We start from the raw sequence: 144,179 nt of genomic DNA, 5'->3' as shown, positions 1-144,179 counted from the left end.
TATCCAGGAAGTCTGAGTATCATAACAGTCCCTTTTCCAGACGAGAGCTGGTTTCAGCATTGTTTGAGTCCCATGATTTTGTGTTGCCATACAGCTGTGTACAATACAGGATGTTGCAACATTTTCCCTTTTTGTGGAGGGAGGCAGTTCTGGGTTTAATCTTCACACTAGAGAAGCTCCTTTTGTACATGTGACCAATGTCACCTTAAAGTGCTGTACAGAAAAGACCTTAGAGTGAACAATCAACAGTTGAAACTTCCTGGCAGATTAAAACTGTGTGACAGACTGGGGCTCAAACACAGGAATGAACAGGACTGTAGCCAACCCCTCTGTTATCCAATCTATATAGTAATGGCACAGAGTCCTAATAAGGGTGCAGTCATTGCTAGTAAACACAGCCACTGACCTGCCTGACACAGCAACCCCAGCAACTGGCCCTGGTTCAAAATGCTACCGTGTGAGACACAAACATGATTTCTTCTGCATGGTTAGTGTCCAACGTGCTGTATTTAATTCACTTGGGCCAGCCAGTCATCACTCCAGTGGCTGGGCAATTTCAGGAGGACCCAGCTGATTAGGTCATCAGCATGGCAGTGCTATGTTGTGTCTTCTGCCAGTGTCGATCATCACTGCAAGATGAACAATGTTATACAGGCAGTCATAACTGGTGCAGCTGGGGCATGTTGTGCTTGAAGATGCTGGACTTACGACGCAACTGCCACCGTCACCACTGAGCCACGAAATGCCCCCACAGTGTTCAGTGCTGTTGGTGTCTGCCAACCACCTGCTGCTGCTCTCTGGCCAGTCGTCTGAATTTGACTGGGGAATCGCTGGTTTCTACAATGAAACTAGAAGACACTGCTAGGTGTCCCTTTCTCTCAGTGGAACCATGTCCAGTACTCTGGCCAGTGCCACTTAGTTTAACATCCACCAAGTCGGCATTCATCGTACAAGCAATCTACCTTCCAATTGTGTGTAAAGACTGCTGGCTGTTTTCTACACATGTCATGCTGAATGAAAACTAAGTGATGCCCTGTATGAGGGAGCACCCAAATAATTGTCCAGATCTGATGGAATAATAAAGAACTGTTATCTTTAAACCGATTGTCTCCCTGCAGCCATTCACAATACCATCCATCCTTCTTTGTCATTATCCAACCTAGGATGCTCCGGTTAGGAGTCTACCACTTCCTGACAAGCAGCAAGATGGTTACTACCACTTAGTAGTAGTCACTGCAGCCCCAATGTGATAGCACGCAGTAAAGGAAAGCAAGGAGAAATGTGGAAAGAGAATTAATGTTCAGGGAGAACAAGTAAAAATATTAAGAAGTGCTGATGACATAGTAATTCTGTATGAGATGGCTAAGGGCTTGGAAGAGCAGTTGAAGGGAGTGGACAGCACCTTGAAAATATCAACATGAGTATAACAAGCATAATAGAACATAGCTGAATCAAATTAGGTGATGCTTAGATTAGATTAGGCAATTCAACATTAAAAGTAGTCAATGAGAGCTGCTATTTGGGCAGCAAAATAACTGACAGTTGGCAAAGTAGATAGTATATAAAATCCATGCTGGCAATAGCAAGAAAAACATATCTGTAAAAGAAAAAATTGTTAACATTGAATATAAATGTAAATGTTAGAACATCTTTTCTCCAGCGTTTGTGCAGAATTGTCACCTTGTATGGAAGAGAAATTTGGACAATAAGCAGTTTGGACAAGAAGAGAATAGAAACTTTTGATGTGCTGCTGCAGTAAGCAGGTTCAAATACAGTATATGTAGGTTGCAGAAGTTACGCAACAGTGAAGCTTGCACAGGATTGTCTAGCGTGCAGAGCTACATCAAACCAATCTTTGCACTGAGACCGCAGCTGCTTGGGAGAAGATAAGATATATTTTGGTAGTGAAAGTTCCCTCCTACTCCAACTCTCCTGAGTGTCTTTCAATCTATACAACACCTGCATCCAGCAGAATGCTCTGACTGTCCTGAAAAAAAAAAAAAAAAAACTGTTGGAGTTGCCCTGAGTGCAAGGCATAGATCTAATAAAGAACATAAATTATAGGTGTGGCGGCCAAGGAAACAAGTACTGAAAATCTTTTGGTTCAGAGTACAATCTCCCTAGAGGCTAATTGTGCAAACACAGAGTCATGCTTCAGGGGAAGAAGACTGGCTGGATGTGACGCTGAATAAACTGCATCATGTAAAGTATATTCAGCCCTGTTGTTCTTTCTTCCTGCCACTTAGACAAGAATATATTCTTTTCATTCCTTTCAGGTAGGACATAGTTTGATATGATGCATGGTTTACTCTTCTAGTGAGAGGAATTTCTCCATTTCCAGTGTGCAGTACTTGTTAAGATTGTGTTCAATGTGCAACTAGTTCTACAGCTTAATTAAATAGAGGTTTTTAATGTGTCGTATGGCGGCAGACTTCTCCAGGGTCAGTTAGGGTGTGTACTTGGATTGTGTAGTTGGTTGTGCACTGCCTATAAAATGCTGTGATTCATGTCTGAATTGTGGTCTGATGCAAGGTTTTAACTTGTCACATAGTCATCATAGCAAATAATTTACTTAGAGTAAAATAATGATATCCCCAGATATTAGTTTTTGTGCATTAATGTGAATGAGAAAAATTTAAATATTACAGTATATAAAAGCCTTGAGAGGCAAAACCATTTGAGCTCTAGGAAAACATATATTGTGTATTACTATATAATAAATTACCATTAACTTTAAACAAACAACAGTGAATTAATATTACAGCACCATTCTCACTGTAGCATCAATGTTTAGCTATGGAGGCATAAGAACAAGGTGGTGCAATGTTAGCACACTGGATTTGCATTTGGGAGGATGATGTTCAAATCCCTATCTGATCATCCAGTTTTAGGTTTCCAAAGGTTTTCCTAAAACTCTAAACGCAGTTGCTGGGATAGTTGCTTTGAAAGGGACCAGCCAATTTCCTTCCTCATCCTTCCCCAAATGTAAGCTTGTGCTCCTACTCTAATGATGTTTTTGTTGATAGGACATTAAACACTAATCTTCCTTTCTTTGAAAGCATAAAAGCTTCTAGGGTTTCTTAAAAAACTGACAACTTCAATCTCAATAGGTAGTTATAAGAGATTTAAAAAAAAAAAAACAATTAAAGGGCAGAGAATTACGTGAAATACAAAAGTCTCTAAATTGTCCATAAAAGAGGGAGACACATGCTATTAATCCATCATTAAGTATGGGAGGGAGGAAGAGAATTTGAGGTGAGATCTAGAACTAGTTTCCAATGATGTTTATTTCAGGACCGCATTTGCATTTGGAAGTTCCTACTACCACAGAGCTGATTCCAATGGTTGTTCACAGATAATGCCACATTTTATCCTCAAATACCAGTTTTGTTGCCATTGCTAGACAGTGATAGAGGGCTTAAATTAATGGCCTTCGGTTCTGCAAAATCCTGTTGTGTTACTGGAGTTCTCATCATTTCATCTAGTACCTGGTTACATGTTAGCTTTGAATTTTTAGTTCTGTTATGGCAGTTTGATTTCTCAGCTTTAATGGCATGTAGCACATACCTGCTTGGTTAATCTTCACACATCCATTACATGTTTATTAAATTTCTTCTTCCAGGCAGCTTCCTGGAACCAAGAGGCTGGAGAATTGTGCATTGCAATCAGTTAGAAGAATAATATCTATATGCATTTAAAAGAGCTCTTCTGCCCAAACACACACCCTGCAAAAATGTAGGTATTATTTTTGGTTATATTAGAGAATATTTACTTATATATGAATGAACAACTCAAGATAGAAAATAAGAGTAGACAGCCACTTTCCTTAATATGTGATTTCCGAAACATGTTATCATGTACCTTTTTGAAAAGTGAATGAAATAAGATAGTATGTTAAATTTGGAATGAAATGTTTTGTTAAAAAACCGCTTTTGTGTTTGTTAAAAGCCACGGCAAATTTTTCTCAGGGTGCTATCGGCAGAAATCTCATACATATTCCAACATGAAGACATCCGTCTTGTGATGGATTAAAAAAAAAAATATCTTTCTTTAACGTTGCGCGATAAGCAAATTAAACACAAAACTCAATTAATTATTTATTTTTCTCTGTGAAGCTTGATGCTCCAGTATAGCCGCCTATGTGCAATGGCAGCGTATACAGTAGAAATAATTGTTTTTAATAAAACTGTACCTCGGGCCTAAAATGAAATGTAAAATATTATAAGATGCTGTTTTCTATTTATTGAGATTAAATCCTTTCAGTACGTTCAGAATAAAATGACTCTTAAGAAAGTTTTTATCATTTTAACACCAATAGCGTTGCTTCAACAATGCACTTACACAAAATGACCAGGGCAACATTTAATTGTTACATAATTAAAAAGGGGCAGGGATGGTACTTTCGTTCTACTAACAAAAATACAAGCTACATTGGATGCTGACATATATATTTAACAAAAATTATAATTACACTACATATAGTTACATTAATTACAGACCGTGATCTATATGCGTCCTTCAGCTAGGACGTCAGAACCAAGATGGCGCTATCAATGCCTGAGCTCAAACTCCCACCATATACCAAGAAGTATTTACCTGTCATGGTTGGGCATGGGGAATCCAGGTAAGGGGACCACCCAGGTTGCTGTTGTTGTGGCTAGATGACACCCATGGGAAGAGCCCGCATTTGGAGTGGGTGGCAGCAATGTGGATGTCTTGCAGATGAAGCAGATCAGAATTTTTCCTGCTGGAAGCTACACAGTCCCCAGCAGTCTCTTCTGAAGTGAAGGACTGCTACAATGCAGAGAGATGTAGTTTCACATTTCCTTTCCTGGCTACACTGTGGGAGGAATATAGGGCTAAGAGACAGGGGGCAAATATTCCTTACAACACTTAGTTTGCTCTAGGACTGATAGAGATTTCTTTTTGACCACAAAACTATTACTTTTTTTTTTAGCAACTTGAGTGTACATCTGAGGAAGCGATTTTGAAATAGAAAAGTGTTTCAGTTCTGATTAAAATGTCATCTGCTTCTCAGTTGCTACTCACCTTTGGCAAGCTGAGTGACATTCCTCCAGCACCCCCCACAACAATCTCATTTTGGTACAATGTATCATCCTCCGCCATAACCTCTTTCTATTGACCAATGACAAGTTACGGACTGACACAATGTGCATTTCGTCCATCATGTCTGTTGGGGGCAAAGGACATTAGCAGTGGTATTGGGGCCTTAATCTTGATCGATCTTAGATGTCTCGTTGCCTGAAAAGGTCAAGGTCATGGCGTGTACATGCAGTGTGAAACTGTATGTTCCTCTTCCAGTGCGGTGTTTCAAATTAATGAGATTTGGGCACATATCTTTGCATTGTAATGCCACTCTCATTTGTGGAAATTGTAGATATCAGTTGCATACAAATGCTCCTTGCACCCCCCTGCTCCCCCCTTTCCCTCCTTGTGTCAACTGTGGGAAGCTGGGAAGCACCATTCCCTCTGTTCACCAGATTGTGCCATCTTCCAAAGAGACAAAGAGAAAAGAAAATTGAAGAATACGGAACTCTTGACCGACTCATATATCAGAAGGCCAAGAAGAAATGTGATCTTTCATCTTGTACATATGACGACGTTTGCTATGGCTACAACAATGTCGTCCCCTCTAGTGATGGTATCCTCACCCTTCGTGCCTTCTATGTCCAGCCCTTGGGTCCACTCAACTCAAAATCAATATTTGTATGTGTCAGTGGACTGCTCAACATTTCTCAGTTTGTAAGTGGTGATATTCCTGTACAGGAGTGTTTAGTTATATAATCATTAGTGGTAGTATAACATAAATATCTAACACGTAATCACAGCCTACATCCAGTGGCATAACAACACCCATGAATGTTCTATGTCTGTTGACCAATTGCTGTCCATGTGTATTTTACATCAGGATTATTCTTTTGATGAATAGAGTTTAGCAGCAACAGTTTTCCCCAATACTCATTGGTACATTCTTGGAATAACAATAAGTGAAAAACCATAAAACAAAACAATGTTGGAGATAGAGTAATCCATTTGTCACATACACACAGTGTGTCCACAATAAAATATAACAACAACTTGCAAGTTGGCCTTCCTTCACTTGATTGTCATATCATCATCCAGTTCACGGCCTTGACAACATCCTCCCAGGGAAGACTCCATGTACCCCCTCTGTCCATACCCAGCATAATCTCAAGGTCAAGAACTGTTGGAAACTGGCTGGCACTTATCTAGGTGTACATGGAAAACAATCTAAAAATCCACATCCAGGCTGGCAGGTACAGCACCCCCTATCAATAATCAAGGGACATATGCCATCTTTTCTACCAAAAATGGGCACTTTTGAGTGCTTGGTTATCTGGACAGTTCTTTTTTTACTGTTTCTGATAAATCAATATCTCATTAATTGTATCTACAAGAATAAGCATGAAACATGCAAAATTTTATTAATAACTTTTTTATTTTCAGGCAATTTGAAAGTGATTTACAGCTACCAGAGAAAGTGCTAAAATACGAAGCATTCATAAATGATGTTCTTAAAGAAGACCTGAAGAAAGTGCATGCACGGCAAGATCATGTTACCACAGAAATAGCTGAATATATTCAGCTTAAGAACACTATTCAAACACTGAAAGAGGCTGACATGGTTAAGGATGGATTTAAGGCGAAAATGAATTTGGGATGCAACTTTTATGTGCAAGCAAATGTATCTGATCCAAAAACTATGTTCATAGATATTGGTTTGGGACATTATTTGGAATTTACACTGGATGAAGCTCAAAAATTTATTGACAGAAGATTGGAATTGCTGTGTCAACAAAGCAACAAACTGAATAAAGATAGTGCTCAAACCAAAGCAATGATTAAAATGGTGCTTGGAGGTCTGCATCAACTCCAGTCAGAGAGTGGAAGTGCAAAGTAATATTGTTACTACATGGCCTGTTACAGATTGACTTTTAACTTATTGTGGTATACTTTTGTACAATTATATTATTTTACTTGATTAATTTTGTGGTTTTATTATAGCTGTAAAGCGAAGTGAAAGTAGTCACATTTGATGCCTTTATGAACTGGCCTTATATGGTAATGTAACCTAAATGCCCCACAAAGACAAGTTGTAATTTTATGATGTTACTAAAAATATCAAAAAGTCATTGATGGACTTACTGCTAGACACATGCCCTAATAAACGTTCAGATATACAAAGAGAAAGATTATTAGCAAAATTCTCCAAAAGTTCTTGACATATTTACTTGAAATTTTTGCATGACGCTCTAATAAACATTCAGATAGATGAGGCTACATAGTTTCAGTGCATATTGTTTGTAGACATATGCTACGTAAAGGGGAAATGAAATTAGCGAAAATTTAAATGTTTCTGACCAGTTTACTTAAAACTTTTACATGATGCTCTAATTAAAGTTTACATAGATGAAGACTACACATTTTTTTAAGTACAGTGAAACCATGCTTTTACACTTTTCAACAGATTTAAAAAAAAATGTGTAAATGTGGGAAATCATTTTTTTTAAGCAGTAAAAGTTACATGCATGATCCCTCCCTTGCATTTTTTTAGTTTATTAATGATTTATGTACATAATAGGTGTGAAAAAACTTGTCAGGGGCTTATTATCCAATAAAGGTTATCAGAATTTTATCTATTTTTACTGACTGATGTAACTGAAACTGGTTAACTGTCAGGAAAGTACAAACATTTGACTTAATTTCATTCATCTTAATAGATGTCTTTGGAAAGCTTGCAACTGTGTCATTCATTATTTAAATAATGAAATATTGCATCAGTTATGTATTCATTCACACTTAAAACGATGCTTTTCATGAAATTATTCCCATATGTAAATATTTTGTGTGATGGTTGCATATGTGCTGATCTACAGCCCTTGCAATCTAGGCATCACTTTCCGGTTTTAAGATACTGTACACTAGTATCAGGCAAACAGTACTGCCATTCAAATGGGCTCAGGATTACCCAATATGCTGTGGCGCTCGATACTGTATCGAGCTTTTCCCAACAATTACGTGACATTTGAGTCGCACAGCGTGAGTGCACATGGCATAGGCAAGAAACTACTACCTAGCCATGACAATAAGCTATGGCTTTGATTAAAATTTGACAATTTCATCATGCACTGGAGGAAATGCCATTAATTCCTACCACAGCACAAGCTGCTATTGGGTTTGAACAAATTGACAATATGAATTATCATACAATGCCGCTATGTATGTATATATAAATATTTATGCTGATTTTTTTTAATAAAGGTAACAGACAAAGACAAAACCGCCTTCCAAAAAATATTACTTGACTGAACCCATTACAATATTCTATTTGCACGAGTGGCGCTAATAATTTATCAAGTAGGTTGAAATAAGCAATTCCATCCCTGTTAGAATAACAGGTCAAAAAGTTATCAGATTCTGATCAGTCGGAAACAAGATGGCAATATTCAGGTGAAACAATCAGAAAATTAATCAAGAATCAAATTAAGAATATCATAATATAGTGGCTAACTTAATTGTGAGAATATGTTACCATACGGTGAAGGACATGTCTTGCAAACAGTACCACTAGACATCACTATGTTGTGGGACAGCCAAAAGTTTGAGAATTGGACAGAATCCTAATTGTAATTTTTATTTCTTTGTGAGTTGCCATTGTTACTCTTAACCTGCAACCTAGATGATGTTTCTATTTGTGTTTGTCATTTTTTTATTTAAATCTATAGTACATTCAAAACGCACAGACAGGACATTCTGATAGTACAACAAAAAAAGAAATAATCGCTAGGGGCCAATCAGGACATTGAACAGAAGCCGAGATTTCCCAAACAGTGATGTAAACTGTTCCAACAGTTGCAGTTTGGTTGACACATGCATACACATGGTTTGTGTGTGAAACATCACAAAAAATACTTAGGTAAATATTTGCACTTGACAATGAGAATAAATTCTCGAAATGCACTTTGCTAAACAAGTAAAAATACTTTACTGGTGCAGTGTTTTGTTATTTAAACCAAAAATATTTTGAGTGCTGCAACTAGCGCTACAAGTGGTCAAACAACGAAACAAATGAAATGCGATTTCGAGAATAACAACGTGTTTGGGGGGGGGGGGGGGGGGCATATTGGTGTCCCACGCAGACTGCTGGTGAAATGGTGTGACGTCACTAGGAATACGGGAAGCTTGAAGGGGAAAGTGAGAACACTACTAGCAAGTTGTTAATATGTTAATGCAACCAAATTTCCAGGTCTCTCTCTCTCTCTCTCTCTCTCTCTCTCTCTCTCTCTCTCTCTCTCTTGAAATAAATAGAATTCAGTCAAGTTTCAGCTGATGTTGTTGCTGCCTGTTTTGTAGTAGTATGAGCAAAGTAGAAATCATTGTCCTCTTGCTGAATGCAAAAATGCTTCACAGAAAACTGCAGACATTGTTTATCATCGATTTCCAAAAGACAGAGAACTACATCACAAATGGGTGTCATGCTCTTAAAGAACTAATAAAAATAATGCAAGGATTTGAGGAAAGTGACAGATTAAAATTTGAAATACAACTTCTGAGGAAGGAAAACCACACTTTCAAAAGAAATAATAAGATTCTGAACCCAAGTGTTCAAAGTGTGTGGCAGAAGTAAATAGATGTGCTGCTTCTCCAATAAAACAACAAATTAGAGATCATGTAAATAGCATTTTGTCTCTGCATTTCACACCAGGTAGGATTTGATCTTGTTAAAAATAAACAGTGAGTTAAGGGGAGCCCGAACAATATCACTAAAGCTCTCATCTTGAGAGCTTTCTTAACTGAAACTTGTACCTACTTGTGGAAAAAGAACTATCCTTTTCCTTGCCGACTAACACGTCAGAAATGGACGAAGCAATTCAAGTGCAGACTTGGAATTCTAAAAACAGTGGTGCCCCTACGAAAGATTAGATACAACACACTAAAACGCTTCCTTGAGATTTGTTCTAACATGCATTGTGAAGAAATAACAATGCCTGCTGCCATTCAGAAGAGTTGAATGATGTTGGTAAAATCTACACTTGGAATATGGGAGCCTTGTAAGTCTTGACATTCAGGCTTAACTAAGATTCTTTGGATTTTTTTTTGTCTGAAATCCATTGCCTGTGTACATTTTACAACAGCCTAACACCTTTCGAAATGAGAAATAGAATGCAGCTTCCAATATTAGCTGTAAATACTGACAACATCCCCTTGCCATTAAATACATCTGTTATAGGTGGTGCCAATGAGGTACTGTCAGATGTTTCTCCAACAGAAGAAGCTGAACAGGGCTTCATAAAGATAATCATACCTTATTGTCTATTAACTTAACTAGAAATATGACAGCTGATATGGATTATACTAATTTCAGGCTACAAGAACTAGATCTGTTGCAGTTTCCTAATGATGAACCACCAATCAATGATGATTGCAAATCCCAAGATGGACTGAAATGTTGTGCAGGTTATGTAGCTTTTAAATGCAAGCACATTGACAGTTCCTTGGGTTCAGCACCAGAAAAACTTCGTCTGGATTCAGATTACATTGTTGCTAATAGCTGGATCCTTGTAACATCTAGAGGTGGGCTCACTTCTCATTCAGCTGACTAGTTCAGTAAAATAAAGGAGTTTGTAGTAATATTTTGCAGCTATCATGGGTGACAAGTTAAGGAATGATACAAAAGCTGATTTCTGCATAACTGCAAAGTTTCCTGAAATGCATCACAAATTGATTTCTCTTTTTGTAAGGACAATGGATCTTTATTAGAATAATGCATCAGAACTCAAAAGCTAAAACAGAAATCATAAAAATAACCTGGCCACAAAGAAAAATATCATCAAAAGTTTGCGTCATCTTCGGCCTGAGCTACAGTGAGTATTTATGGACGCTGTAACATGTTCTATGTTTAATATTAAAGTCCTTGAAGATGGCTATTGTGATAACACACGAGTGTTAATGTTCTATAATTTTAGGTGGAAGCTATGTTTAATAATGTGTGTCAGCACTTAACGACACACAGTTCATGAGGCTGGTGTTATGCTCTCGCAGTAGAAGTATTCCCGGTGATGTCATAAGATTTAGCCAATAGCAGTGTGACCAGTTGGAATGGGCTACCTTGCTTTTAGTAATAATTAAGAAGTTGCACATGTGCATTAGAGACTGAAAACTCTTGTGATCGGCCATTATTCAAATGAACTTAGTTAAGAGTCCACCCAGAATACCATGCCTGATAGATGTGCAGACAGCAGGGCACACATGGGGAGGGCAGTAGTCGTGGAGGCTGCTGGCAGCTGTAGGGGAAATGCCATTCTAAACTGAAGCCTACACTCAAGTTTTTTTGTATATATTAAGCTGGACGCTCCACGTCCACACCTGCTGGATGACTATTTAAAAACATATGTCGTCTCTGCTGTGGTTAGAATCGGAAAAGAATGGCACCGAAGATGTAGCGATTTATTTTGGCATTGCTTGTTAACTATTTTTAACTATCAGAAAAGTGCCACAAGTGGTGAATATTGAGTAAAATCTGTACATTTCTCTTGCTGCCATGTTAAAATTTGCTTGTTATGCCGAAACACAGAAAATTTACACAATCTCACATCGTTAACATGTTGTGCAGGCGCAACTGCCAGACAGTTCGGAAACAGTGGTTTGTTAAGTTTATTAAGTGAGTGGCAGAAATGCGTGCTACACAAGCTCCATCCATGGCAATGTTATTCCACTTTTTTTTTCCTTTGTACCCCCTCATACAATGTAGTAAAAGATAGATTTCTACTTACTACAAAAATAAGACACTAAGTTGCAGACAGGCACAATTAAAAGACACATATATAAACTTTTGGCCACAGCCCTCATCAGTAAAAGAGAAACACACACCATTTATTCACAAGAGCAAGCAACCTCATGCACACATAACTGTGAAATTGTTTCTAGAAAGTGTTAATCATATAAATGAGAGCTGTAACACTACTGCACTGACATCAGAAGAAAAACATGCCAAGAACCATCCATAGCTAAGACAATTGTAGGCCTGCAAAATACTTATGTACCAGATGGTCCAGAAGACATGGAAGCTGTCACTGCATGCCCAGCTGCACCAATAGGAATAACAACAACAACAACAGTAGTAGAAATAGAAACACCAACAGCAGAAGAAGAGGAAGCAACTGCATCCCCACCTGTACTCACAACAGTAGCAGCAGTAGAAGACACAGAGACACCACTAACGGAATAAGAGGAAACAGCTGCTGGTGAAATGTGTTACGTGACAAGCAGGCGAAAAACAGTGCCTCCATCCCACCTGAAAGATTTTTTAATGTCAAGCACAAAGAGGAGGAAACCACCACAATAAGTAGAACCAAATTTTTAACTGTATTTCGCCAAAATATACAGACCATAAAGAATAAAGTTCAACAACTAGAATTAGAATTGCATAAACTAGAGAGTACCATTGTGTATATTACTGAACATTGTAGTAAGGAAAATGAAATTATATACTTTGCATTAACATCTTATAGCCTGGCCCACTCCTATAATAGAATTTCCATGAAAGGTGGAGGTTCATGTATTTATGTGAAAAAAGGCATAACATTTAAAATTAGAAACGATCATGTGAAGACAAACATTTTGAACTATCAGCAGTTGAAATAACAGAAAAAAACTTGTCAAAAAAAATTAATTGTGTTTTGTATATATAGATCCCCCAGTGGTAATATGGACATTTTTTTCTCAAAATTCAATCAGAGCTTAGAAAAGGTGACTTGTCCAAAAATGAACATTCCCATATGTGGGGATTTAAAAATCAATTTAATGAAATCAGATGATCTTAGTAGTACCTGCGTGAACATTCTCTGAAGCTATGGCATAACATCACTCGTTAACTGTCCAACTAGAGTGACCAAACAATCTTCCTCAATAACAGACCATGTAGCAATAGACATAGAAAGAAAGCACTGTCACTTACTTGTTTAAAATCTAGGCCTATCAGATCATCTCTGTCAGGTATTAAAAGCAAATATTTGTGTAGAAAAGTCTGCTAAATTGAATGCATGCAAGAGGGTCTTCTCAGAATCAAACGTATGTCATTTCTCATCTCAGTTACAATATGGATGGTGGGAGGAAGTGTATGCAGAAACAAATGTAAACAAAATGTTTAATAAGTTCATGACAATATTTAAACTAAAATTTGAGGAAGCATTCAATTGGAGAAACAAACAAACAAAAATAAATGGGTGACCAGAGGTATCAAAAAATCCTCTGAAACCCTAAGGTATCTCACATATGTCAAAAATAGACTGACCCAGCTTGTTTTTAGAGTTCTACAAAAATTACAGGAGAACTTACAGAAAAGTATTGCTAACTGCAAAAAAACTTACAAATGGCAAAACATTACTGAAGGCAGATAACAAAAGTAAAGCAACCTGGAACATAATTAAACAGGAGACAGCAAATTGGGAAACACACATTAAAAGCAAAGATGTTGAAAACAGCACCCAAAGGAACTAGCAAACTTTGTGAATGAATACTTTGGTGGGACTGCTAAGAAATTGCAAGATAAATTTCCAGACCTATTTCTATGCCAACAGGACCAGCCACCACATTCAATGGTGCTCTTTCCAACAGAGCAAGAGGTGGCACATGTGATACACTATATAAAGAATAAAAAATCCACAGTGTTAGATGATATCCTAGTCAGTGTGCTAAAGAAATGTGCACACTACTTAAGAACCCCATTAACAATAATAATTAATGAATCTTTCACATCTAGCTGCTTTCCTGAATACCTGAAACAAGCAAAAGTAATACCAGTATTAAAAAATGGCGATGCAGAAAATGTAGAAAACCACGGACCAATTTCCTTGTTATCTTCTATTTGCAAAATAATAGAAACCATAATGAGAAACAGACTAATGAACTACCTAGAAAAATTTATCCTTCTCTGCAATGAACAATTTGGTTTCAGGCCCACAAAACGCACACTGATGGCTATAGCACAGTTTACAAAAGTCGTACTAGAAGCATTAGACAAGGGTAAGAATGCAACTGGCATTTTGTTGGATTATTCAAAGGCTTTTGATGCGGCTGACCAAAGAATTTTATTACACAAATTAGAACTATTAGGAATAAGGGGTACAGCAAAGCAATGGTTTAAATCACACCTGGAAAACAGGGTGCAAAGAGTTGAAATCTCACATATTTGCGAAAGATTGATAGTAAAACACTTATCCGATCCAATGTATATTAATATAGGAGTCCCCCAGGGAAGTGTACTGAGCCCAATCCTCTTCCTTACACATATAAATGATTTCCCACAGAGTGTCAGGCATGGAGAAAAATACTATTTGCTGATAACAGCTCTGTAGTGATTACAGTCAAAAGTTCAACACTGTTAACAGAAAAATCCACTGAAGCTCTCAGAGACATACACAACTGGTCACTAAAGAATAAAGTAACTGTAAATGTCAAAAAGACAAACAGTATAAACATCCAACTAAATAAAAAACCCATTGACATTACACTAAAGTAAACAATGAGGTACTTGATTGTGTAACAGACAGCAAATTTTTGAGGATAAATGCAGACTGTCAGTTAAAATGGACAGAGCATGTGAGAATTTTAGCAAAGAGGCTACCTTCAGCATGTTACGCCCTGCGAATCCTTGCACCAGTGTGCAATATTTCGTCTCTCAAAGTAGCCTACTTTGGGTATATGCATTCGGTCCCCAGTTATGGGATAATGTTTTGGGAGATAAGTGCTGGAAACATACAAACTACTTTCAAGATACAGAAAAGAGCTGTTTGAATAGTAACAAATAGCAGTTACAGGGCTCACTGTATAGAGTTGTTCAAAAAGTTAGAAATTCTGACAGTTCCGTGTGAATATATTTATCAAAACATAATGTATATAAGGAAAAACATTAATCTGTATACCAAAAACAGCACAATTCACGACCATGGAACCAAATCCAGACACTGTTTACATCTAAACAGAAGAAACAAGTCAAAAACTCAAAATAGTGTATTATATCATGGTATTAAATTGTACAACAGATTACCACTAGAAATAAAAGATGTAAATGATCCCCACACCTTTAGTCAAAGGCTAAAAATATTTACTAGATAATAGCTATTACACTGCAGCTGAATATTTAAAATAACTATAGACTAATGTCCATGAACATTGTACTGCATAACAAATTTAACTTGACGTGATTAGAAAAGTAGAAGTAAGTATAGGAGCTGTATATACTGTAAAGAGACATGTTTATTTTATAAGAAATATTGTACAAACATTTGATGACATCCATGCAATGTATATTGTTCTATGAATGAATAAATAAATCAATCAATCAATCGGTTGGTGATTATGTGTGCTTACTTGTCTGAATGAATGACGTGTGTTTCTCTTGTGCCTGTCTGCAGCTTAGCGTGTTATCTTTATGGTAAGTAGCAATCTATCTTTTCCTTCATTGTTGATATTCCTATGTAGAGTTTCAATTGTTTCTTTGATACCTGTGTTATATATAAATGAATATAATGCATGAAGGGGAAACATTATTGGCAAAAAGTTCTTGACCGATTTACCTAAATTTTTTTCATAATACTCTAATGAACATTTGGACAGACACAGGCAACATACAGGGTGGAAAGTATTTAAACCGACAAACTCTGGGAGGCTGTAGGGGACATAAAAACAAATATTTTTCCCTAATGTCATTTTTTCCTATGAGGTTTATTTAAACCGGTGGTGGCCGTATTACGCTCTTCAGTTGTTAGAGGGTGTATTACGCTCTTCAGTTGTAGGCAATTGCTGTCCACCAGTGTAGTAGTGCATTGTCTCTGTTTACTAATGGAGCGATACACCTGTAGTGAGTACTCTGATATGGTTGGTGCATACTACGTAGCGCACCACAACGGACGAGCTGCACAGCAGGTTGATCAACAACAATATCCTAATCACCGTATCCCACATCATACGACCTTTGCTCCTGTGTACCAATGTCTGTGTGAGACTGGGTCATTTAGCAGATTACCTGGACAGGGACGCCATCTCGCGGTAAGAACACTGCAATTTGAGAAAGCTGTCTTGCAGCATGTGGAGTGGGATCCTTCAACCAGCACTTGTGCAGTTGCATGTAACATGGGTATGACTCAGATGAATGTAAGAACAGTCCTTCGAGAGCAGTTGTTACATCCATTTCACTTACAGCGTGTCAACAACCTGGAACCAGTTGATTATCCACCCAGAGCACAGTTTTCGCAATGGTACCTGGAACAGTGGGAAATGCATCCTACATTTCCATCCTCTGTGTTGTTTACTGATGAAGCAATGTTCGGGCGTGATGGAGTCTTCAACATGCACAATTTGCATGTTTGGAATGAGGGTAACCCATATGCCGCAGTTATTAGCGCTCATCAAGTGCGGTTGGTTCTTCATTACTGTGCGGGTCGGTGTTGTTGGGGACTGTTTAATTGGGCCGTATTTGCTACCTAGGCCATTAAATGGCAGGCACTATTACAATTTTCTCACCAGAGCATTGGCAGAATTGCTAGAAGACGTCTCGCTCCCTACAAGACAACAAATGTGGTTCCAATATGACGGGGCGCCGGCACATTTCAGTCGTTGTGTGTGTCGATTCCTGGACCGACGGTTCCCAGAAATGTGGATTGGCAGAGGTGGTCCTGTACCATGGCGATCGATCCCCAGATATGTCCCCTCTGGACTTTTTTGTGTGGGGAGAGATGCACAACCTTGTTTACGCAAGCCCTGTTGCATCAGAAGAGGATCTGGTTGCCCGGATAGTAGCAGTAGCAGGAACAATTCAGGATATTCCTGGGGTTTTTGCCAGTGTCAGACAGAATATGATCAGATGGTGTTACCTTTGTTTATGTGTCAATGGAGGCATTTTTGAAAATCTACTGTAATTGAAATTGGGTTGTGTTAATGTGTTGTCTCTTGGTCATAAAAAAATGGAAAAGTGTTTGTTGGTTTAATTAATTTGCCACCAGAGAAACCTTTCTCTACCGGTTTAAATACTCCTCATAGGAAAAAATGACATTAGGAAAAAATATTTGTTTTGATGTCCCCTAAAACCTCCCAGAGTTTGTCGGTTTAAAAACTTTTCACACTGTATATTTTAAATGCATATTGTACATAAATATGTATGTAATAAACATGGGCAAAACATTGTTAACAAATATCTTGAAAATTTCTTGACCAATTTATTTCCTGTTTGTACATGATACTCCAATAAAACTTCAGAGCAACATAGCATATATATTTTTAAAAAAATAAAAGTGCTGCACTGTGAATATGTGTGGTTTTGTTTTCTTTCCCACAGTCAGTTTTAACTTAGATACCACACCATTTTAATCGTTAGACAGATTGTTTCTTCCACATATATTCTTTCTCCTTGTATGTCATTTTAAACAAAAATTGTGTACACAACAGTGTATTGTTTTGTTTACTTTGTCACAGTCAGTTTCAAAAGGAATGTGGTATTAATGTCTTACCAACTTTTGATTAGAATGCTGCTATGGAATATGAATCATCCAAAACTTTGTGGTCCTACCCACTCATCGATTAAAACTATGAGAAATACTTTAATTGAAGTTATTATCCTCACAGATCCAGCAGCAGGAGGGATGTCTCATGTACCCCTCGTGTTAATTATCCCTACCATTTTACCCATTCATTTTAAGTGACTTCATTTCCCAGTCAAGATTTTGTTTGCAATAACAATAAACAATGCTCAGGGTCAGGGGGAAAGAGGGAAAGGGGAGATGAACAGAGTATGGCAGGGGTAGAAAATGGCCTGTGAAAAGGGGGAGGGAGGAGGAGTAGGAGATGGCCAAAGAAAGAGGGGGGAGGGGGGAGGAGGTGGCAGACAGAGAGAGAGAAAGAGGGGGGAGAAGATTAGGAAGTATTTACAATCACCGTATGTATCTAGCAATTGCAAAGCTTTGTTGGGTTTGCAAGTTACATATAAATACATGTATTGGATCAGCAATTAACAATTACCACTTATCTTTCTTTTATTTATTTTCTCATCTTTCCTTAAAATAAAGACACCAGCTCATGCAATTCTAAGGTCAGCATTAGCCTTCATAAATCAGAATCAGGATATGATGATTCAGTATTCTGAATGGTAGTTCAGGAAAATTCCGCCCAAAGATTTAAGTAGTTCATGTCACTATAAAACTGGTAGGTTATGAATTCTTTAATTTAACTTAAAAAGAAAGTATTGTAAGCAGTATGCCTTACACTTCAGAAACTATATAAGTTGCCTCTGATTTGGCACTCAGTTCCCCAGTCCTTTGTTGACACAAGTTAAGCCACTCCAGAAAGCAGAGAATGTCTTCTTTGAAATGAGACATTTCTGTGTGATACAATCAGTTTGACAGTACATCAACATTTGACCTGTAATTATGTTGTGCCAACCAGTAACTGTAATTATTTTAATTAAGATGAACAAGCAAACTGGTTAACTTTTGAAAAAGTCTGCTTTACTCAATGTACGAACTTATGTGTGACAAAAATATCCAGGAACTGATAGTGTTGCTGTTTTGTATAACTAACATATTTAGTTGACAATAATAGAAAGACTTCAGTAAGAGTACTAATGGGTAAGCCTGACAGCACGTAGCACATAAAATCAGTATCCAATTTCATTACAGGGGAATTGGTACATTGACTATGGATGTCCCTTACTTTAGAAAAAAATAATTCAAAAATCCTATTGTGTTGTATTGAGAGAATGGATACCAAGCTCCTTGATCAAAACAACTGGCCCATAGTCATGGAAAAGTTTCACTCAGATCGGTGTAAGGTTATACACTCCACCATGAAGATTCGTTATCTTCTTTGAAAATAACCCTTTTACAAAATTCCAAAATATAACACAGAAACGTTAAAAAATGAAGAAATTAAACAACGGTTTCAAAGAGCATTGCACAAAGATAGCGATGGCATATCCACAATAAATAAGGAAGTGGGATGGGAGGAGATCAAAAACGAAATAGTTGAAATAGCAAAAGAAAATTGTCTCGTGAAAAGAGTAAGAAGACATCCATGGTGGGACAATGAATGTGATGAGAACCTGGAGAAGAGACAGAAATTGTGGCAGAAATGGAACTCCACAAAAGATCCTCAAGATCTTGACAATTTTAAAACCCAGAGAAGAGAAACAGCTAAGCTTTTCCGTAATAAAAAAAGAAGACAATTTCAGGATAACCTAGAACAGATTGAGGAAGACTTTAAAAGAAATAATTCTAGAGATTTCTACAAAACTTTTAGAAAACAGCTAACCAAATACCAATCCCCAAATTTATGTTTTAAAGATGAAGAGAACAAGCTAGGTTTGACAAACAAGACTAATTGTGAAATATTAGCAAAATATTTCGAGAATCTACTAAATTGTGAACCACCCAAAGATAAAATGAGTTTTGAAAACCACCGCAATACTAATACCGAGTCAAAACCTCCAGACGCTGAAGAAATAAAACACATAATACACAGTCTAAAAAACAATAAAGCCCCAGGTGAAGACTCCATAGTACCAGAAATCCTAAAAATAATGGATACCAACCTCCCACAAGTTTTGGAACATATGTTTAAGAAGATCTGGGACGAAGAAAGAATTCCTGAAGACTGGCAGTGTGCCCTGATACACCCACTACACAAAAAGGGGGATAAGATGAATGTTAATAATTATAGAGGGATCTCGCTACTACCAGTAGGATACAAAATTTTGTCAAGGAAATTACTTCAAATCGTGGAGCCAGTTCTGGATAAAAGAATAGGTGAATATCAAGCAGGTTTTAGACAAGGTAGATCCTGTGTTGAACAAATATTTAACCTGAAAACACTAATTCGTTACAGAATCTCAAGAGGCCAGAGATTTGCAATAGTATTTGTAGATTTCAAAAAAGCATACGACTCGGTAGATAGAGAAACATTACTGAAAGTATTGGAAGAATTTGGGGTCGATACGAAAACAATTCAAATTATCAAACAGACGCTAACAAACAGTAAGGCCAAAGTTAAATTTATGGGTGAAATTTCAAGGAAGTTCGAAATTAAAACAGGTGTTAGACAAGGTGATGGTTTATCCCCAATCCTCTTCAGCTGCGTACTGGAAAAGATATTGAGAATATGGAAAGAAGAACTCAAAGGCACCAAGAATGACATCAGAATTGGAACAAAAAAAGAAAAAATAGAAGTGGACTGTTTAGCTTTTGCAGACGATCTGGCAATAATTACAGAAAACGAAGAAATAGCTCAGAACTACCTGGAGAAACTACAAGAAGTTTCGGCCAGAGCTGGACTGCAGATTTCATTTGAAAAAACCGTGTATATGTCTAATCATAGAAATAACAAGAAAAATCTTATTACTAAATACGGCAATATTAAGAGAGTAGAAAAATTTAAGTATTTAGGTGAAATAATTCAAGTGAATGGTTTAGACAAGAGTGCAAACCAGGCGAGAGCAAGGAAAATGGAATTTGCTTTTCAAAAAACCAAAGACATATATAACAAAAAAAAACATTTCGATTCAAGCTAAATTAAGACATTATAAAACTGTCATTAGACCAGAATGCCTGTATGCATCGGAGTGCCTAACTCTTAACAAAAAGGGGGAAATAGAAAACATGGAAAAGAAAGAAAGGAAAATTTTGAGAAAAATATTAGGACCGAGAAAGATTGGAGAAGAGTACAAGCTAAAGAGTAATAAGGAAATATACAAAACTATTGAGAAAGTGAGTGAGGCAATGCGTAAACGCAGACTAACGTTTTATGGTCACCTGTCGAGGATGGATGGAAACAGACTAACAAGAAAAGTGTTTGAACATAGTAACAGGAACGAAAAAACCAACAATAAATGGATACAGATGGTGAAAAAGGATTTGGCCTATTTTAATGTCACCCGTGAGTCAATCAGGGACAGGGAAAAGTTTAGACAAATAGTGAACGAAATTAAGTGTTTTCCAGAAGAAACGAAACTAAAGAATAATAACAGGAAATGGTCGGAAGAGCGGAGGAGGAACCACTCGAAAATGATGAGGAAATATTGGGAAGAGAGAAAAAAAGATCAAAAAGCCGGGCAAGTGAATTGTTGAACGTGGTCCAAAGATGGCCGAAATCGAAAGAAGAAGAAGAACAGTTGGGTAGTACTTAAATGACATCAGATATTTGCACTATGTCAAAATACTAGTACATAGGTGGAATATACATTGGCCATCTGACAGCATCCAAAAGACAATAATAGAGACTGACTATATGGCTCAAGCACAACTTACTTTTATACAAAACAAAGCAATCGAATACATTATTGACTGTAAGATTTACAAAATAACAATTGAAAGTCACAAGATGATTTTAGTTAGTTGCAACAAAAAATGTGCTTATATTGCCCTACATGTTCTGATATTCAATTTGGAAATGTTCATGCAATTTCATATAAAATTTCAAAGAATTTCCAGTACAACTATTTGAAGTACATTTTAAGTTAATTGCAAACAAATCACTTTGAATAAAATACCATTAACAGTATTTTGGTTCGCTCTCAAGTAGAACTATCATTTTAAATGATCATAATGAATAAATACTGTAACTTTTCAGAAATAAGGGATAGGTAAATTTTCAAGAATATATTCATATTGTGAAATTTCAAAGACGCATTATTAACAAATGACTTATTCCCCTTAGTTGCTAGTACGAATTGGGGAGTATATTAATGTGAAATTTAATCTGAAGTAGAAAACTCATTTGCAGTAATTTTTAAAGGGCAGTTTACTTATGGAACTGGGTACAGGCATAACAATATAAAATCCAGAAAGTTAAAAATTCAAGCTAAAATGACCTCTTCAGAGGATGATGACATGAGGAAGGATTTTCAGAGAGGGATGGGAATGTAGTCCCGTTTCAGTGTGAAGCCCTATGACTTGATTTTTTGGAATTTAAAACATTGTCCTACTTTTTCCTGCTGAAGTGGTCAACTAGTTGGCAAGGGAGCAACTGATGCTTTATTGTTGAAGTTGCTGTACCAAGCTTTAATACTACTGGAATTGGCCAGTATCTCACCACATAACTGGTAATTTCACCCCACGCAACTGGAAATTTCATATTAACTAATAGTAGAGGATAGGTACCATGCTACCAGAAGACAAACTGCTCCCATTCTTGAATTGTGAACCCTTTTTTGTTTTAAGGATACTGTTGCTTATGCATTCCAGCCACATTACTTAACCCTGCAAAAACTACATCCAACATTCTGGCAACAGTGTTTCTATGTTAAAAGCAGCATAAGTTCTTAATAGAAAAGACTTCTCAGAGCGCATGTGTGCACCATGCTTATATTTATTACTAAACACAACTAACCTGGGGGCTGAGAAGGGGGGGGGGGGGGGTAGACATGGTCACCTTGTTAATCTTTCATATAATTATTGACAGAATTTAAAATGCTATCATAATCTGCTCATTAAGAAATGAGGCAATTATTACAATTAGAAACTGTGTATATCTCTTGATGCAACATAGCTCACAGCATGCAGAAATACACAGGCTATATTCATCCAGTACTTGAGAATGAAAGTACTTAGCAACTTCCAACAAACTAGACACACAATTTCAAACTATATGAAACGTTTTCTCACTGCCAGCCCCTGCAAAATAATGAAAGAACAAACTTTTATCGCTTACTACATCTTTACAATTCATGTAGTAAAACTTCAGCACCAGGCATGATGTTTTAATTTATTGCTTGTTTACTACTAACTCCATTCACAACACATTTTGCGGACAGTACCCAGATGTGCTACTGAATTTACCTTCAAAATCATATCATTGTATGATGCACAGTTCAGGAGAGATGACATAAATATTGAGAAGTGTGAAAACTAGCTTTTGCTTGAAATGGAGTGCAAATTACCCACATTACACTTGTCCAGTATTTAATAAAGAGAGCATTTAATGACTTCCAACAAACCTGAAATATAATTTTGTGTTTACCTTCTTAAGGTCAAGTATTTAAACATTAACAAATTACAAATACTTTAACTTTACATTTACTTTTTCAGTATTTCTCAATTTCTTGGCTAAAGTCTGTGGGCAGCTATTTCAATACTTGTACTGCAATTGAAATTGCTCTTTGTATGGTAATAAAATAAGCTAAGTGATAATGAGAATAATTTTGACGTCTTAGCTAGTAGTCTTTTGTATTGTAAATCATTTGGACAAAATTTCATTTCTTACCACAGATACCATTGAAGTTAACATTCATTTGAATTATAATTGAGTATACATAGAGATTTCAGGTTCCTATAAGATGTTTCATTAAATACATACAGAATATTCTTGTTCCATGCTATAAGAATTAAGAGAGTTGCAAGAGGACATCATCACAGGAGATAAAAAGTAAGAAAGAGAACAGGGGCCAGGTAGAAAGGTAACAACAATAATTTATTTCACACTGAGACCAAAACAAGATACTTGTTGGAAAGCTGTTTGTCAGCTGTGGAGCTCATAAACATTGCTGCTAGAGTGGAGAATATTAACTGTTTGGTGATGCAAAAAAAGTGCTGTCTGTATGGATTTACATGCTGTCCTTTGCTTCATTTTCAGGCATAGTTACCATTGAGGAGAGGTTGTAACCATTCCTGTCATTTAGTGATGATTTTGTTTTTCACTAAGCAATAAAGTTTTGCCATTTTCTATGTTGTCTGCTTTACATTCCACAATTTACTACACCAGTGTTTTAAATGGCATGCTTTATGACTAACTGATTCCGAATTCTGCCATATGTGAAGTTAATGCATTGTAACACTCAAGGAATGGAGTGCTAGCAGAGTATTTCTTGAGAGAGATTGCACGTTCTATGACTCAACATTTGTGGGAATACACAATGATCTGTGGAATTTTGAATAGTGTGGTCAGTTTAATAAAATGAAACCATCTCTTAAGTTCACGATGTTGTAACTGTGAATACTTAATAATATGACAATATTTCTATCCAAATGCTTAGCTATTTACCAGGTTTGTAAGAACAGCATTGTTTTTGTCATGGGAAACATATTTTTGAATAATACATGAATAGATGCATAAGCTTATGGTACAGAATTGTTTAATGAACTGTCAGCTGATGTAAGATTAGAAGTTTTGAACATTTGTACATTGGTGAAGAAGTCAGTAGCTTGCTTTAGTAATGACAGTTTATAAAGTTCGAGTAAATTTCTTGGCTGTGGAACTGAAAATGCTTGTTAGTTTACTGTAGCAGAATTTACAAAGTACCAGTATAACAAATCTCCATCTTTAAAATTTTGTTATTTGTTGTGCGAAGTGTGTGCTTGTGTGTTTTTACAGAAGCCCACTGCAGTGTGTAGACAACAAACAGAAGGCTGTGCCTAGGAAAGCATCAGGTTTTTTGTGGAGTAAAGTGACATAATTTGTTATAGCATTAATAATTGTTTGTATCTGATATTTCAATTAGAAAAACTGCCTAATAAATACTCCATTGCTAACAAATTGGTGCTCATTCTAAATTTCAGAAGGTGCTCTTTCAAACTAGAATTTGCAACACATTGTGGCTGTATATCCCAGTTTTAAATTAAAATAACGAAAATCTAATTTGGTAGGTCAAAGGCGGTGCCTAAATGCAAGATATGTACACATTTTAATTAGTATTAGCAGCCTAAAAAGGGGACACTACAGTTTTTTATATAATTGTAGTGCAGAAAAAAGAACAGTTAGGCATCAATTGTGTGTTGTATATTATTCCTGTATAAGATACAGTTTGCCATTTGGATCCAATAATTTCATTTAAGAATTCTTTATCCATCCCACTAACAGTGATACAAATTGGTGTAAAATTTCACCTTGAATATCTGTGCCAGTACATGTGCAAAATCGTTTTGTATGTTTGTGGAGAAGATACACCTGGTATGTCAACGTGATTATCAGGTAACAGACTGTATTGTATTAACTTATCATTCTGCAGAAACTTCACTGTGCTCCAAAGAAGAAAATAACTATTGCAAGCTTGTCTATGGACAGTGCAACTTTCTTGCTGCCCAGAACATATTTTACAAATGGGGTTAAGGTTAATGAGGATGTGCAACCTAGTTAACTGGGTGGAGTCTTTATTGGCAGTCAGCTTTTATGCCTGACCTGTTGCTAATGAGGAAGCAGCAGACACCAGTGCACAGGGGACTATATAACCATTGTCAGGACATGCAGATCCCTCCAGTCTTTTGCCACTATGTCTGAATGGTTTAGAACACTGCCAGTCGAGAGTATACATGGCCCTTTCTTGCTGCAGTTAGTGGAACATTTACTGAAAGAGGCAGTTTTTGGTGGTACTAGAAGAGAGGAACCAGTTGTGAGGTGGCGAGATCCACAGCGACTTCGTGACATACTTCATCTTACTCCTACAGATAAACCTGCTTCACATGAAGAACTGCTTCAGGATGTGGCTGATATTGTGAGATTCAGCACCAAGACTGGGCACCCGTACTTCATTAATCAACTGTATTCTGGGTCAGTAAATATATCCATTAAATTTCATTTCTTCATTATCATTCAGTAATGATATTTACAAAAAACAACAAGCTTTTGGGAGATACTTGTTCTTCATTGTTATAGTGGTATTCTCACCTTTAGGGAATGATTGAAATATTTCAGACAGATAATATTATATAAGATAGTTTGACAAGAAGAGACTATGAATTGTAGGAGAAAGAATAACTCTGATATCACTCCTAATATAAAATTTTATTTATTTATTCTTTGACTTATTTTCATGATCCAGATGCAGCAAATATAAAATATCAAAATACTGTTCTACATTGTATTTTTACTACCTTTATTGTTAAGTTTGTAATTAAGACATGATTGATGGTAATGATATAATAATTTTTCATAGAAACGTTTTATTTAATTAAGTATTCCAGGTATAAGATTAAAGAAAACCACATGCACAGAAAAATCCAGCCCCGCTGATGATTAGTTTCAGGAGTGACCCAGTCCATTTAAGAGCCATATTTCTCCTACTATATGAAAAACATATCCGCAGCTCATGGTCTCACGGTAGCATTCTCGCTTCCTGAGCACGGGGTTCTGGGTTCAATTCCTGGTGTGGTCAGGGATTTTCACCTGCCTCATGATGACTGGATGTTATTGTGTCGCCTTCATCATTATCATTCATCCCCATTACGGTCAGAGGAAGGCAATTGCAAACCACCTGCCTAGTACGGCGGCACGGGTCTCCCGTGATGTTTCCCTATGTTCTGTCAGGGAGTACGGGAATTCATCATCATAAAAAATATATTGGCTTCTTTCTAAGTTATGTGATTCAGAAAATATTAGTATTAAAATTTTTCTTTCATAATCATTCTAATTCTAGAATGCAAGCATTTCAAAAATCTAATTTTACCAACTTGTAGCACTAATTTTTCTTCATTCAAAAATTTATACTTTTTCTAGAAAATTCTTCGCAGACTTTATGAGAAAACATGGGAGAAATTTCACACCTAAAAGTTCACTCAGAAAATACAAAATTGTGTTAATTCAATTCAATTTATTATCATTCATTTTATCGTATACATGACATAGGAATTGTCATATAGAAAGAAAAAGAGCATGATTTGTATTTTTAACAATTAAGGGAAATAACATTTTGTTAGTTACACTTTACATTTTTTGTCTTCTTTTTACATGAAAGATGAAAAAAAAATTACAAGGTTTATACAAAGAAAAATCCAGTAAGGGGAATAACGTTTTCTTAATTACACTTTAATATTTTTCTTAATTAAAATTCACATATTTTGTCTTCTATTTACATGCAAGTTGGAGAAAAATGGAGGATTATGCAGACAAATCAAAAGATGAGCACTATCCGTTTAGATAGCAAAGAAATTCATCAACGTTATAGAAACTCTGACCTAATAGTAGCCTCTTTAATTCTTTTTTAAATTATGTAAGTTTTGTATGCTTTTTATTTCTTTTGGTAAGGCATTGAACATTATTTTGGGAAGATAAATCACACTATTTTGGTCCAGGTATTTTGAATGTATGTTTCTATGGAAATTGTGCCCGTTTCTGGTCTGATAGTTGTGTACTTTGCTGTTTAGAGAAGAGAATTCTTGATTTGACTTTAGGAAACATACTGATTCATGGATGAATAAACTAGGGAGGACCAAAATTTTAAACTCCTTAAAGAGTCGTCTACATGGATCTCTGTAGGCAACACCCTTCAGAATACAAATAGCTCTCTTTTGGAGCTTAAAACAACTTTTTGCGAAACCTGTATTCCCCCAAAATATAATACCATATCTTAGATTACTATGAATGTAAGAGTAGTAGGCACATAGTACTGTTTCAAAATTGCAATTTTCTTTAAGTTTTCTGAATATATAACAGTGTTTACTAAGTTTTTTATTCAATAGTTCAGCTTTTTTTCCCATCGCAAGTTACTGTCCAGCCATACACCTAAAAATTTTGTAAAAGAAGTTTGTTCTATCAGACATTTCCCAATCCCTACTCTTATGTTATTTTTTACTTTGTTCCTTATGTGCCTAAGTTCAACCAAGTGGTTTTTCTGTCATTTGTAATTAAGTAATTGTCTTTGAACCATTCAGCTGCCTCATTCATTGCTGAAGCTATTTTTTCTTGTAGGTCAGCTTCACTAACTCCCTTAATAAAACAGCTCGTATCATCTGCGAAAAGTACTGACTCTGCTCTCATTAGATGGTTAGGAAAATCATCAATAAAAACTAAGAAGAGCAGAGGGCCTTGAACAGAACCCTGGGGTATGCCACAGTTGACTTTCAGATATGTTGAGTAATATTTTGTGCCATTATGTATTATTTCAACACTTTGATATCTGTTGCACATACACGATTGAAACCAGCTGTATGCTTTTCCATATACTCCATACCAATACAGTTTCTCTAGCAAAATATAATGGCTCATGAGGTCAAATGCCTTGAATAGATCTAAAAATATTCCACAGTTTAAGTACTCATTATCCATTGTAGTTAAAACCTGTTCCAAGAAGTGATATACAGCTATTTCTGTTCAATCATGTTAATGCCATTTACCATTATACAATTTAGAATTACATGAAATAACTTCATTTCCAAAATGTATCACTGTTATCTATCATTCCTGCTTTTGGTGCTGTTATTGAATATGTAATTGGTCTCATTTTAATGTTTTGTAAGAACTGCCCTATACCTATCTTTAAATAGTATCACTGGGCTGTGCAACAGTAATTGGATATATCCATCTCTATAAGTTTTCTTAGTAAAACTTATAGAGTTGGATGTATCCAATTACTGTTCTACATCTATGGAACACAAGGCATGGGGTAAGTATCTCCACAAGGCTAGCAAATTATTCTTCAAAATGGAGATGTTTCTCAGGATATCTTGTCGCACCCATCAGTTACAAAACTGTAAGCATCACAATTGATTCATGGATGATTAAACTTCCCTCCAGTGATGAAAGTCAATTGGGGAACCTATATACTAGTGAACAGAGGCTTTTTGCTAAAGTTTTTGGTTTGCATCTGGAATGTTTATGCTCGTGTGATATTGAGCTGTGCTCAGTCTGACATTCAGCTTCAGTTTATAACATTGTGCATTTGAGTCTTTTATCTGTTGCTACAAACACACAACCTCCATTTCCAATTATCCTATCACACCTAAATTTACACTAAAAACTGACTTTTTACCTGCTAAAATTAGCAACCTAAATTTTTCTCCAGGTGCAGCATAGTGGACTGCTTTTGCCACACCTGACAACTTGTTATCAATATGTCATATCCACCACTACAAAGTCACAATGCAGATATATCAGGCATTCTCCAGGGCTAAGTATTTTGTCCCTTATACCTTTCATTATACATCAGTGATGTGTCATCAGTTTTTTCCTACTGTAAATACCATACGTATTCTGATAACCCCCAGCTGTAACGAACAACAGAATCTTCCCAGGCGTAAATAAACAATCTTGATGAAACATGGTGGATATATAGAGAGTTAAAAATAATACAGTACATTTATTTATTTATTGCCAATTTTACTTTTAAGGAGTAGAATACATGCCCAAAAGGTGGTTTGGCATATTGGGTGTAGAGGAAATATCTTCAAAACCATGATATTAAAAAAAAAAAGGCTCCATATAAAAGTTGAAATCTAATTAACATTCTTGAAAACTGTATGATCGACTTTTGTAACAATCTGGAATTTCACGAAGTACACCACTGCTTCTGATTAGTTTTGAAAAATGAAAACACAAATTAAAGCAACTTCCATGCCATGTCCATCCACATGTTGTAAAACTGGTTTCTGAAATACCATTTTTAGAAATTAAGCTGTACCCAAAGTACTGTCAGGATATTTTCAATATATCTTATTAAAATATTTAAATGTTCATTATTATTATTATTATTATTATTACTTATTTCACTTATTTTGTATATGTTTTAAATTGTTATTTTACTTTTTAATAACAAGTTTTTTAACCATTTCACATAAGTGTACTTTGTTAACTGAAAATAATAAGTAACTCATTATTGTGATACAAAATCATTACAGTAATAACTATTTGTAAAAAAATGACTAAAACATAACATTATTTTACACTGTGCACATAAAATGAATGACATTTCTTCACATAATACACATGATGAACAACACAATATGAAACAAAATTCAGAAGGATTTCAAATTGTGGTGGGTGGTCCTCTAAATATCCTGCTTCATACCAGATATATTTCAGTACATTAGAAAACCTTGGTGAAGAGAATTGATTATGTACTGGTGACAGCAGCTTGATTGTATTGTTTTTCAAGTGGAGGTTGACATGATAATCATTCAACAGAACTAGCTCTGAAAATTTTGTCATAAAGTTCTTCCAACATCGAAAGGCATTATAAGTCCAATGGCTGTGCCTACCCTTTCAAGCCTTTTGGAACAACTTGCTTGTCCTCAGGTATGATGCTCAAAATGTTTCTTTCACATTTCTCATTCCAAGAATCTAACAGTAATACAGATTTTTCTCCCGCACTGGGAAAGAAAACTCCTGTCAGATATCTTTTGATGTGGTCAGAAAGTAATTTACCAGATTTTTATGCTGTCACAAGAACATTTGGGGCTTCAAAAAGAGTTTCTTAAGTTCTTGGTCGAAACTCTCCATTAATTTTTTAAGAAACTTTGAAAATGGGATGGTCAGTGTGGAAAAACTTTTGGAGTGTTGTACATCAGCAAGGAACTTGTTCACCTTGTAATCCCAAAAGGCTCGATGGGACAGGTAGAGCCATTGGACGCACATGCCACTTGATGTTGGAAGAATTTTGTGAGAAGATTTTCAGATCTAATTCTGTTGAATGATATGATGTCAATCTCCACTTGAGAAACAATATAGGGGATTCAAAAAGAAAGTACAATTTCAGTTATTTATTACAGAGAAACTATAAAAGATAGATACATGTTGCTCACGTCACTGGATAGAGAAAGATTCAAAGTTTTGTGTTTGCACAGATGTTATACCAAACACTCAGCATGAGCACTATGCTTTGTTTGAGAAACATCAAAATCATAATCCACTTCATTTACACACAAAGAAACAGGTTCCTGTTTATTGAATCAACAACTTCAACAATTTGATTTCTTAGCTGTTGAAGAGTAGCTACCATAAGTGGGCCAAAGACTCTGCAACCCCAAAGAAAAAAAAAATCATGAGTTTTGATGCCTGGTGAACTGGGAGGCCAAAAACAATGAATGAGATCGTGTTGTCAACTTCTTCCCGTCCAACGCATCTCAGATATATTTGACTTTTCATCAGAAGTGTGTGGCCAACAGAGCTCTTCCATTTGCATGTGCAACCAACTTCCAAGGGTTTTGTATGCCAGTCATAAATCTGCTTGTTCAGCAGCTTTTTGCTGAATCAATGGCAGAATGTACGTTACACTTGAACAGTGAACTGACTTTGTGCAAATTCCAACACACAAAATGATTTCTCTCATGATGCAGACACTATGTTGCTACAAACTAACAACAGGACAGCTGTGTCAAAATTTTGAACCTTCATCTATCCCGTGACATGAGCAACATGTTTCTATCTTCTATAGTTTGTCCATAATAAACAACTGAAATCTGTTATTTCTTCCTGAATTACCCAATATAATCAAGCTGCAGTCACCAGTACATAAACAGTTCTCTTCAACAAGGTTTTCTAATGTACTGAAATATGCCTGATACAAATCAGTGTATTTAGAGGATCACCCATGACAATTTGAAATCCTATTGAATTTGGTTTTATATTGTTTAATTATGTGAGGAAATTCCATTCATTTTATTTTTATAGTCTAAATAAAGTTATGTTTTAAGCACTTCTTTACAGATAATCATTATTTTAATGCTTCTAATCATAATAATGAGTTAATTATTTTTTTCAATTCACAAAATTTGGCTGTGTGAAAGGGTAAACTGAAAAGAACAAAAAAGTAATCTAAAATGTAAAATAATAATTTAAAACACGTAAACAAAAATCAACAAAATAAATTGTTATAACGTCAAATTGAACACATATATTTCAAAAACGACACAACACATATAAGTCACAGAGCAAGTTGACAAAGAAAGACATGTGAACACGGTAACATTCAAATCAGCACTGAGTCCAAGTCTAGCGGCCACTGGCTGGCTGGCTGGCTGGTTAGGTGGTGCAGCTGCTGCACGGCTGGCAGACAGCACCGCATGTATAGGATGTGTGTAACTGTGTGGTGGCACATTGAAAGATCGGCGAGTCACAACGTAAATAAATAGATTAATGTTGAAAATTTAGATATTTTAGTTAGGCATTTTAATTAAAAACAGTCTTGGTGGAAATTTTTCTTTTATTAGCAATGGGCATCTACACATTACCTTAAAGATTTTCTTATACAGCGTTTCACAAATCATAAAGTGGTTCTGTGCCAGACTGAAGCACATGTCAAATCAAATGAACCTACAGAGACCGTAATTAAGAGAGTTCATCTGATTTGACACATGCTTCAATCTAGCACAAACCTGTTTTATGATTTTTTAAAATATTGTAAATGGAAAATCTTAGGATTATCTGAAGAGACCCTTTGAAATTGAAATGTGTTATTAATGAAAGCTTTAATTGCAACCAAGACTGTTTTCAATTCAAATATTCTACACACATCAAAAAAGTTTTGCATCACCCAGGTTCCCAGAACTCCTGAAGATAGACATTGACTGTAGATATGTATCACAAACACAGTTCCTTTGACTGTTCAGAGACGTCACTAAACCTGCAAGATGTAAACAACCATGCATGAGCAGCACTTATTAGATGGAGGTGGTCCGACAGCCGATCATTTCCAGTCATTCCACCATGCCTAGACAGGCAATACCATGGTTCGATCACATCCACATTGTTACTTTGTGCCAGGAAGGGCTCTCAACAAGAGAGGTGTCCTGGCATCTCATGGTGAACCAAAGCGATGTTGTCCAGACATGGAGGAGATACAGAGAGGCAGGGACTGTCAATGACATGCCTTGCTCAGACTGCCCAAGGGCTACTACTGCAGTGGATGACTGCTACCTACAGATGATGTCTCAGAGGAACCCTGAAAGCAATGTCACCATGTTGAATAATGCTTTTTGTGCAGCCACAGGATGTCGTGTTACAGCAAAAACTATACGCAATAGGCTGCATGATGTGCAACTTCACTCCCAACATCCATGACAAAATCCATTTTACAACCATGACACCATGCAGCATGGTAAAGATGGGCCCAACAACATGCTGAATGGACCGCTCAGGATTGGCATCACATTCTCTTCACCGATGAGTGTCACATATGCCTTCAACCAGACAATCGTCGGTGACGTGTTTGGAGGCAACCTGGTCAGGCTGAATGCCTTAGACACACTGTCCAATGAGTGCAGCAAGGTGGAGGCGCTTTGTTGTTGAGTGGAATTATGTGGGGCTGACGTACGCCACTGGTGGTCATGGAAGGCACCGTAATGGCTATACGATATGTGAATGCTATCCTCCGACCAATAGTGCAACTGTATTGGCAGCATATTGGCGAGGCTTTCATCTTCATGGATGACAATTCATGCCCCAGTAGTGCACATCTTGTGAATGACTTCCTTCAGGGTAATGACATTGCTCGACTAGAATGTGCCGGCAGGTTTTCCAGACGTGAACCCTATTGAACAGGCCTGAGATAGATTGAAAAGAGCTGTTTATGGATGACGTGACCCACCAACCACTCTGAGAGATCTATGCTGAATCGCTGGTGAGGAGTGAGATAATCTGGATCAACAGTGCCTTGATGAACTTGTGGATAGTATGCCAGGATGTATACAGACATGCATAAATGTGAGAGGACGTGATACTGGGTATTAGAGGTACTGATATGTACAGCAATCTGGACAACCACCTTTGAAGGTCTCACTGTATGGTGGTACAGCATGCAATGTGTGGTTTTTGTGAGCTATAAAAAGGGCAGAAATGATGTTCATGTTCATCTCTATTCCAGTTTTCTGTACAGAATCCGGAACTCTTGGAACTGAGGTGATGCAAAACTATTTATGATTTGTGTATATATGGTTGCTGTACCAGACAGCCTAATGAACTGGAAAATATTTTAACTAGGCATGTTGAAAATAGTTTGACTGTACATTGTGTACAAGTTATTCTCCAAAAATGATATTTCAGAAACCAGATTTATTATACATGAATGGATATAACATGAAAGCTTCTTTAATTTATGGTATTATGAAAGTTTTAATTTTTTGAAATTAATTAGTGGTGGCATGGTATTTTGCAAAATTTCAAATTGTTTCAAAAATTGATTACACAGTTTTCAAGAAAATTAATTGCATTTGAACTTCCTTGTGAAACACTTTTAACATCATGGTTGTGAAAATATTCCCTCCAAACCCAATGTGCCAAATTACCTTTAGCATTGGTTTTTCCCCTTAAAAGTGAAATTGGCAAACATGAAAAAATACTTATTGCTTTATTTTGACTACTCTACATACCTGACAAGTTTCATTAAGATCATTTAATTGCAACTGGAAATGTACCCTTGTAAGTGCAAAATTGATAAACTTGGAGACAGCAATCAAGAATGTCAATGCTGACCTGAGTGCACTATCAAAACTGGCACATAATAAAGGGTTAAAGCTCAGTCCACCTGAAACCTAATCTGTTCTGGTAGGTCATACTGAGCTTATTAGCTCAAAATATCATGAAACTCTATCATCTTTAATCTTAAATGGCACAGTTATCAACTTTTCTCCCTCATCAAAAAGTCCAGGATTAATAATAGATGTGAGGCTAAATTTTGTTGTGCACACAGCTGCAATATGCAGGAAGGCATCTGCAATTTTACGTACCCTACAAAAATATAAAAAGCTGAAAGAGAGCCTTGTACAAATGCTTACATTTCCAGTTGATGATTACAGTGATATTATCCTCGAAGGTCTTTCTCAGGAAAGTTCATGACTCCTAGAACTAGTGATGAACACCTGTGTTTAATGTATCAGTGATTTCAACTTTTTGATCATCTTTCATCATCTTATGCACAGCTATTGTGACTATGAACAGACAAGAGCACCTCTACCATCTTTTAAATGTACACTGTCTTTCATACCTCTCCTTGACCATAATGCTTGTGTCAGAACAACCTAGCAGAAACACTCATTCCCATTAGAGTAAAATCCTTTCTGCCCCACACAGCCACTTTCTCAGAGTCTTTTTCAGCATCAGGAATTAGACTCCAGAATGACTACCCATATTATATCAGAGAACTGAATATCCTCTCCGGCTCCAAAAGACATTTAATGGCATATCTACTGCAACAATAATGTCTATCTTTGTCCCTATATGCACTTATCACACCACCTTTCTTTCTGACCAGGTCTGGCTAATTTCTCAGAGCTTTTAGCTGGTGCAGTCTACCTAAATTTCCCTCCCTTAGAACAACACTGTGTCAGAAAATACCACTTTTGTACACCTATAAATACATTTTGTATTTGCCACTATCACTATTGCTATTATTATTGTCATTATTATTGATGGCAGCAACAGCAGGAGTAGTAGTGTTGCTTTTATTACTTTATTAGTTCTTAGTCAGTATGATTTATTCACAACATCTCCACACATATTCAAATCATGTTTAATTCTATTAATACTATTTTATTACTATTTGTCATATTAATTTCTTAGGTAACTATGATGTAAAAATTAAGTATTTTACATGTAAAATCCTTGTCCAATGCAAGAAAGATCCTGAAGGTCCTAATCTGATAGCATCAAATAAATAAATAAATAAGTCTTCCTGCCATCAATTGTGGGTTTTAGCTAGCTTCCTGAACCTAGAATTTTGTGAGTTCCATTACTGTTTAGGACTTCTTTAAACTCTGGAACATTGTTTTGAATGTTTTGGCAGTTGGTCAAGAGGATTTTAATAATTTCATTTGTGGGAGCCATTTCCTTGAGTTCTATAGTAATACTTTGGGGCCCCATACAGCTGTCATTATTTGGATTAGATGGAGAGTTCCATAAGCTAAAAATATCTTATGACTGTACCACAAACACCCAGTCATGTGGGTAGCAGCAGATTCTGATGTCTAGTACACCCCCATTCAAGGAGCCCTACAGCTTTCAGACCTATGGCATAAGTCATGAATTTACAGCCTACCCTGTGCCGGAAGTATATTGTTCAAACTTTCTACTCCACCCATAATCAGAGGGTCTTGATCAGTTCTGGGGACAATGCTGCAGATTGTGAGCTTTGTTGAAAGTTTGTAAGGTTGGTCTTCTCAGCTCTTTCTGCCAGTCATCAGAATGATTCAAGTATGACCTTAGACCACAGATGACAGGCATAATTCATTCTAACATGCACCAAAATTGACATTTTTGCCTCTTTGGATGGGTGCTGGTACAGTCTCTTCAACATGTTGATTGATGCCTCCAAGCTTTCACACTGAGAGGGCAAAGTGATCCTTCCCACCGCTTGCTGCCATTTCTCTAAGGGGTACCACTGTTTCTCCATGTATTTTAACTGTTTTTGCACGTAATTCCCCCTGCCATAGTATGCAGCAGGCTTCCCAAGAGATGAAGTGTTTTTCAAAGGCTCACTTTCAATTTCAGTGAACGATCTCAAACTTCTGGGTTGGGGGGACAGATGTAATGTTCCTGTCTCTCCCATACAGTGTCTCTTCACCTGCTACTGACATGCGGCCCACAGCCAACAAGTAGATGAGTGATGATGGATCGTGTACTTCCTGCAGTGGAGATACTATCCACTGGAGAGGATAGCATTTCTGATACCTTTGGTATCTCTTGTACATGACATCTGACACTTCATCCAGCACACTGATCTGAAGCAGCTTTCAATTGCTTGAATGCAGTCAGAGTGATTTCCAGGTGCTCATGAATAGCAGTGAACTAATCTAATATACAAGAACAGTGTTCATAGTCCTCATCACATTTACACATAGGTCAGGCAGACCTGCACTTAGGACACTGAGAGGAAAAGGGATGCTGAGAAAACTCAGTCAGCATATTTGTATTCTTGGCTCACTAAAACACACACACACACACACACACACACACACACACACACACACACACACAAGTGTGTGTAATCTAGTTACTTGTGTTACCAATCAGTTTTTTCTTTTTTTAATAGTGTTTCCAACACAATGAGCTACACCTGGAAGCTTAGTGGCCCACAAAATGGGAAATGAGCATTTGAATAAAAAGATAAGGATTCCATTCAGCCTAAAACATTTGGTAAAAAATTTTCTAAACATGTAAATGCAAAGTTGTACCATCTGGTCTGTACTAGCAACATTAACAGTCAAGGTGAAAAAATTAACACTTTAATTTCCATGTGACCACTGGCAACTGGCAGCCACAGCAGAGCCTTATGCCTGATGGCAAGTGGCCAGTGGTGGCCAATAGCTCCACTCTGTTTAGCATGGTATAATATCAGGTGGAGTGTCTCCAATACAGGTACAATCACAAGCAGTTTTTTGATAAAACATATATTGTGGATTAACGTGGCCTGTAAAGACAATCATGGGGTGACAAGTTTCTATCAGTTTAGCCCTGACTTCCTATGGTTGTACTTCATGCAGAACTGTGCATTACTTTGTGTTTCCTGGATGAATTGATGCCTGTGTTCAGGAGACTGGGTATAATATCTTGTTCAGTTTCTAATTGTTTATTGCAACCTTACCTTCAACAGAACTTCTATTATTAATTATTATGAAACTTCACTGTCACTCTATATCCATTGCAATGTTGACTGCTAATTTATATTTTTTATGAATGGTAAAATTTGCTTTATCAAGCGAGAAGGGCATAAATGGCATTATCCCGAATGGATCCCATTCTGTCAACCAGTAGTGGGATATCACATAATAGTAAACATTGGAAAAGATTGGTTTTACCTCTGAAGAAGCACAGAGGATGCTGGAAGAATTGGATTTTTGTGTTGATGATTCCGTGTCTTTGGAGTATTGTGGCAATGAAGATGTGTGTGGGGACACAACCGATAGTGGCAACAGTGATGACAACAGTGACTGTGTTGGTACTGGTGATGGCAAAGTGATTGTGTTGGTACTGGTGATGGCAAGTTCAGTGGTCCTGTTGCAGATGTCTGAAGCCACCATGGAATAGTATGATGTCAGTGTACTCATTTGAAAAGGGTTTTACGAGTATTTAAAGGCCACAAAAAATACATGTATAGTTCCTCGTGGCCTATGGATAGGAATGCTTTGATGCCACACCACTTTTTCATGTATTTTTTGATGAAGTTGAATTTGATTGTAACTGAGACCAATTAATACCTTGTGCAGACTGTAGACAGCAACAGTGTGAATAACAGTGCATGGCTGAATTCTTGGAAGGATACAAAGCAGGACAAAATCTGTAATGTATCCAACAATAGGCGATTATTGGAGCAAACATCCCCTGTTCAAAAATAACATTTTGTCTCAAAATAATGAGCAGAAATCATTCTCAGTCACTTCTCTGTTGCATCCATTTTGCAGAGAATACATCAGAAAAAAGGGTTATAAAACCCTTCAGTTCAGGGAAACGTCTGATAATTTGCAAAAAATAAATAAATAAATTAATTAATTAATTAATTAAAATAAAATAAAATAAAATAAAAAATAAAAAGTTTGTGTCGAGAGTATATACCAGATTAAACTGTTGCAACAAATGAAACCAAAGTGCCATTTCGAGGACAACTTTCATTTTTACATTATGTGCCAGGTAAAAGCCACAAATATAGGGTTAAGGTTTACAAATTATGCAGTAATATTGCTTGTCTTCTACACATGGTCACCTATAAGGGATACACAGACATTCCCTCTAACAACTTGACAGAATGTATTGTGATGGAAGCTTATGCATAATTATTTTGGAGAGAGCCAAATAGTTTTTACAGGTAACTATTGTTCCTGTCATAAAACAACGTCTTGAAAAGAAGACAAATTTGGTTGGAACACTAGGAAAGAACAGAAGACATCTTCCAGCAATTGTAAACAAAATCATAAAGAAGAGTGAAGTGGCAGGCAAAGAATCATCCAGTGGCATTGTGCTTGGAAAATAGGATTACGGAAGGGACATGTTTCTTTTAACAAAGCCTGTGTTGAATATGGTTCCATCAGCAAAGAACGATCTAGAGATGAAAAACTAAAACCAGTTATCATTGTTGAATATAACAAAGGAAAGCAAGGACTAATATAACAACGAAAATAATCAGTTATTGGCAATATAATATAAAGAGATGGATAAAAAATCTGTTCACCAAGCAGTGGCAAGGGAATACACATACAAAAGGATTTAACTTTGACAAGCCTTCAGAGCCACTGGCTCCTTCTTCTGGCAGAAAATCTGAAGGGAAAGAAAGAGAGGTGAAGGAAAAGGACTGGAGACCTTTAGGGAAAGGGGTACAGTTCAGAAAAGTCACCCAAACCTTGGGTCAGGGGACGCTTAATGGATGGATAAGCAGCTGCCAGCAGAAAGTCGTATACTCCTAGCTCACTCATTTGTTACATAGTTTAATTCTTAATTTCTTTGCGTGTTTTTGGTACTTGCATTGTTAATTCATAAATTTTGGGTGTATTATAGTATTTGAGAGTTGTAGCATCGTGTTTTAGTACCTGAATACTGTAAAATCACGTAGTCTCCTTCCACCGCCAAGCAGTGTGTCAGCAGTGCGCAAGTAGCAGCATTACTGCATTTACTAGGCAATCTTATATTTTAATAACTGTTTAAATTTTGTGTCAATTTGTTTCTGCTCTCTGTAGATTAATTCAGACGTTCTTTGCACAACAGTTTTTAGCATGGATAGGGACTGCAACTGCTGTGTTCGGATGCAGGCTGAGCTGGCATCCCTTCGCTCCCAGCTTCAGGCAGTGTTGGCTTCGGTCACACAGCTTGAGGCTGTTGCCAATGGGCATCACTGTGGGGGTCCGGATGGGGGTTTGTCGGGGATGGCCAGATCGTCCCACGCATCCCCCGATCGGACTACGACTGTGACTGCCCGGGATACTGCCCACATTGAGGCTGATCCCTCACCTGTGGTAGAGTGGGAGGTCGTCTCAAGGTGTGGCAGGGGGCGAAAGACATTCCAGAGGGCTGAACGGAAGGCCTCTCCAGTTTGTCTGATGAACTGGTTTCAGGCTCTGTCTCCGGCTGATACTGATGTTCGGCCAGAGATGGCTGCTTGTCCTGTTCCAGAGGTTGCCCCTCAGTCTGCAAGAGCCGGGCAGTTGCAGAGGGTGGGCTTACTGGTAGTTGGGAGCTCCAATGTCAGGCACATAATGGGGCCCCTTAGGGATATGGCAGCAAGAGAGGGGAAGAAAACCAATGTGCACTCCGTGTGCATACTGGGGGGAGTCATTCCAGATGTGGAAAGGGTCCTTCCGGATGCCATGAAGGGTACAGGGTGCACCCATCTGCAGATGGTCGCTCATGTCGGCACCACTGATGTGTGTCACTATGGATCGGAGGAAATCCTCTGTGGCTTCTGGTGGCTATCTGACTTGGTGACGACTGCCAGTCTCACTAGCAGGATGATAGCAGAGCTCACCATCTGCAGCATTGTCAACAGGACTGACTGCGGACCTTTGGTACAGATCCGAGTGGAGGGTCTGAATCAGAGGCTGAGACGGTTCTGCGAACGTGTGGGCTGCAGATTCCTCGACTTGCGCCATAGGGTGGTGGGGTTTCGTGTTCTGCTGGATAGGTCAGGAGTCCACTACACGCAGCAAGTGGCTACGCTGGTACCAGGGGTTGTGTGGCGTGGACTGGGCGGTTTTTTAGGTTAGATGGCCTCGGGCAACTACAGAAAGGGCAACAGCCTCAAAGGGTATGGGGCAATGTCAGGACATGCGGGGACCAAGCAGCAATCGATATTGTAATTGTAAACTGTCGAAGCTGCATTGGTAAAGTACCGGAACTTCAAGCGCTGATAGAAAGCACCGAAGCTGAAATCGTTATAGGTACAGAAAGCTGGCTGAAGCCAGAGATAAATTCAGCTGAAATTTTTACAAAGGCACAGACGGTGTTTAGAAAGGATAGATTGCATGCAACCGGTGGTGGCGTGTTTGTCGCTGTTAGTAGTAGTTTATCCTGTAGTGAAGTAGAAGTGCATAGTTCCTGTGAAATATTATGTGTGGAGGTTACACTCAACAACTGAGCTAGGTTAATAATTGGCTCCTTTTACCGACCTCCTGACTCAGCAGCATTAGTGGCAGAACAACTGAGAGAAAATTTGGAGTACATTGCCCATAAATTTTCTCAGCGCATTATAGTCTTAGGTGGAGATTTCAATTTACCAGATGTAGACTGGGACACTCAGATGTTTAGGACGGGTGGTAGAGACAGAGCACCGAGTGACATTATACTGAGTGCACTATCCAAAAATTACCTCGAGCAATTAAACAGAGAACCGACTCATGGAGATAACATCTTGGACCTACTGATAACAAACAGACCTGAACTTTTCGACTCTGTAAGTGCAGAACAAGGAATCAGTGATCATAAGGCTGTTGCAGCATCCCTGAATATGGAAGTTAATAGGAATATAAAAAAAGGGAGGAAGGTTTCTCTGTTTAGCAAGAGTAATAGAAAGCAGATTTCAGACTACCTAACAGATCAAAACGACAATGTTGAGTGTTTATGGAAAAAGTTTAAGGCAATTGTAAAATGCGTTTTAGACAGGTACATGCCGAGTAAAACTGTGAGGGACGGGAAAAACCCACCGTGGTTCAACAACAAAGTTAGGAAACTACTGCGAAAGCAAAGAGAGCTTCACTCCAAGTTTAAACACAGCCAAAACCTCTCAGACAAACAGAACCTGAACAATGTCAAAGTTAGCGTAAGGAGGGCTATGCGTGAAGCGTTCAGTGAATTCGAAAGTAAAATTCTATGTACCGACTTGACAGAAAATCCTAGGAAGTTCTGGTCTTACGTTAAATCAGTAAGTGGCTTGAAACAGCACATCCAGACACTCCGGGATGATGATGGCATTGAAACAGAGGATGACACACATAAAGCTGAAATACTAAACACCTTTTTCCAAAGCAGTTTCATGGAGGAAGACCGCACTGCGGTTCCTTCTCTAAATCCTCGCACAAACGAAAAAATGGGTGACATCGAAATAAGTGTCCAAGGAATAGAAAAGCAACTGGAATCACTCAACAGAGGAAAGTCCACTGGACCTGACAGGATACCAATTCGTTTCTACACAGAGTACGCGAAAGAACTTGCCCCCCTTCTAACAGCCGTGTACCGCAAGTCTCTAGAGGAACAGAAGGTTCCAAATGATGGGAAAAGAGCACAGGTAGTCCCAGTCTTCAAGAAGGGTTGTCGAGCAGATGCACAAAACTATAGACCTATATCTCTGACATCGATCTGTTGTAGAATTTTAGAACATGTTTTTTGCTCGAGTATCATGTCATTTTTGGAAACCCAGAATCTACTCTGTAGGAATCAACATGGATTCCGGAAACAGCGATCGTGTGGGACCCAACTCGCTTTATTTGTTCATGAGACCCAGAAAATATTAGATACAGGCTCCCAGGTAGATGCTATTTTCCTTGGCTTCCGGAAGGCATTCGATACAGTTCCGCACTGTTGCCTGATAAACAAAGTAAGAGCCTACGGAATATCAGACCAGCTGGATTGAAGAGTTTTTAGAAAACAGAACACAGCATGTTGTTATCAATGGAGAGGCATCTACAGACGTTAAAGTAACCTCTGGCGTGCCACAGTGGAGTGTTATGGGACCATTGCTTTTCACAATATATATAAATGACCTAGTAGATAGTGTCGGAAGCTCCATGCGGCTTTTCACAGATGATGCTGTAGTATACAGAGAAGTTGCAGCATCAGAAAATTATAGCAAAATGCAGGAAGATCTGCAGCGGATAGGCACTTGGTGCAGGGAGTGGCAACTGACCCTTAACATAGACAAATGTAATGTATTGCGAATACATAGAAAGAAGGATCCTTAATTGTATGATTATATGATAGCAGAACAAACACTGGTAGCAGTTACTTCTGTAAAATGTCTGGAAGTATGCGTGCGGAACGATTTGATGTGGAATGATCATATAAAATTAATTGTTGGTAAGGCAAGTACCAGGTTGAGATTCATTGGGAGAGTCCTTAGAAAATGTAGTCCATTAACAAAGGAGGTGGCTTGCAAAACACTCGTTCGACCTATACTTGAGTATTGCTCATCAGTGTGGGATCCGTACCAGATCGGGTTGACGGAGGAGATAGAGAAGATCCAAAGAAGAGCGGCACGTTTTGTCACAGAGTTATTTGGTAACCGTGATAGTGTTATGGAGATGTTTAGCAAACTCAAGTGGCAGACTCTGCAAGAGAGGTGCTTTGCATCACGGTGTAGCTTGTTCGCCAGGTTTCGAGAGGGTGCGTTTCTGGATGAGGTATCGAATATATTGCTTCCCCCTACTTATACCTCCCGAGGAGATCACGAATGTAAAATTAGAGAGATGCGAGTGTGCACGGTGGCTTTCAGACAGTCGTTCTTCCCGCGAACCATACGCGACTGGAACAGAAAAGGGAGGTAATGACAGTGGTACGTAAAGTGCCCTCTGCCACACACCACACACCATTGGGTGGCTTGTGGAGTATAAATGTAGATGTAGATTGTTGTGGGCTGCACCAGATGAGATTTGAAAACCTGAGAACTTAATGGTGGAAGACAGGGTGATATGCAAGACAGAGATTACTACTAAAACACAATGCACAAGTTAATAAGAGTGAAAATCTAAGTGCATTGTATGTAATAGAGGTGGGAGGGGGACACCGGAAAATGGACAAGTCAGAAATTGAAGGGTGTAGCAAATTAAAATGGTATGAAGAAGGCAAGAATCAAGGACATGTAGTGCTAGTTCCTACCTGCAGAGTTCTGAGAAACTGATGTCTGGGGGAAGAATACAGATGGCACGTGTGGTGAAACAGGCACTAGGGTTTTGACTGTCATGTTGTGCAGCATGCTCTGCAACAGGATATTGTGTCTTGGCTGTATACACTCTCTGCCTATGTCCATTCATCATTAACTGATAAACGAGTGGTAGTCATGCTGATGTAAAAGGCCGAACAGTGTTAACAGCTGGTATATGACTTGTCGTTTCACAGGTGGCTGTCCGTTTGATAGTATGTGTTTTGCCACTTACGATACTGGAATAGGTGGTGGTAGGAGGGTGCATAAGGCAAGTTGTGCAGAGGGAACAGTCACAGGGGTAGGAGCCATAGGGTAGGGAGAAGGGTGCAGAAGGAGCATAGCATTTGACAAGGATGTTGCAGTGATTGGGAGGGTGACAAAAAGCTGTTATAGGTGTGGTGGGCAAAATCTCAGACAGAATGGGTATCATTTCAGGGCATGATTTCAGGAAGTCATGGCCACGTCAAAGTAGCTGATTGATACATTCAAGACTAAGATAATACTGGGTGACAAATGGTGTGCTCTGGAGTTGTTTTTTGGAGGGATCAGCAGTACCAAAATTGGATGTGATGGCCTAGGAAATCTGCTTTTGAGCCAGGCTGTAGGGATAATTACACCCAGTGTAGGCTGAAGTGAGAGTGGTGGTGTATTGCTGTAAAGGGTCTGCATTTGAACAAATACTTTTGCCTGCAGTGCAAAGGCTGTATTAGAGGGAATGTTTGACATGGAAAGGATGGTAACTGTCAAAATGTAAGTACTGTTGTTTGTTAGTAGGTTTGATGTGGACAGAGGTGTGTAGCTGCCCTTCGGTGAGGATGAGATCAATATCAAGGAAAGTGGCATGGGATTCAGAACAGGACCATGTGAAATTTGATTTGGAGAAGGTCAGCCTCACTATGAGTCCATACAGCAAAAATGTCATCAATGTATCTAAACCAAACCAGGGCTTGAAGGCTTATGAATCCTAGGAAAGCCCCCTCCAAGTGATCCATGAAAATGTTGGCACAGGAAGAAACCATCCTGGTTCCCATGGGCATACACCTGATCTGTTTGCCCCTCAGAGGTGAAGTAATGTTGGTAAATATAAAGTTGGTTAAGGTGAGCTAGAAGGATGTCATTGGCTTGTAATCAGATGAACATTGACTGAGGAAATGTTCAGCGCCAGACAGACCATGTACGTGGGGATTGTTGGTATAGAGGGAGATGGCATCAGTGGTGACAAGCAAGTTGTGTGGTGGGAGTGGACATGCATGGATTTCAGTCAATCTAGGAAATGGTTGATATCTTTAATGTAGGAGGGAAGTCTTTGTACTATGGGTTGCAGGTATTGATCAACTAAGGCAGATGTAAGATCAGTGGGTGCTTTGAAGCCAGCAACTATAGGACAGCCAGAATGATTGGGTTTGTTGATCTTAGGAAGAAGGTAAAAGGTGGGGGTGCTTAGTTAGGATGGGGTAAGAAGTTCTATGGATTGAGGTGTAAGTCCTTGTGAGGGGTCTGAGGTTTTTAGGATGGACTGCAGGTCAGTTTGAATCACAGGGATGGGATCTTGAGCGCAGATGCTGTAAATAGAGGTGTCAGACAGCTGGCATAGACCTACACTAACATATTCATGTCAGTCAAGTACCACAGCAGTAAATCCTTTGTCTGCTGGGAGGATAATGATGGAGTCATCAGCTTTTAGGGCATTTAGCGCCTGGAATTCTGCAGAGGACAGGTTAGGGTCATGTTGTAGGGACCTGAGGAAAGGCTGTGAAGCAATGCTGGATGTGAGGAATTATTGGAAGGCTTTTAAGGGATGTGGTCAGAACTGTTCAAGGCAAGGTTCAATGTCAAGTTTGCTGTTGTAAAGGTTTTGGGATTAGGTTGCAAAGTGATTTTTCCAGTTGACATTACCTGTAAAGGAAAGTAGGTTCTTCACCAAAGCAGCATCGTTAAATGCAGGTTTAGGGCTGGAAGTGAGACCCTTGGATAATGGACAATACAGATAATTCAGAGGGGGGGAGGGGGAGAGAGAGTGCCTAGGACGAGAGGTTGAGAACACTGTAGTGTTGTGACTTATTCTTGTAATTATAGTTATGAGTTATTACAGGTCAGGGAGGCAGTAGTGAAGGCTGTGGGATGTTAAGGATGTTGGTCAAGCTTGCTCTGCAGGAGAGGAGTGGTGGTTGATGGTATGGCTATTTGGGAGGCTGCAAAGGGGCAGGAAGGAAAACACCACTGTTGAGGTAGTTTAGGAGAAGGTGGGATAGCTTTTTGAGAAGAAGTCTGGCATGTTGTTGCAGTCTGAAATTGGCTTGGTGGATGATACCATCCAAGAAAACGTGAGGGGCAGATAATTGCAGGATTTTGTAGAAAGAGAGAGGTCTGGTGGAGTGGAAACTTGCAGATGAGGCATTTAGGGCACAGATTAGTCAGCCAAGTGCAAGAGATGGCCATACTTGAAACTATAAAAGAGGATGGTGTAGAGTAGGATTGCATCCAGAAACAGGAATTTTCAATATTAGGGCTTTGGGAGTAACTCCAAGGGACAAGCAGATTTCAAGAAACAGAATGAGGGACCTAAATTTTGATAGTGCAAAAGCATGTTTTCGAAAAGAACTGATGTAATATGTGGTGGAATTCATCAATGTGAGAGAGGACAGTTTGGGGTGTTAGAAATCGTGGGAGTTGCAGAAGCGAAAGGCAGAGTGTGGAAAAAGATAGAAAACTGGAAGAAAAGCAGGGAGAAAAATTCGGAAAAATCATAAAACTTCGCATGAAAATCTGAGAATAGACAATGGTCAACAAGAAGCAATGAGTGTGCAAGAACTTCTCAGCAGAAGAGTGGTCTGTATGATCTGAAAAAATGACTGGAAAAAAAAACTGATAGGCAAAGTCATGAAGGGTGACAAATTTTAAAAACTGGCCAAATGAAAAGAGAAAGTCACAAGTGATAATGTAAACCACTTTGCTTGGTAAATAAAGTAATGTAAAAGATGGCAGTAAAAGTTGATCAGAGAGGTTTGGTGGAAAACAAACACTCAAAAATGTGAAAGAATTGTGGGTAAACAGGTTAAGTGGAGGGTAGGAAATAAAACAGCTGTCAAATTTGAAAATAAACCAGCGAGAGATGATCGGGAGAATGCCCTGCAGTGTAGTGAACTGTAAGCAAATTCATAAATAATGGTGGAATTTCTTGTATGTAAATTCGCAGATAAAAATGGGCCAGTCTACACGCACAAAAACTGGCCCTAGAAAAGATGTAAGAGCAAAGTGTTGATTAATCTGGATGGTACAGAAAAATAAACGTTCAGAATACCAGCACAAAAGGTAGAAAACAGTCGATAGTTTCAACAAGACAGACAACACCAAAGGCTGGCAAGAGGGTTACATAACAAGGAAGAATGACCTCATGGGCTAATATAACAAAGAATGTAATCAGATATTGATAATATAATATAAATGGATCAATAAAAAATCTACATATCAGGCAGCAGCAGGGGAGCACACACACACAAAAAGATTTAACTATTACAAGCTTTTGGAGCCAGTGGCTCCTGCTTCTTGCAGAAGAGTTGAAGGGGAAGGAAGAGTGGTAAAGGAAACGGACTGGAGAGGCTTAGGGAAATAGGTACAGTCCAAAAAAGTCACCCAGAACCCCGGATCAGAGGAGACTTACCAGACAGGATGAGAAGGGAAGACTGATAGTGGAGCGTGTATACAGGCAACACGCAATGTCCTGTTGCAGAGCATGCTGCACAACAAGGCAGTCATGACCTCAGTACCTGTTTCACCACACACACCATCTGAATTCTTCCCCCAGACACCAGTTTCTTGGAACTCCACAGGTGGAAGCTAGCACTACATGTCCTTGGTTCTCGACATCCACCTGGCCATAATTTATGTTAACTTCTTCCATTTTAGCATTTATTCACTGTAACTACTCCTTTCTTCACTCCAGTTTAGTTTCCTACATCTTTCATTTTCTGACTTACCTATTTTTTGCCATCACCCCTCCCCCTTCTGTTACACACCAAATGCAGTTAGTTTTTCACTCTTATTAACTGGTGCACAATGTTTTAGTAGTAATCTCTGTCTTGCATATCATTCTGTCTTCCACCTTTAAGCTCTCAGGTTTTCAAATATTGTCTGGTGCAGTCCTCAACAATCAGTCTTTCCTTCTCTACCCGTGTGGTAAGCCTCCCCTGATCCGGATTTCCTTAAACCTCTCCAATTCTTTTGCTTCACCCTTCTTCCTTCCCCTTCAACTCTTCTGCCAGATGATGGAGCCACTGGCTCCAAAAGCTTGTAATAGATAAATCCTTTTGTGTATGTGTTCCCTTGCTGCTGCTTAGTGAGTAGAGTTTTGTATCTAAAGGAAAGCAAGAGTTAGATGTTTCAATATCAAATGGCTAGTTACTTCTCATCATTACATCTTTGAACACCTCAGTGATAAAGGCATTGATAATGTATATGAAACTAACTGGGACCCAGTGCAAATATGGCACTTCAGAATGGATATTATGCAACATTTACTTGGACTGTGTACTGATCATGAACTGTTGGATGTCTCCAACAACCAATAAAGATTACCACAATTTCTTGTTCCAAGACTGGGTAATACAAGAGGCCTGACAGTAACACAGAAAAAAGGTAAATGATTCAGCAAAGCAAAGTGCAAAAGAGATTTCTGGAGTATTATGTGAAGAGTGATAAAACACATGGATGGCCTGAAGCTATAGTACGAGTGAAGAGGTTAGTTGCATTCTGTGGAAAGTGGACAGATGGCTCTGAATTCTCATGCCCACTCGGCTACTCAACACATCAGAAATTGTAAATGTGATTATTTGCTTTCCTTTCATTTATAGTTTAGATAATGTTTACAATTAGTTTCTGTTTCTAGTTATAATTGTGTAATGACTAAACTGTAACAGTAGGCATTGACACACCACACTAAGACACCACATTTCTGTTGCCATCCTCGATTTTCTATCTGTCCTATAAGGGTCCACTTTTAAGTAAATAGGGAGTTAAATAACTTTCTTTGACAAGATTCCCAAATTATTTTGTTAATGTGAACTGGCTAGGCCTCACCTCACACCTGTTCTGTAGGTTAAATATTCACTGCTAAGTGTGTAGCAGCCAATGTGTTAAAGATGGAGGCTTGAGGTGGTAGCATGAAGCTTCCACTATTATACCTAACCTTTATGGCTGCATTCAGAATGCACCTATCAACAGTGATATGTAATTGTTCAGCTGAAAGTTGTTTTATGTTTTAAAAATAATTAAAACATTATCTTAGGACAGAGCAGCCCGTGGCTTGTGGCACTGCTGTCTGCAAATTCAGCCTTTTTCACAGTGGGGCTGCATTTTTTTGATTGTTGCAATGTTTAACTGACTATTAAACAAATAACTTTATCTTTTATGCTACAAGTACTGCAAGTTCCTTTAAGATCTAAGCTACAGTGCCCAAGAAAGTCATTTATATCAGTAATAAGAGGAACAATCTGAGGTGAAATTTATTGATTCCTTAAAGGTAACTTCGTCTCTCACTAACAGACTTGTGTGTTTCAAAAACAGAGCTAAATTACAACAAATTTTGACAATGTACACTATGGTTGAAGATGGAAACAGCATGCTGAGATGCCAGAAAAGTTCATAACGGGAGGAAACCTCCATAGCATACAGTCGGTCTAAAGGGACTTCTAACAAAAAGGAAATTGCTGCATAACACATGTAAAACAAAGTGTGGGGCTATAGGTAGAAAGAAGCTGAATGAAACACATTTGGTTGTCAAGTGAGCAATGGATGAAGCCTTCAATGAGTACTGTAGCAGAATATTGTCAAATGCTCTTTCACAAAACCCAAAGAAATTCTGGTCGTATGTAAAGGGCATTAGTGTCACCAAAGTTAGTGACCAGTCTACATCTAAATTGACATCTACATCTATAATCTGCAAACCACCATGAGGTGCATGGCAGAGGGTATGCCTCATTGTCAGTTATTGCTCCATTCACATATTGAGTGTGTGAAGAATGATTGTTCAAATGCCTCTGCACATGCAGTAATTATTCTAATCTTATCCTCATCTATGTCTACATTTATATGATTACTCTGCTATTCACAATTAAGTGCCTGGCAGAGGGTTCAATGAACCACCTTCAAGCTGTCTCTCTACCGTTCCGCTTTCGAATGGCGCGTGGGAAAAACAAGCAATTAATTTTTTCTGTGTGAGCTCTGATTTCTCTTATTTTATCATGATGATCATTTCTCCCTATGTGGGTGGGTGCCAACAGAATGTTTTTGCAATCAGAGAAGAAAACTGGTGATTGCAATTTCATGAGAAGATCCTGCCACAATGAAAAATGCCTTTGTTTTGATGATTGCCACACCAATTCACATGTCATGTCTGTGGCACTATCTCCTCTATTTCACAATAATACAAAATGAGCTGCCCATCTTTGTACTTTTTTGTTGTTTCTGTCAGTCCACCTGATGCGGATCCCACTCTGCACAGCAGTACTCCAGAATAGGGTGGACAAGTGTGACGTAAGCATTCTCTTTAGTAGAGCTATTGCACATTCTAAGTGTTCTGCCAATGAATCACAGTCTCTGGTTTGCTCTATCCACAATATTATCTACGTGATCATTCCAATTTAGGGTATTTGTAATTGTAATCCCTAAGTATTTAGTTGTATTTACAGCCTTCAGATATGTGTGACATATCGCGTAATCAAAATTTAGCAGATTTATTTTAGTACTCATGTGAATAACTTCTCACTTTTCTTTATTCAGGGTCAATTGATAATTTTTGCATCATACAGATATCTTATCTGAATCATTTTACAATTCATTTTGGTCATCTGATGACTTTACAAGATGGTAAATGACAGCATAATGTGCAAACAATCTAAGATGGCTTCTAAGATTTTCTCCTATATCGTTAATATAGATCAGGAACAATAGAGGGCCCATAACACTTCCTCGGGGAATGCTGGATATTACTTCTGTTTTACTCAATGACTTTCCATCTGTTACTATGAACTGTGACTTTTCTGATAGGAAATCATGAATCCAGTTGCACAACTGAGGCAATATTCCATAGGCATTCAGTTTGGTTAGAAGACACTTGTGAGGAGCTGTGTCGGCAGCCTTCTGGAAATCTAAAAATATGGAATCAATTTGACAGTGCCTGTCAATAGCACTCATTACTTCATGAGTATAAAGAGCTACTTGTGTTTTGCAAGAATTATATTTTCTGAATCCGGGCTGACTATGTGTCAATAAATCATTTTCTTCGAGGTACTTCATAATTATATGGATATGATGTCTGTTCTTTCATACATGTCCAAAAGAACAGACACCATTGATGACCTGCAGCCATCTACTACAAAATTATAATTATATATTAATACCTTCAGCTGCTGACAGGCGTTCATATATATCAACGGAGACAGGTGAAAATGTATGCCCCAACTGGGACTCGAACCTGGGATCTCCTGCTTACATGGCAGATGCTCTATTCATCTGAGCCACCGAGGGCACAGAGGATAGTGCGACTGCAGGGACTATCTCGTGCATGCCTCCCGCGAGACCCGCATTCTCACCTTATCTGTCCACACACTATATTCATAGTGTCCTTACCCAACACACTCATTACACATGGAAGACATTCTTACCAAGTCTTGTAAGAGTTCAGGTAATATGTGTGCATCTGCACAGAAGAGGAAGGTCATGGCTGGTATTGTCAGAACATATAGGACACTACAAATGTAGTGTGTGGACATATAAGGTGATAATGTAGGTCTTGCGGGAGGCATGCACAAGATAGTCCCTGCAGTCGCACTATCCTCTGTGCCCTTGGTGGCTCAGATGGATAGAGTTTCTGCCATGTAAGCAGGAGATTCAGGGTCTGAGTCCCAGTCAAGGCACACATTTTCACCTGTCACCGTTGATATATATCAACGTCCATCAGCAGCTGAAGGTATTAATATATAATTCTAATTTCATTCTATACAGCTACAGGTCATCAATATATAAGTATATAGTTCTGGCAATACCAGCCATGACCTTCCTCTTCTGTGCATGTCTGAAAGAACGGACACCATATCCATATAACTATATAGTTCGGGCAATACTGGCCGTGACCTTCCTCTTCTGTGCAGATGCACACATATTACCTGAACTCTTACAGGACTTGGTAAGAATGTCTTCTACGAGTAATGAGTGTGTTGGGTTGGGACACTATGAATGTTGTGTGTGGACATATAAGGTGAGAATGCGGGTCTCGCGGGAGGTGTGTGTGAGATAGTACCTGCAGTTACACTATCCTCTGTGCCCTTGGTGGCTCAGATGGATAGAGTGTCTGCCATGTACGCAGGAGATCCTGGGTTTGGGTCTCAGTCAGGCCACACATTTTCACCTGTCCCCGTTGCTATATATCAATGCCCGTCAGCAGCTGAAGGTATTAATTTATAATTGTAATTTCGTTCGAGACAGCTGCATGTCATCAATGGTGTCTGTTCTTTCTGTCCATATAAGTGTATAGTTCTGGCAATACCAGCCATGACCTTCCTCTTCTGTGCATGTCCAAAAGAACGGACACCATTTCCATATAACTATATAGTTTGGGCAATACTGGCCATGACCCTCCTCTTCTGTGCAGATGCACACATATTACCCGATCTCTTACGGGACTTGGTAAGAATGTCTTCCACGAGTAATGAGTGTGTTGGGTAGGGATGCTACAAATGTAGTGTGTGGACATATAAGGTTAGAATGTGGTTCTCACACAAGGTGTGCACAAGATAGTCCCTGCAGTCACACTATCCTCTGTGCCCTCAGTGGCTCAGATGGATAGAGTGTCTGCCATGTATGCAGGAGATCCTGGGTTCGAGTCCTGGTCAGGGCATACATTTTCACCTCTCCCTGTTAATATATATCAATGCCTATCAGCAGCTGAAGGTATTAATGTATAATTCTAATTTTGTACTTCATAATGTTTGAATACATTAAGTATTCCAAAACCCTACTGCAAACTGACATTAGTAATATGGGCCTGTAATTCAATGGATTATTCCTACTTCCTTTTTTGATATTGGTGTGACTTGAGCCCTGTGTGAGTGATATGTAGGGGTTTGTAGTCGATTCCTAGAGTAATCATTTAATGGCAGTTATTGACACTTTGTCAATAGACTTTCTCAGGATAATTTACATCTGTCTTCAACAGTCTTCCAGTTCAGTTCCTTCAGTATCTCTGTGACACCCTCCCACAGATTGAACAAACTTGTGGCCATTCATGCTGCCTTTCTCTATATACGTTCAGTATCCCCTGTTATTCCTATCTGTTACAGGTCCCCTTCACTTCAGCAATATTTTAGGATGGGTTACACTAGTGGTTTGTAAGCAATCTCTTTTGTGGACTGATTGCACTTCCCAGTATTCTACCAATAAACTGATATCTACCACCTACTTTACTCACAATTGAACCTATATGATCATTCCAGTTCATATCCCTACAAAGTCTTACACCCAAGTATTTGGATCAGTTGACCAATTCCAGCAGTGACTAACTGATATTATAGTCATAGGATACTATGTTTTTTGTTTAGTGCAGTGCACAATTATACATTTCTGAACACTTGGAACAAGTTGCCAATGGCTGCTTTATGTTCAAATCTTCAAATCTTATTAAGATCTGAGTGAATATTTATGCACCTTCTCTCAGATAATACTTCATTGTAGATAACTGCATCATCTGCAAGAAGCCTGATTTTACTATTAGTATTGTCTTCAAGGTCATTAATATACAACATTAAGAGCAAGGTTGGTTGGTTTGGGGAAGGAGACCAGACAGCGAGGTCATCGGTCTCATCGGATGAGGGAAGGACAGGGCAGGAAGTCGGCCGTGCCCTTTGAAAGGAACCATCCCGGCATTTGCCTGGAGCGATTTAGGGAAATCACAGAAAACCTAAATCAGGATGGCCGGACGCGGGATTGAACCGTCGTCCTCCCGAATGCGAGTCCAGTGTCTAACCACTGCGCCACCTCGCTCGGTGAAGAGCAAGGGTCCCAGCACAATTCCCTGGGTCACACCCAAAGCTACTTCTACATTTAATAATGACTCTCCATCCAAGATAACATGCTGTGTCCTGCCTACCAAAAAGTCCTCGGTCCTGTCACAAATTTCATTTGATACCCCATATGATCGTACTTTTGATAATAAGCATAGGTGCAGTATTGAGTCAAATATTTTTCGAAAATAAAAGATACCGCATCTACCTGGTTGACATGATCTAAAGCTTTCAATATGTCATGTGAGAAAAGTGCAAGTTGGATTTCACATGATTGATGTGTTCGAAATCCAGTCCCTAGTGAATGAAACAGGAACTGAAAATGAGGTAGCAAAGCAAAAGCTGAAATGCTTAACGCCAGTTTCAAATGTTCCTTTACAAACAAAAATCCATGAGAATTGCCCCAATTCAATCCTTGCACCACTGAAAAGGTGAATGTAATAAGTATTAGTGTCAGTGGTTGTTGAGAAACAGCTGAAATTATAAAAATTGAACAAAGCTCCAAGACTTGATGGAATCCCTGTCAGATTTTATACTGAATCTGCAGCTGAGTTAGGCCCTCTTCCAACTATAATCTATCATAGATCCCTCAAATAATAAACCATGACCTGCTCTTGGAAAAAAGCACAGGTCACACACATACAAGAAGGGGAGTAGAAGTGATCCACAAAACTAGGAGGGTTGTACCAAAAGTAAGGTTCCCATATTTTTTACAAATAGAAAACATTGTTTATTGTTATTAATTTATATATTGTTGAAAAGCTTACACTTTTGTCTATTTTTCATCATAGTCTCCATTTTTCTTGACAAACTTTTGAAGAAGCTGCTCCAGCTTTTGTATTCCTAAGTCAAAGAAGTCTACTACCAACCTGTTGAGAAAGCGTGTGACCGCTGCTCAGACTTCATAGTCGCTCTTGAAGCATTTGCCATCTGAGTGTTCCTTTAGCTTGGGGAAGAGGTGATAATCACTGGGGGCTAAGTCCAGGCTGTACAGGGGATGGGGCTTAACAGTCCATCCAAATTTCTTCAAAAGCTCCTGTGTTTGACAAGCGACATGGGGTCAGGCGTTGTTGTGAAGACGTACTACTCCCTCCATCAGTCATCCCCTCTGGCGATTCTGGATTGCTTGCCGCAGTTTGGTCAATGTTTCACAATGTCTGTCTGAGTTTATTGTCATCCCAGTTGCATGAAATGGATGACGAGTACCCCCTTCCACTTCCAAAACAGTCACCATAACCTTTTCTGCTGACTGCGTTTGTTTGAATTTCTTTGCTGGCTGTGAACCGGAGTGATGCCACCGACAGGATTGTTGTTTTGTTTTGGGGGTGTATGAAACACCCATGTTTCATCTCCCATGATGATAGAGTCCAACAACTTCTCCTTGCTGCCTCCCCCCTCACACTGTTGAAAAAACTTGCGAGCACAGTCAAGGCATTGCTCGTTGCTCCTTGTGTCCATCAGTCAGCAGCCGGGGGACCCAGTGAGCACACAACTTGCAATAACCCAACGTTTCTGTTAAAGTTCTTTCAGTTGTTCCGTGGGAAGCTTCAGGAATGCATTCAACAAGTTCATGGAAAGTGACCCTCCGATCTTTGAGCAGCTCACTGTTGATCTTCTGGACAATCACATCCAAAACCAGTGGTCTTCCACTTTGTTCTTCATCATGAAATTCTGTGCAACCCTCAGCGAAAGCCCTGCACCATTTTGCAGACATGCTGAATGGACATGCACTCTTCACCATGAACCTCAGTCAGTTGCTGATGAATCTCCACGGGCAGTAACTTCTTTGTATGGAGAAACCAGACTACAGCCCGAACCACACACTTGGCGGGAGCGGTGATCAACACTTCCATCTCTGACAGCTGCCAAGCTAACTGAACAACATAGGAAATTGTGGACAGCTGGGCTTGAGAGTGGAGGAGCCACTGTGCATGGCACTGTTGTTGGATTTAGCCTAGCACCTTCCCTTGAGGCTGTAGTTCATTGGGAACCTTACTCTTGGTACAACTCTCATACAGTCCAATTCCTTGACATTGGTTTGTTTTAGAATCTTAGAATGTATTCTAAGCTCAAACATTATGAGGTATCTTGAACAGCATGACCTCCGCAATGGCAACCAGCATTGATTCCAAAAACATCAATCATGTGAAACCCAACTTACACTTTTCTCACATGACACTAAAAGCTTTGGATCAAGGCAGTGAGGGGGATGCCGTACCTAATTTCTGAAAAGCATTTCACTCAGTACCACACCTATGCTTATTGTCAAAAGTACAATCATATGGGGTATCAAGTGAAATATGTGATTGGATTGAGGACTTTTTGGCAGGGAGGACACAGCATTTTATCTTGGATGGAGAGTCATCATCAGATGCAGAAGTAATTTCAAGTGTGTAGAAGATGCAGTTATCTATAATGAAGTACTGTCTGAAAGAAGCTGCATAAGTATTCAGCCATATCTTGACAATGAAAAAAAGGTAAAATGTAGTGTCCTATGACTATCATATCAATGAGTCACTATTTGAATCAGCCAACTTATACAATTACCTGGGTGTAACACCTCATAGGGATATGGAGTGGAATGTTCACATAGGCTCAGTTGCAGATGGAGCAGGTGGTAGATGTCAATTTATTGGCAGATTACTGGGGATGTGCAATCAGTCTACAAAGAGGTTGCTTAAAAATCACTATTGCAACCAGTTCTACAATATTGCTCAACTGTGTGGGACCCATACCAAATACGACTAACAGCAGGTATTGAACATATAAAGAGAACCACAGCACAGATAGCCGTCACAGATTTGTGTGACCGGTGGGGGAATGTCGCTGATATATTGAAGGAACTGAACTGGAAGACTCTTGAAGACAGATGTAAACTATCTTGAGAAAGTCTGTTAACAACATTTCAAGAGCTGGCTTTAAATGATGACTCCAGGAATATACTACAATCCCACACATATTATTCACATAGGGTTCATGAGGATCAAATTAGATTAATTACTGTATGCACAAGGCATTCAAACATCTTTCTTCCTGCACTCCATACGTGAATGGTACAGGAAGAAATCCATAGCTGGTATAATGTGTGTACCCTGTGCCATTCACCTCACAGTCATGTACAGATTATTGATGTAGATGTACATGCATATGTAGATGTAAATAGAACACAATATGACAATTATAATATGTGCAAAACAAAATCTTACACTGCACCAGTTGAATCTGCAAGAACTAAGTTGATATCATGAATCTAAAATTTCTGTTACTGACATAGAAAAAAAGGTCAATGAGTGGAAAAATGGAGAAGAACTGCAGATAAATACTTGCGATGCAATACGGGGAGAAATATTATGAAAAGATGAATGTGTGTGAAATCCTATGGGACCCAACTGCTAATGTCATCAGTCCCTAAGCTTACACACTACTTAACCTAAATTATCCTAAGGACAAATACACACACCCATGCCTGAGGGAGGACTTGAACCCCCACCGGGATCAGTCGTACAGTCCATGACTGTAGCGCCTTAGACCACTCGGCTAATCCCGCGCAGCATGAAAAGATGTTGCTGCCAAAGTTTATAGAATACACAACTGTAGCTCACAGTTTACTATGGAATATGTTATGTGCAACACTTGTAAGAATCAAAAAGTTCTCAGAAATGTACCTTTTATCACATAAATATACACTGAAACCATGGGAGAAAGATTGCTTTTGAATGTTGATGCTGTTGCCAAAAATTTCTAAGAATTACAAATGTGCAAGGGTTGCCTGAAAATTTCTGTACCTGAGAGTGAAAGTGAGAATTTATGATTTCAAAGAAGTTTTACCTTTAAACATAATCTCACCTAATATTGATACATTTCATGCAGCAGTGTTCCAATGTCATTATCCTCTTTGTAGTGTTTCTCCAGAAATGCTGCAAAGTACCTATCTATAGCTGCAATGGCTTCTTGTTTGGATGAAAAGGGCTGACTGGTGTGGAATTTCTTCTGTTATGAGAATAGATGGAGGTCTGAGGGAGCCAAATCTGGTGAACAGAGTGGATGTTCCATCACCGGACAGTGCAAATCCCTCAATTTCTCCATTGCCAAGACATTTTTGTGGGCAGGTGCATTGTCCTGATGGAATATTATTTTTTATTTCTTTAAGGTGGGTCTCTTTTCTTGAATGATTGTATCTAGTTTCATTAGAATTTGAGAGGAGTATTTTTCAGTTATGGTTTTACCTTCTTCAAGATAATCAGTCAACAAAATTTCTTTTGCATCTTAAAACATCAACTTCATGATCTTTCTCACTGATAGCACTATCCTTACTTCTTGGCAGTTGAAGAACTGGCTTCTATCCTCTGCATAGACTCCTGTTTGGATTCAGGTGTGTAGTGGTGCATCCTTGTTCCATCCACTGACAAATATTTATGCAAAAAGTCACTTCTGTTTTTCTCAAAAGACATCAAGCAATTTTCAGAAAGTGTTGTGTGAAACATTTGTGATCCACACTGAGCACAAGTGACACCCATATTGTGCAAAGCTTTCTTGTGTTCAATTCCTGCTGCAAGATGTGACCAACATCGTCCTTTGATATCCCTAGAGCATTAGCATCTTTATAAGCAGTACTTCCAGAATCATATCATCATATCATGCACTGTATCAATGATTTCCAGGATGCTTGCACTTTTTGAACATCCTTTGGATCATCATGGGCTCTTTCACAGCCATGTTTAAACTTGACCACCAATTTCTTCATGGTAGAAACTGAAGATGAAGAGCTGCCATACACATTTACAAGCCACAAATGAAATTCAATCAGTATTATAACTTCTTTTTCAAAGCATTTAATCACTGAACGATACTTGATTTTTTTTCATCTTCAACACCATGCTCACCACAACTGCTTTGAATGAATGCTGCCTAGAATGACTTTCAATTTTATGTGGAAACTACTAACATGTGTAGCAACATAAGGGGGAAAAGTCATGTAAAAAGTGCTGCAGCCTCTGGGCAAAGTTGAGAACTTTCCAGACAGCCCTCATGGTTTATAACCTGCAGAATAGTACAAATTTGGTGTACCACTTGTAAATGTTAGAAAATTCACATTGTGTGATACACAAAAGCCCTGATACAAACAGTGAAGGATTCAGATAATATGGCTTGAAAAGTAAAATATTAAAGTCTAAAATTTCAAATCTATGACAATATTATGAAAATAGGATAGATTGCTACTCACCACACAAGAGGGGAAGTTGAGTCACAAAGAGGCACAGCAAAAAGACTGCAATGCGTGTGAGCCTTCTTCTAAAGTAGAAAACACACACACATTCACACAAGCACAACTCACAAACACTTGACCAGTGTCTCTGGCAACTGAGGGCGGACTGCAAGCAACTGCTTCTGACAGGGGAAGAAATCTGGATGGTGGGGATAAGGAGGCTGAGATGGGGAGTGGGAGGGGATAGTGCTGCTTGTGGGAGCATGTAGGGATGTGGTGGGAACAGGGTAGGAACATTAGGTGCATTTGAGAAGTTTGAGGGAGTTGGAGAAAGGGAAGTGGGAAAGAAGAGAATTAGAGCAGGTGGGAACAAAAGAAACAGACTAGTGGATGCATTGGTGGAATAGAAGGCTGTTCAGTGCTGGAGTGGGAGCAGGGAGGTGGATAGGTGGGTGAAGGACAGGGACTAGTAAGGTTGAGGCCAGGGTGTTGGGGGAATGTAGGATATATTGCACATGTCAGAAAAGTTGGTGTTGGTAGGAAAGATACAGATGACACAGGCAACTGGGTGGTCCATCTGTCTTGGCCACAGTGTGTAGGTGGCCATTCATGCAGATAGACAGCTTGATGGTTGTCATGCCCTTGTAGGATGCAGCACAGTGGTTGCAGCTTCATGTGTAAATCACATGACTGCTTTCACATGTAGCCCTGCCTTAGGTAGGACAGATGATCCATGTGACTGGATCAGAGTACGTGATTGTAGGAAAATGTAAGGCTCACTTTTTGTATTAGGTCTCTTACACAGGTATAAGCCATGAGGCAAGGGTTGGGAGCAACAATTGAGTAAGGATGGAAAAAGATATTGCATTGGTTCAGTGGGAGGTGGAACACCACTGTCGGAAGGTTGGCAAGGTTGGTGGGTATAGATATTCCTCATTTTAGCGGATGACAAGAGCTAGTCAAAACTCCGGCAGAGAATGTGGTTTAGTTTCTCCAGCCCAGGGTGATACTGAGACATGAGAAGAGTGATCCTTTGTGGGTGCATGGTAGGAATATAGGAGGGTTGGATGCCTGGAGGGACAAGGCACAGGAGATCTGTTTCTCTGCAAAGTGGGAGGGTAATTTTGATCTCTGGAGACCTTGGTTAAACTCTCAGTATATTTGGAGAGGGACTGCTTGTCACTACAGACACAACAGCCATGAGTAGCTGGACTGTATGGAAGGGACTTCTTGTAAGGAATGGTTGACAGGTGTCAAAGGGAGTGATTGCTGGTGCTTGGTAGGTTTGATATAGATGGAGGTACCAATGTAGCCATCATTGAGGTGGTCAATATTGAGGAAAGGAGGCTTGTTGGGTTGAGGAGGACCAGGTGAAGTGAATGGGGGAGAAATTGTTGAGTTTCTGAGTGAATTTGGATAGGGTGAACTGACCCTCAGTCCAAATCATGAAGATATCATCAATGAATCTGAACGTGGTGAGGGGTTAGGATTCTAGGTGGTTAGGTAGGATCCCTCTAGATGGCTGGTGATAGGATGGCATAGGATGGTGGCATTCAGGTGCCATTGTTGTACCACAAATGTGTTTGTGGGTAACACCTTCAAAAATGAAGGAATCGTTGATGACGATATAGATGGTTAAGCTGACAAGGAAAGAGTCTGTAGGTTTGGAATCAGTCAGCATTGGGAAAAGTGGTGTGCAATACCAGCAAGGCCATGGGAATGAGGGATATTGGTGTAGAAGGAGGTGGCATCAACAGTGATGAGCAGGGTGTTGTATGGTAAAGGAACAGGGATCGTGGAGAGTCACTGAAGGAAATTGTTGGTGTCTTTGATGAGCTAAGATTTGCTTGTTGGGGATGGGTGCGGGTGGGGGGGATTGGAGGGGCAAAAAGTAACTGTTCACAAAGGGATGTCCAGGAAAGTTGGGTTTATGGACTTCAGGAAGCATGTAAAAAGTAGGAGTGCAGGGAGTGGCAGAGGCGAGTGAAGAGAGAGGGCAGAATTTCTGCTTGGGGCTAAGGATTTGAGGAGAAAGTAGAGATCCTGTTGTATTTGTTAGCAAGAAGGATTAAAAGGTCAGGATCAGTTTTTAGGTGGTGGGTTGTGGCTCCTTCTGCAGATGTAGGGTAGGTGTCCATGTTGTTGGATATGGGGGAGTGAGTGAGGAAAGTTTTAGGTTAAGAAAGTCTAGAATGTTAACAGGGTTTGGTTTGGAGGGAGTGGTGGTGGATCATGGTTAGATGGAGGAGTAAACAGAAGAAGGCAAGGTTGAACATTGGCTTTAGTTTGAGTTTGATTGGTGAGTTGGTAACAAAAAAGTGTTTTCATTGTAGGGACCAGAGAAGGAGAGGGTTTTAACAAGTCCACCATGATTGAATTTGGGAGTGAGGTAAAAGGTAATACTTCTGTGGACTAAGGCTTTTGGAGAAAAAGTTCAAGACTGTGTTGCACATTTGTTTAGGTTCTGGATTCTGTGTGGTGGTGGGATGGTGGGAAAGAGTTTCTGAAGGTGTGCTAAATATAGTTGGTTTGCAAAGAAGGGTTTGTCAGCTATGAAGGAATGTAGAAGAGGTTTGCAGGCTGTTGTAGATGTGGTAGATAATGGTAGTCCAAGACAGGAGTAGGAGGTGAACAGGCTGGATAGATAGCTTGTTGGTTATCGTACCCATGTAGAATAAAGCACAGTAGTTGCAGCTTAGTTTGTGATCACATTACTGGTTTCACAGGTAGCCCTGCCTTTAATGGGATTGGTGATGCTTGTGACTGGATTGGAGTAGGTGGTGGTGGGAGGATGTATGTGCCAGGTCTTGCATCTAGGTCTATTACACAGATGGGAGCCATGAGGAAGGGGTTGAGAGCAGCAGTGGAGTAAGGATGGAGAAGGATATTGCTCCTTTCATCTGTGCCAATACAGAAAAGTATCCTTATACCTAGCCAGAACCCAGTCTCTCATATTTCTCCAGCATTGCTGCCTGATTTGCGGAATCCCCCCACATAGCCTTACCATAAAATTTCTGAACTCCAGCTGCAACTCCCCCTTCCATAATAATCTACATATGTTCAAATTCTGCCAGTCTGCACCCATTACCAATCTAATCCTGCAAAACCATGTAAATCAGGCCCAGTCCTGTTTGCAGTACCTCCTCTCCATGTGTAAAATTCCTCCACCTCATCTCCAGGAACTAGAGCAGCACTTACAACTACACCTCAAAAAACTCTCCAATCTGTTCTCCTGCAATGGGCACCTAAATGCCAACCTATTCATAGGCCATCTAGAGGAATCCTTCCTAACCACCCGGAATTCGAAACCTCTCTCCTTGTTCAGATTCACTGATGATATCTTTGTGATTTTGACTGAGGGTAAGGACATCCTATCCAAATTCTTCTGAATCGAAACGCCTTCTCCCTCATTCTCTTCACTTGGTCCTCCTCAACCAAACAAGCTGCTTTCCTTGAAGTTAACCTCCAGCTCAAAGTTGGCTACATCATTACCTCTGTCCATATAAAATCTACCAACCACTAGTAGTATATCTACTTCAGCATCTGCCACCTATTCCATATGAAGAAGTCCTTTCAATACAACCAAACAATTCTTGGATGCCACACCTATGGTGATGAGCATTTTTGCTCTGAATATATCAAGTATCTCAGCCATTCTTGGATGTCACACCTATGGTGATGAGCATTTTTGCTCTGAATATATCAAGTATCTCACTGAGACCTTCACAGACGAAAATTGCCCTTCAAACCTTGTATAAAAACAGATCTCCCATATCTTGTGTCTCCAGTCATCTACCACCACCCACATTCCCACTTTCCAGCCACAAAGGAGCAGTCCTCTTGTGACGGAGTACCAACCCAGGCTGGAGCAACTGAATCACAGCCTCTGACAGCCTCTCGTTGTCCCCTGAAATGAGGAACATCCTATCCATCCTTCCCACCTCTTCCATAGTGGTATTCTGCTGCCCACCAAACCTACACCCCATCCTTGTCAGTCCCTTCTCCACCCCTGCTTCCAACCTTTTGCCTCATGACCTATTCCATATATCCTCCCATCAGCACCACCTATTCGTGTCTGATTCACAAGCATCACCTATCCCATCAAAGGTATGTTTTCCTGTGAAAATAGTCATGTGATCTGTAAACTAAGCTGTAACTATTGTGCTATGTTCTACTTTGGCATGACAACCAACATGCTGTCTGTTCACATGAATGGCCACTGACAAACTGTGGCCAAGACATGGCTGGACTACACAGTTGATGAATATGCTGCCCAACACAATGTATTTCAGTTCAATAACTGCTTCACAACCTGTACCATCTGGATCCTTCCTACCAACACCAGCTTTTCTGAATTGTGCAGGTGAGAACTCTCCCTGCAATATATCCTCCTGCCTCACCCTTCACTAATCCCCGGCATTCACCCACCAGTCCCCTTCCCTGCTCCTAATCCAGCCCTACACAGCCTTCTATTTCACCAGTTCCCCCACTAGTCTTTCCCTCTCTCTCTCTTTTTTCCCCTCCTCTATTTCTCTTATTTTCCACTCCCCTTTCCCCTCCTCTGACTCCCTCCTAACCTCCTGATTGCACCTAGAAGCCCTCCCCTGACGCCACCAGATCCTAGTATGTTCCCACAAGCAGCTCTAAACACTTCCCCTCCCCACCACAGTCTCCTCCTTACAACAACCACTAAGATTGCTTCCCCCATCAGACACAGTTGCTCACTGTCCAATCCCAGTGCCCAGAGACAGTGGTTGTGTGTGAGAGTTGTTGTTGCATGAATGTGTGTGTGTTTCCTACTTTAGAAGGAATCCTTTTGGCCAAAATCTCACATGTATAGCAGCAGTCTTTTTATTGTTCCTGTCTGTGACTCAACATCTCCTGTGTATGGTGAGCAGCAGTATATCCTTTTCATAATACTGTAATTATTCTGCCCTGAATTTCCTGTTATTAGTCTTTCAAATCTGGCATGTGCGGTTTCAGACAAAGGAAAAACTTGAAGTTGCCTTATATATGGAAATCATTGCACGAATTTGTTACCTACACTAGCATGACAAAGATGATCACTGTAGTGTCAGTTTATCATACTCAAAACAGCAAAAACTGTGAAATAACAACAAATCATGTCTTCCAGTAGGGATGTTTAATGATCTTGAGAAATCCTGTTCATTAAATGTGGAAAGCATTTATTCTAGGAAGACTGTAAGTCAATTCTGACCCAATCAGGGTACATATCCCGCATGGTCACGAGAATAAGGTAATAGAGATTAGGGTGTTTATAGAGGCATATTGGTAGTCACTTTTCTCTTTCTCAATTCATGAATGGAACAGGACATAAAATCAATAATATAGGTACAAAATACCCCCTGCAATAAACTGTGCATTGGCTTTTAGCATATTTATGTATATGTAATAAAATGCTACTGACATCTGTGAATGACACTGTCTTTAGTGCTGACAAGTGGTATTACAAAACAGGTAGAAATCTAGATTAATAGTGGATCTAACACAAAGACTTGAGAAACATAATAACTAACTTCCTGTATCTTGAAAGGTGGTTTTTATTTTAAATAAAAATTTCTATCCTCTATTGCCCCTAGAAAAATGCAATTTAAGCCAGTTATAAACAACACCACAAATATCATAACTGTATAATTTCCTAAGAAGCAGATTGTGACTGATCAGTTCAAAGGGTTTAGCTAGGTCTATAAACAGCCAACAGTCTAAGTCACCTTGATGTAAAGCATTCAGGGCTTCATTCAAGAAGTCACTACGTATGTTTTCCTGAAACTATTTTGATCATTGACTTATACTTTATTTTTATTTTAATGTTAGATGACATATCATGAATTACTTTTTCAGTCATTTTAAAAAAAATAGGTAGTAGTGAAATTGACCTATAATTTTGTTTCAGGTTTGTTGGGGATATTCCTATACTAAATGGGACTAATTTATCAATTAAATGAGAGCTTTTTTGCTTTGACTTTGGGTAATAGTGTTATTTGAGATACTTTCAAGAGCACAGGATGGTTTTATTTTTTAGTTTATTGATTTTGTTCATTACTTCTTTAATAGTTCCCTGTGCAGCTGCCTTTAGCTTCTCTCATATACTGATAGTTTCAAAGGTGCATTTTGTTTTGTTGATGCCTAAGACTTTCTATGAATTTCTGACAATTTCATGATGCATTGGGTTATCCATGTACTTGACTTTATTTTAACTTTTATTTTATTTCTGAGAATGCAACAGCAACACATTATTTATTGTTGCAACAAATTAATGAATCAAATATGTGACTGACATCATCTTGGGACACCTCTCAATTTCCTTTTTGTAGCATGCAGTCGAAAAAATTAATGTTGTTTTTATTAATCATTCTTCTTGTGATACAGTTATATTTATTTTGCAGTTATTATTAATCATTTTAAGGGCAAATTTAATTGCCTTTTGATCAGGAAAACCAGTGTTAGCAGTAAACTTTGTCATTCAGTAAATGCAAGACTAAAAGTATAAAGCTTTGGGGTTTGGATCCCTGTTAAATCTTATGATTATGTTTCTCACATTTAATGTGACTGTCATCTGTATGATATTTAAGATATTTTCATGCATGAAAAGCATTTGTTATATTCCTCATTGTAACTGGCATGATAAACTGATTCTTCAAGTTGAAGAAAGGCAAATGACTACCATCACTATATTGTTTAAACTAAATTTAATGCTATTACTGCTTTGAATTTTTTTGCCAGGCAATGGATTGGGTCAAATTGATTAAAGGCCAAATTTGTATAGGCCAAATGTCTGCTTGTGTCTGTGTATGTGCGGATGGATATGTGTGTGTGTGTGTGTGTGTGTGTGTGTGTGTGTGTGTGTGTGTGTGTGCGAGTGTATACCCGTCCTTTTTTCCCCCTAAGGTAAGTCTTTCCACCCCCGGGATTGGAATGACTCCTTACTCTCTCCCTTAAAACCCACATCCTTTCGTCTTTCCCTCTCCTTCCCTCTTTCCTGATGAAGCAACTGTTGGTTGCGAAAGCTAGAATTTGGTGTGTATGTTTGTGTTTGTTTGTGTGTCTATCGACCTGCCAGTGCTTTTGTTTGGTGAGTTTATATTAAAACGCATTGATCTCTGTACACAACATATAACGCAATGAAGACTGAGATTTTAACTGATGATGAATTTTGATAACAATAAATTTAAAAGCTATCCTTTCTTTCAGGTGTAGAAGTTCTAATATAAAAAATATTATTTCCTCCTCACAGACTTGATCCATATGGACTGGCAGGACAGTGGGTTGCTGCCTCTCTTAATGCAAGTGCATATACATATGAAGTGGCTCCTGTATTTACCCTTATGGAAATGACAGTTCTTGAGAAAATGAACCAATTAGTTGGATTTCCTGATGGTGAAGGAGTTTTTTGTCCTGGAGGATCTTTAGCAAATGGATATGCTATAAATCTTGCACGGTACAGATTTTCTGCTGACATAAAGGTACAATATTCTTAGAGAGAACTCATTTCATGTTGTTATGATAGACATGATTATGACTAGAAGTGAGGTTTGTATCAGACTTTTAGTGCTGTGTACATGACATAGATGAGTCTCCTTTATTCTGTTTACAGGTAACTACTGCTTCTTACGTACAGAATTTCTGCCGTGCTTTATAAAAAACATTTAAAAACTTATTTTCTGAGATTTCCCCCTTCATTATTATTGGAAGATATACTTTCAGACAATTCCAATTTTATGCATAGGTAATGATTTTCTTCTGTCGGTCTTTGACATGCTCTGTACATTGCGCTATTACTTCCTCTCCTTTGCCAGACTTCTCATTTTAGAGCAGCATTTACTCTCAATGATGTCAATTATTTGTTGCATGTATTACAATATGTGTTTTTTCCCTATGTCTTTTTTTTCAGTCTGCAGCTACCTGTGGTACCATGGCACGTATTCCCTGATGTCTTAACACATTCTGCCCCTTATCTTAGTCAGTGTTTCCCAAACTTTATTTTCCTCACTGATTCTGCAGAGAGCAACCCAGCCTCTTATGTTATATTGTAAGTAATAAGATAAGATTTGGTGTTGACAAGTGATCAAATAGCATTTACATGGTAGTGAAAATGATGATCATAGATTTGACCACAGCACCAAATGAAGACAGGTTTCCTGTCAAAATGTTATTCACAAAAATCGAATCATCAACCTTCCTCAACTCCTTATCCAAGTGCAGGTATATTTCTTTTCTTCAATTGTAATGGTGTATGTAATTTCTCAAAACTTAATGCAGCTGTGTAATTATAACCATTAATCTAACCAAATTTTTCAGAACTCATATTTTATACATAAAGTTTGTGACCATTGCTAGAATTCTCAGCTGAAATTAGTATGTGATATCATGCCTGATGTAAGTTCAGCACTACCAACTCTGATTCTGTTCAAGGAAATGAGCAAGCAAAAAATACTTAACTTTGTTTTCACTTAAAATTTCTGGACCATTGTCTCAATGCATAAATCTTTCCCCTAACATTTCATCTCCAACTAAGGGAGACATCTTCAGAGGTGAAGCACCAAATTGCAACCAGAACTTGAGGGAGCACTGAACATATAGGCAATGTATAGGACACCATAGCTCATCACATTAAATTGGTTATGAGATTATCTCTGGTAATGCCAACATTGTTGATTGAAAGTAATCAATCATTCTTTTGCAACATTGACATCCAAATTTTATCTAATGTAACACCTTCCTCTTTTCTGTAAAAATTATTATGGTGTTTATAAATCTCAATAGCCTTTCTATGCATGTATGCACAGTATGTGATTTTTTTGACATGACACTCATCCCATTGAATTTCCTTTCATGGTCACCCTCTCGGTAAACATGTTCCATGAAGGGCAATTTATCAGTATCTCACAATTGCCAGTTCTTCCTGTGTTCAGATAGAAGGGTATTAACACTACTTTTCATAGTACCAATATAAACCAGTCCACAGACACAAGGAACATAACATACACCCAATGTAGCCAAAGGATGCCATGCATCTTTTGCCATTCTTAAATATTCTTTTATGTTCCTGGTGGGTCTGAAGATAGTTTCCACACCATACTTGCTCAGCACTTTCACAATGTGATCTGTAATCTTAATAATGAACAGGAATTTTGGAACACATATTATGTTCAAGTATAATGACTTTCCTTGAGACTAGAAATCTACTCTGTAGGAATCAGCATGGGTTTCAAAAACGATGATCGTCTGAAAACCAGCTCGTGCTATTTGTCCACAAGACTCAGAGGGCCAGAGACATGGGTTCCCAGGTAGATGCTATGTTTCTTGACTTCTGCAAACTGTTTGATACAGTTCCCCACAGTTGTTTAATGAACAAAGTAAGAGCATATGGACGATCAGACCAATTCTTCTAGGCTTTTGGGTGGCCAACAAAACAGGCTTTGGTGCATCTGCCACCAGCATTACATATAGGCAGCCCTTCACAATCCCATGTACCTCTCTTGAGCTTCAGCCCCCGCCAGGTACCACCTGCAACCCAGCCTTCATACAGCAGCTGCATATCTGCATGATGCAACTGTGCCAGGTGCTTCCACAATCTACATCTACATCTACATCCACATCCATACTCCACAAGCCACCTGACGGTGTGTGGTGGAGTGTACCTTGAGTACCTCTATTGGTTCTCCCTTCTATTCCAGTCTTGTATTGTTCATGGAAAGAAGGATTGTTGGTATGCCTCTGTGTGGGCACTAATCTTTCTGATTTTATCCTCATGGTCTCTTCGCAAGATATACATAGGAGGGAGCAATATACAGCTTGACTCCTTGGTGAAGGTATGTTCTCAAAACTTCAACAAAATCCCGTACCGAGCTACTGAGCGTCTCTCCTGCAGAGTCTTCCACTGGAGTTTATCTATCATCTCCGTAACGCTTTCGTGATTACTAAATGATCCTGCAACGAAACGCGCTGCGCTCTGTTGGATCTTCTCTATCTCTTCTATCAACCCTATCTGGTATGGATCCCACACTGCTGAGTAGTATTCAAGCAGTGGGCGAACAAGTGTACTGTAACCTACTTTGTTTTTGGATTGCATTTCCTTAGGATTCTTCCAATGAATGTCAGTCTGGCATCTGCTTTACCGATGATCACCTTTATATGATCATTCCATTTTCAATCACTGCTAATGCATTCTCCCAGATAATTTGTAGAATTAACTGCTTCCAGTTGCTGGCCTGCTATATTGTAGCTAAATGATAAGGGATCTTTCTTTCTATGTATTCGCAGCACATTACACTTGTCTACATTGAGATTCAATTGCCATTCCCTGCACCATGCATCAGTTCACTGCAGATCCTCCTGCATTTCAGTACAATTTTCCATTGTTACAACCTCTCGATATACCACAGCATCATCCGCAAAAAGCCTCAATGAACTTCCGATGCCATCCACAAAGTCATTTATGTATATTGTGAATAACAACGGTCCTACGACACTCCCCTGTGGCACACCTGAAATCACTCTTAATTCAGAAGACTTCTCTCCATTGAGAATGGCATGCTGTGTTCTGTTATCTAGGAACTCTTCAATCCAATCACACAATTGGTCTGATAGTCCATATGCTCTTACTTCGTTCATTAAACGACTGCGGGGAACTGTATAGAATGCCTTGCAGAAGTCAAGAAACATGGCATCTACCTGGGAACCCGTGTCTATGGCCCTCTGGGTCTCGTGGATGAATAGCGCGAGCTGGGTTTCACACGATCATCTTTTTTGAAACCCATGCTGATTCCTACAGAGTAGATTTCTAGTCTCCAGAAAAGTCATTATACTTGAACATAATATGTGTTCCAAAATTCTACAACTGATAGATGTTAGAGATATAGGTCTAAAGTTCTGCACATATGTTCGACATCCCTTCTTGAAAATGGGGATGACCTGTGCCCTTTTCCAATCCTTTGGAACGCTACACTCTTCTAGAGACCTATGGTACACCGCTGCAAGAAGGGGGGCAAGTTCCTTCGTGTACTCTGTGTAAAATCGAACTGGTATCCCATCAGGTCCAGCAGCCTTTCCTCTTTTGAGTGATTTTAATTGTTTCTCTATCTCTTGGTCATCTATTTCGATATCTACCATTTTGTCATCTGTGTGACAATCTAGAGAAGGAACTACAGTGCAGTCTTCCTCTGTGAAACAGCTTTGGAAAAAGACATTTAGTATTTTGGCCTTTAGTCTCTCATCCTCTGTTTCAGTACCATTTTGGTCACAGAGTGTCTGGACATTTTGTTTTGATCCACCTACCGCTTTGACATAAAACCAAAATTTCTTAGGATTTTCTGCCAAGTCAGTACATAGAACTTTACTTTAGAATTCATTGAATGCCTCTCGCATAGCCCTCCTCTTTGCGTAGTTTTTGTTTAACTGCATAGCTTTGGCTATGTTTATGTTTGCTGTGAAGTTCCCTTTGCTTCCGCAGCAGTTTTCTAACTTGGTTGTTGTACCATGGTGGCTGTTTTCCATCTCTTACAATCTTGCTTGGCACACACTCTTCCAACACATATTGTACGATGGTTTTGAACTTTGTCCACTGATCCTCAACACTGTCTGTACTTGAGACAAAACTTTTGTGTTGAGCCATCAGGTACTCTGAAATCTGCTTTTTGTCACTAAACAGAAAAATCTTCCTACCTTTTTTAATATTTTTATTTGCGGCTGAAATCATCTATGCAGTAACTGCTTTATGATCGCTGATTCCCTGTTCTGCATTAAATGTTTCAAATAGTTCGGGTCTGTTTGTCACCAGAAGGTCTAATATGTCATTGCCACGAGTCGGTTCTCTGTTTACCTGCTCAAGGTGGTTTTCAGATAAAGCACTTAAAAAAATTTCACTGGATTCTTTGTCCCTGCCACCCGTTATGAACGTTTGAATCTCCCAGTCTATATCCAGCAAATTAAAATCTCCACCCAGAACTATAACATGGTGGGGAACTCTACTCAAATTATTTTCCAAAATATCCTTCAGGTGCTCAACCACAACAGCTGCTGAGCCAGGGGGCCTATAGAGACATCCAATTACCATGTCTGAGCCTGCTTTAACCGTGACCTTCACCCAGGTTATTTCATATTTCGGATCTCCGTCAATTTCCTTCGATACTATTGCACTTCTTATCGCTATAAACATGCCTCCCCCTTCACTGTCCAGCCTGTCTCTGCAGTATACATTCCAATCTGAGTCTAGAATTTCATTACTGTTTACATCTGGTTTCAGCCAACTTTCTGTCCCTAGCACTTTGTGGGCATTGTGACCGTTTATTAATGAGAGAAGTTCTGGGAACTTTCTATAGATGCTCCTGCAGTTTACTATTAGCAGATTAATATTGTTATTCCCTGTTGCATTTTGCCTACTCCTACCTTGCCGCATCTCAGGAGGCATCTTGTCGGGCCTAGGGAGGGAATTCTCTAACCTAAAAAACCAACATGTGCACTCCACACGTACTCCGCTACCCTTGTAGCCGCTTCCTGCGTGTAGTGCACGCCTGACCTATTCAGGGGGACCCTACATTTCACATGCCATAGTGACAGCAGATCCTTCCTGAATTGGGACATCAGCAAGTGCATGTATGTCATGGTCCATGTAGATGCCAATCAGCCTGCAGTACTCAAGCACACAGCTTGTGCTGCAGTATAGGGAGAAGATGTTTTCTACAGGTCTCTGTGGCACTGCCACCATATTATCCATCAATCCATTGAAGACAGCATATATGCTCAATCTTTCCAGCCCTTATGTGCCACCAGTTGTTGAAGTTAAGGTGACACCAGGTGATGAAAATACTACCCTGCCAGACGCTGCCAATCTGGCAGACAGTGCCTGGGACCTGAGAGCAGAGTCTCCCCTGCCATTCCCACCACTGCCTGCCTCAGAAGAGGTGCCCACAACACTTGTCACCTTGCCTCCATTGTAAGGCCTGTCCTCTCTCACCCCATCTGAATCATGAGGCACTAACACCACACAATCAATACCAAAGCACCTGTCAACACACCTATGATGTTGGCACATGCCTTCACGCCACTGCTTGACCTGGTCTAGCAGCAGGAGACAGTACTAGCAGGTGCCTATGGTACCAGAACAGGATGGAGCATGTTATGCCACCTGCATGGGGCATACTGTGTGTGACCCAGCATGCACAACCTGCCTAAGCACCAGCATGATACCACACCCTCTGCAAGGCTCTGTTCCAGCACCACAGCATGCCTGACTATGTCTGCCAACCATGGTGCATCACTGTTGCACTGCCTCATCTGGTGGTGTGGCAGGGTGTTACTCCCTCACCTGATGTAATGCCTCAGAGGCTGCTGCATGCCATGCCGCTGCCTCCACTGTTGCTAGTGGCCCCTGCCCCTCTGACACTGCACCGCTGCCCATGGTGGTGCATTGATTGATGCTGGAAGTGGCCACTGCACCCTGTGGCCTGCCCTCTCCTTTTTGATTGGGGGGAGGGGGGGTCTATTATGTGGTGACACTCTACTACACATTCATGAATCCAATCCATCTACTGTAACAGATGATCTCATGCTGTTAGTTGGTTTGTGGGAGTTGAAGGGACCGGACTAAAAAGGCCATCGGTCACTTAATCTCATGCTGTAGCAGATGTTGTGTCACCCAGCAAATAGCTGCATCATGGGTACATCTGAGGACAAGAGTTCTCTTTGCCACAGTGCATTCTACAGGAAGTGTCCCCAGTTCCTGGTTCTTCCCAAGCTGTCCACACATCCGTAACATGACATCAAGCTGTCCACACGATGAGTGGAGCGATTTAATGTTCCTTTGACCTTAAGTTTATCTTCAAGTCATTCCATTATCAGAATTAATGGCTTCCTGCAGTGCTACTAGATGGGTGCACAGCTCATGAAGATGTCAATGCAAGTCAGTTTTGTGTGTCTGTGAACAAACAGCATTGCAGGCTCCCATGATGCCTATGGAGAACAAGTAGACGAGATTGACACCATACTTCAGGGAAGCATTATTCAGCACTCTCCTCATGGTCTCATGTGCTGACCATCAGCTATCTGCTTCATGGAGCTCACTGGATTATAGTGAGTGCAGCAAGATACAACCCTTTTTTGTGAAGAATACACAAACCAATGTGGTGCCATGTATGCACCATTGAAGACTGAAATGCCCAACTGTTTTAGGTTAGCTTTACCCCAAGTTTGTTTATTTTTTCTTGTATTTGCATTAGTTATTGTGTCACATTAGCTTCACATAAGTACCTCAAGTTTGTTTGTTTATACACTGTGTTTTGCTTTGATCACTTTGTTAGATGAGATAAATTTGTGATACCTTGAAGTTAATTTATTTGCATTTGCATATTTTCTTAATCACCTTGTTAGATTAACCCCCTTCATGCACTTCAAGAACATTAACGACGTGTCTCATGTTGTCTTAAAAGAATTTTTGTAAAAAGATTCCCTACACACAGATAGGCACTGCACATGTGTATTCATAATGCCTTCATGAGTGATGGTGATTACTGCACTGACTCAATTGAGAGTTTATGTATTGTGTAATTAATTGTGCCTGTTAATGTTCCAATAAAGGAATGCTTTAATATTTGGATGTATTTTATTATATTGTTCCTATGCTTTTATCATCTGTTTTACTCACTATGGCTAGGAAACCCATCCATTGTGTTCAATGAGGATCACAATTCCCACAATTTTTTCTTATGTTTTCTCATTTTTCCCCTTGTCATTTCATTCCTTGTTGTTCCTCCATTTATTATTCACATACAGTGTACAGAATAAAGAAACCCTGTAACAATGAAAGCGTGAGGATCATCACATTCAGTTGCTTTGTCTTCTTATTGATTCCTCTCAAATTACTTTTGTTTTGGTAATTGATAAGCTGCTTTCTTTCAACTCTCTATAATATTTTCATGTGTTCTGTAGCTTCAATGATTCATGCTATAAATATACTATAATTTTAAGCATATGATTTTTTTTCTTTCTCTCCTAGAACAATGGCATGAGAAATGTACCACAACTGATACTATTTTCGTCTGAAGATGCGCATTATTCAGTTCACAAGATGTCTGCTCTTTTGGGTATTGGTGAACAAAATGTTTGGCTCATCAGTACAGATGCATGTGGAAGAATGAATGTTGAAGAATTGGAAAAGAAAATTGAAGAGAGTATTTCAAATGGTTATGCTCCATTCATGGTTATTGCTACAGCAGGTAAGAAAAAATATTCTTTCAATATTAGTTTTACACTCACTAACAAAATTAAAAACTAATGGCTAGTGTCAGATTCCTCAAAAGCAAGTTCCAGTTAATAATTACATCTTTGACTGTAAAATTTTAGTGGAAAGGTACAATACAAAATAAGGGAGGTGTCCATTTCAGATTCAAAATTTTTTTATGTGTCACAAAATACTCATAAATTTTCAAAAATTATCCATGCTTCGAAAATTTTCATGATACATTTCATAAAACATAATGAAGATATAGAGTATTTTGTTGTTAACAGTAATCTATATTCTTGTTCATCACAACACTCTTCAAATTTGTGCTTTTTACAAAACTTTTCTCTAACTCCTGTTTTCAATAACATTTAATGCTTCTTTCACATCCACTGTGTTCTTCCTTGAATTTAATCATACCTACTGTCATATAAGAGCTTCTTAAAGTTCATATTTACCTGATAATTCTTCAGGTTTTCACAAGTGAAAAATCATTTAGCAAAAAATCATTTCACTGACTCTCATAATGAATATAAATAAACACACCATTTTTAATCAAGTACTGTGTCACATGATAGAAGTAAATCATAATGAAAGTCATGTAATTTCTTTATACTTTAGTTTTCTAAGAGGAGCTTCTTTCAAGAGCTCATTAATGCAAGAGCCAATTCTTTCAAATCTTTTAATTCCTTCCAAACCTGTTGCACAGCTGCAAGCTGCAGATCACATGTCTTAAATCACAGTTCATAGATTTCAAATATAACAATAACAATAACAATATTATGAATAGGATAGTTGCTACTCACCATACAGCAGGAATGCTGAACCATATGGGCACAACAAAAAGACTGTCAGCAATTTATCTTTTGGCCAACAAGGTCTTCGTTCACAACTCACACACACATGAGTACAGTCTCTGGCCATTGGGTCTAGACTGTGAGCAGCAGCCCATTATGGGAGAAGTGACTGGGCAGTGGGGTAAGGTAGAGGGTGGGGTGGGGAGTGGGAGAATAGCAACGTAGGATTGGGGGGGGGGGGGGGGCAGGGTTAGCAGAAAATGAGAGAAGTAAAAAGACTGTGGGTGTATTGGAGGAACAGAGGGTTGTCTAGTGTTAGAATGGGAACAGGGATTGGGATGGGTGGGTAAGGACAATGGCTAACAAAGGTTGAGGCCAGGAGAGTGTGGGAATGTAGGATATATTGCAGGGAGAGTACCCACCTGTACAATTCAGAAAAGCTGGTGTTGGTGGGGAGGACCCAGATGGCACAGGCTGTGAAGCAGTCAGTGAAATGAAGAATGTCATGTTGGATGGCATGCTCTGCAACAAGGTGGTCCAGCTGTTTCTTGTTTACAGTTTATTGGTGGCCATTCATATAGACAGACAGCTTGTTGGTTGTCATGTCCACTATTTGCAGCTTACCTTGTAGATCACATGACTGGTTTCATAGCTAGCCCTGTCTTTGATGTGACAGGTGATGCTTGTGACTGGACTGGAGTAGGTGGTGGTGGGAAGTTATGTGGGACAGGTCTTGCATCTAAGTCTGTTACACGGATATTGAGTCACAAGAGGAATGCTCCTCTGTTGTCAGAAAATGGAACTTTGGGAGGTGGTGGGTGTCTGGAGAGATAAGATATGGGAGATCTGTTTTTGTACAGGGTTGGGAGGGTAATTACAGTCTGTGAAGTCTTCTTTAAGACCTTTGGTATATTTTGAGAGGGATCGCTCTTCACTACAGATGCAATGGACACCGGTGACTAGGCTATGTGAAAATGACTTAATGGTATGAAATGGGTGGCAGCTGTCAAAGTGGAGGTATTGCTGGTGGTTGGTAGGTCTGATATGGATGAAGGTACTAATGTAGCCATCTTTAAGGTGGAGGTCAACATCAAGGAAGGTGGCTTGCTAGGTTGGTTATGGCCAGGTAAAGAAAATGGGGCAGAAGATGTTGAGTTTCTGTAGGAATGTGGATAGTGTGTCCTCATCCTCAATCCAGATCACAAAGATATCATCAATGAATCTGAACCAGGTGGGGGGTTTAGGGTTCTGGGTGTTTAGGAAGCATAATTCTTAATGGCCCATGAATGGGTTGGCATGGGATACCATGGAGGTGTCCATAGCTGTACCCTAGATTTGTTTGTCACTAATGCCTTCAAAGAAGAAGTAATTGTGGGTGAGGATATAATTGGTCATGTTGCCTAGGAATGATGTAGGTTTGGAATATTTTGGGCATTGGGAAAGTTAGTGCTCAATAGCAGTAAGGCCATGGGCATTAGGAATGTTAACGGAGGAAATAGCTGAAGGTGTTGGTCTACAAGAGCAGAGATTCTCTCAGTGGGGGCACAGTAACTGACACAATGTGGTCTCCCAGATGGTTGGGACTATGGACTTCAGGAAGCGTGTAGAAGGTAGGAGTGCAAGGAGTGGTAGGAGTGAGGAGTGAGATGTTCTCTGGGGAGAGGTTCTGGGATGGACTTAAGGATTTGTGGAGGGACTGGAGATAATTCTGGATTTCTGGAAGGGGTTCACTTAGCAGGGTTTGTAGGTGAATGAATGTAACAGCTGAAGGAGAGGTTTGTAGGTTGTTGTAGGGGTCGTGGATAGTCGTAGTCCAAGGTGAGAGTAGGAAGTGTAGAGGATGGAGAGTTTTTGAGGTGGCATTGTGCATGTTGCCCTAGTTCCTGGAGAACAAGAGTTTCAGTGTGTGATATGGGATGCAAGAATTTGGGATTTCATAGCAGGAGAATTTTCTGGATGTAAAGGAGTTATTCCAAGGAGATTTGGGCCTTATTGATAAGGTTCTGAAGGACTATGTTGGTGGGGGGGATTGGCAGAATTTGAACAGATGCAGCTCATTGTGGAAGGAAGGGTGGCAGCCGGAGATGGGTAATTTAATGGCAAGGCCATTGGGGGGATTCTACAAGCCAAGCAACAATGAACGAACAGTATGTGGGACTGGGTTCTGGTTGGGGATAAGGAAACTTTTCTGTATTGACACAGATGGAAGGAGCAAAAACCCATAAAAATACATAAATAATGTAGAAACACATCCGAAAAATTTCGTAAAAATATAGCCAAACAGTGAGAAAAATTATGAAAAGTATGAAATGGATGAAGTAAGAGGAAACAAGATGAAATCTGAAGGAGTAGGCCGACAGTGAAAGGCAAAAACCAACTAAAATTGGCAGAAAAGGAGAGAATTAAAAAGACTTGAGTATGCTGGTGGAAAAGAGGGCTGTGTAGTGCTGGAATGGGAACTGGAAAGGGGCTGGATGGGTAAGGACAATGACTAATGAAGGTTGAGGCCAGGGTGATTAAGGGAAGGTAGGTTATATTGCAAGGAGAGTTCCAGCTTGTGCTATTCAGAAAAACTGGTGTTGGCGTGGAGGATCCAGATGGCACCAGGCTATGAAGTAGTCATTGAAATGAAGAACACCATGTTGGACCATGTGCTCAGCAACAGCATGGCCCAGCTGTTTGTTGGCCACAGTTCATTGTTGGCCATTCATGTGGACAGACAGCATGTTGGTTGTCATGCTCATGTAGAATGCAGCACAGTGGTTGCAGCTAAGCATGTATATCACATGACAGAGAATCTATGTTTTCAGCACCTTCAGCCTATTACACATCACCCAGGCTCCTATATAAAAGATACCAACCATTTCCTTCCCTGACTCTCCACATTTATGTTCCTTTACCACATGATGCCATGAATGTCAGCACTGATGCCACCTTTCTTTACACTAACATCACTAATAGTCATGGCCTTACCGCTAATGCCCACTGCCTTTCCCAACATCTGACATATTCCAAACCTACAATTTCCTTCCTAGCCACCATGACCAACTATATCCTCACCCACAGTTACTTCTCCTTTGAAGGCATTACCGACAAACAAATCTGGGGTACAGCTATGGGCACCTGCATGGCACCTTGCTATGCCAGCCTGTTCATGGACTGTTAAGAGGAATCCTAGCTAAACACTCAAAATCCCAAACCTCCACCTGGTTCAGATTCACTGATGTATCTTCATGATCTGGATGAAGAGCGAGGACACCCTGTTGACATTTGTCCAGAAACTGAACACCTTCTCCCCCATTCACTTCACCTTGTCCTACTCAACATAACCTGTCAACTTGTTGAATGTTGACCTGCACCTCAAAGATGACTACATCAGTACTCCTCTCAATATCAAATCTACCAGCCACCAAGAATACCTCTGCTTCCACAGCAGCCACACATTCTATACAAAGAAATTCCCTCCATACATCCCTCACAATTGTACTGACAAAAAAACCCTTACTAAATATTCCAAGGATAGCTGAGGCCTTCACAGACCAAAATTACCCTCCCTATCTTGTACAGAAACAGATCTATCATGCCTTTCTTTCCAGTCACATACCACCTCCCACATTGCCACTGTCCAGGCCCATAAGGAGCACCCCGCTCATTACTCAGTGACTCCCAGAATTCGAGCAACTGAATCACATTATCTGCCAGGGTTTTGACTATCTCTCACCATGCCCTGAAATGAGGAATATTCCACCCACTATCCTTTTGGCTTCTCTCACAGTGCTATTCTGCTGCCTGCTGAACCTACACAATATCATTATCCATCCTTACTCCACCCCTGATCCCAATCCCTTGACTCATGGCTCATACAAGGTGTGATGGAAAGTTTTAAGAATGGGCATGTAATTGTACAATGGTGGTACCTACATGCTACTGTGATGTGTCTCCTTCAAAATAGTCCCCTTCTGACTGAACACACTGACTTCAATGGTGTTTCCACATTCCTAGAATTTTTTTTTCCTGAAGTGTGTTAAGGACACTCTCCGTATTTGCCTGAGTGTCTTCAATCAAGTCAAATTGCTTCCCTTTCATTGAACATTTCAGTTTAGGAAACAGGTAGAAGTCCACAGGGGCTAAATCAGTGGAATATGGCAGTTGTGGAAGCACAGGAATTTTGAATTTGGTCAAAAATTCAACAATGGAGAAGGCACGATGAGCAGTAGCATTGTCATGGTGTAGCACCCAACTCCTGTCTTTCCACAAACCAAACACTCAAAGACACAGTTGTCTGTCCTCTAGGGGTAAATTCATGATGCACAGTATTGGTACAATCGAAAAAGATCACCAACATTGCCTTCACATTCGACCGTCTTTGCCATACTTTTTTTGGTTGCAATGAACCTGCAGTCTTCCATTGCAAAGACTTCACTTTGGTGTCAGGATCATATCCGTATACCCATAATCCATCACCAGTAATTACCCTATTTAACAAATCTGGGTCATTTTTAGTCTGATTAATCAGTTCTTGGCACACATCAAGTCGATATTATCTATGTTCACTTGACAACACTTTTGGAATGAATTTTGTGGAGATTCAATGCATGTTCAGATCTTCAGAAAATTGAATGAACTGCATAGAAACTTAAATTAAGTTCATCAGCCATCTCCTCAATTGTAGGTCTACAATCAGAGCACACTAAGTTGTGAACTTTCACAACAATTTCATTTGTTTTTGAGGTGGAAGGATGGCCGGACTGTGGTTCATCTTCAGATGATTCATGGCCATTTTTAAATCTGTTGATCCACAGAAAACATTTGACTGGCTCATACAATTATTTCCAAAAGCTGTTTTTAATAGTTCCTAAGTCTCAGAAGCTGATATCCTGGTTTTAAAACAAAATTTTACACAAACTTGTTGCTCCGTTTTTACGTCCATTTTCACACAGACAGAATCCAGCCACAAGCCCTAACAAAACCGCACTCAACCAGCTGCCACAACAAAATGAATAAAGGAAATGCATTTCCCGTCAGAGGGCATTTAAGGACAAGGCAATGACTTACTCCCCACCCTCCGTGTACCTGCTCGCCAAACCAGTAAGCAGTAGCGGATCCATTCTTAAAATTTTCCAATCACATCTCATATCTCTGTAATAGACCTAAACGCAAGACTTATCCCATACATCCTCCCACCACCACCTACTACAGTCTGGTCATAAGTATCACCTATCCCATTAAAAACAGTGCTACCTGCAAAAGCAATCATGTGATCTACAAACTAAGTTGCAACCAATGTGCTGCATTCTACATAAGCATGACAACCAACCTGCTGCCTGACTGTATTAATGGCCACTGACAAACTATGAGCAAGAGACAGCTGGACCACTTTGTTGCTGAACATACTGCCCAGCACAATATGCTTCAGTTCAATGACTGCTTCACAGCATGTGCCATCTGGACCACCCCACCAACACCAGCTTTTCTGGCCTACACAGTTGAGAACTCTCCCTGCAATATATCCTATGTTCCCGTAACTCTCCTAGCCTCAAGCTTCATTAGTCATTGTCCTTACCAGTCCAAAGCCCATTCTCTGTTCCCGTTCCAGCATTACACAGCCCTCTATTCCACCAACACATCCACAATCTTTTTACTTCTCCCTTTTCCAAACCCTTCCTCCCTCCCCCTGACCACCACTCCCCACGCTGACCTATGTCAACCTCCTGACTGCACCTAGCTGTCCTACTCTCTCTCCAATTTGTCTCTGTATGCTTCCACAAGCAGCACTTTACTCCTCCCCCCCTCTCCACCCCTAATCTTCTATCCCTCCCCCTCCCAACTCCAGCCTCCTCCTTACTCCCACAACTCAACTGCTTCTGCCATTGCCCCAACAGTCAGAGACTGTGGTCATTTGTTTGGGTGAATTGCATATGTTGTGTGTGTGTGCGGTTTTTTTTTTTTTTTTTTTTTTTTTTTTTTTTTTTTTTTTTTTTTTTGTCTACTTCTGATGAAGTCAAGTTGGCTGAAAGCTCACTTTCTGACAGGTCTTTTTGTTGTGCCTATCTGTGACTCAGTGTCTCCTCTGTATGGTGAGTAGCAATTATCTTTTTCATAATATTGGTACTTTCCATCCTGTATTTTCCATTATTTAAATATAACAATAAGCCTTGTTACATGCTCCAAGCAGAAGTGCTTTGTTTCTGCTCCGCAATTTTTGCAGTTTTGACCAAGATAAAGTGATGCTGCAATGTTCACCTTTGGGATGCCAGTGCAGAGGTTGTCACAGAATTGGCTAAGTAAAGAATTGGAATAATTCACATTTGCATTTATATATGAAAGCCAACTTCTGAAATCTCCTTTTTGTGAAACACTGTGTGCCATATTCATTTGCAGATTCAAAATGACAGATTATAATATTTTACTGTTGGTTTTGCTATGCATAATATTATCCTGATTGTGTCAGTGTTTGCATGCATTGTGATATAATGTGAAATTTTGAACATTCGTGAATACTGCAATAAACGCAAAGTACTATCGAAAATTGTAAGCCTAAAACTTAAATTTGGATCATTTAGAAAAGTTTTTGACAGCAGCAGGCTCATCCTTGTTAAAAACAATCATTCTCTAACTTCACTACTTCACTGTATAATTATGTGAAAAATAGATTTATTATGAAAGTTTTTGAATACCTACAAAAGCATATTTTTGGAATTTTTTATTAGTTACAATTGTTATGGATAACTTGTTTCATAGAAAATCAGTATTTATCACTTATAGTTACCGTCAAAGAATAGTCCACCCCAAACTTCAGAGCACATCAATGTGCATAAAGTTAAATTTTTGAGAAATTTTGTAAGGTAACAGTTGTTATGTGCATAAGCTACTTCACAGTAAATCGACATTTGTGATTTAGTTATAGTAGCACATATTGTAACTAACTGCTACCACTGAGTGTATTGAGAGAACTCCCATGATAGTCATGTAACAGAGCTACCAAAGGTAGTACAAGTACGATCCTCTCCTGTGAATACCTCCTCTGCAGGGATCTGTCATTACTCATCCACTTGGCTGTGAGTGGCATGTCAATGATATGTGTAGGCATCATGTGTGGGGTAGACAGGCACCAGGGAGGACATAGGTGTTGTCTTTCACTGAAATTGAAGCTGAGCCAGTGGCACTCACTTCACATCAAGAGGAGGCAAACACAACACATGGTGAATAATGCTACCTCTCAGGGAAATGACAGCAAAGGGCAGGCAGGGGCATGAGGTTCACTCATTGTGTACGCATGGGAACCTCATTCAATATGTTGAAGAGACTATCCTGCAGCCACTGTGGAGGGGGTACGGGGGTAGGGGGTAGGGGTTAGAGGGAGGGGGACAGTGCAACTAACTGCAGATTGTTGAAACAAACAATGCCTATTATCTAGGCTCCAAGGTCATTCTTGAATGCTTCCAGCAACTGGCAGAGAAGACTGAGAAGACCAGCCTTCCACATGGAGTTTCAATGAAGCTCACAATTTGCAGCATTGTTCCCAGAACTGATTGTGGCCTCCTGGTTCTGAGCTGAGTGGAAGGATTGAACCACAGGCTTTGAAGGTTCTGCAACAAGCTAGATTGTGACTTCCTGGAGTTGTACCACAGAGCTGAGAACTGTAGGGTCCTCCTAAATGAGTCAGGTGTGCACTACACATTAGGGGCTGCTACCAAAGTAGCTGACTATGTGTAGGGGGCACACCAGGTTTTTTTTCAGATTAGGTGACTCATCATTCAGTCTAGATAACCACAGCTGTAGGAGACCCAAAAGCATTAGTGTGAGATCCAAAGAAATGCCCCTCCACCCCTCCCCCTCAACAGAATAGAGTATTAAAACCCTAGTAGTTAATTATTGAAGCATTCACAACAAAGTGGCAGAATTTAAAACGCTCCTGAAAACCTGTGAAGTTCACATAATACTGTGCACAGAAAGTTGGTTAATGCCTGAAGTCAACAGCAGTGAGATTTTTGGGGAAAAGTTAAGCATGTATTGAAAGGAAGGCTAACAAGAAATGGAGATAGTATATATGTCACATGAGATAAGACACTCAAATCCATAGAGATAGAAACTGAAACTGTATGCAAAATTGTATGGGCAAGAATCAGTATCATGGGGGGCTTAAAATTTTAAATGGATCCTTTTATTGGGCACCAGATTAACTTCTTGGTGTAACTAAAAATTTTAGAGAAAACCTCATTTCACTTGTACATAAGTCCCCTAATCAAACTGTAATCGTCAGTGGACTTTAATCACCCAACAATCAATTGGGAAAATTAAGTTTTGTTAGTGGAGGGCATGACAAGATGTCCTGTGAAAAATTACTAAGTGTCTTCTCTGAAAATTACCTAGAACAGATGGTTTGGAACACCACTTATAATGAAAATATTTTAGACCTGATGACAACCAACAGACTTTATAATTTTGAAAGTGACCACATCCAAGCTGGTATCAATGACTATGACATGGTTGTGACATCAGTGATTACCAAAATACAAAGGCTAAGTAAAACCAGTAGAAAGACATATATGTTCACTAAGCTAGATTAAAAGCAGAAGTGCCTTATCTCAGTGAGGAACTTGAAACTTTTAGCATATGACAGTAGCATTCAGAGGAACTATGTCTCTAGTTTAAAAGAGTAGTTGACCTTGCACTGGACAGATATGTACCAGTACCCAGCTGAAGAATTCATTATGGAAGGGAGCCAGTAGGTGAAAAACAAAACATAGGGCTATAGACAGAGAGATGCCGAATGAAACATGTTTGGCTATCAAGAGAGGAGTGTATGAAGCCTTCAGCGACTACCACAGCAGAATTTTTGTCAAATGATCTTTCACAAAACCCAAAGAAATTCTGATAGTATGTAAAGGCTGTCAGTGGCACCCAAGTTAGTGTCCAGACACTCATGGTTGAAATGGCAACTGAAATTGAGGGTACTAAAGCAATAGCAGTAATGCGGTGTTGGTGATTGAGAAACAGCTAAAATTGTTGAAACTGTATAAAGCTGCAGGGCCCGGTGGAATCCCTATCAGATTCTATACCAAATTTTTAGCTGAGTTAGCCCCTCTTTTCACTATAATCTATCACAGATACCTCCAACAAAAAAACCATGCCCAGTAGTTGGAAGAAAGAACTGATCACATCCATTTACAAGGAGGGCAGTAGAAGTGAGCCACAAGACTACCACCTAATATCCTTGACACTGATTTGTTGCACAAAATTAGAACATATTCTGAGCTAAAACATGATAAGGTACATCAAACAGTATGATGTTCTCCATGAAATCCAGCATGGATTCCGAAAACACTAATCATGTGAAATCCATCTCGAACTTTTCTCACATGGCATACTCAAAGCTTTGGATCACTGCAGTTAGATGATGCAATCTTTTTCTATTTTTAAAAAGCATATGACTCAGTACCACAACTTCACTTATTATTAAATGTATGATAGTATGGTGTATTAAGTGAAATTTGTGACTGGATTGATAATTTCTTGGTATAGATGGTGCAACAAACTGACAAATGTAGAAGTAATTTAGGTGGGCCCTAGGGAAGTGTTTTGAGACCCTTGCTGTTCATGTTTTGTATGAATGGCCTTGCAGATAACATGAATAATAACCTCAGACTTTTTGCAGATGATGTAGTTATCTATACTTAAGTACTGTCTGAAAGAAACTACTTAAATATTCAGTTAGATATCAATAAGACTTCAGAATGTACAAAGATTGGCAACTTGGTTTAAATGTTGTTGTTGTTGTTGTGGTCTTCAGTCCTGAGACTGGTTTGATGCAGCTCTCCATGCTACTCTATCCTGTGCAAACTTCTTCATCTTCCAGTACCTACTGCAGCCTACATCCTTCTGAATCTGCTTAGTGTATTCACCTCTTGGTCTCCCTCTACGATTTTTACCCTCCATGCTGCCCTCCAATACTAAATTGGTGATCCCTTGATGCCTCAGAACATGTCCTACCAACCGATCCCTTCTTCTAGTCAACTTGTGCCACAAACTCCTCTTCTCCCCAATTCTATTCAATACCTCCTCATTAGTTATGTGATCTACCCATCTAATCTTCAGCATTCTTCTGTAGCACCACATTTTGAAAGCTTCTATTCTCTTCTTGCCTAAACTATTTATCGTCCATGTTTCACTTCCATACATGGCTACACTCCATACAAATACTTTCACAAGCGACTTCCTGACACTTAAATCTATACTCGATGTTAACAAATTTCTCTTCTTCAGAAACGCTTTCCTTGCCATTGCCAGTCTACATTTTATATCCTCTCTACTTCGACCATCATCAGTTATTTTGCTCCCCAAATAGCGAAACTCCTTTACTACTTTAAGTGTCTCATTTCCTAATCTAATTCTCTCAGCATCACCTGACTTGACTACATTCCATTATCCTCATTTTGCTTCTTAAGAAATATAAAATTGGGCACTTCACAAAATTAAAAAACATAGGGTCCTATGAAGACTATAATATCAGCGAGTAAGAGTACCCATATCTGAGGGCAAAGATGGCTGTCGTCCCACTCCCCCCCCCCCCCCCCCAGCTCTCAGGGAAATGAAAAAAAAGTAGTGTAATCAACTGTTTCTCTGTTTATAAAATGGATTAAAAGCCAGTATTATGCAGGTTTTAAGAGGATCAGAACTGGATCGTTTTTATGGCTACTTACAAGTCACCATTCATCTTCCAAAATATTGAAAATACTCCATACCCCCAAGTGTAAGTCCTCCCCCCCCCCCCCCCCCCCTACAAACTATTGTATAGGCACCATTGTCAGTGAGTCACAGAAAAATATCTGGGTGTTACACTTTTTCTGGAATGAAATGGAATAGTCACATAGGTACAGTGATGCGTAAAGCAGATGGCAGACTTTGCTTTATTGACAGAATACTGGGTAAATGCAATCAGTCTACAAAGGAGACTGCTTATGAATCACTGGTGCAACACATCCTAGAGTATTGCTAAAGTGTGTCAGACCCATACCAGACAAGAATAACAGGGGGGTATTGAGCAGATACAGAGGATAGTACAAATGGTCACAGGTTTGTTCAATCCATGTACATAGATGCTGAAAAAACTGAATCAGCAGACTCTTGAAGATAGATGTAAACAACCCCAAAAGCCTACTTATAAAGTGTCAAGAACTGGCTTTAAATGAAGGCCCTAGGAAAACAGTACAACCCCCTATGCATCACTCCCATGTATATTGTGAAAAAAAGGTTAAATTAATAATAGCATGCACAGAGAGATTTAAATAATCATTATTCACACATTCAGTATATGAATGGTATATGAAAAACCCTAATAACTGGCAGAGTGGGATGTACCCTTTGCTACGCACTTCACAGTGCTTTGTACAGTACAGATTTAGGTGTAGATGTAGATGTGTTCTCTATCCAGGAACCTCACTAAAATGATCAATACATGATATGGAACTTACTGCCACATTAAAACTATGTACCAGACTGAGACTCGAACTTGGGACCTTTCCCTTTTGTGGGTAAGTGCTCTATAAACTGAGCTATCTGTGGATGACTCACAACTTATTCTCACAGCTTTACTTCTGCCAGTATTTCATCTCCTACTTACCAAACTTCACAGAAGCTCTCCTGTGAAACTTGCAAGACTAACACTTCTGGAAAAAAGGCTGTTGTGGAGATGTGACTTAGCCACAGCCTGAGGGATATTTTCAGAATGAAATTTTCACTCTGCAGTGTAATGTGCACAGATATGAACTTCCTCACAGATTGGAACTGTTTTAATTTGATAGGAAGTTTCACATCAGTGCACACTGTGCTGCAGAATAAAAATCTCATTCTGGATTAAATGTATATCTGTTCTTTCTGTCAAATGTTTCATCTAGTGTAGAATCTACAGGATTATAAATTACTGCTGATTAGATTACCTCCCTCCATTGTCAAGGTCAAAGGTCGCTGATGCTTACTTGCATAGTGGTGCTCAGCTTAGAAATAGCCATTTCAAATCATGATTGTGCGAGAAAATTTAATCACCAGCATTTGGTTGGTAAAGAAGATGAGATGGTGTCATCAAGTTTTCGACCACCAGACTTTGTGCCACTGTTTGGGATTAATTTTCAAATCTTTGAGTAATGTCTCTTGGGAGGGGATTCATCCAGCATATGGGACTGTTTTAAGCTCAGTGGCTTCCTCAGTGCTATTTTGGAGGAGCAGGCTATGTGCTAGCATGAGGCTTCCCCTTCTACCCTCCCTTCATTGATAATAGCACAAACACAAAACAACATTACGCTGTACAAACTCACTATCACACATGACATAGATATGCACTGACTTTTCATAATAGGATGGAGGAAGGGAAAGGAAATCACTTCTACAATAACCTTGATCAGGTGGCAGAATGAGACTCCTGCATCTGCTTCTGACACTCATTTAACTAGTGAATAAGTTTGTTCTCTTTGGTTATCTCTGGTAGTACAATGGGAGGCTACAAGCATATCAGAGACTGACCGAATCAAATGGAATAGCTGCCCATGGGACTTGAGTGCCACTGGCCATTGGATGTGATGTTAGAAACTAGAGTGGTATTGTTGTAAAAGTCTAAGATGAAATTGAGAGGGTGGTCAGTTGAGAAAAAGAGCAATAAGATTTCCATATTGTGAGTTGTGGTATAGTTTGTGTACCATGTTGAACATCATTTTCTTTGAGACTACTATTATGTTTGTAATTATAAAATGTATTATGTTTAGATAAGTGAAAACAGTGAGACTCGATGGCTGAGTGGGTAAGCATCAGACTTTCTGGTTTCGGTCTGCCACAAATTTTAATAGTCTTGATCAGTATACCACAAATTTTAATAGTCTTGATCAATATACATTCCAACATTGTACTTTACAATTAGAGGAGGCCACTCAGCAAGAGTACTGAGTTGTTGATAGATGTGCATGAAAGGAAGAAAACTTGCTAGTCGGCATAAAAGTTTTCTGGGTATGGTACTGCATCATAATGTAAAAAACTACTGCTGCTGGAGAAAAACCAGAAGAAGGCTGCTACAATCGTGGCTGGAGCATTGGTTTTTCTCCAGCAGCAGTAGGTTTTTACATTATCACGTGGTACCATACTCAGAAAATTTTTATGTTGACTGGCTCTGACCGCGGAAGCCTATGCAATTATAAAACTTGCTAGGTTTTGGATTTTACCCTTTTATGAGCTACAGTAAAATAATCTGTAAGCTAGCAAGTTTCCTTCCTTTTTGTGTGCTTATTTACAACTCAGTCCTTCTGCTTTTTGGTGAGTGATCTAATTTAATTCTAAAGTACCATATCTACATTCTACAAGAACTTTCGCACAACTTTTACAGTCCAATACTAATCAGAAAATCAGTTTTGTTTGACTAACAACAATTTTCAGATCTAGGAAACAAACAGAAAATTTGTTTTTCTGTTTGGTAACACTATGCATGAGTCTCCAAAAGACTTTTAAAGTATATAAAATCTAAAGAAATATTAGAACATTAAATACAATGAAACAATTGTTTCGCAGTAACTAGTACATGAGATTTCAAACAGAATTAACAATTGTAAAGTTATTACTATGAATAACTTCTCACACTGTAAAAAAACTGATCAGAGCATCTCTCTTAGCATATATAACCAGAAGGAGGATGCATGTATCTGTTCACCACCACTGTAGTTTTGCAGTTACAATCAACAGTCATCACCCAAAATCACACAGCTACAAATTTAAAAACAAAATGACAAAAAGTATCATTACAAAACTACTTATAAAGCTATGAAGACAATTACAAAATGTACATAGAATTGTTAATGCCAACACAAGTGCAAAATTATAAAACTTATGTTGAGACTATATTGGAAGAGACATAATTACCAGATAGTAATTAAATAAAAATCTATGATAAGGCTAAACAAAATGGTGATAATTCCAAGAAATTTAAAGGCCATATTTTGAATAAATGAATACAAATGAGGACAGTGCTTCACTTTAATGCTGAATTTATTGTTAACTGTCAGTTGTCATCTACTTTAACTGAGTGACACAAAGACAACAGTTCTGTGTTGGCAGTCTACCATGTAGAGCATATTCAAAAGTGGGCTTTTCCCATCTATTAGTGGCATTAAAACACAAAGCTTCCACTATTTAAAGTAAATCATCAAAAATATTAAAGTGAAAGTATGGTATTGCCACTATTATTCTGATATGATTTTGTTATGATTTGCTTACTCATTGAAGTATGATTTATTGCAGTGTCTTCATCAAGTCATAAAAAATAGTTTAAATTTCGTGAACTTGAAGATCCCAGTGGTGCATCAATTAAATGCTGTCTCAACTCACTGTAATGATTTTTGAGATGTTTCCTTTCCTTCATCTGATGCAGATTATTATCCTAATTATAGTTTTTATCTATTTCATTGAGACCACACATGGCTGCACTTTCAAGATATGTGTCACTGAATAACATCACTACTACACTGTTCAATAGTGTTGTTTCTTCTCATTGTACTCATTTTGTGTTTTGCTTTCCTGGATGTTGATAACGAACACAAATGAAACAAATGCAATAGCACAACAAACTACAAAAGCATTGGCCTTCACTGCCTGAAATTTCCTCTGTGCCCAACTTCTATCTCCTTTTTTTTAGACACTGCTCTCATGAAAGATGATGTACAGCATGTTTGATGATATGTTGACAGTGTTTTATATGCCATACAGATATTTTTTTCCATTCAAGATACATGAAAGGGAAAAAAGGTCTGCAAAATTAAAAGAAGATGTAACTATGATTCAGTTATGTAAAAAGCTGATCTTGTGAACAAATTTCTTAACCAGAGACCTAAAACAGTTGATTTAGGACTGACAGTGTGGGCAGGAGGTTGTAATTTGGGCTTAAAAAGGGGAAAAATACAATAAATGCTACCAGGGAATTCACTGTAAAGATAAGCTGTGCTTTAGACAAGGGTAAAAAGGTCACAGGTATTTTTTGTGATTTGGCCAAATCTTTTGACTGGATAAGACATCTTCTCACCAAGTGACAGCACAAGAACACATACATAAAAAGTTGAAATTTGAAAGCTATTGGACCCAGTGGATCCTCCTGGGACAAAGTTTGAAGGGGAGAAAGAGGGGTGAAGGAAAATTACTGGTGCAGTTTAGGAAATGGGGATAATTCAGAAAAGTTACCCAGAACCCCAGGTCAGGATGGACTTACCAGACAGAATGAGAAGGAAAGTCTGAATGTTGCTGACAACACCAAATGAAATTTAAAAACCTGAGAGCTTAAAGGCTAGGAGAGGGTAATATGCAACAGACATCACTTACTAAACATTATGCACAAGTTAATAAGAGCAGCAAGTTAAGTGTGTTGCAAGTGGTAGAGGCACTGGTTGTGGGGGAAAAGACAGGTCATAAAATAGAAGATATAGAAAACTAAAAGGAGGTGAAGAAAGGGATAGTTACTGAGATGAAATGCTGAGACAGAAGAAATTAATGTAAATTAAGGCCAGATGGGGGTTGAGAAATAAGGAGACATTATAATGCCGGTTCCCATCTGCAAAGTTGTGGCAAAGTGGTGTCTCAGGAAAGAATCCCGGCAGCAAATCTGGTGAAACAGGCACTGAGGTCATGACTGTCATATTGTTGACCATGCTGTGCAACAGGATATTGTGTGTTGCTGCCAGTATGCGGCCCCTGTCTATGCCCATTCATCCTGACTGATAACTGGTAGTAGCCATGCCAATGTAAAAGGCTGAATAGTGTTTACATAACAGCGTCCTTTTTTCATTCCAACGAGTGAAATATATAATAAATAGCGTATACCTTCGTTGTTTTAATACAGATCTCAGAACAAACAGTGGAATTTTAAATCAGAAACTTGCTTATATACATTGTGAATAGGCTTAATTCTTGTAACGTCTTTTTTGATTTTCGGTAATTTAATTGATTTATTCTAGCTAAAGTATTATTTTTGCCATGAGTGAGAAGTGCCTGACTGCCGTAGAATTGTTAGTTCCGGGGTTTGGTGTGATGGATGCAGTAGTTTTTTTCACTGGGGGGGACTGCAGTGGCGTGGGTGTTGGGAAGTGGATCAGGCTCATCAGTGGTTATGTAGGATTTGCAGCAGAGATAGGAAGATAGTGGAACAGGAGGGGAAAATTGCTGCCCTTCAGGCTGAGCTAGATCAGGCTAGGGAAGATCTGGACAGGTTAAGGAGGGAGAAGGGCAAAGAGAGGTGGGAAGTGGCAACAGGTAGCAGATGGAACAGGCCTAGAACTAAGTCTGACAGTTTTGTGGTGAATGTCAAAAATATGTTTGACCTGTTGCTTCAGTTAGAAACTGATGAGCCTCAAGCAGAGGTAGGTGTAGACAGGACACAACAAACTTTCAATAGGAAATTGAAAAAGAATGTAGGAAAGTCATCGAAAAGGAAGAAAGTTTTTGTTGTTAGGCAGTTCTCATGCCAGAGGTGTAGGCCAACTTCTGCAGGAGAATTAGGACCAGAATACCAGGTCACAAATTTTTTCAAACCAAGTGCTAGTCTTGGATCAGGTGACAGAGGATTTAGGTTCACTCTGTAAAGGATTTACCAGGAAGACACCGTGGTTATTGTGGGAGGGCCAGGGAACAGCATCGACAGAGATCCTGGGTACAGTATAGAGTGTGGACCTGGTAAAGATTGCGTCGGCATCGAGACACACCAATGTTGAATTTGTATCTGTCCTGAGACGCCATGACCGGCCTCATTTGAACTCTTCTGTTGGGAGAGTTAATTTGGAGTTGGAATGGCTGCTTGGGTCGGTGCGGGGGCTCATATTGGTGTGGTTCCTGTTGATTATCTCAGTAGGTGGGACTATACCAGGCACGCCTACATCTCAACAGGAAAGGGAAGGGGAAACTGGCTGGGGTAATAGCAGGAAATTTAAGGGGGGGAGGCACTGCCATGAATGGTAAAATACCAGTGGTTACAGGTGTTGGAGCAGCACCTTTTTTAGGATAGGTAAGACAGAAAGATGTCAAGTTCTACGAGAGGTCAGGATTGAAACAAATCTTCAGTTTAGGAAAGAAATTAAACAGCACAATTCTAGCACATTGGATCACCAATCACAGCTGTCAATTATAAATTTTCACCAATCACGAGAAATTTTATCTCCACCAAGTTGTATCTCAGTCCTAGATAATTGCATTGATGAATTAAAGTCACCCAACCCAATTGACATAATCTGCCTCTCTGAACACCATGTGACCACTGGTATAGGAACTAGGCCTAAGCACAATGAGAAACTCAGACAGGAGAGTGCTGCAAATGTTAGAATAAGGAAAGGTTCTCATAAAGGAATAATTAAAAATAATGTAAGTATATTTCATCAAAATATTGGGAGTTTAAAGAATAAAGTAGATGAGCTTCTGGTTTGTTTAGAAGATTTAGAAGCTGAGAATGAAATAGATATACTATGCCTGTCTGAGCATCACATTGTTACTGATATGAATAAGGTAAATGTAAGTGGTTATAAGCTCTCTGCACATGTAATGAGAGAAAATATGGAGAAAGGAGGAGTTGCCATATATGTCAAAAGTTATCATTGTGCAAAAAGTATAGAAACAAAAAAGTTTTGTGTAGAGAAACATATAGAAGCATGTGCCTGTGAGCTTAAATTAAATAAAGGCACATTTATAATTGTAACTGTATATAGGTCCCCATCAGGAAATTTTCATCTATTTCTGAAAAATTTGGACTCCTTGTTGTGCTATCTGTCAGACAGAGGGAAGCAAATTATTATTTGTGGGGACTTCAATGTAGATTCTCTGAAAGAGGGTAATAGGAAAAATGACCTTGAAGTATTACTCGGTTCTTTCAATTTGACACCCGTTATTGATTTTCCTACTCGGGTGGTAAAGGATAGCAGCTCACTGATAGATAACTTCTTTATAGACCAAGATAAGTTTAACCAGATAAATGCTCAGCCTGTTGAGAATGGTCTTTCTGATCATGGTGCACAGCTAGTTACAATATATGACATAGCTCCATTCAGCAATACTAAACAGTCCTCCAAAGTAGTACGTTCAGTCAACGATTTAACAATTGCAAATTTCAGGGAAAGCCTACAGCAGTTAGACTGGGATGAGGTGTACCGTGAACCTGATGCCAATTTAAAATATAATTTATTTCATGACATTTTTGTAAATGCATTTGAAAACTGCTTCCCCAAGAAAATAGTTAAATATACTCGTAAGAAACCTTGTAACAAACCATGGCTTACTAAGGGTATAAAAATATCTTGTAACCGGAAAAGGGAAATGTATCTGACAGCAAGAAAGAGTAGTGACCCAGAAACTATCAAAAATTATAAAAACTACTGTGTTATATTAAGAAAAGTTATTAAAAAATCCAGGAGTATGTGTATCATGTCTGAAATCAGAAACTCTGATAATAAAATTAAAACAATTTGGAATATTATTAAAAGAGAAACAGGTCAACCAAGAGCAGAGGAAGACAGTATTACCATCAAATTGAATGAAAACTTTACGAACAAAAAGTCAGAAGTTGAAAATATTTTTAATAATCATTTTCTAAATGTTGTGGATATAGTAGGATCCAGGTGTTCATTAGAAGATGCTAGGCTGTTAATGGAAGAGGCCATACCTATGCAATTTGATACAATTGAAATCTCACCCACTTCTCCCTCTGAAATTAGGAAAATAATAAACTTGCTTAAAAGCAAAAACTCACATGGAATTGATGGCGTTTCCAGCAAAATACTAAAAGCTTGTTCTCAACAGATAAGTAAGATTCTCAGCCACCTGTGTAATAGCTCTCTGGAACAGGGCATTTTCCCTGATAGACTGAAATATGCTATTGTTATACCTTTGCATAAAAAGGGGGATAGATCTGATGTCAACAATTACCGTCCAATCTCCCTTCTAACAGCTTTATCCAAAATTTTTGAGAAAGTAATGTATTCAAGAGTAGCTTCACATATCTGTAAAAATGAAGTACTAACAAAATGTCAGTTTGGTTTCCAGAAAGGTTTTTCAACAGAAAATGCCATATATGCTTTCACCAGTCAAATTTTGAATGATCTGAATAACCGAACACCACCCATTGGGATTTTTTGTGATCTCTCAAAGGCTTTTGATTGTGTAAATCATGAAATTCTGCTAGACAAGCTCAAGTATTGTGGCATGAGTGGGACAGTGCACAAATGGTTTAATTCGTACCTAACTGGAAGAGTGCAGAAAGTTGAAATAAGTAGTTCTCGTAACATGCAAAGATCAGCACATTCCTCAAACTGGGGAACTATCAAGAATGGGGTTCCACAAGGGTCAGTCTTGGGTCCTTTGTTGTTCTTATTATATATTAATGACTTGCCATTCTATATTCATGAAGAGGCAAAGTTAGTTCTCTTCGCTGATGATACAAGTATAGTAATCACACCTGAGAAACAAGAATTAACTGATGAAATTGTCAATACTGTCTTTCAGAAAATTACTAAGTGGTTCCTTGTAAACGGACTCTCACTGAATTTTGATAAGACACAGTACATACAGTTCCGTACAGTGAATGGTATGACGCCATTAATAAATATAGACCTTAATCAGAAGCATATAGCTAAGGTAGGATATTCCAAATTTTTAGGTATGTCCATTGATGAGAGATTAAATTGGAAGAAACACATTGATGATCTGCTGAAACGTTTGAGTTCAGCTACTTATGCAATAAGGGTAATTGCAAATTTTGGTGATAAACATCTTAGTAAATTAGCTTACTATGCCTATTTTCACTCATTGCTTTCATATGGCATCATATTTTGGGGTAATTCATCACTGAGGAATAAAGTATTTATTGCACAAAAGCGTGTAATCAGAATAATAGCTGGAGTCCACCCAAGATCATCCTGCAGACATTTATTTAAGGATCTAGGGATATTCACAGTAGCTTCTCAGTATATATACTCTCTTATGAAATTTGTTATTAACAACCAAACCCAATTCAAAAGTAATAGCAGTGTGCATAACTACAATACTAGGAGAAAGGACGATCTTCACTATTCAAGATTAAATCTAACTTTGGCACAGAAAGGGGTGAATTATACTGGCACTAAAGTCTTTGGTCACTTACCAAATAGTATCAAAAGTCTGACAGATAACCAACAAGTATTTAAGAAGAAATTAAAAGAATTTCTGAATGACAACTCCTTCTACTCCATAGAGGAATTTTTAGATATAAATTAAGAAAAAAAAGAAAAAAAAAACAAAAAAAATAAATAAATAAATAAAGAAAAACAAAAAACACAAAAAAAATTGTTTTATTAACTTAAGTATGTTGTTAAATTAACCTAATTATGTCATGTATTGGAAAATTCGACTCGTTCCACATCATTACGAAATATCGTATTCATGATCCATGGAACTAGTATTAATCTAATCTAATCTAATCTAATCATATCACAGATGGCTCTTTCTTTGATCATGTATGTTTGCCAGTTACAAGGCTGGTATGTGTGGTGGTAGGAGGGTGCATAGGACAAGTCTTACAGTGGGTATGGTCACAGAGGTAGGAGCCACAGAGTAAAGGAAATGAAGATAGCAGGACCACAGGGTCTGACAAGGATATTGTGGAAATTAGGAGAATGACAAAAAGCTATTCTAGGTGTGGTGGGAAAAATGTCAGACATAATGGACTTCATTTCAGGGCATGATTTTAGGAAGTCATAGCCTTGTCAAAGTAGCTGATTAATACATTCAAAACTTGGATAATACTGAATGGCAATAGCTGTACTCCTAAGTCATTCTTTGGAAGGATAAACTGTACCAGGATTGCATTTGATTTGCCAGGAAATCTGCTTTTGAACTAGGCTGGTGAGGTAATTATGTCCAGTGCAGGCTGAGGTGAGAATCATGGTGTATTGCTGTAAAGAGTCTGCATCTGAACGAACTCATTTGCCTCAAATGCCAAGGCTATGTGGGAGGAAACATTTGACATGGAAAGGATGGCAACTGTCACAATGTAAGTACTGTTGTTTGTTAGTAGGTTTAATGTGAACAGAGGTGGGGAGCCGACACTCAGTGAGGATGAGGTCAACATCAAGGATAGTAGTTGTTATAACCTTTAATCACTAATAAAGTGCGTGGAGATACAAAAGTAGAAACACTCGCGGGTTACATGTTACTAACTCCGTATCTGTCACTCGACTGCCGGGCCGTGACATGCGGCCGGCGCCGTTCATAACCAGGTGGCGCTCCCGCGCTCGGCCGAGCTGCGGAGCGCCTTTATCGCCGTGTTCGCGTACTAACGTAGCGGCACTTTTGAATGTCGTGGCACTGTCACAACACTTTTCCCCCCTTGAAAAAAAAACGCTCACTTTCGTGGAGACATGGACAGTGCGGAGACATCCATGGCCTCTTGGGAGGTCCCGAGAAGATCCCGCGGAGAAACACGAGAGTATGGTCGAAAATGTCCAGGACGGAAGCTGGCGCGTGGAGCGTGCCTCCTGGACGAGATGATGGGTGAAAACTCCGGAGCAGCATCCATAGGCGTCGTGGACCTGGGGGTGTGCTCCAGCGAGATGGGTCCCGGAGAAGGCGGCGTCGTGACTGGGGCCGGTTCCGGCGTACTCGGAAGCGGTAGCGACGGCGGCGGCAACAACACGCCCGGAAGATCGGCAGCAGCGACAGGACTGGCTTCTCGGACTGGTGGAGACGAAAGAAGGGGCGGTGGTACCGGCGTGGCCACCACTCGTGGGCGCATCTGGTCGTAATGGCGAACAACCATGCCGCCGTCCGTACGTATTTCACAAAGCCGGCGGCCGCGAAGAGCCTGGACCACCCCTGGAATCCATTTAGGGCGAGATCCATACCCCCGTGCCCACACGTCGGCGCCCACCGGGTATTTTCCCGCACTAGGGGACACAGTACAAGGCCTGACAGGGTGAAGCAGATGCAGTAGGGTGCGCGGTTGGCGGCCATGCAAGAGTTCAGCAGGGCTGCGATCACCCAGAGGCGTGAAGCGATGAGAACTCAGAAATTGCAACAGAGCATCATCTGTGGAAAAATCACTAAGGAATTTTTTCATTTGGCTTTTGAAAGTGCGGACAAGGCGCTCGACCTCCCCATTCGATTGCGGATGGAAGGGCAGTGCTGTAACATGATGAATCCCTTGTCCAGTACAAAAATCACGGAAGGCCTGCGAAGAGAACTGAGGGCCATTGTCCGTGACAATCGTGGATGGAAGACCTTCTAGCGCAAAGATTGTTGACAAAGCCAGCGTCGTCGCCGCAGTGGTGGGCGACGGACAGCGAACAACAAACGGAAACTTCGAGAAGGCGTCAATCAACAGTAGCCAATAAGTGCCGAGGAAGGGGCCGGCAAAGTCAGCGTGCACCCGTTCCCACGGCTGCGCCGGATCAGGCCACGGAGAAGGCAGAGTACGAGGCGCAGCCAGTTGTTGAACACACTGAGCACACGCAGCGACCATGTGGGCGATGTCCGAATCGATACCGGGCCAATAAACGTGCCGGCGGGCCAGGGACTTAGTCCGAGAAATCCCCCAATGGCCCTCATGCAATAGTTTGAGAACAGCTTTGCGAAGAGAGGCGGGCACCACAACCCGTGGAGATGCGCCATCCGTGGCCAGAAGAACAACACCATCACGAACAGACAGACGAAGGCGCAAGGCATGGTAGTTGCGAAGGGGATCCGACGCCCGGCCCTTGGTCCTGTCCGGCCAACCCCGCTGAACAAAACCAATCACCTGACGCAGGACCGGATCCCGCGCAGTAGCCGTCGCAACCTGCGAACCGGTAAGTGGAAAACCCTCGACCGCGCGACGTTCTTCCTCATCAGTGTGGAAACAGAGGAGTTCATCGCGATCGAAAACCGGGTCGGGGCCCATCGGCAAACGCGACAACGCGTCAGCGTTGGCGTGCTGGGCTGTAGGGCGATAGTGAATCTCATAGTGAAAACGAGACAAGTATAAGGCCCAACGTTGCAGGCGGTGAGCTGCCTTATCCGGAAGCGACGCCGAGGGGCTGAACAGAGAGACCAGCGGCTTGTGGTCGGTGATGAGGTGAAACTTAGAACCATACAAAAAAACGCTGAACTTTTTTAGAGCATAAACGATAGCGAGCGCCTCCTTTTCTATTTGAGAGTAACGCCGTTGGGCATCGTTGAGGGTCTTGGAAGCGTAGGCGATGGGTCGTTCCGACCCATCCTCATACCGATGGGCGAGAACAGGCCCTAGGCCATACTGTGACGTGTCAGTCGCCAGAACCAAGTGCTGACCCGGACGGAATGTGGCGAGACAAGGCGGCGACTGCAAATGAGCCTTCAGGCGGACAAAAGCCTGCTCACACTCGGCGGACCAACAGAAAGGAACGTTTTTGCGTAACAGCTGATGCAGAGGATGAGCCACCGCCGCCGCGGAGGGAATGAATTTGTGATAATAAGCAACCTTGCCTAGAAACGCCTGAAGTTCTTTTACCGTAGACGGCCGGGGTAGAGCGGTAATGGCCGCAACGTGCTGTCGTAGAGGACGTATACCCTCACGGGACAAGTGGAAACCAAGATACACAATGGAGGGTTGGAAGAACTGAGACTTGTCCAGATTGCACTTCAACCCTGCTGAATGCAGAACCCGAAACAGTGAACGCAAATTGCGAAGGTGCTCCTCAGTGGAGGCCCCCGTGACAACAATGTCATCCAGGTAGTTGATGCAGCTGGGAACGGAAGCCGTGAGCTGTTCCAAAAACCGCTGAAAAATGGCCGGCGCGCTAGCGACGCCAAATGGTAACCGCTGGTACTGATACAACCCACAAGGAGTGTTGATGATGAGAAATTCCTTGGAAGATGCATCCAGCGGCAACTGATGGTACGCCTCCGATAAGTCAAGCTTGGAAAAGAACTGGCCCCCAGCGAGCTTGGTAAATAACTCCTCAGGACGGGGAAGAGGATAAGTGTCAATGAGGCTTTGAGCATTGACAGTGGCTTTAAAATCACCACACAATCGCAGACTCCCGTTTGGTTTAGAAACCACCACGACGGGCGATGCCCATTCGCTGGAGGTAACAGGAAGGAGAATCCCCGAAGCTGTTAACCTGTCTATCTCAGCTTTGACAGGCGCACGCAATGCCATCGGAATAGGGCGTGCCCGGAAAAACTTAGGGCGAGCCGTAGGTTTAAGAGTAATGTGGGCTTCAAAATCCTTGGCCCGACCCAGACCCGCAGAGAACACGGACGAGAATTCAGAACACAAGCCATCCAGCTGTTGATATGGAATGTCCTCAGATATGAGGTGCACATCATCATCAATGGAAAACCCGAACAACTGGAAAGCATCATAACCGAACAGGTTTTCAGTGCCCGCATGATCCACCACATAAAACGTGAGGGGCCGAACAACAGACTTGTAGGCAGTGGAAGCATCAAACTGGCCCACGATAGGAATTTTCTGCTTATTATAAGTTCGTAGATTTCGCGTAACTGGAGACAAGGAAGGGGAGCCTAACTCCAAATACATGCGAGAATTAATGAGAGTTACTGCAGAGCCAGTGTCCACTTGCATGCGAATGTCTTTACCCAGAACACGAACAGTAACAAACAACTTATTCGTTTGAGAAAGCACACAGTTAACATCCATGTCCGATGCCTCATCCTCGTCGACAGGAACTTTAGGGGACTGACACACAGAAGCAATGTGGCCTTTTTTCCTACATGAATTACACGTGGCCCAACGTTTTGGACACGCGGCTCTGTCATGCTGTACGAAACAACGTGGACAAGAAGGAAGGGCGGAACGAGCCTGCTTCTGTGGTTGCTGTTTTCGCTGCGAGCGTGGTGGCCAACGCGACGTTGTTGATGCGAGTGCACCGCCGCCACATCGTCGTTTTCCTGTGAAACAGGCACATGGTCTGCGTCGAAAGTGGTGTGTACAGCGCCTACATCACACCACGCGTCTATTTGCGCACCAGCAGCGTGAGACACTTCAAACGATTGAGCGATGCTGAGAACTTCCGACAACGACGGGTTTGGCAATTGTAAGGCACGTTGCCGAACTTCTTTATCAGGAGCAAGCCGTAAAATAGCGTCCCGAACCATGGAATCAGCGTAAGACTCATGATGAGTGTCCGTGACAAACTGACATTTCTGACTCAGACCGTGTAGTTCCGCCGCCCAAGCCCGGAAAGATTGATGGGGCTGTTTACGACACCGGTAGAAAGCCACGTGGGCGGCAACGACATGGGTGTTTTTTCGGTAATAGTTAGACAATAAGTCACACATTTCTTGGAAGGACAGAGAGGCAGGTTCCCGCAGAGGGGCTAACTGAGATAACAGCTGATAGATCCGTGGGGAAATCCAAGATAGAAATAACGACTTACACATAGGAGCGTCGACAACACCGAAAGCCAAGAAGTGTTGCCGCAAACGCTTCTCATAATCCTCCCAGTCTTCAGCGGCCTCGTCATAAGGAGGAAACGGAGGCGGAGAAGAGGAAGACGATGAGTAAGCGACGTCGACAACGCCTGAATAGCAGCCGTCAGCTGTGTTTGTTGCGCCTGAATAGCAGCCGTCAGCTGTGTTTGTTGGTCAATAAGCGCTTGCATAAGCTGTTCCATGTCTGCCCCGACACGAACACACAAGTCCACAACGCAGGGGAAAAAAAAATATCCGACCTCGGCGCCAAAAAGTGTTATAACCTTTAATCACTAATAAAGTGCGTGGAGATACAAAAGTAGAAACACTCGCGGGTTACATGTTACTAACTCCGTATCTGTCACTCGACTGCCGGGCCGTGACATGCGGCCGGCGCCGTTCATAACCAGGTGGCGCTCCCGCGCTCGGCCGAGCTGCGGAGCGCCTCTATCGCCGTGTTCGCGTACTAACGTAGCGGCACTTTTGAATGTCGTGGCACTGTCACAACAGTAGTATGGGATTCAGAACAGGATCATGTGAAATTTAATTGGCAGAATGTGTTTGGAGACTACAAGAATTGTAACTGTTCAGCCTCACCATGAGCCCATATGTCAAAGATATCATCAAAGTATCTAAACAAAAACACAGGCTCAATCATTATGGATTCCAGAAAAGCTGCCACCAAGCAGCACCTGAAAGGTTGGCATAGGAAGGAGCCATCCTGATTCTCATAGCTGAGACCCTGATCTACTTGTATATCTGCCCTTCAAAGGTAAAGTAGTCATTGGTAAGTATAAAGTTGATTAAGGCCCACAGGAAGGATGTCATAAATTTAGGCTTATGTGGGTCCTGGTTGAGGTAATGTTCAGCCAGTACCCACTTGATTCCAAACTTATGACATCCTTCCTGCTCAACTTAATCAACTTTATACTTACCAGTGACTACTTTACCTTTGAAGGGCATATATGCAAACAAATCATCATTAACATATGTTCACATTTTATTCATCAAAAAGTTCTGCTATATTATAAAATGAATTTTCAGCCAGGCAGCTGTACAGTTTTCTTTGAAATAATTTGGAAGGCATGGAACACACTGAGGGTGGCAATTTGTTATAGATTTTTACAAAGCTGACTGTGGTGAGTGGGCTGTTTTTACTCATCTGTGTCTCAGAATACCCATTTTAAATTTTCCTCTGGTGTCGTGCTGGTGCATATCTCCTCTTACAGGAATTTTTTTTTTGCAGATTTACAATTATAAGTATATTGAGTTTTCTAAACAGAGGTCGGTAGTGATCTGTTGGTCCATTCTCTCCAACTTTTATTTGTGTCTTCAATATATCACCTATATGTGTAGAGTGGCCCCATAATAGTAGTCTGTAAGAAATATGAGACTGGAACAGTCCAAAATATATCATTCTTAAATAGTTAGCAGTGACTAAATCTCTCAGTTTCCACAATAGATATGTCACCATTGATATTCTTTTGCAAATGAGACTGACGTGTTCCTCCTCACTCAATTTGGAGTCAATATGGAATCCTAAAAATTTAGCTGTTCTAGTTCCTATATCATTAAATAGTCCTGAAAAAAGATGCTGGGTCTTGTCAGCATTACACAGCAGTTTCTTAGAAGAGAACCTTTTTACAGCAGCATTTAGTGATTCCAGTGACATTTGTTGTCATGCTGATGTGCCCTGGTGAGCTGCATGGGTCATCTGCATAGCAGACCACAGATTGCAAAACATTATGTGGAAATCATTGATGGCAATAATGAGAATGAGTCGCCCAAGCACAGATCCCTATGGTACCTCTGTCTTTATCATTTTCACTAGAGAATGTCTGTTTCTCACTGCAATGTATTGTTTTCTGTGGATTAAGTATGAAGCAATTATTTTTAGTGCTGTAGTCTGTACCCCATAAAATTCAAGTTTCTCAAGCAATGCTTCATAGGGGATACATTCAAAGGCCTTACTTAGGTCACATGGAACCAGTGGAACTTTATCCCTATTTTCAAAAGCAGTGATTACCTTGTTTACTGCTGAAATGGTATTTTTTCCTCGTCTGTAACGAACTATTTTTTCAAAAGGAGGTTATTTTATTCAAAATAATCACTTAATTGATTGTATATAAGAGTTTCAAATATTTTGGAAATTGCTGTAGCTGCTGAAACTGGTCAATAATTTTGGGGGAGATTTTTGTCTCTTTTGAAATTTTTAATGACACAGGGAAAACCCCAGACTGAAGAGATTTGTTAAAAATGTAGGCTAAAGGTTCACAGATAAAAGGAATAGTTTTCTTGACAATGTAGTTGGACAGCCAATAATTATCCATAGTTTTAGAGTTGGGGAATTATGTTATTGCTTTTATTACATCAGTGGATGTGATAACTTTCCACTGAAAAGACTGTTTCACTGGCAGCTGCTTACCAAGTAGTTCACTTGCAGATGTGTTGGTCAAGTTCATTCTGTTTCCAATTTCTTCCACTGAGGACACAAAGAACTTGTTCATCTGTTCTGGTTCAAGTGATACTTTCTGTTTGTGGTTAGGGGAGTGTTCTTGTGTGATAATCTGCCCTGCCACATTGCACTTGTATGGCTCAGTTTCTATAAACCTCTCAGCTTAGCTTTATAAAAAATGTATACTTCAGATACTTCATGTAATCTATATCAGCTTGTTTAGTGTCACTCTCACTGTTCTTTTTACATGCAATTTGCAATATCAACATTGTCCCCTTGTGTTTTCAAGTTCTTTAGTGTATCAGTCTGCTAACTTTGTTTTTGGCTTACATTTAAACTTAATTTTTTTTACAGGTGAACAAGTGTACCACGCTTCAATATATTTGCTAAAGAATCTGTCAAACACAGTTTCAATATTAGCTTGTCCAATCTGTATTTCATACAAGAAGTCCCATTTTATATAGCTTAGTCTGTTAGCAAACAAGTTCACAAATTCATCTTTCTGACCTCTCACCCAAGTTTTCTGGTTTTTGTCATGGGTGATATTATTGATGCGACATGACAGTTTGCTTTGTGAGGAGTAACGGTAATGGTCAGAGATGCATCCATCAGCATGGCTAACAGCAAAAATCTCACTAGAGAAGTTGACAGTAATATTATCTAAGCAGGCTTCTTTATGAGTAGCACTTTTATTTGTACAGAATAAATTTAATGACCTTAAGATATTAAAAAAAGTTCTTGATACTTGCTTTTCAGAATTTGACATTTCTACACCACAGATAGCAATATTTTCTCTTCTTCCTTATTATCTTTTTTACAACAAGTTCAGAATTTTTCAAGAATACGTCTACTGCTCATTCAGAGGTCTACAGAGATTTACAACTATCATATTCTTATCTATCAGGTTTATGCAGCTTAACTCACAGTCTACTTCATAACGAAACTAGCTTGCATCAACTTTTGTGACTTTTAGACTATTTTTGAGAAAAATTTTAACTCCACCATTTTTTTTCTCTTTTCTACATGTAATGCTGACCATAATGTAAGGTTTTGTGTAGTATCGCTGCAGTATACACTAAGTAAGAGATCTTTTTTGCAGCAATATGTGCATTCCTTGCTTTGGTTGAGACACTCATTCATCATATCCTTTCAGAAGCAAGCAGAACAATGTGGCCACAGCTGGCATGGAATTCTATGCTGCACTGACTGGGAGGCACATGCAGTAGTTGTTATCAACAAAATACGGTGCATCCAAGCAGTATTGAGGGACTGGTGTTTACTGTTATAGATAATGTGAGCTCTATTTGCTATGTATGGAGCCACAGTGTTGGCTTTTTGTCACATCAGTGTGTTTCTAGTTTTGCAAGAGCAGTCCAGTGACTTGCTCAACTTGTAAGACCTAAACAGCTATCAAAACATCCTCCCAAGAGGTATGTGATGCTTTCATCACCACAATGCAGATATCCTTGCTTTCAAAGGGTGTGCTTACTTCATCGATTTCTTAGCCACTGGTGCCCCCAATACTTATCTTCTCACATTAAACACCTATCATCACTCCACAACCGCAATACCAGATTGGATACGTCTAGCATCTTGGCTGTACCTTTACATACCACAAAATCTTTTTCCGTGTCATTCTCCATCTCAGCCATACGACTATGGAACGCGCTCCCCTGTGATCTGCATCTTATCCAGAACCATTCAACATTCAAGAGGGAACTCAAGACTTACATATTAGGGATGGTATAGCCACCATTGTTGTGCCCCTCTCATCTCTTTCTTTCTCCTCTCCATCATAGCTTCAATTTTACCATTCTATTTCTCTTCCTCTAACCTATCTATCTCTTCTATATCTCTTTCACCCCATTCTATCGTCTTATGTCTCTGCTTGATGAGAATAACTCACAAGCTGCAAGAATATAATGAGAAAATTCCCAACTAGCAGTAGGACTGACATTCATAAAAGAAAAATATGTTTACTTTCATATACATAGTCATTACTATTATTATTCTTGATTGTTATAATTATTTTTTGATTATTATAATTATCATTGTACTACTTTTATAATCTCTATTTTTTTTCTTTAACATTAATACTGTATAGCATGTTATACGTCCTTAATGTTCTGTAGAAACTGAAATTTGTTGAATCTGTGTATGCCTGGTTAGGTGTAAGAGAGGGCCTGAAGGCCCTAATCTTTCCAGTTAAAATAAATGCATAAATAAATAATAACTATGTCTCTAATTGTGGAACCCACGTCTAAATAGCATCCAAAAATTTACAGTGATGACTAAGACTGTAGAGACTCTATGTGACTGCATTGGTTGCCTGCACCAGCTGCTGCAAGACCACTTGGGATAATTTCAGTATATAACACTTCATAAAGTAATGATTACCTTCTTTATAGAATCATGAAAGAAGATTGTGTGTGTGTGTGTGTGTGTGTGTGTGTGTGTGTACGCAGATGTATCTCATCCACAAAAAGCAGTTACAGTAAATAATTAAATTTACCATTACATGCATGTTACTCATACAATATGCAGACACATTAAAATTGTAAAAAAATGGAATCGGGTTTGACCAAATAATTTACATTATTTAACAAACACAGTATGTCTAGAAAAGACTACTAGAGAAAAATTAATGCTGCAATTCAGAAGATGTTACCTAGAAAGCAGAGAAATGATGCTGAAGGTGTGACAAATACAGGCCATAGTTTAGTTAAATAGGATAAATACTACTAGAGATGAAATCAGTGTCACTGACGAGTGCTGAGACAACATAAGCTGTAGCTTCCCATTATGTTATTTCTGTTTCTTTTGAATTTAAAACTGAAACAGTGCTAATTACTTCTGGTGTCATTCCTATTGTTAATGGAAGGATTGAAATGACATGTTCATTGCCAATTGAATTTATCATGCGGAATATAGAAGTCATAAACATTTTTGCCACAAACATAATGGCTATGTTATGAAAAGAATAGAGATTTTGAGTCGCAGACAGGCACAACAAAAAATTGCTAACCATTTGAGATTTTGGCCAAAAGATCTTCTTCTAAAGCAAACAATGTGTGCAGAAATTTTGAGTCATCAACAGACACACAAAGATAATGAAAACTTTGCTAAATCTTGGGTGAATCCTTTAATGAGCTATTTTGTGTGTGTTGGGAGGGAGGGAGGGGGTGTGACACATGCAGCTACATTGCCCCCTCCCCCACCCGCAACCTCCTCCTGTGCAGCTACATTGCTCTCTCTGTAGCTATAGTGTAGTAGTGATTTTTGTACGATAACAGAAGATGTCTTTGCTACAAGTGGCATCTGTTGCAGAAATAGAACATACAGCTGTTATTCTGTAATTGTCTGTTCTTACACATCACACCAAACTGTGTTTGTAAATAAGTAATTTAGCATTATATGCAATAATCATCCATCTTTTACAAGTAAACACTTTTCTGTGTTGTAGCACACAATCACAGCATGATATGTCCTTGTGTTTATTGTCCTTGACTCATTCTGTTCATGAAAGTTCCTTCTTTGATGAGGTTAATGGAATGCCTGATAAAATGTTTCTATAAGTGTAACAGATTTCTGCATATTTTTAGGATATTCAGTTATTTTATTCATATGTAATTTGTTGATTGCTCATTACTGAAAAAACAAAAACCTGAATGCTGTTCTTTTATTGGGCATACAGGCACAACAGTGTTGGGTGCAATTGACCCATTGAACTCTATTGCTGATTTGTGTGAAAAACATTCTCTGTGGATGCATGTAGATGCTGCTTGGGGTGGAGGAATACTTTTTTCTCGCAAATATTGTTCAAAACTGAATGGAATAAACAGGTACGTCAATTTTTTGCACTATTGTTTAAAGATATGCCACAATTAATTGTCATGAAAGCTGCACGCTTCATATGTTAAAAACTCTGACATTCAACGATATGAATATAATAGAGGGAAACATTCCACATGGGAAAAATATATCTAAAAATAAAGATGCTGTTACTTACCAAACGAAAGCATTGGTATGTTGATAGGAGACAATAAAAAACACACAAACACACACACAAATTTCAAGCTTTCGCAACCCAAGGTTGCTTCGTCAGGAAAGAGGGAAAGGAGAGGAAAAGACGAAGGGATATGGGTTTTAAGGGAGAGGGTAAGGAGTCATTCCAATCCCGGGAGTGGAAAGACTTACCTTAGGGGGAAAAAGGGACAGGTATACACTCACACACACACACACACACACACACACACACACACACACACACACACACACACACACACACACATCCATCTGCACATATACAGACACAAGCAGACATTGTAAAGGCAAAGAGTTATGTGCAGATGGATGTGTGTGTGTGTGTGTGTGTGTGTGTGTGTGTGTGTGTGTGTGTGCAAGTGTATACCTGTCCCTTTTTCCCCCTAAGGTAAGTCTTTCCGCTCCCAGGATTGGAATGACTCCTTACCCTCTCCCTTAAAACCCACATCCTTTCATCTTTCCCTCTCCTTCCCTCTTTCCTGACGAAGCAGCCTTGGGTTGTGAAAGCTTGAAATTTGTGTGTGTGTTTGTGTGTTTTTTATTGTCTCCTATCAACATACCAACACTTTCGTTTGGTAAGTAACAGCATCTTTACTTTTAGATATAAACTCTGACATTCTTAATTTCTGAAAACAAATTAAAAGCTTTTAATGAATATAGAATTCTGTGGCCAGAGTCAGCTTCTGCAAATTCTTTGTGGCTTGTAACTGCATCATGGTGTGAAATGAATTAACATTTTGACCAGTATTTCAAGTAGCTTGCATCATGTGATTGTCCACTGGTACACAACATGCTATAGAGAAACAGCTTGTAATAGTGCCCAATATTTTGGTTCATTTTATAACATGAGAAGATCAGAAATCCAGAAGATTTCCATGGAAGCTTTTTTGTATTGTCAATTCCAGACTGTCAATAACTTTGTATCACATTTATTTGTTATATAATTTGGAAATCAGTGAATGTTTCATTTGTAGTGTCGATGGTGGTATTGGTGGTGGTGGTGGTGGTGGTGGTGGTAGTAGTAGTAGTAGTAGTAATACTAGCAGTAGTAGTAATAGTAGTAATAGTATTAGTAGTAGTAGCAATAATAGTATTAATGATGCATTTAATTGTCATTTAACATTCTAGAATATGATATTAGACATGCAAAGTTACACAGAAACATATAAGCATATTATAAGTATAAATAAACTACTTGCTTTCAAAACACATACAGATATATATCTATATCATCTTACTCACACCATTCAACCAAGATCTGCCTTTGTGAGCCTAGCTTCAGCAATCTAAAATGTACTTCAGTTACTGGAAAAAAGATAAAATTAGCAGGAGAAAACTATTTTAAGTAGTATATATTATTTTTGCTTACATATGTACTTAACTTCATAATGATGTTCCTGTTGGAAAAATATCCTCTCTGATAAATTGTTTCTAAATTGTGTTATACACTGTATAAACAGGATGAAGTTAAGTAATTTTTAAATTTATTTCTAAATGTATTTGTTTTCTAGATTTCTGTCATATGTGATGTTTTCTTTTACAACTAGTTTTCTAAATTTATCTGTGTCTCAAGGTCAAGTTTTTAATCCACCTGACAGCCTTCTTCTATAGCTTCACAAACCATTCTCTTGGTATAAGGGCTTCATTTCCCCATATTATGATGCAGTATAATTATGTTATAATGGAATAGGCCATAGCCTAATGTTAACAATTTGTCTGGTGTTACTGTCTCGTTTTTTTCCTCATTAGGAATATGCTGCTGTTTACTTTGGAACAAATTTTATTGATATGATAGTCCAAACTCATTTACCTATCAGTTCTAACTTACTTTAATTATACTTATTATACTTTTTATAATTAGGCCCAGAGGACTGCATGACATCACAGTGCAGGCTCTCCATCTGCTTCTATCTCCTGCTATCTGTCTCCAGTTCTCCACACCCCACAGCTATAGCAAGTCTCGTCTTACTCCATCCATCCACCCATCCATCTCTTCCTAGGTCTTCTAACAGCCACAAATTTATAGTTCTCTACTTTTAGAATTGAGTCTCCAATCTTAAGACAAATTTCGTTTGGCTGCAGTGATCCATTTCCATGTATCTGCTTGTATGTGTTATTGTTTGTCCTTAGAAACTGTTTCACTGAGACATTTATTTGCTTTTTTTGTTAAGAATGCTTACTGCTTCAGAAAAAAGTCTCAGTTGTGAAATTATGTAATGTTGATGATGTGTTTCACCGTTTTGGGGCATCATCAGATTGTCTACAAAAACAAGAAACCAATAAGCACTGTAAGAGCCACACTTGGCACAGTGTCTGTGTTGGCAGGCACGCTAACATTACGGTGACAAATTGAGATACAGGTGACATGTACAGTGCAGCAAGAAGTACCCAGGTGGTGCACATGACTGGCTTAAGACACATTTTTGAAAAACAAAAGTGCATAAAACTAATAATGAAATGCAAAACAATGCAGACACATAAAACCCAAAGATTAAGCATCACAAACAAGAGACAAAAGTATTCTTAGTCATTAAAATAACATAAGTTATAAAATGTAAATAGGTTAAGTCATCTACAGTAAAAAAAGCTGTTAAAAAGTCTCCTTTAAAACATAGTTCACCCGACTTCACAACAAAAACCAACAAATTAACAGTGATGCTGTGGACATAAAATAATCATTGCAGCAACATTCAGAACACTGATGTTTCATGATGCATGGATTTTGTATCTGGTTAGCGTGGTGTCTGTTTTACATTATATATGGTTTTATGACTAATATGTGATGTATCCAGCTACTTTTGCATAAGTTTTTATTACTTTTAGTTCATATTGTCTGCTTAGCTATGCAAGATAGGACCATGCCATTTTCCTCAATTTGTATCTAACTGATGGATTTCTTGTTTTTGTAAACAATCTGATGATGTCCCAAAAGGGTTAAATGCATCATTGACATTAAATAATTTTGCGACCGAGACTGTTTTTGTTCTGAAACACTTTTAAACCAGTTGCTGTAACAGCCTGACATGATGAAATGGGAAAATTTTTAAACTTGCAGTTACTAGTCTTCCATTGCTCCTGTACTTACTGTAATGTTCACTGTGTTTGATGTCTTGTTGAGTGGCAGTTGGGAGCAGGTCATGGTCAGGATGCCATGGACCACCACCCAAGGATATGGGTGAGTAGGCTCTTAGTGAATGCATGCCTGTCTGGAGCACAGCAGTATTAAACAATCGAACATTTATTGTTCAGTAATACATAGATAAGCAACAGCATACCCAGCTGCAGCAAGACAGGAGCAGTGCACACCCCGCCTGGAGGGCACTGACACCAGTGGTCAGCCAATGTGGACACTGCTGTGATAACAAGGGGTGTCAAAAGGCTGCTGAGGTAGCAAGATGGCCGGTCATCAACTGCATTAGCAGTGGGAGCTGGAAGCTTTGCATGCAGTCTGTGGAGTTGCACTGAGTCATGCTGTGGCCACTGGGCAGTAGAGTGGCCAGCAGCAGTGCAGTCCACCCATAAGAGCAGGTGGTGTGCAGCTGAGACTGTGCCGCCCACGATGTTAGAAGAGTGGCTGCACATCCCTGGATGGGAACCAGAGACCTGCAGTACAGAAGGTGGCAGCAGTTGTAGTAGGGCTCCCAAGTAATCCACTGATCAAAGACATCTATGTCTTCCCCATCAGATATTCATGAATGGCAGTCCTGTGTATATCAGTCTCTATGTTCCCAGGATGGAACTTGCTGTTCCATAGAAACTAGACAGCTAGAGGAGATGATAGTTATCCATCATAGGTCCTTCCTTCAGGCTAGTTGGCTGCAGACTAACATAATTCCATTGAAAAATGAGCAATATTTGTATGAGATTGGCCTGTGCTTGTTGTGCTGCTGTACTGTTTTCTTCACCATAACACGTAACTTTGCTATAGCCTAGATATGGCAAAAATCAAGCCATTTGAGTCACAACTGCTCCATATTTTTGCTGCATCCATAGTTTTGCAGTCACCACAGATGCCTACTACAGTGGAAACTCTGCAGACAGACCAGTGATGCAGGTTGTGGACTTTGCTGCGAAGTCTGGCCAACGAAGTGTGTTTACCAGCAAGTACCACATTTGACAACAAACACATGGGTATAGCCATCATCCATTAGAGGGCATCAACCAGCAGCAGAGGAAGGGGGCATGATGATCAGTGAACTATTTTCTGGTGATAATGTGTGTGCAAATAGTCCCAGAAATATCCTTCTGCCCCAGGCTAGATAAGCCAGTGCCTGGCCATTCAGCAGGCAGTTCTCAACTCCCTGAGTGCAGAGAAGATCAGCCGGTCCAGTGGTGTGCCATCTCAACCATCCTCTCTTCCGCAGTGATTGTGATACGTCATTTCTGTCATGCTATGCTGTCTACCAGCTGCTAACAGCTGACTTTGACATGGAACAGGTGTACAGGTATAGAGTTGTACGGCTATAGAGTCGAAAGGAACTCTGATTGTAGGAACTGGTAGTTATTTACTTTATCCACAGTAGGGATCCTTATTATTTTGTTGTTTTTGAAGAGTGTGTTACTGTTGGTGGTTTATTGTAGTTTCCTTAATAAATAAGTTGGCAAAATGAGTTGGTTCTTGCTCTGTAGATTTAGCAGTGGTGACAAGTTTGTTCAAATTCCTGTGTTGTTCCATTGTTTGTTGACATGGCTGAAGGTTTTCCAGGTTAAGATGTGCCATTAGCTCATGTCCTTGCACTGTTGGATCATGTTGAACACTCAAATGAATTTCTGATTCAGTGTCTGCAGGCTGTGACTAGTGTTCCTCTGGGAGTTCCAGCATTGGCTGCTCCTGCTGTGTTCCCGCCATTTAATAAGTCTATTGGACCATGGAGTAATTATGCAGCTCTGTTGGAACAACATTTCCTTGCTCATGGAATCATCAACACCAGCCAGCATCATACATTTTTTCTTGCATATGTGGGTCCTGACATTTATCGCTTACTGCAGCAGTTGCATCCGGAGGTAGTACCCCATGTTCCCCCTTATGAACAGCTGACTACCAGTTTAGCAGAGTATTTTGATGTTCAGGTAAACATTGTGGCAGCTCACCACAAGTTCTTCAGCTGTCAGAAACTTCCACCACAGTCTTACAGGGAATGAATCACTTGCCTTCAGGGGCTTTCCCAGAACTGCAGATTCTCTTGTGTCAACCCGGGCTGTAAGCAGTCATATGGTTCAGTCCTCATTCTCGACATGATTCTGGTCCATGCTCCTGATGATGCCATGTGAACAGATTTGTTGAAGCTGGAGGATCCCTCCTTGGACACCCGTCTGTCACTCATTCATGCCCATTAACAGTCTTCCCATTCATTTGTGTTGCTCCATCCCTCACCACAGATCTTTGCTGCACGGCAGCCCTGTCATCACTCGGAACCATGGTCACTGGAACTGTGGCCATGCTGACAGCCAGTGGCGGGCGCCCCCCCCCCCCCCCCCCCCCCCCCTCTTCCGCCTCCTCCTCCTCCAGACCAGTTTACAGATTCTCGGGCTCAGCAACATCAGAGGTTGCTCTTCTGTCATCAGTGCTTTGTTACACACCAGCACTGTGATTGTCATTTCTGGTGGGTGGTTTGTTCTGCCAGTGGGATGAAGGGTCATTGGCTAACCTTTGCCACTCCTCTTCATCAGTGGAGGTGGACCTCACAACATTGGATGCTCCGGACTCAGTCTTGGAGGATTCTGACCAGGTACCAACCGTATCCTTTGTCAAGATGGTCCTCCTACATGTGGTCCAGATCAATGGGACTCCCCTCCGTTTCCTGTTGGTCACAGGGTCCTTGGCTACTATTACTGATGGAAACTCTCACTGCCGCTTGGGTACTCCGATGCTCCACCCATTCCTGATCCCCTTGAAGAGCTATAGTTACGACATTATCCATGTGCAGGGGTGGTACCTGGTGCAGGTGCAGTATCTCTCCCTTGATGTAACTGCTCGAGTTTTGGTCTTGGCCGTCCCCACAGCCAATAATCTGTTGGGGATGGATCTTTTTCATTCTCTTGGCATTGAGATCCATGATTCAGCCCTGGTGGTACAGTGTCCCCTGATGCTCTTTTACAGGAGCTTTTTGATTCCTTCCCTGACATCTTCTCTGATTCTTCTCTGAGTGTGTCCAGTTTCGAAGCACACATAGAACTACTTCCCTCATGGTTCCAAAGTTTCACAAGGGTCATCCAGTGCCTTTGTTCCTGTGGGATGCCCTACACAAGGAACTGAGTTGCCTCAAGGAGCCTGGCATTCTGACACCATTTCACCCCAGTCGCTGAGCTTTGTTCATTGTCGTCCTCAAAAAACCGAATGGGTCCCTCCGGGTATGTGGTGATTTTATGGCCACCGTCAATGCCCAGTCTGTCATTGACTCTCACCCTATCCCAAAGGTTGATGATATTCTGTCCAAGTTGGTGGGTGGCAAGATCTTCGCCAAGGTTGATCTTAGGGATGCATACCTCCAGCTGCCTGTCAATGCTCCCTCTCAAGAGGTCCTCATCATCAATACTCCCTTTGGGCTCTTCCGGTACAACCACCTGCCCTATCTTTGGGATAGCCAAGATTACAACCATCTTTAAATGCTTTCTGAAATCTCTGACTAAGGAGGTGCCCGGCACCGCCAATTACTTAGATGACATCTTAGTCACAGGGATCTCGGACCCAGACTTATCACGGAATCTTTGGCTATATTTTGAGGTTCTGCAAGCTGCAGGGTTATGTTGTATCAGGGCCAAATGCCATTTTATGTGCCACAAGTGACCTATCTCGGCCGTGTCTTGAGCACTGCAGGCATTCACTCAATGCCGCATTACCTCGAGGCCATTCAGCGGCTCCTGACACTGACAACCATCCCCTAGCTCAAATCCATCTTAGGTCAACTCAATTATTATCGGCGTTTTATCCCACATGCTGTGGCTCTGGCAGAGCCTCTACAATGCCTGGTTCATAAGAATGTTCCATGAACCTGGTCACTGGAATTTGATTAGGCTTTCCGTCATCTCAAATCTGCTCTTCTCGCTCCACCATGCCTCATCCTATACAACCCCGCCAAGCCTCTTATTTTGGCCACTGATGCATTGGATTATGGGCTAGGTCTGTGTTGTCTCATATTGATGATGGTGCTGAGTCCTCAGTGGCTTTCCGCTCGAAAATCCTGTCACATGCACAGTGCAACTATAGCCAAGTTGAGAAGAAAGCCAGCCATCATATATGGATTCAAGAAGTTCCACAACTTCATCTACAGTTGCTGGGTCACACTCTACATGGACCACATGCCCTTGTTCTCTGTGTTCGGCACCACATCTGCCATCCCTACCCAGACCGCACACCACCTGCAGCACTGGGTGTTGTTCCTTGCAGGATAAACCTACCACAGCCGTTACTGGGCCACAGCCCTCCATGCCAATGCTGAGCTTCCTTCTCAACTTTCTGTGGGGGTGGATTCTGACTTCGATTCTTATCCAGTTGCTTGTTTTCATCTGGATGACATGGCTGCCTCCACCATCACCACATTGCCACTGAACACCTGGCTCATTGCACAGCACATGGCCTTGGACCCAGTTCTCCAGACGGTTCTGCACTATGTTCAACTCAGGTGGCCCTCTGATTGTTGACAAGTGTCAGGCCAGGAGGTTCAGGCTTATTGGCCTTGTTGCAATGACTTGTCCATACATGACAGGATTCTTCTCTTAGGGCACACTGATCGTTGGCTTGTCATGATACCGTCCTCCCTCCATCAGTGGGTCCTCATGTCCTACATGTTGGGCACTGAGGGATCATACTGACAAAGCACCTTGCCTGCCAACATGTCTACTACTGGGGAATGGACAGTGACATCACCTGCATGGTGGGTTCCTGCTCCTCCTGTCAGCATCAGCAGTCAGGGATACCACAACCCCTGCTTCCGTGGCCTACAATCACCGCCCCGTGCCCCCAGCACCATCTGGATTTTGTGGGTCCATTCCAAGGATCCTACTGACTCCTTTTGGTGGACGCTAGCAGTGGTTTCCCATACATTGCATGCATGTCCTTGATGACTGCCACCCGCACCATTCAATTCCTCTCTCACATTATCGCCATTGAGTGTCTGCCGGAGGTGATTGTGATGGACAATGGCCTGCAGTTCACATCAGTAGAGTTTACTTCCTTCTGTGCTACATTGGGCAGCCAGCTGCTCCATACGGCGCCATTCCATCCGGCCTCCAATGGGTTGGCTGAAAGGTTTGTCCACACATTTAAATTGCAGATGGCCAAACTGTGTCAGCATCAGTCCCTTACAGCTGCCCTCGACCTCCTCCTGTCTACTTATCATTCTTCTGGTCATGATGGGTCATTCTAGCAGAGAAGTTGCACAGCTGCCCTCATCGGACACCCTTGTCACTGCTGTCTCCTGCTTCCCCGCATCCGGCTGCTCCAATCTCAGCGTGGCTGCAGTTTTCTCCTCAGGATCCAGCCTGAGCATTGGTGTTTCCCAAGTGCTACCCCTGCTGAGTTCCTGCCACAGTCTCCACACTTCTCAGCTGCATCATGGAAACTGTCACCCTCACTGATGGATCCCTCTGTTGGAAGCACTTTGACCAACTGCGACACCATCGTGGGCTGGGCCCAGCACTGCCATCGTCTCTGGTGCTGCACCTTTAGTCAGATCTTCTGGGAGGCTGGCGGCTCATTGGACATCCCTTTGCTGCCACCACTGTTACAGCCGCTGTAACTGCATCTGCCACTGTTGCAGCCACTGCCGGCTTTCACTGAGTCCCCGTGGGCAGGACCCCACCGATGGTATGGATGTTGATGAGGCTCCCCTCGCCACCAGCACCTCCACCACCACCCATGGTCTCATTCCACCAGCGGAGCTTGGGACCAATTTCAAGATGTGCCTTCGCCTCACCCCTGGGAAGGGGGGGGGGGGGGGGGGGGGGACAAACACATATTGTATGGCCAACATTCATGAAAGCATCAACCAGCAGCAGAGGAAGGGGTCGTGATGATCAATGAACTATTTTCTGAATGAGATTTTCACTCTGCAGCAGAGTGTGCACGATATGAAACTTGCTGGCAGATTAAACCTGTGTGCCAGACCGAGACTCGAACTTGGGACCTGGCAGAATTAAAGCTGTGAGGGGAGGTCATGAGTCATGCCTAGATAGCTCAGTCAGTAGAGCACTTGCCTGGAAGGGCATAAGTCCTGAGTTCGAATCTCGGTCCGGCACACAGATTTAATCTGCAAGGAAGTTTCATATCAGTGCACACTTCAGTGCAGAGTGAAAATCTCATTCTGGAAACATCCCCAGGCTGTGGCTAAGCCTTGTCTCTGCAGTGTCCTTTCTTCCAGGAGGCTAGTTCTGCAAGATTCATAGAAGAACTTCTGTGATGTCTGGAAGGTAGGAGATGAGGTACTGGTGGAGTTAAAGCTGTGAGGATGGGTCATGAGTCATGCTTGGGTAGTTCAGTCAGTAGAGCACTTGCTCACGAAAGGCAAGGGTCCCAAGTTCGAGTATTGGTCTGGCACATGGTTTTAAGCTGCCAGGAAGTTTCTAAATATTTTCTGGCAATCACCTGGGGCTAGATAAGCTGGCACCTGGCCATTCAGCAAGCAGTTCTTGACTTGCCGAGTGAATTGGTAGTTGTTTACTTGATCCACAGAAGGAATCCTTATTGTTTTCTTGATTTTAAAGAGTGTGTTACTGTCAGTGGTTTATTGTAGTTTCCTTAATAAGTAAGTTGGCTAAGCAAGTTGGTTCTTGCTCTATAGACTTAGCACATAGTTTGGTGCCTTGGACTGCCCAACTCAACTATAGGGTGAGGTAACCAGCTTGATGATGATGATAATGTTTGGTTTGTGAGGCACTCAACTGCACGGTCATCAGTGCCCCTTCATATTCCCAATCCATACACAGTTCTAACTAGCCAGTTTAATGAATGATGATGGAATGATGAGTACAACACAAGCACCCAGTCCCCAGGCAGAGAAAATCCCAATCCGGACAGGAACCAAAACCAGGACCCTGTGATTCACAGGTAGGTAACCAGCTTGTGGTTCACCCATAACACTGTGGTAGCAGCAATCAAACTTTGTTGAAATTTCACTCAGCTATTATGGCTACTTCCCTCTGCTTCATGTAAGAAATGATCTTAACACAAATCTCCTAGGACATATTACTTTACAAGCAGAAAATTTATTTACAGTCTTTAACTTCCACATATTTTATGCTTTTATTCATAATTTTTTTGGTTTTCAACAAGAGAATATATTACATCAGCAGTTTTAATCTTTACACCATAGCAAATAGATTTCCATGTAATTTTTTTTCCTTTGGAAAACACGGTTGGATGTTTTTGAAATCTCAAAAAAACAATTAACAGATTTTTCTTCACTCATCAGGTGCTTCTATTTCACTTGTGGAGATTGTGTGGGCAATGGAACACCACTTTAGGAATGGTGAAAAATGTACTGGGTATGATGTCCTTCATTTCAGGGCATGATGATGTCTAATCAAAGTCCTGATTAAGGATGTGGTTCGGTTGCTCCAGTCTGGGGTGGTACTGGATGATGAAGGGGGCATTTCCTTGTAGCTGATTCTTGGGGGGTAGTGGAGTATTGGGGATGAGTGAGGAAATGGTAAGGGAGATCTGTGTGTGGACTAAGTCTGGCAGATAGTGCCTGTCTCTGAAGGTCATACTGAGATCAGCAGTATACTGGGCAAGGGAATTCTAGTCACTGCAGATATAGCATCCATGGCTGGCCAGGAAATATGGGAGGGATTTTTTCATGTGGAAGAGATGATAGCTGTTGAAATGCAGGTTCTGTTGATGGTTGATGGGTTTAATGTGGACAGAGGTGTGGATGGTGCCATCAGAGAAGAAGAGGTCAACATGCATGAAGGTGGGACACTGGGTTGAGAAAGACCAGGTGGAGTGGATGGGAGAGAAGGTATTGAGATTGTGAAGGAATGAGTATAGGGTGTGTTGGCCCTGAGAGTGGATCATGAAGATGTCATTAATGAACCTGGTGCAGAATAGGGGTCTTGCATTTTGGGAGGCTAGGAAGGGCTCCTCTAGATGACTCATAACCAGTTTGGCACAGGAAGGTGCAATGCAGGTCCTCATGGCCATGCCAAGACTGCAGTCTCAGGCGACTGAAACCACTCCAACAGTCGCCTGTGATGCTGTCGTGTTTGTGAGTTGCGGTTGCTTGACTGTGTGTGTGTGTGTGTGTGTGTGTGTGTGTGTGTGTGTGTGTGTGTGTGTGTGTGTGTCTATTGTTGACAAAAGCCTTAATGGCCAAAAACTATATTATGAGTCATTTCTTTGTGCCTATCTGTGACTCAGCATCTCCGTTATATGGTGAGTAGCAACTTTCCTTCTCATAATATTCAATAACCAATGAACAGGTAGCATTCTATGAGTCAGAGCATGGAACGTCAGAAGCTTCAACATGGTAGGGAAGCTAGAACATCTGAAAAGGGAAATGCCAAAGCTCAATCTAGATACAGTGGGGGTCAGGGAATTGAAATGGAAAGAAGACAAGGATTACTGGTCATATTAGTACAGGATAATATTGACAGCAGCAGAAAATGGTGTAATTGGAGTAGGATTCATTGTGAACAGGAAGGTAGGGCAGAAAAAGTCAGTGATAGGGTTGTTCTTATCAGAATCAACAGCAAAACAACACTGACAATGATAGTCCAGGTATAGATGCTGATGTTACAAGCTGAATATGAAGAGAGAGAGAAAGTATATGAGGATACTCAAAGGGTAATGCAGTGCATAAAGGGAGATGAAAATGTCAGGGAGAGTCATGGGGGACTGGAATGCAGTTGTAGGGGAAGAAATAGAAGAAAATGTTACAGAAGAATATGGGCTCAGGACAAGGAATGAGAGAGGAAAAAGACGAATTGAGTTCTGTAATAAATTTCAGCTAGTAATAGCAAATGCTGTGTTCATGAATCACAAGAGGAGGAGGTATAGTTTGAAAATGCTGGGTGATACAGGAAGATTTCAGTTAGATTACATCATGGTCACACAGAAATTCTAAAATAAGATACTGCTTTGTAAAGCGTACCCAGGAGCAGATATAGACTCAGATCACAAAGTAGTAGCGATGAAGAGGAGGTTGAATTTAAAGAGATTAATCAGGAATAATCAATATGCAAAGAAGTGAGATATGGAAGTACTAAGGAATGACTAGATATGCTTGAAGTTCTCTAAGGCTATAGATACTGCAATAAGGAATAGCTCAGTAGGCAGTACAGTTGAAGAAGTATAGACATCTCTAAAGAGTGCAATCACAGAAGTTGGAAAGAAAAATATAGATACAAAGAAGGTAGCTGCCAAGAAACCATACGTAACTGAAGAGATACTACAGTTGATTGATGAAAGAAAGAAGTACAAAAATGTTAAGGGAAATTCGGGAATACAGAAAAACAGGTTGCTTAGGAATGAAATAAATAGGAAGTGCTAGGAAGTGCAGGAAGCTAAGATGAACTGGCTCCATGAAAAGTTTGAGGAATTCGAAAAAGAAATAATTCTCATAAGGACTGACTCAGCTTATAGGAAAATCAAAACAACATTCAGTGAAATTAAAAGCAAGGGCGGTAACATAAAGAGTGCAACAGGACTTCCACTGTTAAATGTAGAGGAGAGAATAGATGGGTGGAAAGAGTACATTGTAGATCTCTATGAGGGGGAAGATTTGTCTGATGAGATAGAAGAAGAAACAGCTGTCGATTTAGAAGAGATGGGGAATCTAGTACTAGAATCACAATTTAAGAGAGCTTTGGAGAACTGAAGACCAAGTAAGGCAGAAGGGGTAGATAATATTCCACCATAATTTCTAAAGGGGGAAGTGCCTACAAAGCAACTGTTCATGTTGGTGTGTAGAACGTATGAGTTTGGTGACATAATAATTGAGCTCTGCAATAAATTTCAGCTAATAATTGAGAATACTCTGTTCAAGAATCACAAGAGACAGAGGTATTTGGAAAAGGCTGGGAGGCACAAGAAGATTTAAGTTAGGTTACTTCATGGTCAAACAGAGAGATTTGAAAATCAGATACTGGATTGTAAGAGATACCCAGGAGCAGGTACAGACTCAGATCACAATTTAGTAATGATGATGAGTAGGCTGAAGTTTAAGAAATTACTCAGGAAGAATCAATATACAAAGAAATGGTACTTGAAAGTACTAAGGAATGAACAGATATGCTTGAAGGTATCTTAGGCTATAGATACAACAATAAGGAATAGCTCAGTTGGTGGTTTAGTTGAAGAGGAGTGAACATCTCTAAAAAGGCAATCACAGAGGTTGAATGCAGAATATGGATTGGGAATAAACTGAAGAAAGACAAGAGTAATGAGAAGTAGCTGAAATGAGAACAGTGTGAAACTTAACATCAGGATTGATGGTCATGAAGTAGATAAAGTTAAGGAATTTTGCTACCTGGGCAGCAAAATAATCCATGGCGGACACAGCAAGAAAGGCATCAAAAGCAGACTAGCTCTGGTAGGAAGGACATTTCTGGCCAAGAGAAGTTTACTAGTATCAAACATGCCGTAATTTGAGGAAGAAATTTCTGAGAATGTGCATGTGGAGCACAGCATTGTATGGAAGCGAAACAAAGACTGTGGTAAAACCAAAGCAGAAGAGTATCGAAAAATTGTTGAAAATTAGGTAAATTGATAAGATAAGGAATGAGGAGGTTCTGCACAGAATTGGAGAAGAAAAGAATATGTGGAAAACACTGACAAGGAGAAGGGACAGGATGATAGGACATCTGTTGAAACATCAGGGATTGTCTTCCATGGTAGTAGAGGGAGCTTATAAGGCAAAAACTGTAAAGGAAGACAGAGATTGGAATACATCCAACAAATAATTGAGAACATAGCTTGCAAGTGCTTCTCTGAGATGAAGAGGCTGGCATAGAACAGGAATTCATGGTGGGCTCATCAAACCAGTCAGAAGACTGATGACTAAAAAGAAATTCCTACTAACCAATTATCCACCACGATGAATGGCCACTGCCAAACTATGGCTAGCAACACAGTAGACCACCCTGTGGCACAAATGCAGCTGAACATAATGTCATTGATTTCAGTGTCTGTTTCATAACCCAGGCCATCTGGATCCTCCCATCCACCTCCAGCTTTTCTGAACTCCGCAGATGGGCATTATCCTTACAACACATTTTCCGCTCCTGAAATTATCTCAACCTCAATCTATACTAAACTACTGTCTCCAAATCTTCCATCCAACAGTTTCCACTCTTCTGCTCTATCACATCCTCCCTATTCTCATCCTCTTGCCCTCTGCATGTACCGCCCTCTGCCAATGCACCCATCCATCTTTCCCTTTCCCTTTCCCCAGTCCTCTCCTTTTTTGCCCCCCACCCCCCTCTCCATGCCCCACAGCTCCCAAAGCTGCACCTGTTGAAAATATAGTCCCTGCATGCTCTGCCATACAGCACTCTTTTCTCTCCTCAACCATACCCTTTATCTCTCCCTCTTACCCACCCCCTCCTGATTGTTGCTTCTGTTCTACATGACAGTTGCATACCATTCCGAGCTGCTGGAGATGATGGTCATGGTTGCATGAGATATGCTTGCTGGTATGAATGAATATGTGTGTGTGTGTGTGTGTGTGTATGTATGTGTGTGTGTGTGTGTGTGTGTGTGTGTGTGTGTGTTTCTTTTTGTGAATTAAACTTGGTGCCTCTCAGTAACAAAAATTTTTTGGTCTTAAAAAGTCATGCAGTCCTAATTGGCACAGGACTTGTCTTTACTACTTAAAAATGAGACTTATTAAATAATATAATTTTGCTACACTGCACAGATTTAGTGATAGTAGTGATATTCAAATGAAACATTTTGTCATAAATGTGACTTTACATCCAGGGTAGGGATACAAGAATCTTCAATTATTGTGGTACAGTGCATTCAGTAAGTTTCCAGTCCCATCTTTTTATAAACTTACATTGACACCTCCCATTACAAAAAAACTTTTGAAACTAACTAGTCGAGACTCTTTAGGACAGCCTGTCGAGATGCACTGGTCTATCCATTTTCACTTTATCCTTTAGGTGTGGACTCTAAGAACAATGTTTGTTATAAAATAACATTTGCTATTGCCAGTCACAATTTTCCAATTTATTCCCTGGAAGACACATTCTGGGAAACAATTACCATTATTGAGGGCATTTTTAATTTATCATAGTATTTATGTGTGATGTTATGTGTGAGCTGCTGCATGGAAACCACACATCACTTACACAATGCAGCAGCTCTGAAATTGCGAACATAACACAATAGTGCCATAATTCATGAAAAACACCTTTGATATTACTTCCCAGAATGCATTGTACAGAAAGTAAGTGAAGGAGAATTGCATCATTTCAGATGACATGTTTTGAGAGTCATTGGCATTCTGGTCCAAGCTCAAGATGACAGCCATAAAGGCATGAAGTGTGTTTGATTGTGTGAATGACTGTGTTTTGTGTTTCTTTTTCTGATGGAGGCTGTGGCTGAAAGCTAATGTGTAAATGTCTTTTAACTGTGCCTGTCTGTAACTCAATGTGTCAACTTTATGGTAAGAAGCAATCTACCTTTTATTTTGATTGTAGAAAGATACTTAGAAGTTTGGCCCACTTCATCTTTACTTTTCGTGTTGGCTGGCCTAAAATAGAATTTTGATACTTTGTTCTGGCCTTTTCAGTGTGTTATAAGTATCTCCATATTATAAAATATGTGAAAGATTTTCTATTTATTGGGAATCTGAGAGGATTGATAAAAAGTCTCTGGTCTGTCCAACAGTCATCAATGTCCTTGCAGTTAGTGTGATGTGGATGTCTTTCTTGGCTGGCCACGGTGGCCGTGCGGTTCTGGAGTTTCAGTCTGGAACCGCGGGCTGCTACGGTCGCAGGTTTGAATCCTGCCTCGGGCATGGATGTGTGTGATGTGCTTAGGTTAGTTAGGTTTAAGTAGTTCTAAGTTATAGGGGACTTACGACCTAAGATGTTGAGTCCCATAGTGCTCAGAGCCATTTGAACCATTTTTTTTTTTGTCTTTCTTGCCCAATTCAAGACAGTAATATAGTGAAAAAAATGCAAAATTCCCAGATGTGTAGTCAGACATAACACAATCTGTTCAGTAAGTTGCACAGATACTTACCGACATACAGTTATGCGGTAGAATATACCAACTTTTAGCATAAAACTTCTTCAGCTGAACTGAGAAATACCTTCAAGACCAATAGATAACAATTCTTTGATAGCAATATATGTTGAGTTATGAACACAAAAGAAATGTCCAGTAAAGTTAAAAAATAGAATATTTTGGAAATAATAAACAAAATTAAGTACAGACTCAATGCCATGCAGCTGAAAGACTGGCAAAAACAGTTTCCAAAAAAACTACTATTTCTCCAGTTTATGTACTATCTCTCCTACACACACACACACACACACACACACGCACGCACACACACACACAAATGATACACAAAGTGAGTGTCACGATTCTCCATGACCACCAAAAGTGTGTGTGTGTGTGTGTGTGTGTGTGTGTGTGTGTGTGTGTGTGTGTGTGAGAGAGAGAGAGAGAGAGAGAGAGAGAGAGAGAGAGAGAGAGAGAGAGAGAGAGAACTCAAATAATTTTTAAGTATTCTTGCAAGTGTATTATCTATTGATTTGCAGAGCAGATTCAGTAGTATGGAATCCTCACAAGCTTTTGGCGTCTCCACAACAATGTTCAGTTCTTCTTGTACGCCACCCTGGTTTACTAAAATCGTGCCATGCTCGTGAAGCAGCCTATCTCTTCCAAAAAGACAAATTTTATGACACGAGTTATGATATTGGAGATAAATATCTTCAGTGTGGTCGTCGTCCTGATGTCATGCATTTCTGGCTTATGTGGAAAGCAAAGGTAGGATTCTTATGAGATACGTCGCAAATTAAATTATGATAATTATTTATGATAGATACAAGAGGCTGTATGAGTGGTGTAAGTAGTAGCCTAGTACCTGTTGTTGTTCTTAGAAAATATGCCATGAGAAATTGAATTAGAAGTAGTTCCTACTTTGGAGAGAGAGAGAGGGAGAGTTTTTATTTCGTGTAACTTGAAAGCTGTTACGGCTTTTACTGGCCATTAGAATGGCAATAAAATGTGGGCAGTGGGCTAGATGATTGGAATCAGGACATTTGGTTACATCTAAACTGTGAGAATCTTGTGCTTGGGCCACTCCTGCACCAAGATTGTGCAGGCATGTCAAGGTTATTCCATGAGTTCCATGGCTCAGAGAAAGCCATTGCAAGCAAGTGTCAGCTGTCTTGGGCAATACTGTATTGATGACAGTGGTTAACATTGACAGCTTTGGATTGTAACGGTGAACAGACAGGCCACAGTGTCCCAAATCAGTTACCAGTTCAGTGCTGAACAACATCCAGAGGTCCGGTACTTCATACAGAACCACTTCCTGACAACAGAGTATGGAAGCCACCACTGTACTGGTTCACCTCTACTTACTGCACATCTGAAGGATCAGAGAGGATATACATCAGACCACTGATGTTGAATGCTTGAACAATGGTTTGCATTGAAAGCAGGATATTGGTGCAGAGTCTTTCAGTTTTATAATATGCATACAATTAGCCATTTTTAAACTTTACAACCTTTTCATTGACGTGTTACGGCATTCATTAGCAAACATGTAAGGGTAAATTTAATTAATATTTACCAGAAAATATATTTAAAAATGTAGGGTGATTATGTTGGGACAACTGCCAGTACTTTACTGTGAAGTGAAACTTCAAATGACAAACATGTAACTAAGAAGTTTTTAAAATGTACTTTGTTGTGAAAAGTGTAATTCCATCATTTGCCTACCCTAATAACCCGACAAATGTTTCACAATATTTTTAATTTTTTGTATTCAATTTCACTAGACATGAAAAAACCTAACTTTTCACAGTATTGAGTTTAACAGGATCTGACAACAACCAAACTGACCACCTGCTGTAACTTTGAACATAGCGGCAGCTACCACTGCACTAAATTTGGGGGGGCACTCCACTGTGGTATAAGTAGCATTCAACAAAAGCCATATTACATAATACCATTTAGATGAGTGAATAATTGGAATTACAGCTAACAGTTATAAATTTTTAGTAGTCTGAATACAGGGTTTGATACTATTAAATATGGTTACAAATTTTATGAAAGGAGAGTTTAGATATTAACACAGTTTTAAATCGGTTAGAGAAATACATTTCTTAAAGAGTTAATACAGGAAAAAAAGTTATTTTGCATTTCAATTACTCAGTGGTTATTATTGTTAATAATTTCCCTGAGTCTTTGACACAAGATTAACAAAATGATACAGTTATATGTCTTGATGAAATTTTGTAAATACACACATCAAAAAAAGATTTCTTTAACTCCGGTTCCAAGAACTCCTGAAGATAGAGGTTGATTGTGGATATTGTATCACAGATACAATCCCTTTAACTGTTCAGAGATGTCACTAAAGCCACCCAAAGATGTAAACAACCATGCATGAGCTGTGCCTATTAGATGGTGGAGGTCCAATAGCTGATCAGTTCCAGTTATTTCACCAGGAAGGTGGTACATGGCTCATGTTGCCTGTAGTTCAACCTTGCCTAGATGGTCAATGCTACAGTTCGATCATGTTTGCATTGTTACTTTGTGCCAGGAAGAGCTCTCAACAAGTGAAGTGTCCAGGCATCTCGGAGTGAACCAAAGCGATGTTGTTCAGACATGGAGGAGATGCAGAGAGACAGGAACTGTCCATGACATGCCTCACTCAGGCCCCCAAGGGCTACTACTGCAATGGATGACCACTGCCTATGAATTATGGCTCGGAGGTACCCTGACAGCAACGCCACCATGTTGAATAATGCTTTTTGTGCAGCCACAGGATGTCGTGTTACGACTCAAACTGTGTGCAATAGGCTGCATGATAGGCAACTTCATTCCAGACATCAATGGCGAGGTCCATCTTTACAACCACGACACCATGCAGCATGGTACAGATGGGCCCAACAACATGCCAAATGGACCACTCAGGATTGGCATCACATTCTCTTCACTGATGAGTTGACATACGCCATCAACCAGACAATCATCGGAGATATGTTTGGAAGCAATCTGATCAGGCTGAATGCCTTAGATGCACTGTCCAGTGAGTGCAGCAAGGTGGAGGTTCCCTGCAGTTGTGGAGTGGCATTATGTGGGGCTGATGTATGCCACTGGTGGTCATGGAACATGCCATAACGGCTGTGCAATACGTGAATACCATCCTCCGACCGATAGTGCAACCATATCGGCAACATATCGGTGAGGCATTCGTCTTCATGGACAACAATTCAAACCCCCATCCTGCACATCTTGTGAATAACTTCCTCCAGGATAATGACATCGCTCAACTAGAGTGGCCAGCATGTTCTCCAAACATGAACCCTATCAAACATGCCTGGGATAGATTGAAAAGGACTCTTTATGGACGATGTGACCCACCAACCACTCTGAGGGATCTATGCCAAATCGCCATTGAGGAGTGGGACAATCTGGACCAGCAGTGCCTTGATGAACTTGTGGATAGTGTGCTATGATTAATACAGGTATGCATCAATGCAAGAGGACATGCTACTGGGTATTAGAGGTACTGATGTGTACAGCAATCTGGACCACCACCTCTGAAGGTCTTGCTGTATGGTGCTACAACATGCAATGTGTGGTTTTCATGAGCAATAGAAAGGGCAGAAATGAAGTTTATGTTGATCTCTATTCCAGTTTTCTGTACAGGTTCCAGAACTCTCAGAACCGAGGTGATGCAAAACTTTTTTTTATGTATGTATTTTTTTAGTTAATTTGAAACTGATACAGTATTTTTGCAGACTAATAACACAATGACTTTTGAAAATGACTGTGTTTTACAGTAAACATGAAAAATTTATGTAATTCAATTTCTTTATTAAAGTTAATGTATCATATTCCACTCTAATCTGTATCATTACAATGAGCATTACTTACATTTGCTCATATACAGAATGCAGAAGCAATATTTTCTTCCTTTACAATAGATGACATAGTTTCTTTCTCCATATACTAAAGTCATTATTTGCTCATTCCACAGTCATGATAGTTTTCCACCATTACAGGATCAGTCAATGAATGTGTGTATTAAAAAACTGTTTTCTGTTCTGAAGAGGTTTAAGCTCTATGCTTGAGGACAGAACTACAAAAATTTTATAGCTATGCAGCTAGTACATATACTTGTAAAATGAAAAGTAAATAATAATTTTTCACCTGTACATGAGTGCCCAGTGTGTAGTTACATAAAATGTAACTGAAGTAACAGGGAAATTCCCAATTGTACTACCACGATTTCCGTGCATGTCATCATTCTTGTAAGAGTGTGCTATTGATGGTGAAATGTATTTAATGATATTTGTGAATACTCAGTACGAATAAACATTAGTGCCATTATATATTCTGTTGTGTCATTTGTTTGTCATATTTGTAGTAACACGCTTGGGAATAACATGATATTTTTATTCTTTTTTAAAGGGTTCTGAAGGATTTGAACAACATGTAGACAGTTTGATGGACTGTTCACGGTACCTTACAACAAAGATAAAGGCTCACAAAGCATTTAAACTGGTTTTGGAACCTGAATATATTAATGTTTGCTTCTGGTACATTCCAAAGAGGCTGCAAGGCCTAGATAATCAAAATGATTTCCACCAGTCTTTGCACAAGGTATTTATTATTTACAATTTAAATTTAACACCAAACATTTCCTTTACACTAGAAATATTGCTGGTACAAGTCATGTATAAATGCATACTGTCATGTTTTACATTTAGAAAACTCAGAAGGCTACATAAAATTTGTTAAATTCATTGATATTACATCTCCGGGTTCACCAATTTTCAGTAATGTAATGAGATGAATGGAACTTTCTAGAGTATTATGACTGGACAGCTGCTACATTATGTTCAATTTTTTTCTACTGTGGAGCCAGAAATTGAAATATGAATAGCTACTCTATGCTAAATAATAAATTCTCACATGTGAAGTGTACAAACTGTACAGTGCAATCAAGAGCTCAAGTTCCACTACCACTAGGGCTGTAAAGTGGTCTAGTCTGTTAGGTATCAAAAGAGCAAAATACACATACAACACACTATGTTGTACTTAAGAGTAGTACTGCATGGAATGAAGTCTAGACAGTTAAAAAGAGACCCATGAACAGGCTTAAGGTATTTGATATGTGAATGTATCACTGTACATTAAGAGTCTTCTGTACAGTTTGCATGACTGACAGCAGAAGTACTTAACTAACAATGTATTCTGAACAATTTTTCATGTGGAAAGTACAGTTTCATGCAGCTTATCACTGAAAAAAGAAGGGACATTTGGGGGTGAATGGAAGATAATTTAGGCATCACTGAATCCTTAAGGGTGGCTCAACATCTTGGACATTACCAAATTGGTTAGGAAAGTTGAGAAAAGAGGAAAATGCTTGATGGTGGCTTGCAACCTTCTGCAAGAAGACAGCACTCAAAGGTGTAATAATAATAATAATAAGAAGAAGAAGAAGAAGAAGGAGAAGAAGAACAAGAAAAGAATGAAGAATTCTGAGGTAACAGCTGTGGCAGCAATGATGGCATTTTGAAGTAACTTTCTTACAGTGATAACAAATATTGCACCTCAGAATGAACAACAAAATACTGAGGAGTTAGATTTACTCCAGCAAACAGCATTTACATTATTGTTCAAAAATACACCATTGTGCTTAAGCTAATTGATCTTATGCATTCATAAAAAATCTTTACACCATGCAGACTACACTGTGGCAAACTAACATGTAAACATGAGGCTTATATGGTATGCCAGTATAGGACCACTTAGTTTGTCTACAACAATAAATGCAGGCACAGTCTTAAGTAAGTATTTGTTTTATACAATTGCCAAATGGTATTCAAACATGATACATAGGGAAACATGATGGCTCAAATAATACATCTGGATGGGCTTAAACATGGTCAGATCATAGGCAGGTTAGAGGCTGGCCAGTCAAATGTAGGAGAGCTAGAAGTTGAGTGTTGTTCATATTATCATGTCACAATGATGGCCAGTGCAATATTGTTTAACTTTCGATAAGCCTCATTAATAGGTTTCAGGCGAACATCCACATACTGCTACAATAGTTTACTGTTGAACATCTACTAGCAATAAACTCCTGAGCACCCATTTTGCAGTCTTTCAAATAAATTGAACAGGCACTGTCATTGCTTTAACTTACTGCCTATTGGTGTAACACTTATTTCACGGTTAAGTTGATGCATTGTTGTTGTTCTAACCAACACTGGTTTCTTGTCTGAAACTCGACCATGGGCTGATTGTCTCAGGGTCAAAAATTGGGCCCTTATATATCATCACAATAACAAGCACTGAAACTACACATTGGTTGATGTTTAATTTACAGAAATTACAATTAAACTTAACTCATTAAACTAACTGAATACATTGAAAAATTGGTTCTTTTTAACAGTTTCTTCTGCTACAAGAGTTAGGCTGAATTATTTGATTAAATCATGAAATTAACAAATGTCATTACACAAACAATACTTTTGACAACATTATTAATTACTTTTGAATGAATTAAGGGCTGGCTTTGCTAACATGTTTTCGAATAGAGCCAAATAGATACTTTACGATTACTAGTATTTCATCTTCCAAATGTTTACAATTATTACAGAATTTGTATTTGTTTATAGGTCAACAATACAATTTAAGTTACGAAACAATTACTGATTTCACCCTTTAACAAAAGATACTAACTAGGCATAGTCAAAATAAATAAGAATATCAATTACATACATAAAACTAAGCTCAAAATTTGACTAGGCATTATTTTTCTTAAAACTGAGGGCCAACCTTTTTGTTTTATGAAATTGCAGATGATACTCACATATGTTAATAGTAATTAGTAAAAGATGAAAAAACGAATTTAAGGAGGCAGATGGCAAAACAAGAGGAGAATTAAAATTATCCCAGCTTGCTTCATCACACTCTTTATTGATGTTTATGTTGCTTCATTTCTGACTCCGCTGCATGATGGACTCTACAGAAGACAATGAAAGAATTAACAAACTAACTAACAAATGAACCAATTACATATTACTATGTGTTCCCAGAACTGTGGCATCAATTAATATGAATTAAGATTTAGATAAGGGGATATTAGTTTCTAACTGATACTTTTGTAATTACTCCCATTATCTTAGTATGTTACATTGAAACTTGTTTTATTACTAATATTACTTTCTAACATCAATGGAAATGAAAATAAAAATGTATGATATGCATTTTATAGCTTATTTTTAAAGTTTGAAAGTTTTGCTATAGTGTAAACACCCAGGAGGTAGATTTGTGAGGTTATGCATTGTTTGTAAATTTAGGAACTTACATTATGGATTAAAACACACACACACACACACACACACACACACACACACACACACACACACAGAGAGAGAGAGAGAGAGAGAGAGAGAGAGAGAGAGAGAGAGAGAGATTGTATTTGTTTGGATATCTACATAACACAGATTCCAAAATGCGATTATGAACTAATATTTCCAGTGTGTTGATAGAAGATAATAAATATAATAATATATTAGAAATGTGTAATATCTTTATTTTTCATGTGTGTGACATTTATTCGGTTCTTTTGTTTTTCTAATATTTAATATATAGGTTGCTGCAAAGTTAAAAGAATTGATGATGAAGAAAGGAAGTATGATGATCAACTATCAACCACTTCGAAACTGGCCAAACTTCTTCCGTTTCGTTGTGCAGAACTCTGCTGTCACACATGCTGATATTGACTATTTTTTGGAGGAATTGGATCGACTTGGGTCTAGTCTTTGAATGTTTCTCTGCTAGCATATTGAAATAGTTTGCGAGATTAAGTATTAATTTATTTGTCAAAGTGTAATTTCATCATTCATGAACTTTTAAGAAAAAGTATACTTTCACCTGGACTAAAATTTTACTGCACAAGCATACTAAAACTGACACAAGAGAACACTGAAACACAGTTGTCAAATACATAAGAAGGTCAACACAAAAAATATTTTGAGGTAAATTGTCTGCAGTGTGCTGCCCTTTCTTTTGACCTGTCCTTTATTTCAGAGAAAAGTTTTCTGTATTTACCTTTACATTTCCTAATCAATCATTAAAAGCAATTAATGGTGTGAATAGTATTGGTAAGCAGCATATTCTTAAAACATGAAATGTATTTCTTTGCTGACATTATTGGCTAGTGTTATGACAAACAGATTACAAATAGTTCAAAGAATTGTCAAGTATTCTGAAATTATTCCTTAATCACATAAATTAAACAATGCATATTTTTTTGGAATGCTGTACAGTTAATTTTACCACAAGCAGTTAAGACAATAAGGGAAGCAAGAATATTTTGCCAATGTAAAACATAGTAAATTCAATGGATCTTTTAAAATGTGCTATTTTGTGTTGTACCAGTTTGCTGATAAAATATTTTAACAGGAGAACTTTGTACATATTATTGAAATAAACATGATACTGCCATCAACATCTTGATGCCAATGAAGAAGATTTAATGTAATGTTGTTGTGGTGTCTATGAGATAAATATACTGTTTGCAGTTGTGATTCCCTCTAAGCCTGTAGAAGACCTAATCCACTGTAAAACATACAAAATGTAAGATGTGGGACATCAGTATCACCTCTAATGTTTTGTTGGCAAAATAGTCTTTTTATGCTCGGGATCACAGTCACATTAAATTTCTTGATGTAAATCATTGACCTATTTCTTATTTTAAACAGACAATATATTTCAGTTTCAATTTTTCCGTTATGTTGCTTGGTAGTGCCTTAGGGAATGAAGTTAGTTAATAGTCAGTGAAACAAAGTGTTGTTTCGAATAAAAACAGCCTGAAGTGGGAAAATTATTTCTTTCAAGAACTTTTAGTTGTAGTTTTATTTATATTTGAATGTAAAAGTAGTGTCATGCTGTGTGGGAAATTCAGTCACAATGTGGCACAGAGTTGACTACAATCTTTTCTACACAATACTCTCTTTTTTGTTTTCAAACTGGGTGTGAGTGGAAGTCTGTGCTTCTGCAGACTGACTTTTGTTTCAAGGGCATGTCTCCTTCAGTGGCATTATTCTCTTATTGGCTCAACAAATTCAGCCGTTAAAGAAGTTCACTTGAATAAGGGGATCAGTCATGATACCTGTCTTCAGGTACTAGCATGGGATACAGACACCACATTCATAGAAAGTCCGAAAATAATGCCAATTACATAAACCAGCACATTCAATTTTTTTGGGTGCTGAATGAAACACATTTGGCAATCAAGAGGGTTATGTATGAAGCCTACAATGACTGCTGCAGTGAAATCTTATTGAAAGATCCCTTGAAAAACTCAAAAGAAATTCTGGTCATGTGTATCGGTTGTCACTGTCACCAAAGTTAGTGTCTAGATCTTCATGGAAAATACAGGAACTGAAACTGAGGGTAGGAAAGCAAAAAAGGAGAAACAATGAATTTCATTTTCAAATGCTCCTTCACAATGAAATACGTAGAAGCACTGCCCCAGTTTGCTTCTTGAGCCACTGCAAAGCTCAATTTATACATATATATATAAAAAAATCACTAAATACCAATGCAGCTGATTCTGATGGCATGCCACCAGTTGATCTTTGGTACAAACCTTGAACATGGAGTAACCACACTGGCTGTGGATGACAGCTGGAAACCCCAAGAGAGTGCCATCCAAACACCCTGGCCTAGAGTGGTGTGCTGAGTGCAAACGTCAACAAAACCAGTGCCACTGGGGTGATGCCTGCCTGGCACCAAGAGGTTGAGCAGCATCCAAGGTTGACAGTCATGCAGGAGCTCAGTGGGACTCTTGAACCTAATTGGCATAATTCTGTAAGAGCTTCTTTTTAATAATAATAAAAAAGAATGAAAGCCTCCTCAACTGGGAAATCTTTTATGTACTTGTGCATCTGTGTCTTAAAAGTGTGGAAAAGGTATTTTGACTTGCATTTCATCTGTGGATGGAAGGGCGGCACCATCACATGGTGAATGTTATTGTGTGTACAAAAGTCCTTGAAAGATTGCACCCTGAACTGAGGATCATTGTCTGAATCCAGGGCTCAAGGCAAGCCTTCACAGTCACATTTGGCATTGCAGGGCATAAGAAAAATGAGAAAAGCAGCCACCAGTAACAAGGGAACCACTAACAAAATCAGTGTGGTCTCTTTCCTAAAGCTGTGTAGGGATTGCCCCTGAGGCACTTGCAGACCCAAACACTTGCAGCAGATTGTGACAACGTGTTCCACCTCCTGCTTGATAACTAGACAAAACATGTGGTGGCATGCCAACAGTTTTGTGCAAGAGATTTCCTAGTGATCCCAGTGTAATAAGCAGAGGACCTACCACCACAGTGCAGCTGGAACCACATTGCAGGGAGGAAGAGACAAAGGCACAATGCATAAAAATTCTGGATCTGTCCCTATGCCTGGCCATGTGGATGGTAGGGCCACCTCATACCGAGTTGAAAACAGAGGAGTTCTTTCTGGTTGAATGAGGGATCATTGCATGTTGCAATGTGTGAGAAAAATGGACGTCGTAACAGTACAAGGAGAAGAAGTCCTGACAACGAGTGGCTTTGTCTGGTAAGGACACCGACAAGCTACGCAGAGAATCCAAGGGCTTATGATTAGTAATTAAATGAATTTTTGCACCATACAAGAACACATGAAATTTTTGTAAGGCATAGATGATACCAAGAATTTTTGTCCACTGAGAATAGTGATGCTGAGCTGAGTTGAGTGTTTTTGACACAAAAGCAAAACGTTGTCTGGAGTCAAGTGAATGGCGGTGGGCCAGGACTGCCTCTACCTTGTACTAGAATACATCCATGGCCAGGACCAGATGCTTACTGGGTTGAAATGCAAGGCACGGCACTGAGCAAAGACTATCCTTGAGTGCACAAAAGCATGTCCCCAGGCTGCAGACCAAAGGAAAGGAACACTTTTCTGAAGCAACAAATGCAAGGAGTGGACAATAGTAGCTGCTCTGGGAATAAACTTGTGATAGCAAGCCAAGGAATGCCTGATGTTCTCATAGATTAAATGAAGAGGGAAAAGCCATAATGGTGGCAAGCATTGTTCCATGGGGTGCATACCCTGCCGCAAAATTTCATGACCCAGATAAACAATGCGAGGCTGGAAAAAGTGAAGTTTAGTGAGATTTACATTTGAGATTCATGGTCTGTAGAACAGTAACCAAGAACAGAGGTTATGTAGTCATATGTTGTTCTAAAAGACATTGAAAGATGGCAGGCACACTAGCAACTCCAAACATTAGCCATTGATGCTGATAGATGCCAAAAAGCATATTTACCTCAAGCAATTGTTTTGGCGCCCCGTCCAACAGAAGCTGAATGTAGGCTTTGGCCAAGTCAATTTTTGAAAAAAAATTGACCCCCAGACAACTTTGTGAGTGACTCTTATGGGTGAGGTAGGGGGTAAGTGTTTATGACAGCCTATGCATTAACATAGTAACCTTGAAGCAGCCACAGAGCCTCAGCTGACCAGATGGCTTCTTTGAAATCAGTAAGAGCATAGCCCATTCACTTGAGGAAATTGGTCTAATCACCCCCAATGACATTAAGTGATTCATCTCTGTTTTAAGCTGGTCATGTAAAGCTATTTGGACCAGCCATGCCCCAAAAAAGTGAGAATGGGCAGAGGGTTTGAGGGTGCTGTGTGTTGTGAAATTGTTTGCACACTACCCCTGGAGCAAATGGATCCAAAAGTCTGGAACACAAAGAACCCAATTTACTATAAGGCACTTTACCTGAAACCAGATGCATCACATATGTAATACAAGAAAACAAAATTAACAAAAGCATCTAACCCGAACAAATTTTCAGTAGGTGCATTGTTAACCACCAAGTGTGTAACTGAACAGGCAACTGACTTGTACTGTGTCCACTGTGAATCAGCCAAGAATAGGAATCTGCTGTTTGTGATAGCTCATCAGCTGACACTTGAGTTGTGCTTACAGTGAGAGAGTACATTGGTGAGTTGAGCAGGGACACAGCAGCCCCCCTTATTGAATTCTATGATTAATGGCTTACCCACACTTCAATGAAGAGTTTGTTCTGGCCTGCAGACAATGGCAAACACGATAACCAAACAGTATGAATATTGACAACCATTAACTCCTGAAAAGTCTCCTGGGGCAGGAGGATATAAAGATCAACATACCACTGGTATGTAATCTTACATTTATGGCAAGAGGCCCACTGCTTGGGGCAGGCTGCCCACTTAGAGTGTACAAAACAAGAGTGGCATGAAGGAAGTGGTGTTCACTCTTCCTGCTGCCAATGATGTGTTCATCTCATTGGCCAAATTGGCTTGTTTGTACTGAAGGTACCTCCTCTTCCCCCCCCCCTCCCCCCCCTCCCCCCCCCCCCCCAAAAAATCCCTTCGGTGTGAGCTGCACACTGCCAACAACACCAGCTTCACTTCAAACCTCTAATTGCTTGCCCACAATGTGGGAACCTGGAACAACTGCATAATATTCAAAAGCTCTTCTAACGATGGTTCCTCAAGGACACACTGATGCACCTCCTGATCTGGGACAGAACATATGATTGCATCTTTGACTATGACATCCATGTAAGACTCCTGAGACCTAGCCATGATGAAACGACATGGGAAGCTCAGCTGCCCGATCTCAACATACTTGCTATTACCATTTGTGACAGTGGTAGAATTCAACAAGTCCAGTGATCACATGAATGTGCTTTCGGTGACAGGAGGGCAGCAAACTATGCATATTGTCGAAAGAAAGTGATGTTGATTTTTGCAGAGGAGCTAACTAGTAGGTGATACATACAAGGGGGCATCCATGACAAGAAAAGAGCCTTGCAGACCTCCATGTCAACCAGCTGGAGTACGACAAAACTTTGGTGAAGCCCTTTCTTGCAGAAGCCCCTTCTTGTAAAAGTCCCACTGTTCTGTCGATTCATCAAAGAGGGAACTGTGGTGGGTGAACAATCGGTGGCTGAGCCTGGCCCAGTGTAGCGAATAACCATTTCAACATGGCTGTATGCACCTGCTGCTCTTGCAGAAGTAACTAGAGTAAAGCCTCCATGGAAGGGCCAAATGGCAGAAAAACCACAGAATCCAAAACATGCATAAATTCAATCCTCGCTGTCACCACTTATGTCTTGACAAGAAACAGAAGGAAACACATGGCTGTAAAAGAGATGCAATTTATTGTATTATTCTACAAGAACACAATGAAAGTATTTTATATATCTCAAACACAATTAACAACTGAAGACCTGGAGGCACATGCATGCCCTTAAAAAGATGCTATTCCCATCAGGTGTCACTGGTGTAGTACTGTGCACACATTGTGTACTTGGTGTTGGTGGTCATTGATTAGGCTGACAATGGTGGCCACCTCTGGTAATTGTGGTGAACTGTTTGAATTTTGGTGAGCACTAGGCTCACTGTAGTGGCCAGACTCTGGGTGGTAGGTGTTGTAACAGGTAGGTTACAACATATTCCATACAGAATCTGTAGCTCAGTTGGCTTTCATTTTAACCATAATATGCTGTAGGTCCCTTGAACAAGAACAAAGAACTGTGGCCAGTGATTGGAAGGAAGCATGAATCACTTCCATCTACGAAAGAGTGGCAGAAGTGAGCCGCAAAACTAAAGCCATACTTCACTGATGTTCATCTGTTGCAGAATCCCAGGACATATTCTGAACTAAAACTTAATGGGGTACCTTGAACAGAGTGACCTCCTTCATGACAAATAGCATGGATTCAAAAAACACCTATTGTGCAAAACTCAGTTTACACTTTTCACCTATGACATTCTGAAAGTCATGGAGCCATACAATCAGGTGGATGCAGTATTTCTTGACTTGGTACCATACCAATGATTAATGAGAAAAATATGATTGTATTGTGAATCAAACAAAATTTGTGACTGGATTGAAGTTTTTTCAGTAGGAAGGATGTAGCATGTTATCTTGAATAGACAGTCATTCAAGAGAAGCAGAAATGACTCTAGGCATGCCCCAGGGAAGTGTCTTGGGACCCTAATTCATCATGTTATATATCAATCACAAGGCAAGTTATATTAATACCAACTTCAGACATATTACAGATGATGCAGTCATCTATAATGAAGTACTGTCTGTAAAAAGCTCCAGAATTGATTAGTCAGATATGGATAAGATTTAAAGTGCGAAGATGGGCAACTTGCTTTAATATGCAGAAATGTAAACTTACATGCTTAAAAAACATAGGATACTATGACTACAATATCAGTTATTAAGAATTAGAGTCAGTAAATCGTACAAATACCTAGGTGTAATGTTTTGTGATGGTCAGATACACACAGTTGTTGGTATGGCAGGTGTTGGTTTGTTGGCAGGATACTGGGAAAATGCACATCAGTCAACAAAGGAGACTGCTCACAGTTCTCTTGTGTGTACCATCTTATGATTTTTCTCAAGTGTGTGGGACCCATACCAAATAGGTGGTAAGGAACATGTATAAAGAAGGCTGGGACAAATGGTCACGGATTTGTTTGATTCTTGGAAAAGCTTCATGGAAATGATGAAAAACCAGAAATGGAAGACGCTTGAAGACAATGAAGACTAACCCATGATAAACTACTAATAAAACTGTGAGAACCAGTAATTTTAGTGAGGGATCTACAGATATTCTGCAGCCCCTATGTATCACTCCCATATGGACTTTGAACAAAAAATTAGACTAATTATAGCATTCATAAAGGCATTTAAGCAGTCATTTTTCCCACAGTCCACACACAAATACATAGAGAAGAAGTAATCCTAACATGTTAATTAACCTCTGCCATGCACTTTGCAAGGAATGTATACAGATATGATGAGATCAGTGAGCATCTTTAAAATCTTATCTTAGCTTTTCAGCAATTATCGTACACACATCAAAAAAAGTTTTGCATCATCTCAGTTCTGAGAGTCCTTGAACCTGTACAGAAAATTGGAATAGAGATCAACATAAACATCATTTCCACCCTTTTTATTGCTCACAAAAACCACACATTGCATTTTGTACCACAACACAGTGAGACCTTCAGAGGTGGTGGTCCAGACTGCTGTACACACTGGTACCTCTAATACCCAGTAGCATGTCCTCTTGCATTGATGAATGCCTGTACTCATTGTGGCATACTATCCACAAGTTCAATAAGGCACAGTTGGTCCATATTGTCCCACTCCTCAATGGCAATTCAGTGTAGATCTCTCAGAGTTGTTGGCAGGTCACATCATCCATAAATTGCCATTTTCAATCTATCCCAGGCATGTTTGATAGGGTTTATGTCTGGAGAACATGCTGGCCACTCTAGTTGAGCGATGTCATTATCCTGGAGGAAGTTATTCACAAGATGTGCAGGATGGGGGTTTGAATTGTTGTCCATGAAGACGAATGCCTCACCGATATGTTGCCGATATGGTTGCACTATCGGTCAGAGGATGGCATTCACATGTCGTACAGCCATTACAGCACCTTCCATGACCACCAGCAGTGTACATCGGCCCCGCATAATGCCACTCCTTGCTGCACTCACTGGACAGTGTATCTAAGGTATTCAGTGTGACCAGTTGCCTCCAAACATGTCTCCAATGATTGTCTGGTTGAATGCATATGCAACACTCAATCGGTGAAAAGAACGTGATTCCAGTCCTGAGCGATCCATTTGACATGTTGTTAGGCTCATCTGTACTGTGCTTCATGGTGCTGTGGTTGCAAAGATGGACCTCCCCATGGACGTAGGCAGTGAAGTTTGGCATCATGCAGCCTATTACGAACAGTTTGAGTTGTAACATGACGTCCTGTGGCTGCACGAAAAGCATTATTAAACATGATGGCGTTACTGTCAGGTTTCCTCCAACCCATAATCTGTAGGTAGCAGTCATCCACTGCAATAGTAGCCCTTGGGGGCCTGAGTGAGGCATGTCACTGACAGTTGCTGTCTCTCTGTATCTCATATATGTCTGAACAACATTGCTTTGGTTCACCCCATGATGCCTGGACATTTCCCTTGTTGAGAGCCCTTCCTGGCACAAAGTAACAATGCGAATGTGGTCTAATCACAGCATTGACCTCTAAGTAGGGTTGAACTGCAGACAACATGAGCCATGTACCTCCTTCCTGGTGGGATGACTGGAACTGATCAGCTGTCGGACCCCCTGTATCTAATAGGCACTACTCATTCACGGTCAACCTCTATCTTCAGGAGTTCTGGGAACCAGGGTGATGCAAAACTTTTTTTGATGTGTGTAGTAATCACAATGTTTAACTTGCTATCATAAATCTCAATGTTTGGAGTTCAGTAAGTGCAATCCCAATAGAAAAGCTCTGGTGATATTTTCACAGTAAACATTTATGGAAAAGTAAATTATCTTTTTAAATAATCTGTTAATTTTACATAATGAAAGTGGTTACTCCATCCATTACATAAAATCACTAAATACCAATTAATACAACTCAGATTTTTGTTTCACCCAAAACAGCAGATTGTTTTTCGTTTATGATATGGTAACATATTTGAAAACTTTCTACAGTATGTGTGTTATGTATAATCTTTCTAATTCTTTATCAGGCTGAAAACAGGTTGTTAGGTTCCCTCTAATGTGGTTTTGTGTTTATCCAGTCATGTAGGGTTCAAATGATGTCACAAGCCCAGAAGAGGTGCTGCAGGCAATGTTATGCTGTTAGCAGAGGCACTTGCATCGATCGTCTGCTGCCATAGCCCATTAACTGCAAATTTCACTGCACTGTCCTAACAGATATGTTCATCGTATGTCCCACATTGATTTCTGTGGTTATTTCATGCAGTTCTGATTGTTTGTTTAGCTCTGGCATCTCTATGCAAACAGCGCTGGTCTTGGCCGCTAAACAATGGCTGTCAGCCATTGCGTATCTTTGATGAGAGGTAGTGCCCAAAATTTGGTATTCTCAGCACACTCTTGACATTGTGGATCTCATAATACTGAATTCAATAATGATTTCCAGAATGGAATGTCCTATGTGTTTAGCTCCAGTTACCATTCTACATTCAAAATCTGTTAATTCCCATGTTGTGGCCATAATCGCGCCGGACACCTTTTCACATGAATCAACTGAGTACAAATCGCAGCTCTGCCAATGCAATGCCATTTTTCATGTGATGTATGTGATATTAGTGTCATCTGTGCATGTGCATATCACTGTTCCATGACTTTTGTCACCTCTGTGTACACATACAGAGGAGTATACTAACAATAACCTAATTATGACTAGTAATAATAATAGTTGAAAGGAAACTAGAAGTACCATGAGGAGGAACTGGTATGTGGATTGTCTGAAGAGAGAAGAAATAATATAAATCACCAAGTAAACAAAAAAGGAAATCATGAAATGGAATGAAGACAATAGCTTAGAATGAAATCAAGTAATTACAGAATTGTAGATGTCACAAATGAGGATAGACGAAATGAAACTACAGCTCTGAAAAACTAGGATAATAGAATTAAAAGAGGCCAAAAAATCTATGAAAACAAAGTAGTCTAGAGGCTTAAAAGAGAAAAAAAATTGTATTATTAGCAAGTCAAGGGAAGCTAAGGATAAGGGGCAATGGAAATCATAGAGGGTATTGAAAATGACATAATAAGTAATAAGTTTGAAGCAGCATTCTTCAAACCAAAATCATTGCAACAGAAAACAAACATAATTCCAACAATGGGAAAGGACAAAAACTGGAATATCTTGATATAATGAACACTAAAAATTGTAGATTAGAAAAGCACACTCCTCATTCAGAAACACACAGTGAAAAAGTACAAAACAACCAAGTACCACGAATTGAAGACAAATTTCTGGTGGAAGCATACTGTCACATTTAAGTCTAAATCTGAAAGCAGGGTCATGAATGAAATACAATGCTTAACATTGAAAACACATTTATTATAAACACTAATGTACAGGCAGAATGGAACTGAATTCCTGGACAGAGAGTGCTACTATTTATATGAACATAAAATATTCCAGAATGCTTTACTTATATAAACATTGAATATTTATTTTGAGAGCCTTCCATAATTGATAATAGTAAATAATAAGTAACTGCTTGTGGGCAGGTTTGAACTGTTGACCAGTAGTGCAACACACCACCCAGCGACGCTAACCACTGTACCACATTGCATGCACTACAGCTTCCAGTAATACAGTGTACCTACAATCTCAGTAGAGTATATATCAGTGAAACATAATCAGTCAAAACGTGAATTATAAACAGTGTGGAAAACCCAGGAATGTCAACAGTATAAGTGTAACATCATGGTACATAGATGGACTGGCATCGACTGCACTGCAAGAAGGGTAAGAAAGGACATTTTTCTGTTCATGAAGATCCATCCATGACTGCTACACAAACAAGTGATCGTACAAAGGCTGCCCTAAACACACCTGCAGAGTACAAATAGCCAAGCAAAATGAAAATGCACTTCAGAACCACAAATAGAGTGAAAAGTTTGAAAGACTCATCGCTCAAACATCTATACCACCAGCAAAATGTTTCAGTGTTAAAAATAGGACAACAAGCGTAACAGGTACTGAAGGGAATAAGGAGAGCTGTGTAGGAAAAAAAGGCATGGTTCAATCTGAGCAAAGTTAAACGTAGTACAAGAACTAAAATGTAAATAGCTTTCTATGAAATACTTTTCCAGATCAGAATAACTTACAATGAGAGAAGCTAGATACAAAAACCCTAACTAGCAGTTTAAGAACTGGTGTGGACTTTGAACTAAAGGATAAAAATAATTAATATTTCTATATGACCCAAATATACTGTACAATAAAGTGTGGATGATATCAGAATTATTCTGGAGTCTGTTCAATGCTGCATTGCAACACACTCCATCATTACAAGAACAGATCAACCAAATGTGTACCGAAGTAATGTACTTGTGGTTAGCAAGTGTTATTCTAATGTGCAGTGCCTGCAAACTAAGTGTGATCTGTTATCAGGATCAGAAGACAAGAAGCTCTGATGTATTAAGTGCATGTGTGCACTTGCTGGTTAAAGAAAGGGGTGAGCATTGAATACCTTGAGGTGGTGAGTACATAGTACCAAGAAACTACCATCCTTGCTAGAGTTCCTGTGTATGTCAATGCAAATCTCAGTATGAAGGAAATAGACTTAAAATATTTCTCCTCAGATTTAGAACAGACTATTTATTTCTCCAAGTGGAAATTTTGGAAACCTTGTCACAAACAGAATGTTGTTTATGCCACTTAACACAACAGTAGCATTATGAGGGGATTTTTAATGTACAATTATATGACAGAAGTGCAAAAGAGAGAGTTTTGTTGAATTAAGTAAACAGTTATGGAATCACTGTAGCAACCTAAGTGGTGGTGCATGTCTGGACACCACTATCACAAACATTGATATCTGGGATTACGGAACAAATTCACCCTTTCTGATTTGATCATTATCAGTAGTTCCCACCAGCCTCACTTAGGGGCACTGGGATAGCTTGCTAGTTATCTGTGGGCCTGGGCACAAGGCTTCTGGACACCATAGGAAGCAGACATGTTGTCTTGATGATCCCAGGCGAGTGCAAAATGGAGTTAGTTTTTCTAGCACAGTGCATTTACTCATAGCTGTTAGCAGTCCATGTTTTGTAGAGTCTATTTGTGGTATATGTGTTAGGCTGTGGTTTTTTCACTAGCTTTGTGGAATATTTAGGTCTTTATTAGTACGTTTTTTTCTTTTTTCCCCACTGGCAATCTGTAGCACTGTAATAAGAGCAAGAAATCAAGTCTGATGTTTGTGGCACCGAAAAGTAATGCTTCCTATCACCTCTTACCTCTCTTCACAGCCAATCAAAGGGTCGTTACCATATGAGGCTTTGTTCAGGGATTAGCTTGATTTCCATTCTCTTGCAGCATGAGCCAGCTCTTTGCGCAGGCCTCTCTCCAGACCTGTGCACACCGGAATATACAAGGTGGCTGGCACGTCTGCCCTGCGGTCAGTGTGAAGATGTGACTGGCAGATTTTTAGCAGTGTAATTACATGTGTGGACTTATGTTGATGTCCATTTCATGACAGTATCCTCTACATGATCAGAAAACAGTCATCCATTTAATTACTTCTTTTTACAAGACCTGTATCTTCCAAAAGAGCAGAGAATGATGTGTCAATGTGTACAAAATCTTGAATTGGTTGCTGCAGCTTTTCCCATGATGAAGCAAGCAGTTTTTCAGCTTCATCATTAAAACTCAGGTCTGATGTGTCACATCCATTTCCTTGGTCGGCTTCAATGAATCACATTTTTTGGAAGCAGATGGAGATGGTGACCACCACAACCTCTGCCCATGCCTTCACAGTATAATGCAAAGCATATAAAATTTACAATTTAAAGGAGGCAGCCCCCACCAAAGTTAATGCCTCCTGTACAACAGCCTTCCTGTAGTACATTTTGAAGACATGGATGGCCCCCAAATCCAATGACTGTAATATGCTCATGCAGTTTGGTGACAGAAACTCTAAGTGCACATTATATGGACATATTTTTGGGAAGCACAGGGCAACAATCCGCTAATGAGAATTTTCCTGTTTTGAGTGTTCATTCTTGCATCAAGGCAATATAACTGCTTTTTGAATAATTCTGGTGTCATCCACACTTTATCGTTGGCATTGAAGTTGGTTGATAGTGTTTTTATATTTTTAAAACAATGTGTTTTTTTCGATTTGCCAATCATGAAGTGTTTAATTTTTTTGGAACCATCCATGTTCGTGACTAACATTACTGCCAGGCGAACTTTACTGTGTTGCCTCCATGGCAATTTTCGCCTTTGCTGGCAAATATTTTGTTTGCCAGTATGCTGAAAAAGAGACCTGTTTCATTAATGTTGAAAATAACCTTTGTTTTCTATTGCTTCAAAAGTTCAGGTAACCTACCACTCCGGCATTTTGTATCTACACTGTTTTCTTCACCACATACAGATAGATACGCTACATTGTAGTGCTTCTTAAATCTATCTATCCACTATTAGATGCTGTATAAAGTCCTTGATCCCAAACACATTGGCAACTTTCTGTGCCTTTTTGCACATCACACCATTTCCTGAAATGCTCATTGCACATGCTGCCTGAAACCAGTTCATCAGAATTTCTTCTAGCTTCACATATTTCGAACAACTGGCATATTTCATTTTTTTTTTA

The 144,179-nt window shown here is 39.8% G+C and overlaps 2 protein-coding genes across 8 annotated transcripts in view; both read left to right on the top strand.

The window, feature by feature from the left end:
* Positions 1 to 7,028, top strand: part of LOC126471810 (protein UXT homolog) — a 23,484-nt gene extending 16,456 nt beyond the window's left edge. For 5 of the 7 annotated variants that reach the window (XM_050099897.1, XM_050099894.1, XM_050099895.1 and 2 more), the window contains exons 2-3: positions 3,623 to 3,735; positions 6,490 to 7,028. In XM_050099897.1, coding sequence (XP_049955854.1) covers positions 3,689 to 3,735; positions 6,490 to 6,943 — 501 coding nt within the window. In that variant the 5' untranslated portion in view covers positions 3,623 to 3,688 and the 3' untranslated portion in view covers positions 6,944 to 7,028. The remainder of the gene's footprint in view (positions 1 to 3,622; positions 3,736 to 6,489) is intronic. The other 2 variants (XM_050099892.1, XM_050099893.1) reach the window with 2 other exon arrangements.
* An 18,240-nt stretch (positions 7,029 to 25,268) lies between these two features.
* LOC126457611 (cysteine sulfinic acid decarboxylase-like) lies at positions 25,269 to 131,446 on the top strand. The gene is made up of 7 exons (XM_050094067.1): positions 25,269 to 25,569; positions 66,078 to 66,306; positions 73,836 to 74,055; positions 106,438 to 106,585; positions 123,501 to 123,729; positions 127,393 to 127,584; positions 130,588 to 131,446. The coding sequence occupies exons 1-7, from the start codon at positions 25,292 to 25,294 to the stop codon at positions 130,759 to 130,761; spliced, it is 1,470 nt and encodes a 489-aa protein (XP_049950024.1). The 5' UTR covers positions 25,269 to 25,291; the 3' UTR covers positions 130,762 to 131,446.
* The last annotated feature ends 12,733 nt before the right edge of the window (positions 131,447 to 144,179 follow it).

Source organism: Schistocerca serialis, chromosome 1 (assembly GCF_023864345.2).
Source record: "Schistocerca serialis cubense isolate TAMUIC-IGC-003099 chromosome 1, iqSchSeri2.2, whole genome shotgun sequence".
NCBI classification, from domain to species: domain Eukaryota; kingdom Metazoa; phylum Arthropoda; class Insecta; order Orthoptera; family Acrididae; genus Schistocerca; species Schistocerca serialis.
This window is presented reverse-complemented; position numbering and strand designations above follow the sequence as displayed.

Bases quoted from the DNA above. Each gene is read 5' to 3' on its own strand.
- LOC126457611 (XM_050094067.1), top strand. From the start codon at position 25,292: ATGTCTGAATGGTTTAGAACACTGCCAGTCGAGAGTATACATGGCCCT. The intron at 66,307-73,835 runs GTACAATATTCT...TTTCTCTCCTAG, and splicing joins GATTTTCTGCTGACATAAAG to AACAATGGCATGAGAAATGT. The intron at 123,730-127,392 runs GTAGGATTCTTA...TCTTTTTTAAAG, and splicing joins GGCTTATGTGGAAAGCAAAG to GGTTCTGAAGGATTTGAACA.